Source organism: Scleropages formosus, chromosome 13 (assembly GCF_900964775.1).
Source record: "Scleropages formosus chromosome 13, fSclFor1.1, whole genome shotgun sequence".
In the NCBI taxonomy this organism is placed as follows: Eukaryota; Metazoa; Chordata; class Actinopteri; order Osteoglossiformes; family Osteoglossidae; genus Scleropages; species Scleropages formosus.
Genome location: NC_041818.1, coordinates 21,112,491 through 21,241,620, shown reverse-complemented (window position 1 = coordinate 21,241,620; position 129,130 = coordinate 21,112,491). Strand labels below are relative to the sequence as shown.

At 49.0% G+C, this 129,130-nt stretch overlaps 3 protein-coding genes across 5 annotated transcripts; 2 read left to right on the top strand and 1 right to left on the bottom strand.

Moving 5' to 3' along the window:
• Window positions 1–42,382: 42,382 nt before the first annotated feature.
• On the top strand, window positions 42,383–55,821 carry LOC108923066 (transcriptional activator protein Pur-alpha-like). Of its 3 annotated transcripts, none has more exons than XR_003798084.1 (3): window positions 42,383–42,480; window positions 47,025–48,149; window positions 55,276–55,821. XR_003798084.1 is itself a non-coding variant. In XM_029257374.1 (2 exons), exon 2 carries the CDS (start codon window positions 47,140–47,142, stop codon window positions 47,995–47,997), a length of 858 nt encoding a protein of 285 aa, XP_029113207.1. In that variant the 5' UTR covers window positions 42,383–42,480; window positions 47,025–47,139; the 3' UTR covers window positions 47,998–50,583. The 3 variants fall into 3 exon arrangements, 1 of the variants encoding a protein (XP_029113207.1); XR_003798083.1 differs by having other exon boundaries at window positions 47,025–48,218; XM_029257374.1 differs by lacking the exon at window positions 55,276–55,821 and having other exon boundaries at window positions 47,025–50,583.
• A 5,627-nt stretch (window positions 55,822–61,448) lies between these two features.
• On the bottom strand, window positions 61,449–77,786 carry psd2 (pleckstrin and Sec7 domain containing 2). Its single transcript, XM_018733445.2, has 13 exons — window positions 77,615–77,786; window positions 71,038–71,232; window positions 69,936–70,016; window positions 68,217–68,329; window positions 67,348–67,406; window positions 66,550–66,639; window positions 64,527–64,570; window positions 63,775–63,965; window positions 63,622–63,692; window positions 63,365–63,522; window positions 63,056–63,200; window positions 62,091–62,234; window positions 61,449–61,758 (listed from the first exon to the last, which is right to left on the bottom strand). The coding sequence occupies exons 1-13, from the start codon at window positions 77,662–77,664 to the stop codon at window positions 61,543–61,545; spliced, it is 1,557 nt and encodes a 518-aa protein (XP_018588961.2). The 5' UTR covers window positions 77,665–77,786; the 3' UTR covers window positions 61,449–61,542.
• A 22,596-nt stretch (window positions 77,787–100,382) lies between these two features.
• On the top strand, window positions 100,383–115,840 carry LOC108922972 (SH2 domain-containing protein 4A-like). Its single transcript, XM_018733387.2, has 9 exons — window positions 100,383–100,564; window positions 101,052–101,412; window positions 106,682–106,829; window positions 107,172–107,286; window positions 107,544–107,591; window positions 109,133–109,219; window positions 109,315–109,350; window positions 111,068–111,302; window positions 115,297–115,840. The coding sequence occupies exons 2-9, from the start codon at window positions 101,232–101,234 to the stop codon at window positions 115,515–115,517; spliced, it is 1,071 nt and encodes a 356-aa protein (XP_018588903.2). The 5' UTR covers window positions 100,383–100,564; window positions 101,052–101,231; the 3' UTR covers window positions 115,518–115,840.
• Window positions 115,841–129,130: the final 13,290 nt, after the last annotated feature.

Sequence of the window (129,130 nt, the reverse complement as noted above, 5' to 3'; positions counted from 1 at the left end):
GCGAGCGAGGGGCGAGTCCCGGCCTGCCTCCGATGCACAGCCTGATTACTCCTGTCTTCAATAATCCCTGACAGGGAGCTCACACACGGGGTCAGGGATGTGGGAATGTCGCCGGTGGTGCTGCTCTTTGGTTACTCTAACTGCCCGCAGAAACCACAGACAAGGCAGAAAAAGGAAGGTGACTTTTTTCTAAATCCGCTCGCAGGCCGTGTCGTTTTTTTTCCCCTCTCCATCCATTCCCCGTCGTGATTTAGCGCTTGAAAGGCGGCGGGTGACGGTGCGAGGGAGCTGTGCTGTTCCACCGCTGGCCCTCATTCAGACACCCCATTTCCTGGTCACGCTGAAGCCTAACACGCACCTTCATCGCGTGGCCGGACTCCTCAGAGCAAACCTCCGGGGAGTAGACGATGGGCCACAGCCGCGTCCGTCACTCCTCGGCACAGACGGACCACACCTGTGGTGCAGCTCATACAGCCCGAGCAGGTGGAGGAACTTCCTTCAAACGACTAATTTTACACAACCGTCAAATTTTGCTGATTGCCAAGTTTGGTAGAAGACACTGATTTATGACTGTAATAAGAAGTGAAATCTTTCTTTACTGGAAGGTGCAGATGCACCGCTGAAGGGAGTTCAAGGGCAAGTCTAGAGCACATTTTCAAGGACGTTAGAAGATATAATTCTTCGGAGGAAACTGCTTTTGGACGCGCTTGTCCGGAAAACACGCAGGTCATTAGAACTCTTATCGGGAGTTCCTATCAGGTGCACAGGATGCGTCCTTCGGCGTGAGCGTCTCCTTCATCACATGGTGAAATGACTAATGGGCTTGTGTGCTGCGAAACTCCAGGGCAATGAAAAAATAACCAGCTACAAGTAAAACTGTCATTTTGCAGAGAAACACACATAGAGATGTAAACTTTGACAAAGAGTATTGGCTTTAGCTCAGGGGTTCTTAATGTGGGTCTGTAGATTTCAAGGAGTCCATGAACTTGGATGGGAAAAAATGTAGATCTTTATTCTCGCTAACTTCTAATGAAAATTTAAAATGTACTTAAATTATGAAAACAGGCAATATTAATATTTTGATAGCTTTATTTCAATATAATTGGTTGCCTTTGTAACCGTATGTATTTTATTTTATGCATTATTCTGAGAAAGGGTCCATAGGCTTCACCAGACTTCCAGAGAGGTCCATGATATGAAAAAAAAAGTGAAGAACCCCTGATTTACCTCATTGGCTTCCCTCGATTGTACGTTTCTGAAAGTGTCCAGCCATTCAGAGTGCTGCCGCACACCCTAGTGCTGTCATGCCTGGTGATGTTCGAACCCGGCTGATAGACGCGCCCTAGAAAAGTGGACAAAGTGTTCGGAATCACACACACCCAAACAGAATAGGATAACTGTGCTTACCTTTTCAAACACGTTGGGTAATTAGAGACCAAGGGTTAAAATCTCTCCATATTTTCGCTTCTTATTTCATTCTTCTCTCTCTGTAATTTCTAAAATGCCTGTATTTGTTGTAATTATCTTTGCTTTATGGTTGTAGTCCATTTATATTCCTCATTCATTGTAAAGAGGTTTTAAAAGCGGATTATTTTTATTATTGCTGTTGTTGTTGTCAGTCAGATATTTCATCCAGGTCTTCATGAATTTAAATCTCAACAGGAGACCACAGAAATTCACCCAGACACTTGGCCCAGGATATGTGCAGGCTCCGTTAGTGTGATCTGAGCTTCAGTTGCATTTAGATGGTCTGGAATCATCTCTTCCTCTTCTTCCTCCTCTTATTCTTATTATTAGACATTCTAATACAACTCCCGGTTACATACAGTGCAGGCCATGCATCTCCTCAATCGCTTACTTCTTCATATTGATCCGTCACTAAATCAGCATTGCGGTAAAACCAACATGAGCCCAACTGCCCACTTTCCTTGTACCTTCTGGGAGCCCAGTCCTCTAAAACGCTCTCTCTCTGTACACCCAGGCATCTCCTGGTCTGGTCCGGCCCTCACGCAAACTTCAGAGAGCGTGACATACAGCTGGTACCCCGGTGAGTGGGTACCAGGTCTGGACAGCTGTGAGGAGCCATGCGGAGTGGAAGTGAGGAGAGCGGCAGGCAGCTAAAGTCGTGATGAAGTGAGAGGAACATAAAACGTCCACGATAGTAGCTGATGTCATGAACTCTGGGTCAGGGGTTCAAGTTTGTTGCCAAACACTGTGGGTGTCGTGCAAACCCAGCTGTGTAAATATTTACGACATGTAAAATCCAGTAGCTGACGAATCAAAAAAATAAGTTCTGGAAGGAACCTGGATGACGGAGAGCACCGAACCCAAACGGGAACGTCCGAGAACCAGGAATTAACGTGCAGGTACCGGCGAAGAGCGCAAATTTGCGAGGGCTCCCGCCGCTCCGGAGGACCGAGAGAGCAGGTCCTCCTTCTCCATCCCCACCCCCATCATAGCTGAGATACTTTCAGTCTCCGGAGGAATTACTCCTGTTTCCTTCTCTCTTCAGCACAGGTCTCCAGGGCAACCTGTCACAACCGTGAAGGCGCTCTCTTTTTCGGCTGAACGAGGGGGTGAGAAAACAAATACAAATAGCAAGAAACGTAGTGCTGTGTAAGGAAGAGACTTGTCCCTGACAGTAAATATATGCATGACTAACCACCCAAGTAGGTACCAGGCCTCCTAGGGCTCTCCCAGTGCAAGCCCTCACACACCGGCGGCCCCACCCCCGCCCCCGCGCTCTCAAGGACTCCAGAGCAGCTCTGCAGTCAGGCCCCGACAGGCCGCGCCGCCCGGGGCAAGCCGGGGCAGAAGGAAAATTCGGAGCCAACGCCTGAGAGAAGGGGGCGGTGGGCGGCCCCCTCTGACCCTGACGCTCACCGGACAGAGGGTGCCGCCTGTCAACGGTCATGCTTCCGATCAAAGGCGGACACAGGGCAGCGTGCGAAGGGAGACTCCGCCCCCCGGGCAGGGAACAAGACGTGGCTCGTTGACCCCGCTCGCGATCTCCCGTCTCCTGCTTTGACTTGTGGTTTTCTTCCGTGCATGTGTCAATGCACGGGAGCGTGTGTGCGTGTGTGCGTGTTTACTTGGCTAATGACGACCTGGCAAGATAGGAGTCCTGTGCAGCACCATGCGCATTTTTCTTACATCGAATTGGTGCTGCAAATTCCGCAACGCATATTTTACGCACTCTCCAAAATTCTGCACACCCAGTTACGCCGACTCCTATCGATTTAGCGGACACTTTTCTACAAAGCGACGTGCAACTCAGAGTAAGCAAAAGTGCATTTTGCCAAACGTAAAAGAGCTTTAGATACGGAAACACAAGTGTAGGAGCGTCGTCAGTTTTCCAGCGTCACCGTTTTTGCCTGTGCACTGCAGCGAGGAGCGGCTGCACATAGAACTCATGGAAAAAACTAAGGTGACCATGACAGACGGCGATCAGTACAGAAGCAGGTCTGAGAAAGGGTTCGAGACCCTTCTTGATTTCTGGAAGGGATCCGGCAGTTCTGAGGGACGGGGGAGCTCGTTCCACCTCATCACCAGAAAAACCAAGAACCGATGCACTTTCCGTTTTGGAGCCCTTGCACGTGGGACCACCGAGGAATGGAGGGGTGCAGCACTTGCTGGAATCCTGGGAGCAATCAGTCCCTTCAGGTGTCAGTGTTGGAAGAAATGACAAAAATAACAGTACGATTTATATTAATATTTACAATAAGAGCATTTGAAAAAAGCATACGATATATCGATTCACTTTCTGCATTTTACCGTGGAATATAAGCAGCGTTTTGGAGCTTAGATGGTGCTGAGAACGTCGCAGAGGGTGAAAGGTGATGTGCTTTTCCCACACAGCCCCTGTCAGTACTCCTCACCATCATGTGTGACGGAGATGGACGAAAGGCAGTCGAGATAAGAACAAACAGCCACCAGCTGTGTCCCAGAGTGCAGTGCGAGGAGGATACTGCCTTGTCGCACCCGGGGCCCTTTTCTTTCGCGAGTCGAAAGTCAGGGCGAGGTGGAGGGAGGGGGGGCTGCTGATTAGAACATCTGGCTGTACTTTACAGCAGTCTCCCCCGGCTCTGCATCTGGTCCTGAGCTGCAGATACGAGACCCCCGAAGAGCTGAACGGATCTCGTAGCGGCACGTTCACCTGCGGGAGCGAAACCCCGTCCCTCCGCCGCGGGGGGGATTCACAGCCGGATTCGCTCCCCGCAGAGCGATGGTGGCACGACCACACGACCAACTGTGACCGCACGGTCTCGCATTTCCGAATACATACAGAATTCATCTGTAGCGTTTGAGTATACAACACCCCCCCGTCCCCCCCCCGGCCCCCCCGTCCCCCCCCGGCCCCCCCGGCTTTATGAACGCCTGCCAGGTCCCGTCGCTGCCTCTCCCAGAGGGCCCCATCTGGGCTCTCAGCAACAGGGGGAGATTACAGGCCCCTAAATCAGGAGCGGAGCTTCAGAGACTGTTTACCCCAGCGCTCCACCTGCACAGCATCATACGCACGCTCTCGCACCCTGACACCGCCAAACCACAGGAGTTTATACTTGTGACTTAATGGTTTTTAAACAGCCCATCATGTTGTTTGGGTCTATTTCTTCTTAGTCCAGAATGAGAGGCGGGGTCTGGACCGGAGCACCGTTTGTACGGAATAAGACGGCTGCCAAAACACTCATGCGTGAACACAAATACCCGAGTGTGAATAAATACATTTGTGGATGGAGAAAAAAAAACTGCCTTGTGTTTAAAGTGATAGACAAAATCCCGAAATCCATTCATCTATTACCAATCACTGCTCGCCCAGTGGAGGGTCACAGTGGTCCAGGGCCTATCCTACAAGCAAAGGGTGCGAGTCTGCACACTCATTCACGTACACATACACACTCTTTGGCCAGGATGTATGGAGGGGAAAAGAAATGTGTGTGTGTACGTGTGTGTGTGCGTGTGTGCGTGCGTGTGTGTGTGAGTTGCAAATGAGTTTTTAAAATGTCCTAGTAGATGAAGAGAGCTGGAGACCTCCTGTACGCTACTGCGAAGTACATGTGTCATGCACAGATTGTTTGGTTTCGGTACAATTGCATTGGGATTACACGGGATTACATGTATCCTGCGGGCACCTATGTCATAGACAGATGAAAAGTAGATATGATGAATGCTTCATTTTGTTTTGTTGATTCATTATTTATAACAGTGTCTCAGCTAATTTTACTGTGAGCAGGAATTCCAGGATGATAAGAGGATGGATGGATTACAGGAATGAACGATATTATGATGCAGTGAAAGAGTAATAGTGATGCCCTGAAAGAATGAGCAATGAATGAATCATGGTGACAGAATAAAAGAGAATTTGGAGAACAAAAGCACACTTTTATAATAATGGACAGCTTGGCACAAAGACTGACTGACGGATTAATGCAAGTCCATTATACTGTATGTGGTTTGCCCAGAACAGACCGCACAGTCATTCAGACATCAAACATCAGGCTGAAAAAGTTAGGTAATTAAAAAAATACAGCAGCACTCCGAGGGGGTGTGGTGGTGCAGTGGGTTGGACTGGGTCCTGCTCTCTAGTGGGTCTGGGGTTCCAGTCCTGCTTAAGGTGCCTTGCGATGGACTGGCGTCCCGCCCTGGGTGTGTCCCCATCCAGCCTTACACCCTGTGGTGCTGGGTTAGGGTTAGGGTTAGGCTCCAGCTCCCTGCAACCCTGTATGGGACAAGCAATTCAGACAGTGTGTGTGTGTGTGTGTGTGTGTGTGTGTGTGTGTGTGTGTGTAGACTGGAGTGCTCCTTCGTGACTGTTTGGTGGTGTGTGCAGTTTATTCCTAGACATCGGAAGGCGGAAATAACCCGAGAACTGGATGAACCACCTTTACTTTATCTCGTATGAATTGTGCAACTTTTCAAAGACCCCCCCCATGTTCAGCTTTGGATGTTTTTCAACTGCCGTGATAACCTATGAATAACATAATAGTTAAGTACAACATTTACTGAAATCTTGCCGCACGCAAATGTTATAGTGGTTAGATGTTGTCTGCCTGTAACTGAAAGACCCGGATTTGGATCCCTTCTCCGGCTGTAGCACCCTTGATCAAGGTACTTTCCCTGAAATGATACAGTAAAAATTACCTACTTGGGTGAAAAATTGCAAGTAGTTTAGTAAGTTTACTCAATAATAATAATAATAATAATAATAATAATAATAATAATAATAATAATAGTAAGGGGGTGCAGTGGTGCAGTGGGTTTGACCAGGGTCCTGCTCTCCGGTGGGTCTGGGGTTCGAGTCCCGCTCAAGGTGCCTTGCGACGGACGGGCGTCCCATCCCGGGTGTGTCCCCTCCCCCTCCAGCCTTGCCCCCTGTGCTGCCGGGTTAGGCTCCGGCTCCCCGCGATGCTGCATGGGACAAGCGGTTTCAGATGATGTGTGTGATGATGTGAGATGATAATAATAATGAAGTCAATGAAAAGATGGCAGATTGCAACTTTCTGGAAAAGGAGACAAGCCTGCTTTTCACAGGAGCCCAGACCACCAGCAGACAGGCAAGTGACCTGTGACTCAGCTGCCGTACCTCAGCATGTGCAAATATCCATTTTAACACCTCCTGAGGAGTGTGCACCCTAAGAACTCACAGCATATTAGCACTCGAGTACTACTCTGTGCCGTCTGCCTTTCTTAATACAGAAACCAACAGACGCATTCATTTTCCTACATAAAGCAGGGACTCATTTTCCAAATTCCCAGGTACTTGCAGAAACGGCACTTTTTATAAAAGAGCTCATGTGTAATCAGGCGGCACGGTGGCATGTCGGTTAGCGCCGCTGTTTCATAGCACCTCGGTGGTGTGAGAGGATGTGGGTTTGATCCCTGCTTAGTCTGTGTGGAGTTTGCATGTTCTCCCTGTGTCTGTGTGGGTTTCCTCCAGGTGCTCTGGTTTCCTCCCACAGTCCAAACACTACATAGAGTTCATTGGAAGTCACAGGAGAGTGTCTGAAAAATAATGTAGAGGAACCCAAAAAAATCTGAATATAGGATATTTGATATATACAGAATATTTGAAAAAGTATTCTTGCAAGCACATATGGGTATCTTGATCATATTTAACTTAATTTTTCAATGCGTATTAAAATCAATACTGATGTTTATTTAGCCGACATCTTTGTTCAAAAGCAACTTACAACAGAGTGATCAATACAAATCGTAAGACGGAGGCAACTGCTCTGTCTCGTAATGCGAGTATCTACAGTATACCTTGATAAAGCCATAAAGCAAAACAGAAAAAAAAGATCAAAACACGATGAAAGATTAACAGAAAATCTCAAATGCAGTCATCGGAAAAACAGCAACGATGCCGAACAAGGAACAATTGTTCCCTTTGTACTTCCAGGTGTCCTCGCGTTTCTTTCTCTTGCATAACACTTCGTACTTGTCTGCGTGCAAACTTCCGTCCACAACTGTGAGTAATATGCTTGAATTTATCACATATTTAGTACATTGAGCGCATTGTGCTGTGTGACTCATCGCAGCCAAACCGTTACGTCCAGCACATACGGGCGCTCGCTTTTGTTTTCGTTTGTGTTTCGCTCGGGTTCAGAAGAACAGCGTCGCTTCTTTCCCTCTTTTTGTCCACACCCCAGCATTTGAACTTCCACGCGCACGTGCACGCGCGGCAGGGCGGGGCGGGCCTGCGCAAGCGAGCCGTCCCCCCCCCCCGGGCGAATACTGCATCTGCGGAGCTGCGGGTTCGAGGCAGTGCCGGCAGCGGCAGCGGGCAGCGGAGGGACACCGGGGCAGTTCTAGGGATGTTTCTGGTGGGGTGGGAACTCTATCAAATCAGGCGCTGCCGACAGCTCCGGACCCCCGCCGCAGGGGGGCCTCTCCGTTTCCCAAGTCGGCCGGCGCGCTCACGCAGTCCCCGCTGCAGCATTTCAGCAGAGACGAAACAGACGCAGGTCGATGTGGAGAAGTATAAATCACATATGCGTGCCTATTTAGGGAGGAACACGTCACCCGTTGTGCACAAGAAGAGCGTGATGTGGGCAACAAGAGTCAGGGTGTGGAGCGAGAGAGAGAGAGGGAGGGAGGGAGAAAGAGAGGCGCAGGGAATACGTGCACCGAACAGCTTCTATCTCGCTCTTTCGCTTTGTGTCGGTCCTGCAGCATGCAGCTGTATCCATGGCAACCATGAAGAGGGGGGAGAGAGAGAGAGAGAGAGCGGAGCACTGCTGAGCAGAAGTGCGGCTATTCCGGCTGTGCTACGGCACGGTCGAACGCAGACGTGGACACACTGGACCGGTGGACTCGTCCAACCACCAGGGAGACAAATTCCATCACCGACTGCACTCCGTCGTCACTGACAGTCCTCGTGTACGCGTGTGTGTCGCACGCTACTGCGCACGCACTTCGCCAACTGGTGTCAACTAGAGAAAAATAATGATGTTTGTGTGTGTGTGTGTGTGTGTGTGTGTGTGCGCGTCTTGGGTTGGGGGGGGAATAATGACACACGCCGCTTGTTCTCTCAGAGTGTGAATCCTTACCCTCTTGTCCCCAGATTCCCTCCCCGTCTCGCTCTGACATTCCCCTCACACTGGGAAACAACGCCATTCGCAGGCGGAGAAGTCTCCCCCCCCCCCACAGGAGCTGCGCTCACGGCTCATAAACATTTCCTTTGGCGCGGTGCATTAATATGATCACAGATTCACGCGCGGATTTCCCACAGTGGCTGAGCTCGAGCGCCGCCGGAACATCAGAGCCGTTTCATTGTATGAAATAATCCCACACAACAGCCTGAGCCAGTTCTGTCAAACACAGTCGAGGCAGGATTTTCTCCGTTTCTTTCAAAGATCGGGATTTTTTTCATTAAAATGATTCTCGGCGCGAACTCGCTGACATTAATTTATGTAACTTGCACTTGTGGAGATAATACGCTGCCGACTGTTTACCTGTCATGAGTGCCGAGTTAAGGTAAGCAGTTAAGTCAGAGAGCTTTATTTACCTATAAAACTGCTTATTATTAAAAGGCACCGAATTCAAACAGTTTTACACGAGAAGCTGATCTGGAATGTAAAGCCCCTCCTGCAATTTAGCTCCGAGTCAGCATTCAAGGAGGACGTTTATTCTGTAAACATCTCCTTCGAGTCGACTATGAGGAAAGACCTGTAGAACCCGAGCCGGCCGTAATGCGCTTTTCCGTGAAGGCGTCTCAGAGGAAGTTGCCCCCCGACCTGAAAACGGCCGGCCTCTAAGAACCCCACGCAGATCCGGCGCTCCCGAGCCATGATCCCTGTATTAGCTTATCCCTAATCCCAACCTCAACCAGCCTGAGCAAAAGGCTGAAACTAATCCACTCCTTGGGGCATGATTTATCTACATAGCCAAAAGCGTACCGCCTCATACGAGCCCCTGCAACAGGCCGCGGAGGAGGAAAAAATAAGAGAGTTAGTGAGACTAATCCTCTGCACTGTTCTTCTCTCCTCTTCCCCCTCTTTAGGCTCTTACCCCCAGGTTTTCACCGAGGTCACGACGTGCCGTGCCGACGCCACCTATCTCATTCTCGGCACTTCCGTCTTCTACCATTGGCCAGGATCCTGGTGATCTGCCGCCCTCAGCATCCCCGGCCCCTCGAGTGTCTAGCAAGTTTTTCAGCCCGACGGCGACTCCCAGCCCAAGCTCTCTGCCGCTCTGGTCCCAACCGCTCACCATCTGCCTCAGCTTCCCTCGCCTGGAACTTGCTTGAACCTACTGACAGGGGGGCAAGGTGGCACAGCAGGTAGCACCTGGGCGGCACGATTGGTTCAACCCCCGCTCCGTCTGTGTGGAGCTGATGTGTGCTCCTGTGGGTGCTCTGGTTTCCTCCCACAGTTCAAAAGCATTTGTTTCATGTGAACTGGTGACTCTAAATTGCCCATTGTGTTTGTGCATATGTGTATAGGTGGGTGAGCGATTGTAGGGAGTCCAGTCCAGTGCTGTGTATTAACATTATGTCACACTGGATAAAGCCAATAACAACCGTGCCTGACTTTGGGAGAAAACCTATGTTAAATGAATCCATGAAAGCACAAACCTGCCCTCCCCTCATATGGATCTGCCTCCAGAAGGTAGATCTGGCTGAGACGGTAAGACAAAATCAGTGCTTGCCTTTACACCGACTGGTTACCGCTGCGGTGCGTTGCCAGCGTTACTTACCCTGCTGCTACTCATCTCCCAGATTTTCTCAGTGACTGTGAAGCACCCTTAGATAAGGGCATCTGCAAGTTAAAGTGGATACCCAACGATAGCACTGACAATAGTGTAAGCCCATAAGCAACGGCAAATCTCGGAGTGGCAAAGTCACGCCCCGGGCTTAGCAGAGATGCACCAGGAGAAGCGCTTAATGAGATAAAGCCTGAGGCAGCTAATCTCACTCCTCCCCTCTGCAGGCAGCCCGGCACGAGAAGATCTGTCGCTTCCCGTTGGTCCGACACGGCTTAAAGAGGGCTCCCTCTGTCTCGGGGAGGCTCAGAAACTGTCCTCTGACCGCGGGAGGGGAGGCAAGGAGCGCCTCCCCCGAACCCTTCGTGCTGCCCCTGCCCCCACCTCCACCAGACCTGCACTGCTAAAGCCGTGGTTTTAAAAAGCCTTTAACCCCAATGGGAACTACGGCGAACCAGTTCACACGGTTCGAAATGCTGAGCTCTGGCTTTCAGACTCCACCGACCGCACATTTCGGGAAACACGTGTTGGGATTTCACGGATCCCGGACTGTGAGTTCGGACGCGGGTTTGGGTACGGCTCAGCGTGTGCCCAGTTAGCATGTTCTCACCGTGTACGTGTGAGTTTCCTCCAGGTGCTCTGGTTTCCCCCCACAGTCCAAAGACATGTGTTTCAGGTGAACTGATGACTCTAAATTACCCTTTGTGTGTGTGTGTGTGTGTGTGTGTGTGTGTGTGTGTGTGTGTGTGTGTGTGTGTGTGTTACAGTCCTCTGAGGGGGACAGTTGCCAGAGCACCTGGCTTTGGAACCAAATGTCGTAGGTTTGAATCCCACCTCTGGACACAGTACCCTTGAGCGCAGTACTTACCCTGAACCGCTCCAGTAAAATTACCCAGCTGTATGCATAAATAACTGTAAGCTGCTTTAGGGAAAAGTGTCAGTTAAATGAATAAGTATGACATACACATCGTCTGAAGCCGCTTGCTCCAAGCAGGGTCGTAGCCAGCTGGAGCCCAACCTGGCAACGCAGAGCATAAGGCTGGAGGGGGGACACCCAGGACGGGACGCCAGTCCATCGCAAGGCACCCCAAGCAAGACTCGAAACCCAGACGCACCGGAGAACAGGACCCGGCCAAACCTGCCGCGCCACCGCACCCCTCTGAATAAGTATGAATGATGCCTAAAAGGATAAACGATTGTCGGAAGTGTGGTAGTCTTGGTCAAAGGTGTCAGCTAAATACTGGTTAACAATGCTAATAACGTTCGGTGCGATTTCATCATGGTTCCACCAATAACAAGCGTAACTCGTTGTGTTACATCTACACATCTCCCTCTATCTGCTTCAAGATATATAAGTGGTCTGACGTTATTTGAGAAAACCTCAAAACACTGAAAAATATAATGAATTAACATGCAAATGAGCTCTCTATGGAAAACTACCCTGGGAAATGTGAAAAAGAGCGATGTGAAACTTTTGCGTTGTTTAGTGTCCATCAGTTTGTACCCAGCAGGCTCTGGTCAGTATGGTGGTTAGAGCAGTCTCCTTTCACTCAGTGAACCTGGGTTCAAATTCTCACTTCTGCTGTAGGTCCCTTGATCATGGTACTTCCCTGAATTGACACAGTAAAAATACCATGCTGAATAAAAATGCTGCATGCTACATGAGCCATCACTATAAGTAACGTTAGAGAAAAGAGTCCTCTAAAGGGGAGGGGGTGCAGTGACGCAGCAGGTTTGGCCAGGGCCCACCCTCCGGTGGGTCTGGGGTTCGAGTCCTGCTTGGGGTGCCTTGAGATGGACTGGCACCCTGTCCTGGGTGTTTCCCCTCTGGCCTTGCCCCCTGTGTTGCTGGGTTAGGCTCTGGCTTGCTGGGACCCTGCTTGGGACAAGCGGTTTCGGACTGTGTGTGCGTGAGTCCACTAAATGAATAAGCAATAAAGCAAATCCAAGTAAAGCAAAGGATACAGTAAACAGGAGTGGATATGAATAATGCCAGTCTGTTTCACCCAAAGAAAACTTGAACGCAAAATTAAAGGCGGGTTTGAAAGATCGATGTGTTTCAGCTGGCAGCCGCATTGTTGTTCTTGTTGTTCCGCACTGACCCTCCATGTTCACTCGCTCAGCATCCAGAACCATTTAATCCCATATGGTGTCAGAGCGAGGTCCGTCCAAGGAGGAGCGGCACAAGGCAGAGCCCGTAGCGGCCACGGAGCGGGACATCGGCCCGTCGCCATCCCACAGCCGCGAGTCCCCGACACCCCCGAAGAGCAGCGCAAACACACAGTGGAGTCGCATCTTCTATCGTTTAAGATGCTGCGGCGGATTTCCACCGGCTAAGGCGGCTGCCCACGGTTGGCTCCGTTGCTCACATATATCTCCCTCGGTCTGAGATTCCCGCTCAGAACGACTTGCGCAGATCTCCCTCTCCCCGGGGCCGACTGCATCGATGTTAATCTTTCGCACGATTATCTTTGTTTTCCCTTCTGACCATGCCAAAAACATATGTAAGAGTGTGTGCTCCCCCCCCGCCCCCAAACCCAAGACGCGCACACACACACGGAGCGAGGCTCATCCAAAAACACCATAACGCAATAAAATGCTTTCACGCATTTCCTTCACTTATTAAGACTATAAATCCAGAGATGGTGCAAACAGATATCTTAGAGCCGCAGTTACTCCTTCCTTTATTGGTCTTGGGGGGGGGGGGGGGGGGGGTGTCTGAAAAACTGACTTGGATTTCGTTTGCAGTTCCAGGATGTTGATGGGCTGTCAAAAGCAGCGAAAAACACCGGTGAGCTTAGGTAAGTGATGGTGTCGAATGTCAGGGGCAGGGCATCTCCTTCATCCAACTCAAATCCTCGCGCCTGCCTCCCTCGGAGCCCACGCATCGGCACGATCCTTAACGGCATCCTCACTTAAGGAGCCCGGTGCTCATTCCTAGCTCCCGGACTGACGCCGCTGTGCATTTGGAGAAATAGTGGAAGAGCGCCCATCCCCCCGACCCCCGACCTCCCTACGCTTATCGGTGCTCCTTGCCGGGCCACCTCTATCTCCCCAGCACACTGGCCCCTTTAGATGTGCCACCGGCCTTATCTCTTCCTATCGACATTATCTCCCTGGAGCCTCTTGTTTTTCGCCAAAATTGTTTTAGTTCCCCGTTCTTAAGAGCTCAAACCAAATTCTTCGCAAGCGGTGAGCTCATCCGTTATCTACGGAATGTGCTCGGAGCGCGACGCGTCGTGTCACACGGCCCGTCCGTGCGCGGACGGGCCCCCCGCTCCGGGTTCGAACGGAGAGCAGAGGAAATCATTTGCATGTCTGCCTTCATTTTCCCCGAAGGAGGTGTTCCCTCTCACCCGGCCCACTTATCCTTTTATATATATTTTTTCAACGCAGGCATTTCCCGAATAACACGGAGGTATGTGCGTGTAAGCGGCGAGTGGAGAAGGGGGGCCCTGGTAGCCCAAGCAACGGAGCGGGCCTGTGCGCGGTGATAAGAGGACAGAAGTGGGGCGCGATAGGGCTGGGGCGCCACGTACCGCGCTGACAGAGCAGGAAGCTCCCGCGGCTGCCTGGAGCTTCTCACGGGCGACAGGCGGATGCTCCTGCCCGAGCAAACAGGCTCCCTCCGCCGCAGCGGCCCGAGGCACGCGGCCCGCCGGGGAGCGCCTCCGGGCTGCCGGGGAACCGCTTCCCCCTGCCATCTCTGCGGCGGGAACCTTCGCCCAATCCCCACCGCCGTCCCTCTGAGGTCACGTGAACCACGGCCAGCCTTCGCCTTGCCTTCACCCCCTTCCGTCGGGCTGGACCTCACCTCGGCATCCTACGGTCATCAGGCGGTCATCAGCCAGCTGTTTCCCCACACGATCGAGTCCCAAGCAGGCTTTGCTCACAGCCACTTACCACCGAGCATCTACCCACCTCATAGTCACCTCTCTCATCTCTTTTCCCCATCAGATTCACCTCTTTCTCAGTCATTCGGCCTTTAAGACATTTCCCAGCTCACGTCCGACTCCTTCGAAGGGCCCGACCGGACGACTTCTCGCTTCACGCGTCGCTCTCGCCGCCCGAACACGCAGAGCCGCGAACGCAGGTTCTGGTAGTGCGAGGCGACCAAGCGCCGGGGCGCAGGCGGGTAACGGTGACGACCGTAGCCCCGGGAGATCACAGACGTCTTCCGCGGCCCAGAATGCGCAGAAAGAGCGGGTTTGCTGTGCCTCTCGCTCAATGACAATGGGATCAAAGAGCAGACAAGCAGCTGTTTGCTTTGGGGAACGGAGACACCCTGATGCCGGTCAGAGCCACTCAGACAATAAGTGGGACCGACAGCGGACAGACGGGAAAAGAAGCCCTTTCAAAACTGCACGTTCAAAAGGGGTTTCTAACGAGGTTGCTGAAAGACACCACAAAAACGGGACCAGTGCAGAAAGACGATCCCGCCCACATAAACCGCACAGCGATTCTAACTCAATATATTCTCTACTGTCCACCCACATGTTCCCCGCATTATTCTACGCACATGTACCCCATACCGTCATATCTACGTCCGGTCATTCATTCAGCCATTCATTCACTGCCGAACATCACTTGTACTAATGCTGGGTCGTGGCGGTCTGGAGCCTATCCCAGAAGCATAGGGGCGACGCAGGGTAGAGCCATTATTTCACCTTCATTTACATCCTATGTACCTCGCACTGTATTCCTTCGCAGACTTTGTCCCTCCTTCACGAACGCCGCTTTATTATCCCGGGACAGTGCAGGTCAAAAGTTTGAGCGCACGGTGCTGGGAAAATTTTAACGAGTCATTTAGTCGACGAGTTTGATCAAGAGATGAGCTGACATGTCTAGCCAGCTCTTCTGCAGCAGTTCTCAAAGATGCAGCACACTTGTGGGTTGCTTTGCTTTGACTCTTACGACCGCGTGCACTCGCACTTTTCCCCGAAACTGGATACCACACTCCACTCTACACAAATATAGCTGACGCTGTCCAACCTGCACATACCTCACACTGTTGCAGCCCCATACACCATGCAACCTACATACACCACACACTGTCCTACCGTCATGTACCACTAGACACTTAAAATAGTTTTCACCCGACACCTTGGCAGCACCAACTGAGGGTTATGCAAGTGCCAAAAATGAAAAGCCCAAGGCGACTTTTTCAGACTTACCGCTGCGCAAAAAATGCTTTTACAAGGTGATTTTTTTTTTTTTTTTTTTGCTAAAGTTTATGCTCTACAATAATTGCTTATTGCATTAAATTGCGGTTGGCAGTAAAAGAAAAAGGTTTACACAGATAGTCCAGACGCCATTTAAATGCAACGCGTGAGCGCGGACCCCCCCGATGGTGGCATCACCGAGGTGACCGAGCTCGGAGGTTTCTGGGATTTTCTGGCTTCCGTGTTCAAGAGGAACGTTTTTCTTTTCCTTTCTTTTCTTTCTAAATTGTGGAGATCCGGCCTAGCGCGGAGAAAGCGGTTCAGGGACGGGAGAAAGACAAGGAAAAGAACAGAGAAGGCAGAGGAATGAAAGCAGTGAAAGGAGACGCAGAAAAGCAAATGAAAACAGGTCTTAATCCACACATGGGCTCCAGCATGTCAGTCCTCGCAACTTAAAATAAGCACTTAAAGCGTTTAAATGAGACGTTTCGAATTTTGCCCCGAAGGAAGGGCTAAGCTTTACGTTCCACTTATGTTATTGATCAGAAATACACAAGAATGCGACTGAGAGGAAGGGCTTCTCCACCGATGACCGGAAAAGGGGCACCCGTCAGAATTGGTCGGGGGAGGTGTAGAAGCTCAGAAACGAGCGGGACGCGTCCCCGTTTCACCGAGGGCTGCGTAAACGGCAGAACAGCTCCCCGATGGCGTGACCCGGGCGCGCTCGGCTTTCGCTCGGGCGCCAGGGCCGCCTCCCGCCCTCCCGTGACGGAGGAACGGCGGCGGATTCCAAAACCTCTTCGCTTTCAGACATAAATCAGTCCACACCTACGAAACATACCTGGAGAAATAAACACAAACAGGGAACAAGTACGGAGCGCCGAGCGGGCAAGGCCGGGCACGTTTGTAAACAGCTAGGATGTCTGCGCTTCCCGCTGTTCCATCTCACGAAGCCTTTTGTCTTCCGCCATTTGTTTATGTCAGGCTTCTGTCACCGCGGCTGTCTGCTTTTCTTGACCTCTTTGTACTCGTCAGCCTCGCGGAGGCAGAAACGGTGGTACGGCTTGGCCCCGAACCCCAAACTCATCCATCAACGGGACGTTCCGGCACGACCGGCCCGAGCGCGTGTCCGAGGTCTAGGCGAAGAGGGACAACAGGGTTGGGTTTGCGTCCCGGTGTTCGGGTGAGCACTTCTTACCCGGGCGTCTACGGGTAAGACACCCGGTTACCGCATATGAATCCATTCATCACGGCGAATGTGTCGGCGGTTGGTGTGTGGACAGGTGAGCGTCTTCTCATAGTGCGCGTGCGCCGAACGGGACCGTCAGAAGCGTTCGTGAAGCCACGATGGTTTTATGTGTTTTTCTAACAATAAACCGAGTGGCATATGCACTGGTCTTGTATTGTTCTGTTGTATGATTCTTGTCATTTTATCGTTTTTTGAAGAGTTCAGGGCCTTGTAGGTTTTACTTGAACGTTTTGCTTTTCACTGAAGCGTCGCAGTTTTACAGTGTAGGATGGGAATGATAGTTCATTAATCCTTGCAGGGAAATTCACACACAGCAGCAGCTCAGCACAACACATTACACACACACACACACGCACTGTCTGGAACCGCTTGTCCCAAGCGGGGTTGCGGCCAGAGCCTAACCCAGCAACACAGGGCACAGGCCGGAGGGTGAGGGGACACACCCAAGACGGAACGCCAGCTCGCTGCAAGGCACCCTGGTTATTGCCTACAAATGCATCAACAGAACTGTTCCCAGCTATTTACAAGACTTGATCAACTTCCACACCCCAACCGGACCCCATCGCTCGTCGACTTCTGCCCGCTTGGTGGTCCCACGCACAAAAGGTAAAGCACAGAGGTTCTCAGTTATGCCTCCGTTGTGGTGGAATGACCTCCCCCTCTCCCTCAGAACTGCTGAAATTCTGTCTACGTTCAAGAAGGGTCTGAAAACTCACCTCTTTCAGACTCAGTTCACCCAAGATCTCTCCAGCTCATGTATGGTGTAAATGTTCATGCACCGTAACTTTATGATCATCCCCAGATAAGCCTTTACACACCCGCTACTCCTGTATTGTATGTAAAGGTTTGTGTAGTGGGGGGTGTGGTGGTGCAGCAGGTTTGGCCTGTGTTTGCTCTCTAATGGGTCTGGGGTTCGAATCCCGCTTGGGGTGCCTTGTGACAGACTGGAGTCCAGTCAAGGCTGTGTCCCCTCCCCCACCAGCCTTGCACCCTGTGTTACCAGGCTAGGCTCTGGCTTGCTGCGACCCTGCTCGGGGCAAGCAGTTTTAGTCACTGTGTGTATGTGTTTGTGTACCTCTAACAAAAAAAAAATTGTAGGAAGGTGATCAGAATTCGACGGGAGGCACGGCGGTGCAGTGGGTTGGACCGGGTCCTGCTCTCCAGTGGGTCTGGGGTTCGAGTCTCGCTTGGGGTGCCTTGCAGCGGACTGGCGTCCCGTCCTGGGTGTGTCCCCTCCCCCTCCGGCCTTACGCCCTGTGTTGCCGGGTAGGCTCCGGTTCCCCGCGACCCCGTATGGGACAAGCGGTTCAGAAAATGTGTGCGTGTGATCAGGATTCATCTGTCTTGTGTTTTATGCACCTACACGAGTGATGAACATTGGTGCAGAAAGTGGAAAGAAACAAACTAGGTTTACCTAAGAATCACACGTCCGCAGCTATGTCTCTCTTTTTTCTAATGTAAAGCACAAATTGTATCTTCTCTGAGATGTACGAAGAAAAGCATCTGCTAAATGAATAAATGTAAGTGCAAGTGGGACCCGAACCCCAGACCAGCCACATAGCGGGAGCCAGCCAAGCCCGCTGCACCACCGTGCCCCCCTACAACACATTATAATGTGCTGTAACATATCATTTTAATTGACAAGTAGAGTTTCACAAAAGGTTATTGAGTTGTGTTTTATAGCGAAGTTTTTTAGGACTCTAAAATAATACTGAAATCTTAATGAAGGCGATTTGTACAGTGTTATATCTGACTTGAGGTTTTTTAATTTGTTTTCTTGGTATTCTGTGATTGTATACTTCTATATTAATGAATAAGGGGAAAAATTATTTAGTACCCTGCAATGTGCTGGTGTCCCATCCACGCCCAATGCTTCTGCGATAGGCTCCGGTTCACCGCAACCCTGCTCAGGATAAGCGGTTATTGAATTTGGATGAATGGATGGAAAACACTTTAGAAACAGTGAGTCACATTTAATTTGCGGAGGAAAAAAGGCCTAATGTTCGTTGGCGAGAGAGAACTCATTCGAGAACAGCACGCCAGCGTCATGGTTGCAGGATGTGCCAGTCCAGCCCTGGGAAGAAGGAAGTCAATCAAGTAAAGCTGAGAACCAAATGGAGGCATGAGCTATGCCTCCATGCTTCCGAGCGCCGAAGCGATGCCATCGCGTGAACTGCTCGGCTCCGCAAGACAGAAGAACATGATGTAAGACCGAAGGCCAGGCTAATGTGATGCAAGTCTTTAAACCGCACTGGAGAACGGTGGGTGTGTAGACCAGACTCGGCGAAGATGTGCGTGGAGCCAAAGTACACTTTGGCTGTACGGAGCTGTGGATAAGGTGGTGCACGATTACTCATCGGATGGATATGACCCGAGGAGGAAAAGGTTCTTACAAGTGACAACAGATTTTTCCTTCTGTCTGCAATGCCTGGTGCCCAGAACCTTCTCCAAGAATATCCGCACGAAGGCTTCTCTAAAAGACGTAACAATAAGGTCAGTCCGACAGAAAACACGGTATCACGATGACCTAAATTATTAATGCAAGCCCAATTTATGAATCAGCGCGAATCACGCAGTCCTGCTTCTCCAGTTGTCCCAGGTGTGTGGAGAGGCATATTTGCATAAAAACTCTGCAGTTCCACCATGGCCCAGAACTCATCGTTTCCTTAGGGTTAGACGGCCACATTTCAGCCGGCCCCGTGTCTGGGGAGCTTCTCCAAAATATGTTTTAAAAATGAGTAGATGATAACTGAGGAGTGTCAGATCAGGTGGAGAAAATTGTTGGATCTCATTTCTCCGCTCGGGGCTCCTGTGTCCGTGGGGATGAGCTGTCTGCCGGTGCATTTTGTCTCGGCGACCTTGCCGCGCGGCAAGCGCTTTCGCGGTTTCGCCGTGCCGCAGTGAGTGCGGAGCTGTGGAGAGTTAGCGATGAATAGTTGATGAAGCGCTTGCAGGCAGAGCAGCAGGGAGAGGTTCCCCTCGCTGCCTCCCCCTACCCTCATCCCGGCGCTGAGCTGTGTTTGAGGCATGCTGGTCCCTCTCTCTCTCTCTCTCTCTCTCTCTCTCTCTCTCTCTCTCTCTCTCTCTCTCCCTCTCCTCCCTCACTCTCACTCTCCACATCCCACCTTTCTCTCCATTTAGCCTTCTCTCCATCACTGTGCACATTTTCCCCCCCATCACTCTCTGTCCTCACATCACTCTGCCTTCCTCTGCCACTTCCCTCATGTCCATACACACACACACACACACACACACACACACACACACACACACACACACACTGTAAATTGCTGCAGATAAGGATGCACATAATGCTTTTAGCCCCGCAAATAGGCCTGAAGCGCTGCCCCTCTGCATGCAGGTGTTCCTGTAATAGATTTGCGGAAGGGTCATAAGAACGAAACTACATCTGTTACTTAGTCTGCGCAGCAACATATCAACAGGGTAAATCAAAGTCAGAAACAATCAATCAGAGCTCCACACCACCTGGGGTGATAATACCTGTCACTGAGGGCTCGCTGAGGATAAAGACTGGAGCTTGGGGTAGAAAGAATGCTTTTTCAATCAGTGGTAGTTCATAATAACCTCGACCTTCTCCAGTACCGACTGGCTCCATAGTAATACAGTTTTACCACATTATTATGAAATCCTTTAGCTAACCACCTTTTAGTCCAAAAGAGCATAGAGTGAAGAGTTTCCATACTGCACACAGTTACTTACTCTTTTATGCTGGGTAACTTGTTACTGTATCAGGGCTCATATGCAGATTAAGGTATTGCAATGCAAGCAGGGATTTGAACCCAGGTCCTTTGGATTAGAAGGCAGCAGCTTTAACTACTGTGCCACCTGCAGCCTTCTTTTTGAATAGGGTGGCAGCGTGAAAGGAAATGTCAAAGTGGGGTTTAATCATTAAGCCTTTGAACAAAATTCAGCGTTGCAGTTTCCCGCGGAACACGTTCCCAACGCACCATGACACCGAGGGGTCGCGCGCGTCCCTTTTCCACAAAACTCACCTTTGAACCAGTGTGAACAAAAGCTCCCTGCAGAACAACAGCCACGGAGCTGCAAAGGACATTTACGTGTCCCGGGCAGAAACGGACAAGGTTTTTGCGCTGTGTTTTTGCGCATAATTCATAAAGCCTGCGATCTTCTCACCGAAGCCTTGCGTCACGGCGGCTGCGACGCGGCGAGACGACAGGAGCGAAGGAAACTCGTAGGTGGACTTAGCAGGATGCGTTCAGTTCGATTTTCCTACTGCCCAAACTCCTATTCATATACTGCCCTCTATGTGGTGAATATGATACATGCTCGAACAGACATCCGCTGTGCGGATCCGACGTGTGCGTTTCTTAATAAAACACACACACGAAAGCCAGCGTTTAAAATATCATTGGCTTGTGTGGCATCTTTGGGGAACTTGGAATTTCAGTGTGAAATCCCACAAAATAAAAATATACAAGGCTTCCAAAACCTATGGCTTTTGCTTCCATATTCGCTCTGCCTTCCACTCTCCCTACCTGCTTTGTCTCTCTCGCTCTCATCCACACACACACACACACAATCAATTCAATCACAAGATTGCATTCACATTCCCAGAAGCGGTCTGACATACACAAAGCAACGTGAAATAACCTGTCGAGGATGACACGCAGAGCTCCAGAGCAGCTTTCTCCTCTCAGGAGTCACATCCAAAGTCTCCGTAACCGCAAGGCCGCCGGGTCATTCTTCCGCAAGAACAGAAAAGAACGAAAGCTTGCCAATTTTTTTTCAGAGATTTCCAAAAAACAGCAGATTTCCGCATGCACGTTTTAGGCGAAATGATGTGGAAATGCAGCTTGGATATTCACTGCATTACGCAGGCTGTCCGAACCGCTCGTCCTATTCGGGGTCGCAGGGAGCCGGAGCCTAACCCGGCAACGCAGGGAATAAGGCCGGAGGGGTAGGGAACACACCCCGGACGGGACGCCAGTCTGTCGCAAGGCACCGCACGCGGGACTCGAACCCCAGACCCAACGGAGAGTAGGACCTGGTCCGCACCACCTTTCACTTTGTTACAAAAACATTAATTTTCCTAAACCAGCTGTGAACTAGGCCTCTTTGCCAAACGTGCAGTGTTGCGAACGCTTCATTATCCCAAAAAATTGTGTAAAAAAAAAAACACAACAATTATTACAAACTACAGTGGAAAAGAAAGCAGCACTTTCAGTCTAATTCTTTTGCGCTCCTTAATGCAATTATATTGCGAGTTAATTCAAATTCACGGCAATCTGCTGAATGTTACCCAGCTCAGGCGACTTGCTCATTAGGGATTAAAAGATCCGCGCGATCTGATCCCAGCATCCACTCGGAAGAAGGGGAAAACGCGGAGGTCACAATATAGTATCACTGTGACAAACATTAACCGCTTGACGCCTAAACAAAGAAGGCATATTTACACACGTTCGATTTCACGGAGGAGTTACATTTGGCCACCTTTCAGTATATAAACTGTATATCCTGTTTATTCAGCACATCTCTGCTTCAGGATTAATCCATTTGGATGATTTAAATAGAAAGAAATACGCTGCCGTTGCTCGACACGCAACACGGGGAAACGCGAGTACAGTCGAGTGTGAGCGCGAAGCCAAAAGGATCCTTGAAAGGACTGTATTCCTGTCATGCGCCCCCCCCACCCCCACCCGTGAGGCACCGCACAGACACGGTCCCACCGAGGCACTGGCACGAGACACGTATTACCCTGCACCTGATCCGTCCGCATCGATTTCCGAAAGAGTGCTGTGAGAGGGCACTCATCTACGCTGCCAGACCACACCTCTACACCGCCTCCCAAGTTTTATGTGAATTCTGGATATATTATGTATACGTATTTTTTTAAGATTCTAGTTTCAGCATGTGCTCCAATTTCCTCCCACAGTCCAAAAACACGCATGTCAGGTGAACTGACGAGTCCAAATTATGCGTGTGCGTGTGTGTGTGTGTGTGTGTGTGTGATTGCCCTGTGATGGCCTGGTGTCCCATCCAGGGTGTACCCTGCCTGCCACAGCGACTTTGCATTGCGCAATCGGTTGTTGACAACTCATGGCTGGTGGACGGATGATGGACCGGATGATGGATTGATGATTTTTACACGTTCAACGACGAACGCTGCAGATTTAAACGAAGGCCATGGTGGAAGCTGACAATGCAGCTCTGTGAACTTACGATCAAAATAATTACTCGCACGTAGAGCCTCAGCACCATCAATGGCTATATCCATTGTCAACAACCGTTTATCGTGAGCGGGGGCACGGCGAGCCGGAGCCTAACCCGGTAACGCAAAGCTCAAGACCAAAGGGGAGGGGACGCACCCGGGACAGGATGCCAGTCTGTCGCAAGGTACCCCAAGCGGGGCTCGAACCCCAGACCCATCACCTGTCACCACGCCCCCCCCAATGGCTGTATCTAAAACAGGAATTGTCATGGTCCAAACCGCTTGTCCCACACAGGGTCGCGGGGAGCCAGAGCCTACCTGGCAACACAGGGCGTAAGGCCGGAGAGGGAGGGGACACACCCAGGGCGGGACGCCAGTCCGTCGCAGAGTACCCCGAGAGGGACTCGAACCCCAAACCCACCCGAGAGCAGGACCAGGACCAACCCACTGCGCCACCGCACCCCCTTCTAAAACAGGAATTTTTTTTTTTAATTCTTTTATGGAACAATTACTATTGATCTTTATTTACCCGATGCGTTTGTCAAAGGTCGCTTGCAGAGTTCGATAACGAACGCTACAGTGATTTACCCACCAGTTAGGGTGAGCACAGTTCTTTGATCACGGGTACGACAGCAGGAGCGGGACTCAAACCAGCAACCTGCAAGGCAACAGTGATAACAGCTGTGTTACACACAGCCTTGGGAACTGTGGGAGCTGTGTGCTTAATTATATTTAATAACATAGGAGGGAACACAAAGTAGGGGAAGAAGAGAGAAACACAAGGAAGGAGGATACACTGCGACATAGTGTTTCAGGTGTGCTGCCGATGTCTACTCACGTCAGTCGGGACACATGAATAGAACACGCACACACACACACTCACGCACACACTGCGCGCAGACGAAGACCTTTGAAGCAGCTTCACACACGGATAATAGCGAATAACTGCGTGAGTGCCTTCGCAGTCTTTCATTAACACCCGAGAAAAGACACGTCGTCAAAACCGGAGGGGAGGCCGAAGGTGCGAGCGTGACGCACGCGTGCGGGTGGAAGGGCGCGCGGCGCGCGTGTTGGCGTGCGAGAGGGGAAGGGCGCGCGCGCGTGCGAGCGCAGATGTGCGCGTGGGTGCGGGCGCGCGTGATGGCGCGTCGTGGGAAATCCGAGTCGGTGTGCGTTCGGGAAAAGGGCCACGTTGTGCGGTGCGCACTTTTATATCGGAAAATTAAAAACGGAAATGTGTCTGCACGCTGCTTTAATACTCCGAAATACCAGCACGGAGACAGATGAAGGTAACAACAACACTTCGAATAAGGGCTTTGTAGCTAAATCGGGCACATTTTTACCGGTGCATCTCTGCGGTGCTGATTATAGCGCGTCAAAAAAAAAAAAGAAGAAAATTAATAAAACACCCAGGTTGCTAGTGAATCTGTCAATTAACGCTGCTGTTCTGGACTTTCTACCAATTGAATGTTGTCATAAAAATCACGATGCTTCCAGTCCTAAAAACTTGGCTTTGGTGAATGATGAGGGGGGGATGCAGAAGTGGGAAAAGAGGGATGGCCCTGGTTGCTATGGCGATTTCCATTTGAAATGGAGGCCCCTTGCTGCCACCATACACCAGGTGGCGTCCCGGGCCGACTTGCGCTTCTTCAGCCCTGGCTGACCACGGCGTCCAGCTGGCCGCGCAGCCCTGGGTGGGGGCTGTCAACGCAAACGACATATAATGATGACATATAATGTCTAAATGCAAGAATCAGTTCACAAATACTCCGATTAACTGTCACGAATGGCAGGACATGGTGGTACCAAAAATATGATATGAATATAAATAAAAACAAGTTATGTGAATTTAAAGTAAAATTACACCCCTCCATGGATCAAGAAGGATTTCCAGGCCAGTACATCTAGGTGGCTCATTTACAGTACGGCACAAAAATCGTGTTGCACAGTTCAGTGTTTCGTGATGAGCTGCCCACACATTGTCGCCGGCACAGTCTGCGCCTCTCCGCCGATGCCCTGCGTCCACCTGAGCTTTTCCACCAGCCGGCTGCGGAGACGCGTCTCCCCGTTCGAGCCCGTGAGTCACTCCTCGCCCGAAAAACCTGCCTCGAACCCCTTCTCACACGGATCACACGCACTTTCCCAATGACACGGAGTTACTTGACAGTCGTGAATTAAAATGCCACTTTCGTCAAGGACGGACGTCACGTATCCGCGGGTTTGAAACGTCCACCTACTGAAAGCAGGGAAATATTCATGAGTCCTTTATGTCTGACGGTGTCGACAGTGCCGGATAAGGCACAAAGAGTTATGGGAAATGGCTGAGACGGCTCCGTATGCAATTCAGCACGTGACATGGAAGAAAATGGACCTTTTTCCCAGTTCAGCGGGTCGCCCCGATGGGGAGCCGCGTACCCTCTTGCCAGGTCCGAGAAAGAAACCAGGACGGAATATCCTGCCAGAAGTATTGGAGGAAGAGGCCAGTGTCACTTACTGGAGAGGTACAGGCGGTCAAAGCAGCATCATGGGGATCTTCCAGCTCATTCCATTGAGGAACTCACCTGCACCCATCTTCAGGTGTGAGTTCAGCAAACCCCCTGGCAAAACTCATTGCACTGGTTATCATGTAAAGGAAACGAAGCCATTTACTGATGCGATACTGCTTACTCATGTACACAGCTGGGTAACTTCTACTGTTTTTCGAGCAGGATAGTTCAGGATGGGTACCGTGCTCAAGGGCAGCGGAGCAGGAAATGGTATTCAAACCTGGGTCCTTTGATTGCAAGGCAGTAGCTCTAATCGCTGTGCTACCCATCAGTACACTGCAGATCTCCACTATTACGCTGATACTGTCCAGTGCACGGGTTCGATACGTCAAGCAGTGTCTTACGGGGAACGCTGTGACAGAAACGGAGGGGACGAGCCTCGCTGCTCACAGAGACACAGACGAAGAAGGGAAGGGGCGCTTGTCCTCCATGCATCTTTCACAGCCATCAGCGTGAGATCACCTGAACAGAGGGGTCCTTCCCTCCAGGTTCCCTCGATGTCCAATGGGCTGCATTGGAAATGACTCCAGAGTGACTCGGGCCTCCGTTACACGAAGCGACCCCTTTCGCCACTAAGACCCAGTGTGCAAAACACCGCATCTGCACTCACGCACAAAACAACGCAAGAAGCATGCTAAACACGAAGGCAGTCCGGAAATTAATAAGAGCCCGAAAACGCAATTATTTTCTCTAAACTTTCCTACAGGTTAACTAAAAGCATTACAAATTAATGACAACTCAGCAGCGCCGTTTTTTTCTGTTTTTTTTTTTTTTTGTAAAACATAAGCAGGATGTTGAAAACAAATTTCAATAATCAAAACTATTGGGGCATAAAATTTAAAATTAGGCCACTCCTTGGCTGCCTATTGAAGCGGACAGAAAACAAACTAAGAGCAATAACCAAATGCATAGGGAAATGCACAAAAAGCACATAAAGGCGTATTTCTAAGATTGCACCATGTAATGGGTCTCTGCTATTGCGAAAATGGTGTAAAAACTCCACGGGGTCATTTCAGGGGCCACGGGGAGAACAGAAAACCCTTTTAATGAAGGTCTAATGGCAAATCGACTTGCTCTGCTGCACTGTTTAAGAGACAGAACATTTAGCGGCAACACAAAGACAGCGCTCAGCAAACCCGTACAACCGCCGTTTCGGGGACTATTTCCAACACATTCGATTCCAAAATCAATTCGGTCTTGCACATTTTATATACCTGTGACCATTCTAAGAAAAAGACATGTTTATAGTCACAATAAAAAAATAGTTCACCTTTAAATGTAATATGGGGGGGTGATGTAACAGTGGTTATGCCAGTTCCCCTTACAAAAGGCACTGTGTTGCAGAGATTCTTGTCTGATTCTTGAAACAGCCAAGGAAACCAGATTCTTTCACAACTTTTATGTGGTTCATTTAACACGACGTGAGAGTAGAAGATAAGAAATTATTTTTACATTTATCCAACATCATTTCACATTTTAGGCCAAGCACTACATTCGTACACACTTATATACAGTCTATAACTAGCAGGGGCCCACAGTGAAGTCATTCAGCATCTGACAATTTGCACTGCTCAGTTTATGGATGAAGGTGCCAGGTGTGCTTTGGAATGTCTCCTACTATCCAGTTTATAAAACGTTGTCTTAAAGAAAGATCTGTCATGATGCACACATCCGCTCGAGTGGAAGGGCTGCAGGAAAAATACTGATGTGAGGTGTGCTGCAGCCCCTTATAGACCAACATCATCACTGTCACAGGAACACAAAAGCATCTAAACCCTGTTCAGCGCTAAGAACTAGAAAGTCTTCTGGTGAAGACTGTAAGTTATTTAAAAGATAAACTGTCATACCATATGATCTCTTTTTTAAGTGGCAGTTTCTCCAAAGCAATGCTGGTTGACACATATATTTACATTTACGTTTATTCATTCAGCAGATGCTTTTATCCAAAACAAGGTAAAACTCAGACTAAATGGTGGTGTATGTCACAATAAATGGAGGGTTACAGATGCAGGCAGGGGATTAAGTACAATTTGTCCAGTACCACCATTTTTGCCACTACATACACACACATATCACCTGAAACTGCTTGTCCAATACAGGGCTGTGGGGAGCTGGAGCTTAACCTGGGAACACAGGGCAAGAGGCTGGAGGGGGAGGGGAGACACCCAGGATGGGACGCCAGTCTGTTGCAAGGCACCCCAAGCAGGACTCGAACCCCAGACCCACCAGAGAGCAGGACCCGGTCCAACCCACCGCGCCCCCCTACCAGTACGTGCAGTATTGCACAAATAGCTGCCTATACAACTGATAGGAAATGCAAAGGTGATCATGACAGATGACAGATGGTGTGGTGCACATTTACGGAGCTGTTAGGAGATCAGATGAGAAGCAGGTCTCAAGAAGGTATTTTTGAGACCTTTCTTGAATGTTGAAAAGGATTCAGCAGCTCTGAGGGAGAGAGGGAGCCAAAACCAGGGACCTCCTGACTTTTGATTTTGGTTTATATTCTCAGCAACTTAAAACGACCAATGCGTTTATCCAGCTGCGTAATATTTACTGTATCAATTCAGTGTAAGTACCCCAAGTCCTTTGATTTCAAGGCGATAACTCGGTCCACTGTGCTACCTACTGCTGACAAAACCACTGTCAATAGTAACTTTTTACTAGATTGTGAATGTTGTTCTCTTTTATGGTCTAACAGAGGGAATATGCTACTCCATCAAACATCTGAAGTTCTTCATATCTCCCTCTCAACAGAATATTAAACTTGGGCGGCATGGTGGCACAGCAAGTGTCTGGGTGGTGCTAGTGGACGTGGGGTCGATCCCCACTCAGTCTGTGTGGAGTTTGCATGTTCTTCCTCTGTGTGTGTGGGTTTTCTCCGGGTGCTCTGGTTTCTTCCCACAGTCCAAAGATAGTGTGTGAGTGATAGAGAGAGTGTGTTCTACTGATGTATGGATGAGTGACCCGGTGTAAGTAGTGTATCTTAGCAGTATAAGTCACTGTGGTGAATAAGGTGTGTGGGCTGATAACACTACATAGTATCCATTGTAAGTCGCTTTGGAGAAAAGTGTCTGCTAAATAAATGTATATGTAAAAGTGTTTAAAAAATTATGACCTTATGGTACCTTTGTCTTAATCAAACACAGTGTTGTTGGAGAATACGTGTATTATGCTGGAATAATGGGAGCGGGAGCGAAGGTGAGCGGGACCCAATCGCAGGTTCCATTTATTGATGAACAAAGCCAAGGAGCAAGACGTGGACAGGCGTGGGTCGGGTGATGCGCGTTCAGGGTTTCTTGGGACAGACAAAGGACTTAAACAACAAGATGAAGCGAAGGTCAGTAGCCAGGAGATCAGGAATTTCGGAAGGAGAGGAATCACCGGCCACACGGGAGTAACGGTCCCTCAAGCGAGGTTCCACAAGCAAGTGTGGAATCCCAGTCCTTTCATCCCGTGCCACCTTGATGAGAGACAAGTGCAGGCAAAGTGAACCCTGAAGGGATGGCCATTATTCTTGCACACACACACAAACACAGTCTGAAACCACTTGTCCCAAGGGGTTGCAGCAAACCAGAGCCTAACCCAGCAACTCAGGGCATAAGGCTAGAGGAGGAAGGGACGCACCCAGGACAGGACACCAGTCCACCACAAGGCACCCCAAGCGGGACTCAAACCCCAGACCCACCAGAGAACAGGACCCAGTCAAACCCACTGTGCCACTGTGCCCCCTGCCGTTATTCTTCCATAAAATATTAATCTTGTTACATCTGTTAAATCTTAAACCCAACTTTTAAAATGAATAAATGATTATGATTGATTCATCTGATTCCTATTACCTACTTGGTTTAACCGATCCAACTTCTTGGGGTTCACTTATTTTCACACCTGAACTACTTCCGTGTTTCTGCTACACACACGATTTGCTCCAAAGCAACATACGGTCATCACACACCTATTATGCGAGATGAGAAATGCTGCTTGTCATGAAATAACCATTTTGTGGTAAAACTAAGGGACACGAGGGGTTCACATACTTTCAAGCAGCACTGTAGATACAGGTGAACAGTACATCCCAAGCATGGACACGGGAGGTGTTTTTTGGAGGAAGCAGGATGGTGCAAGGAGCAAAGCGTCTCCCGAAGCCGACGGCGAACAGCACGGAGAGAGAGAGCACATGGAAATATGTGCTCTGCTGGAAAGACTCCCCGTTCCATCACACCCACCACCATGGCCTGAGGGGGCAGGAAAGCACAACGCTGTGGATGGTTCGCTTTCAGGAGCACTGCTTTTATGTAAGAGGTCAGATGTTTTGATACCGAAAACCAATTTGCACATTTTCAGTCCTAAATATTCTAACACGGAGAGGGAGAATTTGAAAAACACGCAATGATTACAATATTTGTAATAAAGATTACAATAAATGGGATAAATGAGAGAAAGGAGAAAAGAAGGTACAATAAACGCCTTTCCCGCTTCCCGAGGGATGTAATTAACATGGAAAACGGGGGATGAGATTTTTCTGGGCATAGGGTCCCTTCCGTAATTGCTTCAATTAGAATCAAACGGCGTAAAGGGGGGGTGGGGGTGGTGACACACACAAAAAAAGCTGCTAGTTGCCTCGGATAAGGGCATCGTTTCATCTAATGATTTTGGATTCATAATATGCGGGAAGGTTTTACAGGCAAATTAGAAGCAATTTCCATCAATTACTGCTCCTTTCTGAGCACGAGCGATTCGGACGAAAAATCAGTTCATGTGCCGCCATTTCTTCACGTGAAAAAGTAAAGGGAAAATATAATACCTCCAGTTCTGCAAGCCCACGAGATCTTTCGAGTCGGGATTTACTCTGTGACGCCTTCAGCGCGCACATTCTCAGTTTCACAATCTAATGTTGTGTTTTCCATTCCATATTCCATTCCAGTAACGGCACAGCAACATTTACACGTATAAAGTATCGGTTAAACACTGGGGCTAATTTTAAATTCAGCTTTTAATTCAGCTGTACGCATTAGTGCTTGTCAGCTGGTCTCTATGTGTCAGTATTATTTAGTCATTCACAAGGTCATTTCAGTTTCACACTTACAGCCCACAAGTGCGAGTTTACTTTTCACTCCTTCCCGAAGGACCCAGCAATACAGGCCAGCAAAGATAGAAATGACTGTGCGATGTCCAATAATAATAATAATAATAATAATAATAATAATAATAATAATAATGACAGCCTGACATGTTTACGCTTTCACAAGACACATGCTCAGAACTGTCTCCTTGCGCATTCCCTTGACAAAAAGGACTGCAATCCCACTTTATATTGTATTTCCCAAAGCCCGAGGTCTTCATGAAGCCTTCACTTTATACTTCTTCTCCTCCATGATGTTTACTCTGGGTTTCTTGCAAAACCCCACATCTCAAAACATATCCAACACGGGACTGAACAGCAGGACTAAAATCAGACATCTAAAATTATACTTCTGAAAGTTATAAAATCTGGATTTCCATCACACTCGGACATTGCGGAACAGCTGGTAGCTTAGTGGTTAGAGCTTCTCAACTGCAATCTCAAGGTTCTTGGTTCTAATCTGCCTCCTGCTGTAGTACTGCTGAATTTCTCCAGCAACAATACCCTGCTCTATAAATGGGTAGATCACTGAAAGCAACTTGTTGATGCACAACCCTAATGCTGTAAGTCACCTTAGTAAAATATGTTGACCGAATGAAGATTAATAACAAAAACCTGAAACACAGCTGACCACATGGCTTTCCTCAGATCCTGACATCAGGTCAATATTGAGAAAATTACGTCTGTGTATGAGTAACTCAGGAACCTACTAACACACCCATAACTTTGCATCAGACATGCTTTGAAAAACAGATCAATGACTAAGCACAGCAATTAAATATGTGCTGTTTTTTACCCAGGAAACGTGGTTCACAGGTGAAGCATTCTTCACAGGAGCAGAATTACGTCCACCCCGCAGACCCAGTTTCCCGAAGGTCGAAATATCCCCACGCGTACATGAAGCTTCGAGCTTCAGGTGGACGAGCTGCTAAACACCAAGGCGTCAGACAGTCTAACACAGCGTCTTCTTCACAGTGCTCTGTTCTATCAAAGTGAGCTGTATCAATGTTCTGCTGGAAGCTGGAGAGCCCCAGTGGTCCTGTGGCCCGAAATATGTCTCACCATTGTAACAGCGAAACAAACAAAAGCAGAAGCCCGGATTCTGGACTGCCACTTGTACTGCTCTACTTCATCTCCGCATCACCATAGAAGTTTTTGCATATATTTTTACTGGATTTTCTAAGAAATCATCCAAGCCCTACCCCAACACACACACACACACACACACACACACATTTTCTGAACCGCTTGTCCCATACGGGGTCGCTGGGAACCGGAGCCTAGCCCGGCAACACAGGGCGTGGGGCCGGAGGGGGACACACCCAGGGCGGGACGCCAGTCCATCACAAGGCACCCCAAGTGGGACTCGAACCCCAGACCCACTGAAGAGCAGGACCTGGTCCAACCCACTGCACCCTATCCCCACCCTACCCCCACATGTGTGGTATAATTTAAAAGCATAGAATGTCCTCTGCAACGTGTACTAATATTCAGTATTATAGCCAGTACAGTTTGGAGTTACTGTACACTTATATTTGTCCTCTCGAGTGGACAGAAAACGAATGGCTGGGTCTCAGATGCGATCACACAGACAAGATGCGGGGGCAGCTGGTGGCGTAGTGGTAAGAGCCGCTGCCTTTGGACCCGAAACTCTAGCTGTAGTACCCTTGAGCAAGGTACTTACCATAAATTGCGCCAGTAAAAATGCACTAATTTCTGTGAATGAATAAACAATTGTAAGTAGCGTAACATGGTAAGTAGTTTGGGAGAAAAGTGACAGCTGAATGAACAAATGTACAATGTAATGTTTACTTACCTCTTTTCAGTAGACATTTTTTACTGGAGCAATTCAGGGTATATAGCAGAGCTATACCGACAGAGCATTTAAGAGCATCAGTAATTATTTTGACTACTACAATTGATATTTCATAATGCAATTGTATCAATCCCATTATCCGTTCAATTGATAAAGTGACACTTTTGTCATCAATATCTTCAGTTCTTATATGGATCGAACAAGAAATGCAAGGTATGCCTGCAGCGTACGTTTAGTTAGATATGCTCGCCGGATCAGGCCGGTTAATATACAGTGAGGAGATATTAATATCCACCTGTGTTAATGTACGTCATTGAAATGACAGAGAAATGAATCAACTGACCGTCTCATGGTTTACTTAGACCTGGGGTGGGTGCCTGCGAGACGACCCCTGAAAGCCACCCCCCCGGTCTGCGATCACCGCTACTACCTGTCCTGACCCAGCCTTCCGCAGCTCCCTCCAGCCTGGTGCCATCCATCTGTCCCAGGGTTCCGCAGGCCCCGTTACTCACAGCCCCACCTGTCTCTACCTGCCTGTTCCGTTCCTGTACCCTCCGGGTCAGAACAGCCTATTAATGAAAAAGATGTGCCAGTGTACCAGATGGCCTCATTCCACAGCCAGGGCTGAGAAACTGGAACTTTTCACAATTTTTCTTTTATTTCTTTATTTATTTATGTTTCATAGTTACCACCATTGGGTGTGTGCACTAAAGAAAAATTTACATTTATGGATCCTTTGAACCTGCACAGTGCCCCTAGGTCAAGCTGGGAGGGGTAAACAGTGGCACGAGCAGACATGCACAGTCGGTGCGGGAGATCAAACGACGGGAAACAATAATCAGCTTCATGACTGCATTATGTATCATTTGCTAATTTGTTTATTCAGGCCTTTCATTGAAAGAATGTGATTTTGACTGTAATATATCACTGGTGCTTTGCCCCATAGCTGTTTTAAAATGAACTTTTTTTAATTTCCTTGAACAACTATCCTTTCACCATGTCGCTGATTATTCACTTCACCGTATTTCCGTTAAGAGTAGCTGTGACGAGTGTAAGAGAAAATCAAATTAATTATTAATACAATAGTCATCAGGCTAACAGGGATGCATCAAACGAATTACAAAAGGAATGGGAATTTATAATTTATTCATATAACTAACATCTGCCTCCAGTGCAACTTTCAATTTCAGGTTTATAAGGAGCTTAGAGTTATGCACCCACTTTCAGCAGGGTTTTTTTTTTTTTTTTTTTTTTTTACTGAAGCGATTCAGGGTAAATACCTTGAGTAGGTTTACTACTGCAGGCGAGGGATTCAAATCCAGGTTTTTCAGTTGCAAGGTAACATTTCTAACCGCTACGCCACCTGCTGTCATGTATACATAGCGCTGTATATGTACATTTGCTGTGTATGAAGGATATTTAACAGATGTATCACTCTGTGATCTTTAAAAAGAGATGATCAAATAGGTAAAAGAAAGATTTTGGAGGCAACATAAAGCATAACCATCCAAATGTAATAAACCTCTCCAGCAAGGGATGAAACCTGCTCATGACATCTGAACTGGGACAATCACTTTTCCCTTTGCGCACAGCTCTCAGTACATGGATTTGATTTCATTAGCTAACGTTGCAAACACCAGGTTTACGCTATAATTTTACAGCATGGTGAAGTAGCTTCAGGTAGGAATAATTTAATAATCAGAAACCCCGTAGTTTGTCATTTAGCATTGAAAGTATTCAATATTTTGGGGCATGATGGATCTCAGGGACTGTAACCCCGTGTTCTCCTGCATTGTTGAGAATTGATGGGAAGCGAGCATAAAACGGATGTGCGCTGTAGTTCTTACAACTGAAATGTCTGCTCTTGTGCACGCGCTGGATGGAATTAAATTAAAACGATATTCGTTTAACGGAAAGTCGCACAAGCACAAAAAATTCTGCTCCCTCCAGCATTCCTGTAATGTTAGCTGACTGCAACAATGTTTCACCCAGTATGCTGACAGATCCAAAGCATTATTCTCATATAAGTACTTTTGTCATCTAAGAGACACAAACACAAAAGGCAAACACCTTATCACCTAAGGCCTGTAACTTCATCAATTTCCCATAATCCAGCTCTTCAAATACCGCGTGTTGTGGCATCCAACATCATCCTCACCCCAAGTGCAGCAGCCATGGAACGCTGCAGAATCGACGGTTCGAGGGACCTCACATTGGCCTATGGATGGCTGCTAACCAGGATAACATCCCTGTTTGATAATCACCCCACATTTTAAAGTCTATTGGTTATTCAACATGTGTATATTTTTGTTTTAAATTTCTCCTTTTTTTTTGCTTTGCTTCAAAATTTTGTTTCATTGACTTGCTGACAAATTCACTGATCGACTGCAAAATACAAAGCACTTCGGACTTAAATTTTTTGTTTTTTGCACATTGTAAAAAGCATATTTTAAATCCTTTTTTGGAAAATGTTTCCTGTTTTAAACGGATTTATGATATCGTCCCAACATGAAGACAGACTTTTCTTCAGGCATGTCCTTCAGTTGCACTTGAAAATGAGATTAATGCAACTTCTTGGAAATTATTCTGCAATAAACTCCATTTATCGTGATGTTTCAAATCCTTTTCGCTGTGACTGGAAAGCAAAAGTAACATGAGACAGTGGGTTTTCTTCACAGATATACATGTAAAAACACACAAACTTATCTGGAATGCTAACTTTGCAAAACCTGCAAAATACACACGAATAAACACAGGAACTCACACTCAAGCAATAGTGCAAAGGAATACACCCAGGCATACACAAGCACATAGGAACAATCTTGCACTGGCGAAAGAATGCGGCCGCCTTCAGCAAAGCACATTTTGGAAGAGACCAGCCCGTTTCCAATTTCCAAACGTTGATTCACTTTAATATTATTTTCACAAAAAGAAATAAGTTAATGACAACAAATACTTCCCAGAAACACACCATACTCGCAATCAAACAGTGGCCTGTCAATCTTTCAACAAAAAAATTCAGCAAAAAAATAAATAAATAGAGGATTAATTACAGGGCCCTGACTATCACATTTAAAAGAAGAGCGTACAGAGCATACAGCATGTGAAACTTGAGGCCTGAAGAAAAAGAGACTTCAGCCATAAGGCTGTGTCTAAATCACTGTCTTAAAAACCACCTCACACACACATAAAGAGAGATGGTGCATATGGGTGACATGGTAGAACAGCAAGTAATGCTGCTGTGTCACAGTGTCTGGGTGGTGTGAGATGGTGTGGGTTTGATCCCTGCTCAGCCTGTGTGGAGTTTGCATGTTCTTCCCATGTCTGTGTGGGTTTCTTCTGGGTGCTCTGGTTTCCTCACACAGTCCAAAGACACTGTTTGAGTGACAAAGAGAGTGTGTTCCACTGATGTATGGATGAGTGACTGACTGTAAGTAGTGTATCTAGCAGTGTAAGTCACCATGGTGAATAAGGTGTGTGGGCTGATAACACTACATAGAATTCATTGGAAGTCACTTTGGAGAATAGCGTCTGCTAAATAAATGCATAGGCTTGGTAGACCTGAAGACCTCCAGAAGGGTCCATAAGCCCACACAGTTAGCATCTCCAGCTTCTCCTCAATGTAGGCTGAGTCTTAAGGGACAAACATATTTTTATCCCAACCAGTCAAGTTAGCGGGCACAGGCCTAACGCACATGTGCAGAGACAGCTTTGAGCCGAGGAGAAAGGCTGTCCACGCATCTGAAAGACACGTAAAACAAAGGGGCTCACTCTGACAATGGGAGGGTCGGACAGCTGATGTATCTGATCCTCGACAATTCCTATTTATCAAACTGTAAGAATAGAGAGAGATAGCACTCTTGGAAGATATCTGCTCTAATCTGTGGGATTTATCTGTGTGTTGTTGTGTCTGCTGTGACTGCTCCAGGCTAATTTAAGCAGAACAAACGGTAGATGGATGTTTGTTCAAAGACAACCTTTGGCTTTTTTCTTTTTTCGCCTATTAGCCTAGCCATGACAACATCCAACACAAAAAAAAAACAAAAAAAAATCCAAATGGATTTCTGCTGACGTGCCGTTCGCATCAGGCCTAGAGAGGGGATAAATCCTTAAACTCCTGAAAGTGCCTGAGGAAGGAAGAGGCTTGAAATCCTGTTTCAGCACATTGAGGTTTAATTCCACCCTTGGCACGTCCTATCATTCTCAAGGTCATTTGGGAGTAATGTGTGGACGATTCTGGCTAAACACAACATTTTCAATGAACTAGTATTTCCAAAATAATTTCCGAAAGAGATGCACACTTTTTTCTTCATAAACTGTCTTGATATTAGGAACCCCCTTCAAGGACATCACGACATTGGCATACTTATTTTTACTAATCCATGTAGATGACACTTGTTGCCAAAATCACTGACAACATCAGGTTTGTGTATAGAGCTACTTATAGTCACTTAGCCAGTCATATATTGCATCTATGCCATTTTTTACCGGAGCAATTCAGGCTAAGTTCCTTGTTCAAGAGTACTACAGTAGGAGATGGGATTCAAACCAAGGACCTTCAAAGGCAAGGCAGTGGCTGTAACCAACACGCACGCAGTGTCACGTACGATCGACACTCGTGTTTGGAGTTGTTCATGATGTGGAGAGACAGTGAATTAATCATAGGAAAATGAGACTCGGCACACATGGTTTGAAGAAACTTAATATACGCACTTATTTCGCTCGGAGGGCAGTGAAAGGCTGGAGGCCGCATTAAGGAGAATAGATGCAGTTAATCTCTTTGCTCCTCTGTGATAATCCACTTGAGTGAAAATGACATCTTTCTCTAGTACATGTTCTGAAGGGTATCAAGTCTCTCAGCTTTCTAATAATTCCTGCACCGAGGGTCATTTCTTGCTCTACTACTGGGAACAGCAGCATACACCCACGCGACGATAGCGAGCATCAAAAAAGGAGCTATTTAACTATTTCTGAAGATCTACTGACAGCATCTCAGAGCACAGTTGACACCGAGAAGCTCCTGGGTTGCCTTTGGCCCCACGTGGCGTTTCTGCAGTGCTCAAACATCCTGGACAGAGAAACACTCTCACAGGTGCCAGACTGACCTCCACTCGCACACTTCGCACACATTTGATCATATTAGAGGCACATTGAAGGAAAGGGCTGTGATATTACTTCTATTAGAAGCAGAGGGCTCAAAAATGTAAAGATCGGCTCTGGTTTGACAAAAATTTAATACTGTAGTGCTGATTGTTTTAATTAGTTTAGCAGCCATGAGATGCATCAGTGCAAAGCATACGGAGTTAAGGGAACAATGCGGTCTGAACACTAAAAACCTTACGATAATGTTCGTCTGCTTCGGTCTCTTCCTGGGTAACGACACCGTTGCACTCTTTGTCACTGGGAAATTCTTCCTGTTTAATCTGCACCAGCAGAGAAATTCCCAATAAGGAACGAAGTAAGTGCAGTGATTTTTAACAAAGCCAGACATGAAAGATTGTTCTGGATGAGACGCAGTGTGGTAAATACTGTTCTGAGTATACCCTATTATACCTTGAGAAACAACTGTTTCATTACCTTTTTTGCTAAAGACCGTATGTCATGCGGTGACACATTCTTTGCAACAGCAACCATGGACCTCGGCAACAAGTTAAGCAGAAAAAGTTGCTTTTGTTCAGAAAGGATGAAATAAACAATGTGACATCGGTGATGGATGTGAAGGCAGAGTTGAAATATGTGACATATTGGGTTTCCATTTCTCTGCGAAGCAGAGAGTCGACAGGAAGCGTTCGAAGCCCCACTTCCACACCAGAACTAACACATATCCCCTATCAGCTCTTGGTCAGATCCTTATTCACAGTTTTCAAGACAAGGACCAGCAATTTGAATTTCACATCGGCGCACTATGCTGCATTGCCAAAGCGGCAACACACAGAACAGGTATCGCGAAGTCCGGTCTATCACTCTTGTGCGTCCGGCACTGCATATGAGAGCAGAAAGGGTGCAGAAACGCTCACACGGTGCACTGTTTCATTCACACCCCTCCCTGAGGAATAATTCCTGAGCACAAGGTTCATCCAGAGGTAATTACCTGTGAAAAGGGACAGAGCTGCATTGTCCTAACTGTGCGTTATTTCCCATTGATTGTGTGTGTTAGTGTAACAGGGGTGTTTTTTCCTTATAAATATATATATATTGCCAGCAAATGTTGAAGCGGCTACATGGAGCCATGCTGCAGAGCCGCCCCGCCAACACGCATCTCCTGCTCACACCTGAGTCCCATTCAAACTGCAGAACACACTCGCACACGCACGCACACGCACGCACACACGCACAAACAGAGACCGCAGGAGGGCGAATCGCGCTATCGGCTGCGAATTTGGGACAGCGCACGGTGCACGCGCAGCAATGGAGCACACACTTGCACATGACGAAGCAGCGGGGCGCGCGCGATCCCGCGCGGAGCGGCCAACGTACCGCAGTCGTGGCACAGCACGCTGCCCACGTCCTTCTTCAGGTTCCTCCTGCTCGTATCCAGGGGGGCGAAGGACGCCTTGAACACCAAGGGCTCTTCCGTGGGGTCCATGAAAAAGATGTATTTGTGGTTCTTCTTCACTCTGGTGCACGGAGCCTGGGAGCCGAAGTGGCCCACGGTGACGAGCTGCTCGCGCTCCAGGCCCCCGCTGTGCAGGGGCCACACGTCCAGCACTTTGACGTCCACGCTGTAGGGCTCCGCGGAGACGTTGGCGGGCACCGAGTGCACCTTCCCCTCGATGACCACGGCCGATCGGTACGCCTGGTCCTGCGGGGAGTTCAGGCTCGGGGAGTAGCAGGCGAAGGAGACCCCGATGAGCAGCATGGAGAACCGCAGCGGATCAAGCCTCATGCCGCCGGCTTTGGCTCGGCTGTCGCTGTCCGCGGTGCTGCAGTGGGAGGTGGCGGCGGTGGCGGCGGCGGAGGAGGAGGAGGAGGAAGAGGAGGAGGAGGAGGAGGAGGAGGCGCTGATGGAGCTGGAGCTGGAGCTGGAGCTGAGCTGGACTCGGCGGCTGAGGGTGACGAGCTCGAGTGGCGCGGCAGAGCGGCAGAGCCCGTGCGAGTGTCCATGCCATCTGGACGCGCCGCCTCTCCCGCACGCTTTGCGATGGGAAAACACCCGAGGAGACGCGGAAACGGCGCGGCCACGTCCGGTTACAAAATACTCATATTCTGCTACACAGCCATCGTGAAAGGAGCTCCGATTCGTGTGGTAACGCTGCCAACGGACGAGCCCGAGGTTGCGGCTCCCGCAAGACGCCGCTGCTTCTTTTTACCCGCAGAAACGCATCCTCCGGGGTGGTCGTCCGGCTCCTCGGGGGGGAGGGGGTGGGGGGGGGAAGGAAGGGTTGGGGAAGGCGACCTTCCCTGGCCGCGCGCGCTCGTCCACCTGCAGGATGAGTCCTTCCTTTTGCTGCGCGAGGAGACGACCGACAGGCTCGGATGCAACAAGCGCGCGCCTTCCGCCGCGGACGCGGGAGAATGTCACCTGTCCGCCGCGCGCAGCGTCCTCTGCAGCAACTTCTCGCGCAGAACCCGGGTTAAAACGACACGGAAAAACGGGACTGCGGGTCGCCAAACCCCTCCCGAAATGGCGATCAGCTCATTTTCACATCAGTGCAACAACCACGTATCTGTGCAAAAAAAAAAAAAGGAAAAGAAAAAACAACACTCCGAGATGTTATTATGTGACGCGTCATAACTGGCCGCGCGCGGTCTTCTGGACAGCAGTTGTCATGGAGAAAAATGTGGGAAGAGGGCTGACGGACAGCCTGCGTGGGACTGCAGCGCTGCCTGCGCTAAACGCACAGCGGCTGCTTCACTTCTTCATTCCCGCACGAGTTGCGCGTTTCTCATTAACTCGCGTCTTGCATTCAGGTCACATTCGCCGCTCTGCATCTGAGGCTCGGATGGTGAGAAGCGCGCGCCGCGTCGCGTCATCCCCGCGTGCCCCGCGCATCCCGCTAATTTATGAGCGCAAATAGGTGGATGGTGTGAGGGAGGTCAGTCAGTCCCGCAGCATCGCATGAAACATCGTGCCACTTAGAGCACACACCCTCCGCAGAGTCGAAATTCATAATCCAGCGCAGATCGGATGGGTGAAACGCGTGAAATGGGTCGCTTTACATAGAATGCAGTGGAATGGTGCGAGGAGCCGTACAGGGCGCCACCTGCTGGTCGGGCAGGGGTAGAGAACGAGGTGGGGGCTCAACGGCTTCCATCTGCAGTGATATTTTAAAGAAAAACTTGCTTGCACACCTGTAACACTACTATTCACGTGTGTTTGGGACAGAAGAGAACTTATATATCTATATACTGATTTTCCAGGCATAACCGTACCGCAGGAGAGGGCAGCGCAAGGATTCTGCGTTCTTCTGTGCCAATAAAGTCTGGAAGCGGTCACTTTCTTTCCTTGTGTGCGAATTTTTTTCAGCCACATGCCATTCCATGTTACAGTCTCATGACAAATTCAAATAACTGAATTTAAAATTTTCACATCAAGAGTTTCTCAAACAACACCAGTGTGTACTGTATGTGTGTGTGTGTGGAAGCAGTGAAATATTTTGCTAGTGTAAACTGATTGATAATAGCAAACCTGAGCAAATTAGTGCTTTACATAATATACAAAGCACATCTCTTACAATTACTGAATTACAGACGAGATGCTGTCCAAGGTTCTGAAACCATTTGAACCCCTCCCCCCCCCCCCCCCCCCACCAGGGGCAATCCAAAATTTTTACCGTGGTTTCCATATGCTTTCCATAAAGATTGCAAAGAGTTTTTAGACATATAAAAGATTGGATGGTGGACTATAGGCGCTTCATTTTGTGGATGGTATTATCAGTCACATGCTTTCATCCTGTCATTTCCATTTTGAACAGAGCACGATGTTGAGTCCATATGGAATATGCATTTAGAAAAGAATATACATTTAAAATAAATGAAGAGCAAGGACACTACTTAAGCCAGTACATTTATATTTATTCATTTTGAAAATTGTGCACCAGGTACTGCAAAACCGACGGAATTCTAACTTGGCCTACCGGTTCTCTGCTCTCTCATGACAGTAGTGCCATCTCTCTTGGCTTACATCACTGGACAGGAACTGGCTGGAGGACAAGCAAGTAACCGAAGGAGCCACATGTCCCCACACCTTTCACAACATCTAGCAATGTTTGCAACATTTAGCGAACCTTTTTTTCTCAGCATATTAGCATCTGGAGCCTTTGAACTGTCTTTCACCTTGTTTAACTGTGTTAAAGTGTGCTGATTTAAGAGATAAAGCGGAGTCTACACAACAGAGTCGCACAAATCCGTGTTCATTTTTAGAATTATTTTAATTTTAGGAATGGACTTCTTTACTTAGTTAACATATGCTGTGATTAAATAATCTTCATATTAAATTATTTGTAATGCAAAAATATTTTTAAAAAATGTATGTAGTAAACACTATCTCTTTACCAAAGTGATCCGAACAGACAATCCCTGCCCTCACTGTATTTTAGGTTTTTCGACCATATGCGAAAGTGTAGAAAACATGTGAAGTGCGTTCGTAGTCCTGTGTTGCTCAGATGATGTGCTAATACAAAGAAACTTACCAGGATTTACCCATGTTTGCACAAATTTATTGTTATTGGTATTCTGATATAGGGCACTACAGGTGGAGCGAGGAGTGGGACTCGAACCGACACACTTCTGATTACAAGTCCACATTACTTTAAAGGGGTTCTTGAATAAAACTGAGGAGGACTCGTTGATCAGACATAAATCACTATTCTTGAAGATCTGAAAGTACTGTAATCCGCGCCCGATGACCTCGCGCTGAACCCGCTCTTGATTCACAGAGTAACGCCGTGAAAACCTCAGCACTCCACTCGCGAAAGCTAGTGCTGCAGTACCTCGTGAGCCACCGCGCGAGGCGTGCCGCTGCCGCGTGCTGCGGACTTTGTGAACTGTACGCGCTGACATCAGAGGCGCGGCGTGCAGCGTTTCAGCCGTGCGTGCGTGCGTGCGTGCGTGCGTGCGTTGCGACGCCACGACTCGCGATTCCGTTCCATCTTGTGCGGCGGCTGACTGTCGGGGCCGAGCCGCGGCAGTAAGAAACAGCGGGCAGATTCCGGCACAGTCCTCCGGTACCGAACCCGGTCCCTGTGCGGCACAGGTAAGCTTTACACAACATTTTTACCCTAACGTATGACATTGAAATCATAAAAACGTTAATTTCTATATATATATATTGTGTGTGTGTGTGTATTTAATAATATATATATAATTATAGAAATTTATAATTGAACATCGAATAATTTACAATCACGTCATGCAAACTGCAACACCTCGGCGGAATGTCAATGTGTGAGCTGTATCTTTAATAACTACTGATTATTGATTATTGATCTGCTACGTGCGGCTGCACCAAACTTCCAAAAAGCTTCACCCGTGGTGACGTGTGCAAAAGAAAGATGTACTGCCGAGGTGCCCATGTATAAATGCATATATATGTGTGGATTATTATACGTATGAAATATATAGCGAGGTACAGAAAATATAGTGAGGTATATAAATACAGCGGTATAGTGAGATATGGTGGCATATAAAATATGGTCATTATATATTATTCAGCAAAATTTCCGGAGTTTCCCCCCTCCATTTTTCCTTCTTTTTTTGCCATTTTATGATGTAAAACATTGTGGATCAGGATTGAAAACAAATTTTTTGGTTTCAGTACAAATATTGTAAATTTGCACAAAACAGTGGAAAATGACCGTGCTGCACTCGGTTTTGGACAGGAATGGGTTAAAACATTTAAGAGGGTGATTGTAATGAAGTTGTTAAGGCGCTGTAGTTTGACAGTGTTATTAAAGATCGCCGAGATGCAGGTTTGACCACCAAAGAATTAAAATGTGGCATGTAGGCCTGGAGGCCACAGCTGTGGTTACCTGTAACCTTTGACAAATGTTAAATACAAATTCATGCTGTGCTGCTGATTTCTCTGCTGATATCCAATATTTACAGCTCATTTTCTAGGTAAGTCATTAAGTTAATTTTTTAAAAGAAATATCAGTGCATCTATTTTTTTCTCTTTTAAAACGATGTTCCAGTTTTTGGCTGATAAATGCTTTTGAAACAGTCTGCGGGGAGATGTTTTGTTTAGGAAGCAGGATCTGCAAGTTATATTTTTTTGTGGCTTTGTTTTTTTGTGTTAATTTGGGAAGAATCAGATTTTTCCTGGCTAACCAGTCCCAGGTAGATCTTTGTTCCAGTATAGAGTGATGTGAAAAGATGCAGTTATTAGCTGGAATTTTAAGCAAAATGCTAAAGGTTCAGGTCCCAGGACTGGGCTTCATGGAACTGCTTCAGAAATGAGGGGTCATATGAACAGGTAATCCATGTAAAATAATTCAGAGCAAAGGCCTCTGTCTTACCATTTTGTTTTTAGCTCAGATTCACTCATGTCCCATTAGCCTGTTAGTCACTTCAGTTAAAATGTATTTATCTGTTTTTATCTGTATTTTCATACTTACACCAGGAACTTGCAGTATTTGTCAAGCTCACTCAAATTTTAGTAAAAATAAAGGACAAACCATAATGGTCTGACAAGAGAACAATCTTATTTTATTTATCAAATAAAATCTTCTGTATTGCATAAAAATCAGTTTGTATATTATTCAGGCTTGTTTAATGTTATTGCTCCTTTTGTATATTGCTGAAGATGTTTATTTGTGCAGGTAATTTTTTTTTTCCATTTAATTATAAACATATTCAGTGCTTTTTTGTGTACAGTAAAGAAAGGTATAATGTCTTGCATCCTGTTGCTGAGGCCCACATGAACTGAGGATTGGGGTAGGACAACATTGCAGGGTAAATTGGCTCACAGTATAAACAGTTCAGATTGCAACCAAAGCACGTGTGAAACAATTTGCTCGATTTAACTAAAACATCATGCATCAGTAATACTTTTCCAAAATTGCTGACATTATACAATTTATGTTGTAGAAAAACACAAAAATGAACAATGATGCACTGTGGTATTTTTAAGAATCATTTGTTTGATCGACATTGACTGAACTGTACTTTATGTGCATGTTTAATATAGCCGAAGTGAAAACCATTAACGGGAATATTCCGTTGCTGATCGTGTGTCGACACACACTCACAGAGACACACACACAGACACACAGACACACACACACTCTTCTTCAGCGCGCATACACACACAGCGGGGCTGGAACAAACATGTAGAAAAGGATTTCCGTCGCATTTTACCTCCACGTATCGTCCTGAAAATGATAATAAATGATTAATAAACAGCTAATCATGCGGCAAGTGTGTGACAGTTTACATTTCCAAGAAGTTCGGAAAGCATTTATTTACTAAACCTAAGGCGCGTGAAAAGAGAAGCTTAAAAATGAGCCGCATCAAACATTATGGAAATATTCCGCGTTATTTACTTCTTTTTTTGTATATTTTCCACATTCTGTTTTCTGTCTCTCTTTGCGGTACTTTCCGATTACGTGTTTTAAACTTTTTTCCCCGTATTTTAACTTTATTATGACTCAAGGTGCTTAACAAACGTTTCGCTAAATACCGCATAATTTTCCTTGTTTTTCCCCACATTAAAACAGTGATTTTAGTAGTTTTTCTTTTACAAATGTCAGTTTAGATCATTTTATATTTTATAAAAGGGAGATTTCAAACTGAAATATAACAGGAAAGAAATATGACGCTGCAGTAACATTTTGGAACTCAGAGAGACAAATGTCATTTGAACAACATAAAGGAGATTTCCAGTCGTGTGAACATTTCAAATGTGCACATTATGTGCACTGTAATTCAAGTATTTTACATTCTTCCTCTTGTACATTTACAGTGTCAACAATAAAGCTTTCGATTTTTTTCTTTTTTGTTTCTCTTTTGTAAAACTTTTCTATTTATGTGCCCTGCTAAGTCACAGTCCTTTTCGGATAAAATAAAGTCGGATTTCTCTTCAGGTTAATTTTTACCTAAACCCTTTAGATTTTTTATATATTACTTTAGAGTTAATTTAATTAAATGCCAAATCAAAATTTATTTTAAAATCCGCTAATATGAGTGATGAAAGAGTAATGGAAAACTACGTAATATAAGGTAAAATTATTATTAAAGCAATAAAATTATTTTTAATTATTCAGTTATGAGAATTTTTAAATTACGCGTAAGAAATTTAAAGCGAATATTTCCATTTATCATCGCGGGCTTCACAAACTGGAATTTCTCTAATAAGAAATTTAATTTAGAATAACTGTAGGAACAACAAAAAAGGTATAATGAAACAGATTTAAGGAGTTAGAATAACAACAGATCGGCCAGGGAAAGAATACTGATATTTCTCAGATGTTACTGTTATGAAGGGTAAATCACTGAAAAAATAATTTGATTTAATTTTTGAGTTTAGTACTCAATATTTTTATGCACATGATCAGAATGCAAGAATAATAAAATACGCTGAATGGACGGTAAATATGCGTTTATTGAAATACGTATGACTGCAATTCCTTTTTATAATATCTGTGAAGATATTTGAATTAGTATATGTATTCAATATATGTAGTCTGGTTCCGAACCATCTATTTAATACAGAGAAAACGGTGAATTACACAAACTAACATGTTTATTTTGCATATAGACTAAAATGTTTTATTTTAAACTCCTTAAAGCGACCATAAGACACAAGACTCCTGTCATTTTAATTAAACATATTTAATACTATATTATATAAAGTACAAAGTGGAAAATACTGAGAAAGAAAAATTTATCTGCAGACATTTAAAAATTTCAAAAAAGATTCAAACTGCCACACATAAAATAAATCATAATGTACAATATCTGAAATAATAAATTAACGTTTAATCTTACTTTTTGGAAACACTTCTGAATAGTAAGTCTAGGTAAACAACAATAATTTAGGCTTGCAGACCATTTTAATTCAAATTTTATTTAAATGAAAATAAATATTCTTGAATATATATATATATAATTATCGTTATTTTTACCCTACTCATTGTCCAGTATTCTGGAGTACTGCATATTGATATTTTCCTTAGTTTTACTCTTTAAGTAGATGAAAATATGTTGCTTATATATTATCTCAGATGTTCCTGTGATGAAACCGTATTTAGGAGATAATTACTCGTCAGATGTAAATGTATATGGTCTGATATTCACTCTCATGACGGTCGGTTCAGGCTATATAACGGTTTACCGCAGTTAGGGAACTGTAATGGATTAATTAAACGACCAAATCTGCAGTCAACCTTGTGCCTTGATGTCATACTATAATGAAGAATAACAGAAGATTTTTCCATTGCTATAAATGTATCTCCCCTTACTTGTCCTTAACGTTATGAAATGTAACGTTTCTAAATACACACTGTCCATTCCAATATTATTTTGCATCCGCATTTGATATGTATACTAATTAATTAAGAATACAGTACATGTTATTTTGACATGTAAGTGCAACACTGAATATTCTAACACAGAGTGTAAAAACCTTTGTATTCGGCTCGTGAAAAAAATAAGAGTAATTTATAAAATGCCTTAAGATGAGATCATTTGGTTGTCTTTCAATGACAAGACTGGATTTTGAGATCGTGTCACAGGGAGCGCGCGCTCACGGCTGTCAACGCGGGCGAGCCGTCTCGCCACTGTGTTCCTGTCCAAGCGCAGATCTCGCGAGAACAGCGGCGCGCCTGGCCGGCCGTGGAACTGCAGCAGGCGGAGGCGGAGAAGGCGTGCGGGCGGGCAGGCAGGCAGGCAGGCAGGCAGGAGGGACGGCGGCATCATGGCGGATAGAGACAGCGGGAGCGAACAGGGAGCAGCCGCCGCGGGCCCGTGCGCCGGTGCCCTGTACCCGACGCCGGGAGGGTCGGGCGCGTCGCCGGGGCTGCAGCATGAAACGCAGGAGCTCGCCTCGAAGCGCGTGGACATCCAAAACAAGCGCTTCTACCTGGACGTGAAGCAGAACGCGAAGGGCCGCTTCCTGAAGATCGCAGAGGTCGGCGCCGGGGGAAACAAGAGCCGCCTCACGCTCTCCATGTCGGTGGCCGTGGAGTTCCGCGACTACCTGGGCGACTTCATCGAGCACTACGCCCAGCTGGGCCCCAGCAACCCGGACGTGGCGCAGGACGAGCCGCGGCGAGCGCTCAAGAGCGAGTTCTTGGTGCGGGAGAATCGGAAATACTACATGGACCTCAAAGAGAACCAGAGGGGGCGCTTCCTGAGGGTCCGGCAGACGGTGAACCGGGGCCCGGGCCCGTGGCTGGGCTCCTCTCAGGGCCAGACCATCGCCCTGCCGGCGCAGGGCCTCATCGAGTTCCGCGACGCGCTCGCCAAGCTCATCGACGACTACGGCGTGGACGAGGAGCCGGCCGAGCTGCCCGAGGGCACGTCGCTCGCCGTGGACAACAAGCGCTTCTTCTTCGACGTGGGCGCCAACAAGTACGGCGTGTTCATGCGCGTGAGCGAGGTGAAGCCCGCGTACCGCAACTCCATCACGGTGCCGCACAAAGTGTGGGCCAAGTTCGGCAGCACCTTCTGCAGGTACGCCGAGGAGATGCGCCGGATCCAGGAGCGCGAGCGGGAGCGCGAGCACCGCGAGCGGCGGGAAGAGCTGCGTCCGGACGACGGGGAGGATGACTGACGACGACGACGCCGGACGGAGTGGGAGAGAGACCGCTTCACTCACTGAAATGAAAATGGAGAGACGTAAAGCGGGAAAATGAGAGGAAAAGAAACACAGAAACGCGTGAACATGATGGAGCAGTTGGAAGGAAGTGTGGATGAAACGGAAAGGTTGGTGGCTCAACAGACAAGCTAGCTGCTCCCCCGTCTCTGGAAGTCCTTTACCCTCCATTACAAACAGTAAGCAGCTGCTAAATCCACTTACAACACAATATATGTATATAATAAGAACTGCTTTTCTTACTTGACGAAACCCTAGTGTTTATTTCCCTAATTAAGGACTTTTTGTTTTTTTTTTTTTTTTTACACGACACGTAAAGCTGTTCAATCATGTTCTCAAAATGATAAATATTTGCTGGGTTAAAAAAGATGACATGAGAATATAAGTTATTTTCATGTTAAGTAATATTTGACTTTAGCACAAAAAGAAACATATTTTAGAAGAGTTGTTTTTACCAAAACATTACATTTTTAAGAGGGTGTCATAGAATAGGCTACTTACCACCCTATTCACCTGAGCATATAAACAAGTGTATAAAACCAGAGTATATAAAGAAAAGTATATAAGCAAAATTTGAGTGAAACTGAAATGTACAGCTAGTAACTGTAAGGTACAAATCTCGTGGTGGTTAAAACGGATTGTACGAAAATTACATTATTAAGGGCTGTTCTTCAAAATGTCCTTTTTTTTTTTTGTTTTTGTTTTTTTTTTTAATTTCTGGGATGTATTTTTGTTTCTTGCGAGCAGTGGATCGGTACCACGGGCAGGGGAGGAGGCCTGGCCCTGTCCCTAGTTCTCTGTGGAGAAGTTCGGCAGAGATCTGTAGAGGTCAAGGTCACGCTGCGAGGGGGTCACTGCATGCATCGGGTTCAAACCCGGACCATTTGGCTGGCTGCAGTTTTTTTCTGTCAGCATGCGTTTAAATGCATTTTACAAAAAGGATTTCTATCATCTTTGAGCTTTGGCTTCATTTCGACAGAAAATGTAGGCATGCAGGAGTGCGCCGACGTGTGCGGAAAGAATGTGTGTAGAAGCGTAACGGTATTTTGAGAGGGAGATGCACGATCAGCATTGCCCGAGGTTGAGATCTGTGATCTACACGTTCTTGCTTTGAATTTATAAACCTCGTACCTTTATTATTGGATCATCAACCCTGTAAGAATGTGCTCCTCATGGTTTTGGGCAAATTGTGTGATGAAAAGTGCTTACTCATGAAAACAAATGCAAAATATGATTTTGTGAATCAGAAGTATTTCAACATTACAAGATACTCACGTTTTCTGTGGGTTATAGTTAAATAACAAAGTGTGGACAGCAGATGACGGACAAGGAATGATCAAGGTTCACCAACGGGATACCCCTGCAAGGTCAAGCTCGAGGAACATTCTTCAATGTTTGAACAACCTGGTGCCTTATAGAATCTTCATGTTTACATGCTGGTTTGATGTATTTGGAGTGCAGGTGTGTGTGTGTGTGTGTGTGTGTGTATATGTATGTATGTATGTATGTATGTATATGTGTGTGTGTGTGTGTGTAGCACCTAATTGACAACTGCACATCATGTAGTTGTTTTGATTTAATGTTCAAAATCCCAAAGAGATGTTTTAATTGTAACAGAATTTTCCCTCACTCTCCATGACAGCCTGTCCAAATTGGGTTCCTAATTCATAAATTCATAATTTCAGAACAGGCTTCATATAAACATGTCACCTCAAAAGGCATGAAACGCTTCACATTATATACAGAGCATGAAGTTCAGGGAAGGATGAACTCTGGGTCTGGAGGTGTATGAGAACCTATTTGGGCCCTTTTGTGGCTGCTTTTTGACCGTTACGGCTATGTGTTTTATTAGCTGGTCTAAATGTCATGGGATTAGTTAGCATGTCTAATGTATCACTGTTTTCTTATTGTCTCACATTGTCATTTTGGATATTCCGCCCATCTTCTCATCCCATAACGAGTTTTAATGCTGCATTTCCTTATTGTGTGCAATATTGTATGTGCCAATGATGGCAATATGTATATTAACTAACTAAAAGCCTGAAGATTTTTGAGGATTTAAAGTGTGTTTCTCTGCTGAAGAAAAATGTCCATGTTGAGAGGGGGTGCTCTGTATGTCAGGAGACCGAATCAGCTCAACTCAATGTCTGTAAGCAGGGCGGAAGCTAGACAGGCTTATCCTTACCCTTCTCAGGCATGCCAGATTGATGGTTTGATTAAAAATAAAAAAGTCACGAATGGCGTATAAGGTTAAAGAGATGTGCTATTTGCTCTCTTGGTATGCATTGAGTAAAGAAAAGGTTTACAAAAAAGTGTACCAGTGTTTAGTGAGCTCTTTTAAAGTTACTGTGTTCTATACCCCGTGATGGATGTGCTTGTTTTCTTTGATGTCAATGTTAGTGGCACAGTACTATGGGAAAAATGCATTTTTTTAGGAAGAAACTTCTGGTACAGTACTTCCCCCTCTGCAATTTCTTGCTTCCTTCATAAGACAAAGTTTATTGAATAACCAACTCATTTAAGTAATCAGTGTAATTTATATAATTTATGTAAACTTTACAGATAAATTTAAGTATTGCTTACCCATGTCCAAAGGGGAAAAGTTTAATTTTTCTAATTTATGTTTTTTAAATTAAATCCTCAATTGTAATGAGGACTGCTCTGTAAAAGTCAGACAAAAAATAATTCTTCTTTGGAAACCTTGGAAACTTTGTTAATTTTACTGTGTGTGAAGATATATCTGTGTATTGCACATGTGTTTTGGGTGAAGACTGGATGGACTCCAACTCTCATCTGTAACACGGTTCTTGCTATGGTGTTCAAATGCTGCTTTCTGTTATTTCAGAAGTTTGATGGTTTTTCCCAAACCTTTTTATTAACGTTGTTTTGTTTAAAGTATTTTCAACTAAAATCAGCTCTATCCAACCAGATTTGGCCAAACCTAGTTTTGGCAGTTTTTTTTCCTCCTGTTTTTTAAGAGCACAATAGGGGCCAGGAGATTAAGACAGTACTGCTTTATGGAACTTGCAGTGAGTAAGAAATCACCATATGGAAGCGCTTGTGCAGTGCTGAAAATATTAGCTGTTGCTGCACAATGGTGCATTTGTTCTGGAACTCGGAGCAAAACTGGCGTCATTTGGCTGCGAAGTTCTGGCCGAGTGGGCCCGGTAAGAGACAGGCACCACAGGTGAACCAGGGCCAGTAGCTTTGGCCTGCTTACCTCTGCAAGTCACCCTCTGCTGAGCTGTACTCAGACATCTGATCTCTAAAGCAGTGCTAGTCTAATAGGTCAATTAGATAAGGACACAAAGATGCTTGTTTTGGGTGTGAACTGGAAGGGTACAGGGCCTTGTGGCTATCTGGGGCCTACTGGAAGGTATCCCTGCTTTTTGTGTTGGATGCCTTCTCAGCATGATAATGGGTGGGATCTGCTTGACGACATTAAACATTTTTGGAGAGGTGGATGTGGGCTTTGTCTTGAGGTTTAGGGAGAGTTTCTGTGACTTGTATTAAAATGTCAAGTTGATCTATTAAGCTGTGAGCCTAGAGGGCCAAGTGAAACAGGTTTTCCATCTTCTTATGTCACAAAGAGGAGTTAAATGAGTTCAGTCATTAAAGCTGAATTAGGTTGCTGACTACCCTGCTGGGTCAGAACCCTCCTAGACTTGACCTTCCAGGGCTGTAGTTAAATCTCTTGTTGAACTTTATTCTGCAGTCATTTGTTACGCATTTTGGCTTCCTGTCGCATAGCAAATGTGAGAGTCATTGGTTATAACAACATGGTGATCTTTATAAAGTATTTTATTTTTTTTTTAAATTTTTCAAGCGACCAGCATGTCATGTCTGTAAAAATGTCTTATTGTTAAGATGTAGTTGCTTACTGGATGCTCCAACACCTGTACAAGTATCTGCACATTGTCTGCATTATGCAGGTTCTGTACAAAGTCAGCCTTTTCATTGTTTTTATTTTGCTAAAATTATAATACAGATGGTCCCCGCTATACGGTGCCCCAGTATACATTGTTCCTAAGATGTCACTCCATATTTGTGACCATGTCTTTTTGTGACACAAGACAACCCTGTAGATGAGTTGCTAGGCCTGCGAATTGATGCACTTTAACTAGAAATTGAAAGTGACAAACTTTTATATTTTGTTTAAAAATTGTCTATTTTGAAGATGTTTTTGGAGAAAGCAATATACTGTATAAACTAGCCTACCAGATTGTCTCCAAGTGGGAGAGTGCAACTTGGTGACAGTATGGTCACTTTTCTACAGCAGTGAGGAAATTCAAGTTGTTGCCTCCTGTTAACTACTACATTCCTTTTACTGCGCTACCACAATGTTCATATGGCATCCTAAATATAGTTACGCAAGTATGGTAGTTTCATATTGGGGAAAATAAGAATATGAATGAAAACTGATCAAGTAATGATAATAATGGTAGGTAAACACAAGATGTTGGAGTGTTTCGTCCTTCAGACCGTATTAACATCGTATAGCGGGGAATCCCTGTAATAATTATCCTCAAGTACTACCTGAATTCTGTAACCTTTTACCAATCTTTAGTACTTTTTTACCAGGACATTACATAGTAAGAACCAATTCATACTCTTAGCAGTTGCATGCCATTATCTTACTACTGTAAGTCAATCATACATTACTTGATAGCTTTAGCGCTGAATGCAATAGAGGAAATTACTGCATATTAACTTATATGCAATGACCATGAATAAGCATTGTTTGATTTTTATGCTTGTCCAGACTATTGATAATGAAAATGCAAGGTCTGGAACACTTAAAACCATTTCACGTGCCATCTTCTGCTGTTTAGCAGTGTGGGAAAGGAAAATTTATGGGGTTTTCTGTGGGAGGAAGATGACTGCAAAGTATTAAAAGTCCGACTACCCATATTCATGGGAAATATGGGCAAACTCTCCATACTACACAGTCAGTAGTGCTTCTGGATTGACACAATCTTCTTTGGTTAGTAATTTGACTCCAACTGCACCCTCTCCCCCATTTCACAAATATCACCAGGTAACAAGGCCAGCCCCTCCAGTTGCTCCTTTGGCACTTTTCTCGCACAACCTGTCCAATGATGTTCTCAGATGTGCTGCTATTTACCACACATCTGTAGATACAGTAACAATCAGTAATCAAAATCAGAAGTTCAAAAATGTTCTTGCTCTTGGAGTAAGTTGTAGAGACTACATACAACTTTCAGTGTTAGTAATACTCAAACAGATGTTGTGTTTAGCACAATGAAGGGTATAATGAATTAATATAATTTAGACTTGATGTTTTTGTCAGTTTATTAGGTGCTACTGACTTTTTGGTGCTCTGTTGCAGCTGCTTTTGTGAACAGCTGCAGTCCATTAATATAGAATAATTTATATATAAATACTTTTGATCTTCAGTGCCTTCTTCAGGCTATTGAAAGTCAAACTTTTGGGGTTGGGAAAGTTGGTAATAAACATTTTGAAAAGCAACCATACGCTATGTAGTACAACATTTGTAATACATATCATTCAACAGTGCTACCACTATAACCTGTGTAAATATGAACTACAGTAGGCTTCTCTACACACATTTTTTTGTAAGTTAACAGTTTGTTAATGACAAGTCAGTACTTGTGCTTCTATGTATTAAATGCAAATATTATGAGAGTTGTGCAATTTAGATGCTTGAAGAAAGTAAGTCCAATAATAAAAGTTGATGGCATAGCACAGGTATATTACAATATGGCGGTTAATGTGGGCGCTGTAGCTTCTTCCACTAGTGATGGTGACACAATGTGACATGTTGGGCTCATGGCTGGTGGCATCTGGCTAGGACTATGTGGAACTACATTACACTACTTAAAATATAATCAGTGATCAGCCATTACCAATCAATACAGAGCTTTCGAGCCAGTTCATTTCTCGTGTCTGTAAATTACCAACTAAAAAATGAGGCTGACTCTCTTTTTGTTTTTAGTTTTTTGTTTTGTTTTGTCTGCCTGCAACTCTTTGTGAGTGCTTGTTTGGGTGTGTGTGTGTGTGTGTGTGTGGGTGTGTGTGTAAAACATCAGGGAGACATGGACAGTATTCACAAATTCTGTTATGGTGTGTTCTGCTCCCTTCCTAACCCTATGAATTATCTAAGATGTGTGTACATATGGTTTGTTTATATATGTATGGTGTCCCTCTGAATAAAACAACAAATATACATGAAAATAGTTCTTTTTTCCTTAGTATTTTATACTCACTAAAAGAACTTAAATGTATTAATATTTGCACTTTAAATATATTAAGAAAATTCTGCATATTATTTTTGATAGATCATGCATTCAGATAATAGAAAATACTTTCAAGCCTTTGTGTCATTACTGTTGGAAAGGAATATGTCAAGTTCTATATTTTGGAGTATAATATTTTGTCTTTGTTCTGAAGTTCTATTAAAGTGAATTGCATGATAAAGTAGCAGTGCTCAGACTGTAATTCTTTTTAGTTGGCAAGAATTGTCAGATTAAAACTGTGACAGTAATAAAAATCATATCAATGCTTTTCTTCAGTCGTACATTCTAGAGTATTTCTTACCGAAAGATGGCCTTTCCTGAAGTTAATGTGGTTCTTATGCTGATTTAGTCTTTGTCCTCATCTGCATCCTGTTCATTTGTTTCTATCTTATATATTTGCACCCTATTAAATTTGCTCTAAAACTCTGGTACTATCAAGTTTTTTTTTTCCTCCCTTTTGTAAGGAATAGGAATATAGTTACTATACTTTCATCTGCCTTGTCATTAAACCATATCAAAATACCTACATTGTCCAGTTGAAATGCACCTGTTATTACTTTTGTCAACACTGTAATAACATACAGTAATACTGAGTTCATCGTTATAAATACAATGTCTAGAATAAGAAAGATGCTTCAAGACACTTGTTACCAGTAAACTGAAAAAAATTACATATACTGAATCTTATGTTTAATGGAATTTTCTGTAATTTCTCTCTGTAGTAGAGTGAATTTGTCCTGTTTTTCTCCCAAAGAATGTTTCAGTCAACACTTAGTGTGGGATTTCACCCAACACACTTCCACAGTGTTTGCAAGTCATGTCTGGAGTTTGAGCATATTTATGAGCAATGATAAGAAGGGATTGAATTAAGACAATATTTTCCCAGTGAAATTAGTTTTAATTTTGCTCAATTTTAAATATATTAACTTGTTACAAAGTATTTTTTTTTTTATTTCAGATACATCCAAGACTTTTGCAGAACCCAGCCAATGAATAAATTAAAGGATATTTTCAAAATTGTTTATGTAGATTGTGACTTGGTGGTAAAAGTTACTTTGGAGTCCTACTGGTGTTTGTAATATGAGGAACCAGTGTACTTATTCAGCCACTGTGTTCTTTGGCTGCCTAGTAGTTTGCTTTCTGTACTCAAGTCTTTCTGTCACAAAGCATCAGACAGTGTTCAACCTGATCATACAACATCTGTGGCACAGCACCCAGTTTACAGTAGTTTGTAAGGTCTGCAATTCTGTAACAGAGTGACAGGACCCAAGTGGATGGAAACAGCCAAGATGTCTCCACTACCCAAGACTCGTGACTGTGGACCAGTGCTGTATTCCATATATCAACACATGTCACCTGTCAGGTAGCTGATTAATGTTTCAAATGACTGATCTTGAACAGCGGTGGTCCTTTTGTATTGTTACAGCAAATTGTCTGCCTTTAAATTAATGGAAATATTTTAAATGTTGTGTGAAAAATATTAATCTGTACATTAAAACTGAAATCCAGGTAAAAATTTTGGGCAAAGTGTATTTCCCATTTGGCATAGATGTCCACTGAGTGGTAATCTGTCAGTTCAAAGCAGTTACCTCTAAAACCTCCCCTGTTGACTTTGGACATTCTGATGATAATTTAAGCAGAAATAAAGCATTGGAAGTTTTACATTAAGACATTTTTATATGATCACCTATTTACAGTCGCAACAGCTTTCCCTGCCATCAGCCTTTTCATGTTACCGGAGGTCATAATTGAAAATGAGCACATCTGTGGAAAAACTGGTCTGCCAAATGATTTAATTTACAATTAGTATTCCAATGTAATATAAATGTGTAAGGATCCTCAGCAGAATACTGCCACAAGAAGGGGTAAAATACTTCTGTGTGAAAAGATACAGTATGTTTTAAAACTGTTAATCCAGCTGCAGTTCTGAGCTCCTGGTGAAGGAGCCGGTTGCTGTCCTAGGTACTGAAAAAAAATGCTTTTTCATGTCAGAACAAGGCAGACAGGCCCTGATCCCCACACCTTCGATGCCCCCAAGAGCCACCAGAAAGTAAAACTTTTAAACGTTTTATTCTTCAGTTAGAAGCCTAATGCAGAGGGACCAGTGAGTTGTGATATGTTAGTTTGCAACACTACAGCTATAAAGACAAATTAGCAAACTAGGCTACAATGTCAACACTGCAGGAAAATACACCCTTTTCTTACATCATGGGTTGGTCCATTCCATGAAATCACCCCGTTAAGCAAAATTCAATGGTGAGAAGGTCAAATTGCCATTCTTGTAGGAATAAATAATCATCCCCCAGATGAAAAATGTCACCTAAAATTAATTTATAAAAGGTATTTTAATGCATGACAGTGACAACAGCAAGATATTTTATATTTGCAGCAAAAAGAATAGTTTCTACCTTTCTGTCTTTATCTTTCCATTCATTCAATAACCTCTTGTCCAGTCCAGGGTTGTGGAGGTCCAAAGCAATGATCCCTGTAAGCAGTTTGTTTGTGCCTGTGCCTATGGTTCATTAGCCACACGCATAAGGCAAAAGATTCACTCCACGTTAGGCATCCATTTTCCACCCATCAAGAACTGTATGTAATGATCAGTGTAAATTGCCTGCAGACTACCTGCTCCTATAAACTGTTATAGCCTTGGTCTTGCTGTTCCTGATGATGCCATTTCTTTTTACATACTTATAATTTATATTGTCTTTAATTTCTTTGTCATTGTGGCACACATATTTCAGCTGTGGTTAAAAATGTTGCATAGAGTTAGTTTATTGCAGAGCCTCTTGGGAATTAGAAGGAAGGTTGGTCGGGAACCTTAATCCTTGGCGATAATTTGGTTCATTGATATTTATGATATAAAGTTCACAAGAATTCTGTCTATATCTTTCACTTTGCAAAGTACACAAACACTATGCTGTGACAGGCACAATTTAGGGTTAACAAATCTTCCTCCTGCGGTAGAATCCTTAAGCTTTACCCAGAACTGCTGCAGTGAAAAATACCCTACTATATAAATTGGTAAATCACTGTGAGATGCATAAAACTGTAAGGTGTTTAGGGAGAACAACATCAGCTAAATGAATTAATAATGGGAAACATGAGTACTGAATCTGCTGTTTCAGCTGTGGTATTTTTACTTTAATCAAGGCGTATAACTTCTCAAGACTGTCGGTGTGATAGGAACTTTATAGGAAGTTTATACAGTAGTAGGTTTTGCTATGGAAGAAGAACAGTGCCTGAATGCTTTGCAGAGTGAAAGCATTACTAGCAGTGAATAAATTAAAATGACTGCTTAACCAGGCAAAAATGCTGTTATATGCAAATGAAAACCCACTGTATGAAAAAGGGTATACCTTCATATGCCATTGTAAAAGCCTTTCATTGTACAAGACCCCGTTACATGAGGGCTGAGTATATTGATCTTTCAGAAGTCTGTCACAGAACGTAAGACACCAACTTTCAGATAATTTCTCCATGACTTCATAATGCAGTACAGAAATCTCTTTCTAAAGTCTACATAACAGCAGTACAGTTAATAAAGACATTATAGGTAAAAATTATTTTTTGAAAGTTACCTAGCATCTATCCAACTACAAAACAACTTTTTAAATACCATATTGTATTGTTATCTAATGAAGAATCTGTATAATCAATGCATCTATTGTACAGTTTGCTTGTCATGACACTATTTCATTCAGTTTACCCTTTATACAGGTGCATGAGCATGACCTGTCCTGAGGTTTTCGGTTGACAACACTTGTTTTACCTTGAAATATCAAATCGTCTGTCATCAGCCACTAAAGTAAGGAATTAGTGATTCAGTTTAACAGGGCAGGATCTTGCTGATTTTCTTGATTGATCTTAACTGATTACATGTTTATTTTTTCTTCCAAAACATACCTATAATATTACTGTATGCAACCTAGCTGTCAATACACAATCCCAGAGGTCATATTCAGAAGTGAGGCAGGTCATTGTAGGTAATGTATCACAGCTGTAAAATGATGTTTTATCAAACTCTAACACTTGATCATTTAAAACCATCCTCATATTTAATTAACACCCGTTTTACATTGTACACTATATAGGAATAGTCACAAGTACCATGAACTGAAGTCGAGTTATAATCTCCTGTGTTTGATTTCAGATTTTTTCATCTAACCTATCTTGCTCATAAATGCAGTACTAAGCTTTGAAGCTAGAACATGTGAACTCACATGAGTGGTTGCTTTCACATGGTACAAAAAAAAAAAAAAAACGCAACTGTAGGTCTAAAAGGAAATATCAGTCAGCTTACAAGAGACAGTGAAAACTGGTGTCATTGTCACTGCTTGCATGTGAAAGGGTGAAGAACATTGACCTATTTGATGTCTCGGCCAGCAGGTGGCATAGTGGTAAGGGCTGTTGCCTTGTACTCTGAATTTCCTGCTCCGCTGTAGTACCCTTGATAAGGTACTTACCCTGTATTGGTGCTGTAAGAATATCCTGCTGTATAAATGGGTAGATCAATATCTAACATTATAAGTCTCTTAACCAAAGGAGTCAGCTAAAAATAACTTTAAAAAAGCTAAGTGATGATGATGATGATGATAATAATAATAAGGAATCATAATCAACATATAGGTGGAATTTATATGACCTATATTCCAAACATCTGGTGCTTTCAGAACTTTAGTGGGAGAATAAGTTGGTTTCTCTGAGATGTACGTCGCTTTGGAGAAAAGCGTCTGCTAAATGAATAAATGTAAATATAAATGTCCTGTGTCATAAGCGTAGGGTACAGGTCAAAGGTCAAGGCACCATTATATGCACTGATCAGTGTCTGCGCTTACTGTAGTATCACAGGTAGATTTATTCACGCAATGGATCGTTCTTAGTATAGCAAATCTATTACTTCCAGCATGTAATTAAAAATCATAGAAGTAATCCAAGGTAATGAAAAAAAATTATAAATCACCAATACCTAGGAATACCTTATATGGAAACACTGAAAAAAGAAAAATAAACTTAAGTTTTGATTTTGAAACATGATCAAATTAAACATAACGAGCACATAAATCTTTGATGTTTTTTTAATTAAAAAAAGTTCAAGAGGCAAACTCTAATATAGGTACTCCAGAAAAAAAAAAGGTTTAAATAAATGTCACAATAGTCTATGACAACATCACTCTTGTAAAACGTGGAAAAGCGAGGCCAGGACTACAGCCAGAACAACATGAAACTCTCCAAACATGAAAGTCATCGCTATGAATATAAAATGCAGTTTTTAATGTTTGCTAGTTCACTTCCGAGGAGTCTGGTGAGATACAGGGAGTAGCGCCATGTCTAGTACCACACCAACAATGCACTGTAGTAAAAACAAGTCTCTTTGTCTGATTGGCAGATTTTACACCAATGAGGCCCTCTGGTGCGTGGGACACTGTCCAATAGGGCGGCAGCTGTACCGGAGCCCCTCCCTCTCATTTCCTGTCTTTGTTCTCTTGAATCCAGGCTCTTCTTGTGAACACATTCCTCTGCACCCATTGAGCTGTTTGCGCTTCAGAGTCCCTCGATTCAGTCACCAATGGTGCCAGTAACCACATTCAGACACAAGGAGGGTCGTGTGCAGGCCTGATGCGTCCTGCTTCTGTGACTCTTCTCAAAACGGGAGCAGATACGAGCAAAGGCCTGCGTACCATAGCGTCTCAGAAGCGTGGGAGACGAGAAGAGCCCAGGCGTCACCACAGTGACGCATCTCAAACGTCTACTTCCAAAAGCACGTACGCTGGCTCCTCGTATTACAAACGGTCAAGTTGAAGATACAGACAGACATTTTCCCCTGTAATTTCATTCTTTATGCTCCTAAAATTCCAGCTTTCTGCAACCTGTATTTACCCACTGAGCAGACAGATCGCAGTAAAGAGCACGGAAACAGAATGGCGGCGTGGATCTTCATTGCACCCGGTTCCACGGTGTTCACAGCTCCTGTCTGGTGCTCAGGAGTGCTGATGATCTACGAGATGGCGAACGCTGTACATGTTTACTGACGAATCAGTCAAGTTGCCGTTGAATAAGGGGTTTGGGGAGACAACATTTTTATATCGATTCATTTTTAAACGAAATCTAATGTTCATGTATTCAAAGTACTAAAACTGAAAGTCTGAGTATTTTTTAACATTCATTACATCCAAGATTTTACAGAGCCTGACCGACAAGTAAATCGAGGGACGTCTGTAACACAAACTTCTGGTACATTGTGACTTGGAGTTGAAGACAAATTATTATGAACGGACTCCCGTCCCACCTGTGTTGGTAAGTTGAGGAGCCAGGGTATACTACACCTCTCAGCAAAGCAACGTGGTCGGTAACTTAAGTTCTTCTTCCACATTCGCTCACCTCATACCCTGCAGCACTTATTCATTCATCTCCAAAGAGCATCACATTCACCCCAAGTGCCAGAGCAGCCCATTCCACACAGAGCCCATTTGTCACCAACACACACTGCAGCTTCTCACAGTCCTGTTCCAGTGATCCACGCACACGCACACACACGCCCGCCACACTAAAGCTGCGCTCCAGACCTCCTGCCTACACCTTGTATCCAGTCAAGTCCAATGAAAAGGGCATTGAGGAGAAAAACCCAAAACATTGTTAGCACCATCTTCCAGTGCTTTTGCTCTGCAGAACTGCACAGCTCACACTGTAAGTTTTAAGACCAACGTCAAACACAGCGAGACTCGAATCCTTTTCGGGAATCACATCCGTCCCCACGGTTTGGTCCCGGAACTGTGTGCTTCGCCTACAGCGTACAGCCTGTGTCATGGATTAGCCCTTATTGGTAGCACACACATGCATCTGTGGGTGTCTGGGCAGTTAAAAGCCACAGGCCAGTGACCCCCCCCCCCCCACCACACCCAGCATTGTCCTGCGTAGTGCCCCCCCCTCCACCACAACACACCTCGCAGCACAGCATGGTGTGTTCCTTCACGGTGGCTGCCCTCGTCACTGGAACATCTTCTTCTGCTTTTATTTTTTCTTTTTCCTTTCCATTTTTGGCACAAGGTATATGTACACAATAATAGTAATAATAATAATAATAATAATAATAATAATGAAGATACTATTAATAGCAGTAATAATATTACTATACATTGATATGCAGTTTTTTTCCCTTCATGATTTTTTTATTAGCTCTTCGGTTGCGGTGTGTCTGTGTCGGGCTAAGGGTCCACAGCGCTCCTCAGTTCGGCTGCTCCACTCTGGCCGGGCCGCTCCTTCCGTCCGGCCGCCCATTGGCGCCGTGCCCCTGGCTGATGGACGGACTCGACTGGGTTTTCCGCAGGTACCCGTCGCCGGCCTCACTGCTCAAGAGGCTGGCCTCGATCTTGTCCAGGTCGTCCGTGTCCGCCCGTAGTTTGGCCCGCAGTAGGGTGACGTACGTCTCATAGCGACTCCTCTGTGGACGGGCGGAACCAGAGCGAAGCTCAGAGGAGGGGGGGAAACAGGAGAAAGAGGAGAAACGGCTGCCTTCTGTCAGCTGAGGGTGTGACGTAGTTAGTGATGTGGTCCAACCCTAACCAAGGAAGTCGCTTGAAGCTCACCCTCACAGCGCCCACCACTTCCCCTCTCGTTTTTTCCCTTCACTGGAAACCAGAACTTGGCCAAAGCGAGGTGTAAGGCAGCTGCCCGACATGATACAACCGCACAGCAAGTGTGATAACGGCTCTGGCACAGCGTCTCCCACGCTGAGTCACACCGTGCCGAGCAGACGGAGAAGACGGCACTCACCTCAAACACGAGATAGTGCTCCTTCAGCCGGTACTCCTCAGCCTCCTTGGTCTTCAGCGTCAGATCTGGTGGGTTCCTGCTGTGCTCCTCCACCTCCAGGGTGATCTGTTTCAGCTTGTTCTCGTGGGACTTCAGCTGCTCCTCCTGTGGTAAAACACAGACAAACAGCGTTAAGCACAACGGACGGCTTCATGTGATACTGATCAGCTGCAGAGTAACACTGACCGGCACTCCTTGATACTGACCCACTCCAAAGCAACACTGATCAGCATTGAGGAAACACACACTCAGAAAATGGAGCATCACCATATGAGCATTCATAATGTACTGTAATACCTTATTACTATCAAGATCGCATGATGATAAAAGTAAACCAATTTAATTATGATTTCTGAAATTATCTACGATGGTTTGTGGAATAAGTCCCGAGTCTTGAGTGTTCCACATGCAGCCATACTTTCTGCATATAACTGTAATGTTTTCAATATATAATTACCACATGTAAAAATAATTTTCTGTTATTTACATTATAATGTTCTTTGGAGCATGGGATGGAAAAACACTGAATCCTGTTTTCCTTTGGTGAAATGTGTGTGTGTGTGTTTGTGTGTTTCTCTTGCTGTCAGCCACAGAGACGTGGACCCTGGCTACCATAGCAACACATTACAGAGCATTATAGAGACAGAGAGAGAAAGAGATACAGATATACAGCATTTTTTTAAGGAGGGCTTTTTCAAAAGGGTAAAAAAATCTTTGGTTGTATGTTTTCAATCATTTAATTTATATCTTCCTGGATGCAGGAGAGCACCCAGCATAAGCCAGCATACCCAGCATATCTCAGGACATACATACACACCACCTTTCTGGTTACAGTGAGTTCAGAAATCATCTGAACGTTGTGTCTTTGGAAGATTGGAGCAGCCTGTGGGAGTTACTAAGTGGTTGATGAATTACTAAGTGTTCACCTGGCTCAGCCTGGTGGAGGAGGAGGGCAGCAGTGGTCTACAGAACTTCTTCATGGAGCCGATAGCTGCGGGGAAGGCAGGGGCAGAAAACAAGGCTGCGACCAGGTTAATGCGGAGGATCCATGACATCATCTCCTCTTCGCTCCTGAAATGAGTGAGAGACACAATGGGGGGGCATTCACCCATCAAGAGCAACACGTTGACAGCACAGTGTATAGCAATGGAGCACGACACCACTTCTCTGTGGGCTCCTGGTGGCGCCCTTTTGCAGCGTTTTGGAGCTGTGAATGACATCGTCAGGGAGCTTACGGTGCCTGGAAGAGGAACACTCTCCAGTCTGAGGTCTTCAGTTTGAGCACGTTGGGCCTCTTGCTGTAGTCGCTGGCTCTGGTGGCCAAGGCATGGTGAACTCGAACAGCGTTCTTGAGGTCAACCTCTGAGAGGTCCTTGTCCGGTTTATACTCATCCTGGCCACCAGGGGGAGACAAACACCACTGGATTAACTGCTCGTTAGGCGCGCTTTGACTCTGATGTTTCACCCACCTTTTGGTGTAGGAGACATTCACCTTCTGTAGGTAAAGGATCGTCCCTTTGAGAACCGCGTAGAACTTCTTCCAGCCTCTGCGCCCTCTTGGAGCTGAAAAAGAGACACACGTGGAGATTTTTACGCATCCGGCACACTTCAGCAGAGGCTGCTCTGTGCCAAAGATGTCACTTACTGCGTTTGCCGTCCATGTCGGCGTGGCTCTTCCGTGTGAGGACTCCATGCTTGTAGGTGGCCGCGTTCAGAAGCAGCGGGATGGCAATGAAGGGGTTACTGCCATCGGTGACGCGAGCCACCCGCTTGCCACCACAGTCGCACTGCTCCTCCACCAGCTCTGACAGAGACTTCCTAAGCTCCTCTTCCTCACTGCAGACACACACACAAACAATCCTTATCAGCTCAACGACGGTTAATATCACCTTTTATGAAACCTATAAGGAAATCAGATTATACTGAACATTTAGTTCCAATAACATCACCTATCACAATTTATACCTTCTATGCTGTGATAACATGTGGAAACATGGAATTTTCTGTAATAATTATTATTGATTCTTATTTTGAAAAATTACAATGTGAGGTTTCTACACTAAGCAGTTTACCATGATTTGCCTATGTATACAGCTGAGTAATTTTTACTGTATCAATTCAGGGTAAGTACCTTGCTCTACGGTACATAGAGGGAGCATGACTTGAACCTGGGTTCTTTGGTTCCATTACCACAGTGCTAACCACTGTGCCGCGTGCTGCCCTCCTTAAATAAAACATACCATATTACATTATTCATTTTTTATTGTTGATGAGGTACACATTCTGTCACTGTTGGGAAACAACTCTGACACCGGAACCATCATCCTTATCTGAGCCATAGAACCCAGGCCCTGCTGCACAGGCACACAGAGCGGAGGAGCGCCAAGCAATACTCACATGGCCCACTGCAGCTTCTCATTCTTGATTGAGTTGTACAGCACCTGGAGACACACAGCGAAACACCTGGAGATCAGCTGTACTGGGCTTCCTACCATCACTTGGGTCTTGACAGCATAGCAGTTAAAGGTCCTGCTATAAACCTGAATATCACTGGTTCAAGCCCCAGAAGGTGTTCGGTTCCAGACCCTTTGATCCAGAGACTTGACATCCGCTGCGCCAGTGAAACGTGTCCCTGATACGACACGCAAAATTACAAGCTGCTACGGATGAAAGTGTCGGTTACACGACAGGATGACAATAATAATAACTTACGGGAGCGATCAATCCCCCATCCTCCAGGGTTAGCTCTGCCCATCACACTCTTCCTGCTTTCTGAGCTCATAACTGTCTCATGCAGAGGCCAGCACTTCATCTTTTCATGTCACTGCGAGCTGAGGGACACTGGTGCATTTTCTGCTGCACGCTTATAAAAATGCCGACTGCTCTGGGATCAATTAAGGGAAGCGGACGGGGACGGAAAAATAAGCTGTGAAGCTGCTCCTGCACATTTATTTCTCTTTACCCTCAAAGCCCTTCGGAGGTATGGAAAAAGATGAGTTTTGTGGCAGCAGCAGCAAAAAACACTCATGTCACTTCAGGGCATTCCAGGACGACTGACATGTATGTGCACGTGTGTGTGTGTGTGTGTGTGTGTGTGTGTGTGTGTGAGAAAGAGAGAGAGACAGTTCCAGGAACTTTATACTGAGAAATCTCAGTTGAGGTTCCAGTGGTTTCAGTTGTGACTAATTGTGACAAAACAGATATGTTAATTTTGCATTTGATTTTTAATTATTACAGACATACTGTATATAGGCCTATGTCTAATTTTTAGGTCAATTTAACAGAATAAAAGATGTGTGAGTTTCACGGACGTGTTATATGGGTCCTGCAGAACAAGTATGATGAATGTGAAAAGAGGCCACCTTAACCCATATTTCCATGCTCATGCAGCCAACGTGAACTCTCCAGTGAAATTACGACTTATGAATATAAGGCAGCACAGCTAAATTCAGTCTAAGTCCGAGTCCCTTCCGCACCAACACAGTAGCTGCTGCCATTATAACTACTTCTAATTTTATGTAGCTTGAAGTTAATAAAAACAATTAAGTCTAAGTACTTTTATTTTTGTTATTTCTACATCAGACACTTTACTTTCAATGTGAATAAATCAAGGGATGTCTTTGTCCGTATTATTATTACTATTATTGTTGTTGTTGTTATATATTCATTGTTTATTTACTCGTGGCTTCGAAGATACAACAACAAATTGCAAACAACTTCCAAATTGTGTTTGTAAGATGAAGATCTAAAAAACACATTTCCTTACTGCTGAATATTAGAGACATTTTATATTTAAGATATTTAAAATCTACATGTTGTATAAAACAGCAGTAGAACGCCAGAAGATGGAACAGTAACTGGAACTCCACTGGTTCAAAAACTAAATTTACATTTTAAGGGACATTCGGCTTTGAGAGACACCCCTTCCCCTCATTATTTCTTCAATGAAGAGTTTATTCTATCCTCTTTAACAGTTAAAGCACCATCTTTTAATTAATATAATCTGACATCTTTTTTTAATCTTCTTTTCAGGGGAATATTTGATGATCCTTCAATATTAAGGACAACAAATGCTGTTTGATCCTCCCTCATATTCCCCATATTTAGTGTGACGCACAGCGTTAATACACTGGACTGCAGCATCACCTGAACAATTTTGCCAAGCCATAAAAATTAACTTGCACCTGAATTTAAAGTATGTGTGTTATTAAAAAATGGTTTTTGTATTGCTGTCATTGCAAAAAAATGTCACTTGGTAACAATGAATAATTACAATAAATATATATTTATATATGACAGGAAATATATATGTATATGATACTGGTAATATAAGAATTCAAACTTTATAAGATTTCAGTTCATAAATCTATTTAGGGATGTTCTTTGGGAGTAATAAAGGAAGAGCAAAAACAAGTGGTACCTTTAACAAGTCCTTTGGGAAGTCAGTACCATCATTCAGGCCGTCCAGGTTACTAATGAACTGCTGGCAAGACATCTTCTTCCCAATATTCTGAAACACACACACACACACACACACACACGTACGTTAGCAAGGAGTTCTCTATTGTGCATTTGTATGCAGAGCAAATCAGCGGGCACAGAGGCTGAACTCACCACCTAGAGACGGCAGGATCCAAGAGCAGCAATTAAACATAGATAAGAAAGGTGTGTTAGAGTAGTGGTGTGCACAGAAAAAGGGCCTTTGTGTGACATCTGTGAGGTGGGGACGTTAAGCTCTGATGCAGCGATGCTGCCAGATAGGGACTTGTGCCATGTTGTAAACACACTTTGCTTTGCGCCCGTCAGAAAGCAGAGCTTCCCTGAAATCACTGATGAGTCTTCCACATCATTGTAACAAAGCTGCTGCTGAGAAGGGGGGGTGACGCTTCAGGGAATGTGAACAGGCTGGAACTGAGGTTGGGAGCACACGACAAACCAGAAGCAGAACCAGAACTTCTTCCTTCACCGGCTACACATTTTTATTTTTGCATTTCAGGTTCAGGGGGCTCAGCAGGACAGTGCGTTCAGGAGCAGGATTGGGGTTCAGTAGGAGCACAGGGTTTTCAGTAGGAAGATAGGGGGTTCAGAGGTAGGATGGGGGTTCAGCAGGAGCACAGGGGGTTTAGAAAGTAGGCAGCGGGTTACTGTAGCATTGTAGTGGGTTCAGACCATGCAAATGCCCAGCATCATGAGACAAGGGAGACGAGGGGATACATACGTGTCCATGCAGGTCTGTGTTGAGCAGCATGAGGGCGCAGGTCAGTGTGTGTACACCATCTGAAGGAGCAACACAGCAGACTGTTGATGTAAACCGGACCGGCACTGTACACACCTTCAGCAACCGTGAGTGCCATGGTGCGATTCAAACCACCGTTATGTAAAGCAAAAGAAAAACATTAAGGAAAATCAAGTGGTAAATATTAGTATTAATACTGATACAGGCGGTCTTTCATTTATAACATGTACGACTCAGAACTATCCAGACGTACAACGGTCATCCGCTTAACTTTTAAAATCATTTCCCAGTCCTTTTGCTGTACGGTAACATTAGTTGGCAGCACCATTCAAGTCTCAGTGCTTCAGTGTCTAACAGTGATTTTGCATCTTGCTTATAAAACTCCTCATTTGTCATTCCTTACTACTCATTATTCATTAAGGAAAACTGTACAGAACTTACTAGAGTATTCATAATTACCTGTACTGTAGTTCACTTTGTAATTAGTACATTGCATTCATATTATTGCTATGCTATATGAGTATTATTTTGATATAAATAATGTGTGAAATGAGTGAAAAATATAACATGCCCTATTATACAATGTAAATTCCTGTATGTAAATATTTTTATAACCTGCTAGTTCATATCAGACAATGAAAGTAAGTTTTCAGCAAACCACAAAGTTGAATTATAACAGCATCATCAGAACAGAACCTCATCGTAAATGGTGGACCACCTGTACCTACTGAGGATATGAAAAGGATTTTGATCATTAAAAATAAAGAGGACAGGGGACAAAATGAAACATTTGTGCAAGGGGTCTGGATGTGTTTGCATGAGCGTGACGCAGGCGACCCAAGGAAACTCGCCTTCGGACATGTGTGTCTCGGGATTGCAGTAACAGAATCTCCTGGAGAAGTGGACGAGGACCCTCTCCCTTTCCTGTGTCTCACCCATCAGGGGGAATGCCTTCAGGAACGTTCTGAAAAGAAACGCAGACGCGAGATGAGTTGGAGCAGCTCCTTTTCTGCCACAGCGAGCTTTTCCAAAAAAATCACTCTAATTCCCGTTGTGAGAGTCAAATAACCACTGTTTCCAATGAAAGGAATGTCACCTAAAATGAATTAAAATACCAAAATGAAATCAAATGATAAACATGCTATGCAGTGGAAAAAATACCTGTTGTGGAAATTACTGCATATCAGGGCAAAATTTCCATTGTACTAAAAAACCTTTTGTCTGAAGATGAGTATATGACATCAAAAAATCATGCAAGTTCATAAGATATTAATTATAACACAGTTTATTTTGGATACTTTTTGACTTACCCTTGTATTTAAAGGTAATAATGAAGGTAACTGTCAACTAGTTATCAAACTATCCCTGAGGACTACAGACACACGGTTGTTTAAACCGCTTGTGGCAAACTGGAGCCTAACCCAGCAACACAGGGCGCAAGGCTGGCGGGGGAGGGGACATACCCAGGACAGAATGCCAGTCCATCACAAGACACCCCAAGCAGGATTCAAACCCCAGACCCACCAGAGAGCAGGACCCGCCCAAACCTGCTGCACCACTGCACCCTGAGGCTCACAGTTTATGGAAAATGCAGATGATATTAATAAATTATTATATTCTATATAAAGTAATTCATGATGTGTGGCACGGTGGCACAGTAAGTAGTGTTGCTGTCTCACAGTGCCTGGGTGATGCAAGAAGACATGGGTTTGATCCCTGCTCAGTCTGTGTGGAGTTTGCATATTCTTCCTGTGTCTGTGTGGGCTTCCTCTGGGTGCTCTGGTTTCCTCCCACAGTCTAAAGACATGCTGTTCACGTGAATTGGATTAGCCACCCATAATATGTGAGTGACAGACAGAAAGTGTGTTTCAGTGGTGTATTGATGAGTTAGTCACTATAAGTAGTGTATCTAGCAGTGTAAGTCACCTTGGGTGAATAAGGTGTGGGCTCATAACACTAAATAGTGTTCATTGGAAATTGTTTTGGAGAAAACCATCTGCTAAATGAAGTAATGTAAATATATAACTTATATTGCAGTGGTTGAGTGTATTACACTGTGATCATGGGTTTGAGCAGATGCCTGACATACTTTCCATCTGAGCTTGGATTCTGCAGGGGGGCTTGCACCTGATGTTGAGTGAGATGCAGGTGGGTTGTGAGGGGGGGTTGTGGAAAACAGCGTGGAGCATGGAGGTTCATGGCAGTTTACATAAATAGTAAATAACAGATGGTGGGTGTGGCTAGGGGTGTGGTCTAGCATTACCCTCTCAAAGTCTCATGTTCACAAACTCCCATTTCAGAAGTGTTTGTGTATTGTAGTCAGCTGCAGTCAGTTGCAGTCAGCTGTGATGTTACAAAACACTTAAGGCACCTTTTGCCCAGAAGGTTGCGCGTTCACAGCCTAGGATTGCTGCTCCCCCGTTAGTTGTTATAAGTTGTCATACTATTATAACCCCCACCTGAGAAAAAACCTGAGGTACATAATGTACATCTATGTAAATTATGTGATTTAATATGGAGGTGAGCTGTATTCAACGTGGCTGGCAGCAGCCGTGGGAAGGTGAACTCACCTGAGCGCCCGGTCCAGCGGCAGGCCCGTGAAGTCGAAGAAGCGCAGGTACTCGGCTGCCACGAGCTGGCTGAACTCGTTGCTGGATGGGACAGAAGGGAAAACAAAGTGTGAACACACATCCCCCACTGAGGATGAGTAAAGCCCACGCTGGGGCCAGTGCGGGTTTTGTTGGCACGGTGCTAATCCCACCCCCACCTCTGTGAGTAAAGGAAAATCGACACCTGCTGTTCGGGGCCATCGTGTCTCTACTGATGTGAAGTCAAAGTTAGCTCCTCAACACGTACAGTGAGGAACAGGAGAGAAGAAGCCCAGGAACAGAGAGAAGAAAAAAGAGCTACAGCTACACAGAGCCACGGGTGGAAAGAGGGAACTTCACAGAGATACAAAACAGGAGCACAGAGACAACACAGAGAGACAAAACTGCAGAGGGATGCTCAGGTACACGGGAGACTAGTGCTGGCGCTCGCGTGTTTAGTGCCCCCCGGCAAGAATGAATCTGGTGTCCCTTAGACTTCTGCCTCTACATTAGCAAAAAAACATTTACATACAGTATATGACAAAAAATTATTTTTATTCTGGACACAGATCCATACAGCTCATAAAAGGAAAATGGACTGAAAACTAAACATTTTCAAAACTGGAGAGGGTGAAGGAACAAATCGAGATATATGATTTGCTGTGAATGACAGCTGATTTCACAGAAAATGTTAACTACAAATACACAACATTTCAAAGAGATGTGGGGGCCACGGGTTATACTATGTTTGTACTGTATATTTAAAGCAGAAGATCTTTAATTTTCTAATAAAACGGTTTTGTATTTTTATTATTAAGCAAAGGTTTTTTTTTTTTTTTATTAATTTCTTCCAAGATTACAGTTCATTTTTTGGTTTCAGAAGAAAAATTACCCCTCCCCCAAATTTTCGGCACCTCTTAGTAATTGCCCAGGTTCTCCAAATGATAAAACGGGCGCCATCCACACACACTACACTCAGCTGAAAAGAGAGACAGCTGGAGATTCTCTGGAGCTCTGAGGGATATAGAAGAAGAGTGCCGTTTGGTGCTGGGGGTGAGAGGGTGAGGGGCAGATAGGCACTCACTTCTTGCCCAGGTGACGCGCCACATCACACCGCTTGAAGCCCTCCAGGTGGAAGAGGCGCTTGGCGAGGCGCTTGGCAGCCTCAGTGTCAGCGCGACAGCCATTGGCTAGGGTGTCTGTGCTGCCCTGCTCCAGCTGCTCCAGGTTCCCCAGCTCCGAGTCCGAGTCCGACAGGACATCTGTGAGGTTAGCATCGCTGCAATGCCACACACACACGCACACACACACGCGCACACAAATGTAAATGATGAGTACAATATGGGGCACACGGGACTCTGATCTGAGGATCAGCTGCTTTGTTAAACAGACCATCACATTTTGTCAACAGAACTAGAAGCTACTTTATAAATTAAATTATAATAATGGAAAAACAGAATAAATTACAATTTTCATTGTCTAATGTGTAAAGAGGAGATAATATTTTACTCTGATTTAGTTTAATCAACTATATATAGTATAATAGATGGCAGTCATATCACGGGGAAGGGAATTTGACTAAGAAAGATTATTACGAGGTAGTGTGGTGGCCCAGTGGATCATTTCGGTGCTTTGCCACTTCACTGCCGTCAATTTGGACTTGGGTTCAAATCCAAACGGAGTCTGTATAGAGTTTTGGTGTCTCCCCATGCTCACGTGTGTTTGCTCCTATGGTCCAAAGATGTGTTTCAAGTGCTGCCTGTAAATTGCCCATTGTCTTTGTGTGTGAAAGAGTGTGTGATATTCCTTGTGATGGAGTGACAGTTTACCCAAGGCATACCCTGCCTCATCACCTATGCTTCCAGGATGAGCTCTGGACAAGTAGCTACAAGCCTGGGGCAACTGGTAGTGTAGCGGCTAGCGATAGTGCCTTTACATCCAAAGGTAACAGGCTCAAATCTCACCTTCACCTGTGGAAGGTGTGAGCAAGATATTTACCTTAAATTGCTTCGGTAAAATTACCTGGCTGTATAAATTGGTAAATAACCATAAGTAGCTTAACACTGTAAGTTAGTTTGGAGAGAAGTGTCAGCTGAATGAAAAAATGTACTAATGCACTGGGAAATTATGACTTCTAATAACTGATGAATTACTGCTAAATCAGCAGATTCCTTTTTTCAGTCTCACTGATGCATTACACACATGCTCTGCTGCATATTATGCATAGATTCTGTAAATCTCAGAGTGAACTGCTGCTTTTCCTCGCAAGGAAGAACACCTCCACCGTGCGGCTGCCTGCTAACCGGACCGGTCCTTGTCCACAGCAGGCAGCAGCACCTAAAATTGCCGGAGCGCACCTCCGTGGGCATTCATCGCCCAGCAATGTGGGAACACGCTTGACACAAACTTCATAAATATTTAATCAGAACATCATTAATAAGTGAAGAGCCTTTCTAATGGAGTAATATACCAACATTTGCGTCTAGGGGAAAGCGAAGCGTGGTGTGTCTGGACCAGATGTGGTGAAAGGCAGGGGCAGCAGAGCAGCGCATATGGGTCCCTGTGGCAGGTGGACTCTGGATCGAGACACTCTACTTTAGGGCGCTATTAGCAGAAAAACACCAAACACGTTACAAACACTCTTTGTAAACACACAGGGCTAAGCACGTCTAAAATAGAACAGGAGATCGCTCCTCAGCTGTGCCCCAGAACCGCAGACCAAAACACGCCGTGTTTGTCTACCTTTCTGTCAAAATGATGCATGCAAGCAGAATAATACATGGATAAACCGTCAGCATTTTCTTTGCTGGATGATTCAAATATTTAACTGAACGTAATTAGCGCAATCGCATTATGCCTGAACCCAATATAGTGCAGCTACGTGTCGGTTGCCATGGTTTCCTCTGAATTTGGCATGCCGAGTGTGGGACATTAATCTCAGTCAAGTGGACAGGCTCAAAGGCAAAAGTGGTGAAATTCGGAGCACTCGACACCCAAACACCTAGGGTTGCGCTCAGTAAAACCCAAACCTGCCCAACACAGCACAGCAAAATCCCTAAAATACATCTCAGAATGCCGAAACCCTAACACCTCCAGCAAACGACAGAAAAACACAAAGGCCTGTAATACTCCAGAGGCACAAGTTGTCTTTGACCTGCCAAAGCACTCCCATTTGTCTCCCGTCTTCCTCTCTCCTCTGGCTTCCTGTAGCTGCCCTCATCGAGTCCAAGACCCTGGTTATGGCTTAGTCCATCAGAACCTGACCTATCCATACACCCCAACAAGAGCAGGTTCTCAGTCTTGGCCTTGATGTTGTGGAATGAGCTCCCTCTGTCCCTCAGAACTGCTGAATCGCTCCCAGAATTCAAGAAGCATCTCAAAAAACATCTCTTTTGGGCCCATTTCCCTCGCGAGCTCCTGACCACTCTGTCCATTGGTCCTTCATCACCTGATGCTTGATATCCACCAATTTTCCTATTTGTAAGTCACCCCTGTTGTTGAGGTAGTGCTAGCAAACAAACCATCCTTTGTATCTAAGAGCCCCATCTGTTGAGAGATGCACTTTTATTTACTCTGATTTGTGTGTTGCTTTGGAGAAAAGTCAAATGCATAAATGTGAGAGTAAAAGTAAAAGTAAAAGATGGATACGTCCAACGCTCCTCAGTAAAACCTGAACCACTAGAGAGCGGGGCAGTAAATCCAGAACCCCACGCAATGGCCGCTACGCCCGCAACGCTCTTTCACACCACAGCAGACAGAAACCAGAAAGGCCTTGAGCCCTTAATGCAAAGCAGACGTCTGCCACGCAGGAATTTTGCGCTGGAGGGCGATGCCACTGCGGCGGCTGGGCACGGGAACGAGTGTGTCACCGCTAGGCCTGTCTCTTATGAAACATTTCCTCTCTTCTTCATAACGGCTGCATCGCTGAGCTCTGCGAAACATTCCTACTATCTCTCTCTCTCTCTCTCTCTCTCTCTCTCTCTCTCACACACACACACACACACACACACACACACACACACACACACACACGTACTGCACAGGGCACCTAAAATCTCTGATGTAACGCCTCACACCACACGCTTACTGCACATCACTGCTGATGTACTTAACACCTCTGTATCAGCAATGGCTCTAATAACAGCCATTCAAATATCTAGAAGGCAAGAGGGATAATTCGGAGGGTGGCAGCACAGCGGTGTGCCATCACCAATCACCGCACGTGTGACAGAGACACTGTTGTCACCTGGAATATTCAAATCTTACATAACGCGGATTTAAGCAAATCTCGTAACTCAAAAAAGAACATTTCCCGTTGAACTGGAGTTCCAAAGACAGAATGTTAATGTCCAAATACACCATGGGATGCAGCACAGCCAGGGGCTTTTCATTACTCATGTAGCCATAATTACCCCACATGGAGTCCACTCAGCAGGTCACTACAGCTCAGGTCATGGTTGAAACATTCACTGAAATCAAGGTGCCGTTACCATGCTGACAGAGACAGCTTACACTGGTCAGCTGGCCCTTAGCTGAGTCTGGTGAAAACAGTATTGTGGTTAGCACTACTGCCTTTGGATCTGAAGGTCACAGTTTAAAAACCCACCAAGTGCTGTAGCGCCCATGTACAAGGTACTCAGCCTAAATCACTCCAGTAAAGGCTTCCCAGCCTCATAAATGGGTAAAGCAGTGTATGTTCAGAGAAAGGTGTCAGCTCAACAAATAAGTGGTAATGCGGGTGCTGGTACGATGCCCCATCTGTACACACGGGCAAAACATGATCAGTGTGACTGCTGGAAACTACAACATGGTGGCATTAAGAACTCCTTCAACAGAGTTTGCACACACTGTCACCTTCTAGAGCACATGATCTACAGACTGCACAGAGGAAGAGTGTGTGCCTTACACAGGCCCCCTGACTGTGTGGCGGAGTGTCAGTCCAGAGATCGAGGGATTCGCGCACGTGAGCGGGGCTGAACGCGAGACGGTGACTCACACACAAGTCTCACGCCAGTGGGGCGCCGTGTTCCTCTCATCCAAGTGAGTGCATCAACTGCAGCGGAGTGTGTGGCACCGATGACTCTGCACTCCAGTACAAACTGGCTCAGGTGGGAAGGGGGAATTAAGCCTTCGAGGACATTGACATTCCGAATTCCTCCTCCATCCTTAATTGAAACTTATTGCATAGGATGTACTCCATCATACCAAGCAAATCATGGATGAAAAAAAAGAGAACCTGCAAGGACAGTGGGGTGTGACGGGAGCCCAGAGGCACAACAGAGAAGATGACATGCAGGCATTGCAGTAGTTTGTACTCTCTACAGAAGTCCAATTTTGGGAAATTTGAAAGATAGGGCAAAATATGAACCCACTCAGGTCCCATTTATTGAGGCGCTACGGAGCATTTCCACGGGTAGGGATAAGACCTCCGTCCTCGTCGAGTCCTCAGCATGTCAAGAGCGGCACCACATGGAAACTGCAGGGAGATCTTGACGCAGTTCCTGACAAATCAACAAAGGAAGCAAAAACTAAAGTCCACCTTCCTTAACTGGCCACCTCACGCTGTGAACCTGCGCGAGACAGCAGCGTGATGCAACCAAGCAAACAGTTTCCTCACAAACGTATTGATCTTCGTTGCAAAATACGTCCTAAACAAGGCAAAGTGCAGATGACAGGGACCAAATCATTATAATAGGGCCTCCATTGATGTATAATTACTGCAGAGTATAATGACTGGGAGAGCCGCCGTATGGAGCAAGAACCAGTCATTTTCCACAAACTTCTTCTGAAACTGCTAACTATCACCTTAACTAGAAAAATCCACTGCACAATGGAGCCCCTTATTATATTTTGGAACTGCATTCAAATAAAGAAATCAGCTAACAGTTTCACATAAATAAGAGCTGTGGTTTTTAGGCATCTGGCAAACCACTTAAATCCTATTCATCCGGTGTCAAGTTGTGTCAATATCATGTCAATATCTCCATTTGAGCTGTAAAGTGGTGTGAAGGAGTGTGTTCGTTGTGCTGTCACCGCCTGTTAACATCGCGGCACACACTCACCTAAATGAGGAACAAATCACGTCGCACCTGCACCGGTGTGCACGGAATATGACTTCACAATAAAGTGATGGTTATCGAGTAGAAGTGGGGAACACTGACTGTTCCATGAAGCAAAATAATATTTGGAAAGGCACTTCCAGATGAGGGGGCACGGTGGTACGGCGGGTTTGAGTGGGTCCTGCTCTCTGGTGGGTCTGGGGTTCCAATCCTGCTTGGGGTCCCCTGTGACGGACTGGCGTCCCGTCCCAGGTGTGCCCCCTCCCCCTCCAGCCTTGCGCCCTGTGTTGCCGGGTTAGGCTCTGGCTTGCCGTGACCCCACTTAGGACAAGTGGTTTCAGCCAGTGTGGGTGCTCCTGGATGAATCACATGTGTTTTCCTTAGGGTTAAGATTATGCATAAAAATTATCCTTATGACATTTCCGTATCTCCCTTTGACATGTAAACTCTGTGATCGGCAGGGCCACCAGGGCCAGGTCCGCCTGCCGAACACAGATCAGGCCGAGCGAACATCGCGCACTGCGATGATACAGGTCACACGCGACAAGGACGACGAGCATCATTTCACACAGTAGTATAGCTGAAAAACTACACAGGAGCTGAGTTCAAGGAGTAGCTGGTAATGTAGCGGTTAGACCAACTGCCTCTGACTGCAAAGGTTGCAGGTTTGCGCCCCACCTCTGGCTGTAGTACCCTAGAGCAAGGTACTTACCCTAAATTGCTCCAGTAAAATTACCCAGCTGTATAAATTGGTGAATAATTATAACCTCAACACTGTATAGGCTGCTTTGGAGAAAAGCGTCAGCTAAATGGATAAATTTAAGTTCAACAGTCGAGTTCGGCTGCTCCCATAAAAGGTAATGCATTTTGCTGACAAAAGGCACCTCCAACAATAATGATAAGATTATTATTATTACTGATAATAATAATAATAAAATAAAAAATAAAAATAATAACTCATATTTGTTGTCTGTTGCCCCTCAGAAACGACTATATCACAATACTTGTAGTTAAATTTTCAAACCAGAATTGATAATGAAAAAGTAAAGGTTTTCAACTTGGAGCAATCTCCAAAAAAATAAATTTATTATTATGTATAATAATAATAATAATAATAATAATAATAATAATAATAATAATAAGTGCAGTGTGCTGCTCCTCAGAAGTAAACACATGGTTGTCCAGTAGCTGCACTCTAACTCTAAGTGTAAAACGGTGCACCGACTTTGTCCTCCAAGACGAGCGCCTCTGCAGCGGGTCAAAGGTTCAAGTGAGAAAACGGTTCTGACACGTAACGTACCGCGCGTTACCGTGTGCGGGAACAGCGAACCCGCACGGCTCCCTGCGCTCATACCGCGTTTATTCTGCGTGACAGAGCGGCGCAAATGCAAGACTCTCCCGAACCGAGCCGGACCGGACCGGACCGCCTTCCACTCGGATCGTTCAACCGTTAGCGAACCGCTCGCGCCCAGGCTGCTGCTGCTGCTGCTGCACTTCCACGGACTTGTCCGTTTTCACGTCAGCTTTGCTCTGTTTTTGTGTGCCGCCGCCGGTGTTTTCCTCGCTGACCGGAACCGAACCGAGCGCCCGGGGCGGACTTACAGCAGTCCGAGCAGAAAGTCGAAGTGCTCGTCAAACTCCTCCTTCCACATCTTCCCGCCGGATCCTCACTCACTCGCGCCCATATTCGCCGCGCGCCGCCGTCGAGCTCGTGATCCGACCGCCGCCGAGAGAGGCTCCGCAACCCCGCAGCATGTCACTCGGGAGCTGCCGAGCGCGCGCGCGCGCACACACACACACTTCTGTCCGGACACGAACTTCATACACACACAGTCGTCGGGGCGGCGGCCACGGCTCCCAGGTTACTCATTATGTCCTCCGCTTTCGGTCTTTCTCTGCACTTCTAACGCTGGAGCGCGAGGCGGAGGGGCGGAGTGTTCCGCTGCAACGTCCACAGCATCGCATCGCTACACCCAAGACTTGGACCTCAGATAAACCTCACCTGGACCGCAGTTAAAGTTCAAATAGCGGGTGCGATCCCCACAGCTCACACTGGACTGGGAAAGTACCGACGAGTTTTAACCCCTTAAGAGAGAATGTCACAAACACGCTGCTGAAGGATACTGGAGTAGGACTCGAACGTATGATCTTTGGGTCCGAAGGCAGCAACCGTAACCGCTACACTCACAGCTGTATCCGTTTCTAGGGACGTTTAATTTGGGGTTATCTGGGGTCTAAATGACCTCTTATGTATAACAGGTTTATATTAGTTTTCTTCAAGGTCTGCCAGATAGTAGTAGGTGCTGCTGTCTTCAGCGCTGAAGGTTGTTGGTTCCAGTTTCACCTGCAACTGTAGCACACTTAAGCAATGTATTTACCTCAGTTTGCTCCACTAATGTTACCCAGCTGTGTATAAAGAAGCAATTCCTCTGAAGTAAATGTAACAGGTTTATTTGAGGCGCGACAGGGTTACCTCTGGATTGCTGGAGGTCTAACTGAGCTTTACCTCAGTTTTATCTGCGGTCTCACGGGTTTATCTCAGGTGGAGAAGTCTAACTCGGGGAGCTGGTAGCGCAACGATTAAAGCAATTTCCTCCACACCGAAAGATCATAGGTTTGAGTCCCCTCTTCAGAAATGTACTTATCCTAAATTGCGCTAGTGAAATTGTACAGCTGTACAAAGGGGTCAATGAGTGTTAGTACCTTAACAGTGTAAGTTACTCTAGGGGGGAAAGGCACCAGCTGGATGAGTGAATGTTAAACCTCAGCACTCCCGTTAAAAGGTGGTCCTTGATACATGACTTATACAGCGGTCCCGTCGACCTCGTTACATTGTATTCTCCACTCCAGTCCCCACATTTGGTGTTATAATCCAATTCGGACCGCTCTGCACCGAATTTCCAACACACTCATTCACTGTGTTTATCAACGACTGAGTTTTGTTTACAAAAATGCTGTCTTATTTACAGAAGGTCCCGCTTGTGATTCCATTCAAGTGACTTTTTTATTCAAAAACAGCAACCGGCTGAAAACGTGAGTATTCTGGTGGCGCATGATGATAGAGAAAAAGCGAAACAACAGATTTGAAATGGACGTGAAAATAATAGCGTGGCTTGAAAATATAGCGCTGCACTTGTTAATCTATATCAGTGATATTTAAACATAAATGATGTGTCAAATTAGTGAAAAAAATCAACAAAGCCCTATTACAAAATGGACCATTCAGGTGTTCAGTTGTTTATATATCCTTATGGTTCGTATAAGGGGGTTTGCGACTTACGACGAGGAATGGAGCCCCATGGTAAGTCGAGGGGCACCCGTATACATAGGTTTCAGTAAAGGTCAGTAAAGGATGGCGCGCAGGGAGACTCGAGAGAGCGCAGCCCTTACACATCTGTCTGCTCCACACGCAGAACCGCTGTGCTCTGCTCTGTCTGCTCTCCCCGCATGATTCATCCCCGAAAGCAGAAGTGTCCCGACAGGAAGGATGAGAGCGATCCAGATCTCCTCTCCACACTTGTGCATGGTGGCAGATCTTTATGAACAGGGCCTGACGCGCTGCAGTGCGCCGCTCTCTATTATCGCCCGTCCGCTTTTGTCTGGAAGAGGAATACGCGGCTCGTCCCCGTCCACAGTTAGAGCCTTAACCTGTTACGGAGAAGGCCAGCAGGTGGCATAGTGGTTAAGTACTTGGACCTGCGACTATACGTTTGCTTGATCACACAAGCTGCTTTGTTAAAGTATACGGGAGTATTCAAAAGAGACATAAAATTTTGAGCAGTGCACGTCTCCTCTGGAAGACTGCCTACAGTCACGAGATACAAAGTGAAGAGGATCTAATCTTAATATCACAACAGCAGAAGGAGGTGCTGTGCCATGTCACCAGACGCTTGGTCGCAGAGGTCAGGCCCAAAAATACACCCTGACTGAAGCTAACATCATCTGGTGCAGCAAACGGACTACTTAATATGGCTTTATGAGAACTTTTTTTCCGTCCTGACAATGTACTGTATATAGAGAACACAGAACACAGGACACCGCATGGTTAAAGAACAACACTGGTGGCCGAAATACTGCAGCTTCTGCTCGGCAATGCCTTTGTACCCCTCGGCAGGGTACATTACCTCAGTTTACCTTCAGTAAAGTCGGCTTTGAAATGGATGGACTCTAAAACGGAATCCATAAATTTAGTTTTATATAAATACAGTATGTCTGGCATACACATATAATACCACACACAAATCAGGAATATTTATTAAATCCTAGACTTTTCCATTTTGGGTCAGCTGACAGAGTGGGGTGTGGTGGTGTGTTAGGTTGGACCGGGTCAGGTCCTGCTCTCCCGGGGGTCTGGGGTTCAAGTCCTGCTTGGGGTGCCTTGCAATGGACTGATGTCCTGTCCTGGGTGTGTCCCCTCCCTCTCCAGCCTTAGACCCTGTGTTGCTGGGTTAGTCTCTGGCTCCCCATGACCCTGTGTGGGACAAGTGGTTTCAGATGATGTATGTATGTCAGCTGACTGCATTGTCACCACCGAGGATAATAATAATAATAACCTACATATTTACCAGATGGTTTTTTCCAAAGCAACTTACGATGTTAAGGTTCTTACAATTATTTACCCATTTATACACATAGGTAATTTTTTTACTGGAGAAATTTTGGAGGAAGTACCTTGCTCGAGGATACTACAGCTGAAGGTGGGAATTTTAACCTGCAACCTTTGGGTCTAAAGGCAGCAGCTCTAACCACCATGCTATCTGCTGTCCCCATATAATAATAATAATAATAATAATAATAATAATAATAATACCACCCTGCAATGAACTGGCATCCCATCCAGGGCGTACCCCCCCACCTTGTCCCTGGTGCTTCTGTGATACACGCCATATCACCATGACCCTGAACAGGACAAACAGTTTCTGAATCACTGGGCACAAGGCTGGGGGGGGGGGTATACCATAGATGGGACTCCAGTCCATCACAGGCTTCTGTTTCTAAATATAATGCAAAAGAAGCACAATGAAATAAAGTCAAATTACTCTGATAATGACAGAACACAGAAGGAATTCCAGTAAGGACCGTGGAGACCCACCATATTTCCCAGTTTCCTTCTCAAAATGACATGTCTTCACACATGTGGGTTGCATATGTGCACGTTTGCTTGCGTGTGCGTGGAGAGGTTGTGCGTCCACTTCTGCACCATTGGTGCACTGAAAAGACTGCTCCGATTAGAGCTGAGCCCCAGCTTCCGGCGCAGCTCCATATTCAGCACGGCGTCCCGCTGCTGTAATGAGAGGCTTGCTGTCTCTGGTGTCACCTACATGCTGGAGATTTCATGCTGGAAAATGTGTATCTTGTGCAAAGCGGAAGGGAGAGATACAGCGAAAGGGGTCTGTTTCTGGGACAGGGCTGAGCAGTGGAGACTAACACAAGTGTGTGTGTTTTTGGGGTGTGGCATGTATGGGCCAAACAAGGTATAGTGAACAAAGCGACCAGCGGAGTCATGCAAAGGAACCCATAACCTGGTCAGTCCCACACGCTCAAGTGGCTTCAAAATTCCTACCCCTGAACTGTGTGTCCTGGATGAGACCTGAAAAGGCCAGACAAAGCTCCCGCCTTGGCTCTCCTTCCTTCGCAGAGTACCGATCCTATTCGGTCCAGATCCGAAGGCCAGAACGCTTGGAAAGGAAGGCTGAAGACGATGATGTCACCTCTAAAACAATGCCTCATTCAGAGGCCTGGCGGGCAGGAAGTCGCTGCTTGTTTAAACGACTACATCTGTTGAACAACCGCAACCAGATTCCTTCAGCGGGTGAAAACGCTTGCAGAAAATGAGCTCCTATACCAAATGTATATGCAGTATGTTAAAATATACTGAAAATATGTAATGAAAGAGTGCATTTTTACAAAGGCCAAATGATGCGGTGAAAACCACTGCCAACAAATTGCTAATTGCAATGGTTTCCATTATTTTTTACTCATTTTTAGCACTACTATTTAAAAGTTTCGAGTTCTATATAAGTTCTCGACACCTCAAATGCTACTTGATTCCCTCCAAGATGAGGTGCGTGTGTGTCATATTTTGCCATTAAACACTACAAATCCCAAGATGCTTTGCAGCAGGTTGGTCACTAATGACAAATGGAATTCTGAGCAGCAACCAACATGCAGTTCCCTGACAGACCCACAGGAGGCGCTCATGCAGGGGTCCACTGAAATGACCATAGCTAATCCAACCTTCCATTCCACAGGTAAAAAACAGCAAGTGTATTCCTCTAATTTCCTAGTCACCATGAGCTGATACATAGCTACAACTCCAACCTCTGAGTTCTAAGAATTTGTTTTAAGATATGTAAATCTGATCTTTTTTTGCTGCATATGAAATATTAATGAACAGAATATAAAATATTAAAGAAAATTTGCAGAGATATGCAGTAAGTTTTTCCATAAACACAGACAGCATGTGCAGTACTGACTTGATATTTCAAATATTATTTTCCTTACAAGGGAAGTCTGTAAATTGGCCAGTAGGCTCCACCATAAATGCAAACTTCTTTCCGTGATTATTTTCGATATGATTTTGGCAATAGAGTCTGAGATCTCAACTCTTGAAATATTAACAATGTCACTGGTTCAGCAGACTTCAAAAGCGGTAATGCGCCTGGGACTCGAGAAGGTCTGAGTAACAGCAGAAATCTCACTTCCCAGGGGTCTCGTTCTAGAGCTCCATGTCTACACTTTGCATTATGGGATATCACAGCGTGATCTGTGTGTGTTGCTTGTGCGTGCTGGATTCACACTCCTGTTGATCTCAAGCACTCCAGTCGGGTACTCGCCTGTCCACTAGCGGGTGGGTGGTGTTTCCAGGCCACTAGGCTCTAAGGGGACCTCCTCAACACAGGATTACGTCGGGGCAAATCCTAGACTTCAAACTGACCATCGCCACCTGGTGGCAGAGTCCTTCACTGACGCGTTGACATACGACCCTGGAACCCTTTCTGGAATAGCCCGTTCGCCGAAAGAGCTACTGGCAAATTACAAAGCACACTGAACAGAGAGAGACTCCCTGCATCACAAGCCCTGCTGCATCTGACAGCAGGTTCTCCAGAGCCCTTAGCCCATGCAGCACGGGCCTGGGTTGCCATGGCAACAGACAGAAATCCCCTTGCTGTGTAAGTCATTGCAGACAGGCAGCTCACGCAGGGAGACGGACAGCCAGGTTTATCACTGACAGCAGATTTATGCTTTTATTTTTTTAACACGCACACGTGTCAACGGACTGGACGGCCAGCAGTCGGCTTACAGAAAGCGCAAAGGTTCTCCACTCCAAATTATGGCTGACGTGCACGGCGCATTGTTTTTTTTTTTGTACCGCAACACAATCAGCGTCCTTGCCCGCGGTCCCTCATGTGTGTTTGTGTTACGCGCGTCTGGGTAATCTGAGGTCATCGCTGAGCCTCCCGCTCGTCTGCTCAAGACTTTAGTTTCCGTTTAACACGCGCAGCAGACGAAAATGTGCGTCTGCCTGCGGGAGCCAACGAGGAATTCGTCTTGACAAATACTCAAATTTCCATGAGTCACTCAGATGCTAAAGTACTTGGACGTCCTGCAGCGGGAAAAAAAGCCCACAAGCATTCATCAGAACCCGACCGCAGGTCTTTAGGAATACTATTGATTTTCCTAGGCGTTAGCAATTCATGAATTATTTATCGACGCGCGATGTCTCGGATTCTGGGAGAGCTGTCGCTCTGTGCGCCGACAACTGACACGAACTGCCGGCCAAAGCCTGACGGGTTCCTACAGCAAACACCAAGGCCGGTCTCACCAGGCGCAGCTCCTCCTGCATGGTCCTGCAGCCAGAATGACATCCAGTAGATCCAAGCCCTGCTACTGGCCAAAGGGTTCCAATCCACCCCCCCACTCCTGTGTCCTGTAGGAGTCCACACCCCAATGCAAGTGGCTCTTTCTCAGCACATTTGGAACGCTTCAGTGGGCCTCGCTGCTGACACACCACCCATTCATACGTCATCCACCCGCCCATTATCAATAAGCGCTTGCCCAGCGCAGGTGGTCCACAGTCCGTCCCGGAAGCCCCGACAGGGCAGCGTACACCCTGGATGGGACGCTGGCTCAGATCAAATCAGTAGGTAGCAGAACACTGAAGTCCACTGTGAAAACTGAAGCATATGGAACAGATTAAAGCTCAGGGAACGCACTGGTCCATCAGGGACACGGCGATCGGTAAAGTGAGCGCCGAAGTGCAGAGTTTGATCGGGCTGGAATTTTGCATGAAGCTATGTGCGACCAAGTGAAACACATGGCCGACTTGTTGGCCCGCATTGTTTCCAGCCTGTACCTAACACCTCGCCATGAGAATCACGTCTGACGAGCGACCGTGATGAGCTCCGCTCCACAGCGGATCTACGGAAAATAAGAGGGGATGAGCGCTGGGTCACTGCCTGGGTGACAATCGACCGAGCGCAACCCTCAGTGACAAGATGCTCCTCAGCCGAACAAAGGAACCTGCCTAGAAGGGTCCGACGGGAGAGAAGAACCAACCGGGATGCGGAAGGCTTGCGGAGGATCGGCAAGGCGCACCATTCCTGGCACACGGGAGGCGGCGAAGAGGCCGGGCCTTACCTCGCAGAGCTGGGCAAGATGCTCGCGCTGTCTAGAGGCCCACTGGGGTCCGTGTGGAACCCGTTGGGGAGGCCCCGCAACGCGGAGCGGCTGAGGACGTTCTCCGATCGGCTGCTGGTGATGGAGTTTCGCAGGGGGCTCCCGGTGTTCGCCGTGTGGCCTTGCCCTTCGTCCAACTCAGCCACGACCCCCGTCTCCGTGGCCACCTCCGGCCCCTCCTGCTCCACCACGGTGGCGAGCTCCAAGGGCTCGGAGAGTTCGGGGCCCTCGCGCGCCCTCTGCTGGATGAGCGGGGTGAGCGGCGCCTCGAAGCTGACGCAGCTGTCCGTCTCGTCCGTCAGCGACAGCACATCCAGCGAGTCCAGGCTGCTGTAGCAGGTGCCGCGGAGCAGCTCCGACTCCACGATGCGCTCGAACGTGGAGCTGAAGCCGTCGCGGTTCTCCCTCGCCTCCTCCTTCTCGTCCTCCCCCTCGTCCGCCTCCGCCTGCTCGACGAGGCGCTCGAACGTGGAGCTGAAGCCGTCCTTGTTGTCAGCGTCACCCTCATCCTCCTCCACCACCTCGGCGCCGGCATCTTCTACGATGCACTCGAAGCGGGAGCTGAAGCTGTCCTGGTTATCTTCCGCGCCATTCATGTCACACCCGTCTTCCTCACCCGCGTCCTCCTTTTTGAGCCTGCGGAGACACGGAAGGGGTCATAGCTGAGGACTTATGAACACAGGGACATGCACGCACGCACACACACACGCTGCTCCTCTGATCATAGGAAAGGCAGCTAAGGCAGAGTTAATGACAATACCATGTCACCATTGAACATCAAATCGCCGGAGCTCCTTCTGCCCCTGCTGGTTTTTCCTCTATTTCACTTCTACCAGCAAGTAATAACTCACATTTCTGGCCCATGTTGCCAAACTAAAGATGCACGGTCCTGTTGCGCAACCGTGTTTTGCAAACGCTGACCTCTCTGTGTCTCCTAGGTCCGGGTCGTCTGTGTGCGAAGCCTCATCTTTCTCCAGTGTCAAGTCCGGCCCTCTGCCGCTCTCCCTTCGGTCAGCCTCCTCCTGCGTGCCGATCTCGACCGGCTCCTCCTCGGGCACGTTCCCATCCAGGCCGCACGTCCTCTCCGGCTCCTCGTCCCCCGCATCCTGCGACGGGTCCGGCTCGCTCTCGTCAGCGGGGGCGCAGGGGCGCTCGCCTGTGGGCGGATCTGCCGGAGGCTCCTGGGTCATGGTGCCCGTGACGGCGAGGTGCTCGGCGTCGGCGCTGCTTCGGTCCAGGCCGTCCGGCAACAGGTTCGAATCCAGGGTTGGTGTCACGTCTGCGGAAAGGGAAGCAAACGGGACACTGGAACTTTATATCCCAACTATCCCAACCGTAAATCCGCTCTGTGGGAGGACTAGAAAAAAGACCCGTCTTGGAGGGAAAAGGCTCGGTGCAGAGCCAGCTCTAAGGGGGAGGATGGGACACGACCTGCAACACTAGATAAGCCTTATTAGCTGCGCAGACGGGCGCTCTTAGTGCGGCGGCTCTCCACAACGGGCAACAAAAGTGATGAATGTGAACCTCACCACACCTCGGTCCCCTTGCAAGCCCCCAACCAAAAGCATGACATCATATGAAAAAACACTCGGCCTGTGGTTCTGAGCTCAGAGACCCTGAGACCTCACTACGGAGGCGAAAATGCCGCCGCGCCGCATCTGGGAAGCAGTCGAGCTAAATGCCGGGTGCCCCGGTGGAATTTTGAGGACCAGCAACAAGACAACACACAGCTGGAGGAGAGTGGCATGTTCGTAGGGATGGAGAGCAATTGCAACAGCAGGCACATGTACCTGGAAGCGTGACGTCTTTCTGCGTGAGCGCCATCAACGGGCCAGGATCTGAAAGCCGGGTCTTAAAATGATCCCGCATGCCAGTGTGAAGGGATCAATACCCAAGTCAAAGCAACGTCAGATCAGTTGCGGTATGATGTCAGCGTGACATCGCTAAGCTGGCGCTGCCTGGTGGAGTACAGTGTGGAGCCACTTTTCACTGCGATTCCTGCCTGTGCTCAGGGAAAAATAGGCTGTGGAAATGGAGCTTCTTCAGTGTTCTGGAGAGGAAGTGGGCAAGGGGCCAGACTGTACGTAGTAGAGAGAACGCCTCTGGTAGAGGACACCCGGGGACACCGGAACTGTAATTGTTCATGTTAAAGTTAGGGTTAACATAAGGGTGAAGGTTAGCGTTAGGTTAGGATTAGTATTAGGGTGAGGGTTAGCGTTGGGGAGGCGCGGTGGCGCAGCGGATTTAGCCTGTGCCTGTTCTATGATGGGTCTGGGGTCCGAGTCCTGCTTGGGGTGCCTTGTGACAGACTGGCGTCCCATCCTGGGTGCGTCCCCTCCCCCTCCAGCCTCACACCCTGTGTTGCCGGGTTAGGCTCCGGTTCACCGCGACCCTGCTCGGGACAAACGGTTTCAGACTCAGTGTGTGTGTGTGTGTGTTAGTGTTAAGGTTTGGACTAGGGTTAGGATTGTGGTTAAGGATCGTGGTTCTGGCAGGACCTGATCAGCTGGCAGCGTAACCCACAAGGGGTCAGTAACCCCAGCCAGCTCAGCCACCACTGGGACATTCCCCACATTTTGTGTTCCCTGGACCTCCTCATCATCTCGCAGGACATACATTCGCCCCTCGCATAAACCCCGCAGAGGAAGACCACTCCCTGGACTTACCTCTTACCTTTATGCCCTGAACTATAATATTTAACCCCAAACTTAACACTTCTTGACAGCGTTCTGGCCGCTAAGCCCACTGCTTTGGAGCAGGAGAGCTTTTCATGCTGGTATTAAGCAGGAAACAGTGTTCAAAACAACCCTGAACCAAATGCACACACACTCACAAACACACACACACACACACAGCTTCTCCTGCACACCGACAATTACCCATGCACACTGACGCACACACATTCCCACGCATGCACACACGAGAAGAAGACCGAGAGGAAATTATTTAGAGCATTGCTAAAAGTCCCACAGCTTGGGACTGGCAGATGTTCCTGCCCCCGTACCCCACCGCGGTCGGCATTTCGCGTCACCACCATTAACAGTGCGTACACCCCGCCGCACCGCGCACACTACTGTGCACTTACATGCGTGATTGTGTCAGTGTGTGTTGACACTGGTTTTTCGTCTGGTCACGTGTGTTTATGTGTGCGCGCGTGTGTGCCGACCATATGCGACACGCTCGTGTGATCTGATTTATTCTAGCATGAGCAAGTGCTGCCCGCATGCGTGGAAAGATCTGCGCGCGCGTGGAGACGTGTGCGTGGGCGCGTGTGTCGTCTGCATCATCCGCAACCCAGGTACGCTGAGCCAAAGAGCCACATCAGCACCGGATCTGTTCTGCAATGCAAATTTCAGCAATCGTCCGGTGAGCTACGGCTACCAAAGAGGATTTGCTAAAAACCTAATTATGTAATACAATTAGGGGTCCTGCAGAAATAACCTAATGGAACAAAGATGCTGATACAGTTGAATCTGATTTGGAGTTTCTGTTTTGGACGACCGCAGGGATCCGCATGAAGGTGCGGGGAGCCGGGGGTCCGGAGGGCCATCGGGGGCCACCGCTCCCAACGCAAGAGCTATCAGGAGAGCAGGAAACCCAAGAAACAAGGAGGAAAGTGGGAACAGATGCAGAACCTCCCCACCCACTTGCAGGACCGCCCCTCCGTTCACACGGGTTCGAGGTAGCAACGATCACCTGGGATACGTATGTTCTGCGGCGGCTGGCTGACAAGCGACGTGCCGAAGGACCTCTGGCCCCGAGACAACGGCGGGTCGCTCGTTTCCTGAAGAGGCCGCTCGGAGCGCTGCTTGAGGAAAACGGCATGGTCTTTTCTGGAGAAAGTGAGCGCTCAGTAAACAAAGGAAGTGCTCAGAATCCTGTCGCTCCCCAGTACAATCGCAAACAAAGGCAGTTAATTAAACGTGAATTGGCGTTCCGCTGCGAACAAACGACCCAGCGCACAACCGGAGCGGGCGGTTATGATCGCATGAATTCGGAGCGTAACTTTCTTAGCAGTCATTTTAATGAACACAAATGACCCTGTTCCTGTTTGGTAGGAGGTAATGCAATCTTAACCTGAAGGTTGTTGGTTCGAAGCCCTTCTCTCCATTTCCAATACCGTACCCACCCACAATTGCTCCAGTAAAAATGCACAGCTATATATATAGGTTACGCACAACAAGTTTCTATTATTCATTCATTATCAGCAATCACCGGTCCAATAGTGGGTCACGGTGGGCGGGGCTCTAACCGAGAAGCACAGGGTTTGAGACTGGGTACGCTCAAGAGAGGACACCAGTCCATCCCCCTGCAATCACACACAGCAAGGGCAATGTAGTGTCACCAGGTCATCTGGTTCAGTTCATCTATGTGAACACGAGGAGAACATGCCAATCCACGCCATCCGAGGCAGACCGGTACCCACGTCCGAACCCACGCCCCAATAGCCATGAGTCACCAGCGCTATCTGCTGTGGCACCGAGGGACCCGAGTACCGTAAGTTCCTTTCGAAGAAAGTGTGACAAAATATCTCTTTAATTACCTCTGAGTCCAAGAAATGAACCAGTTTTGTTCACCCCCAAGAATGGAGCCATTGACCATGGTATTCTCCCCAAAATATGTGGAACTGGATAATTACAGTGAGCAAATACAGTACAGAATGCGTTCACCTCCGGGGCAGACCACAGCGGACTGGCGAGGGCAGCCTTTGCAGTAATCATGGTAATCGCTTTCAGTGACACGTTCAGTGAACATACCAGCAACGGGACACGGGGCGGGATTGTTATGTGCATTGTATGATGCATCTGAAGAGTGTTAGCTTTAGCCCCCGGGGTGGGACGATGGATGGGAGGCAACGGGGGGACGCGACTTCCAAGAACAAGAGGAAGCGCTGCACTGTGAGCCTCTTGGGTCTTCGCTCTGTAGCTTGACCTGAAAAGCTCTTTCATAAGACGGACGCCGCGGCAAGAAACCTGCTCCCCCCACCCCCGCACCGCCTTGCGTCATCACACGAGGGGAAGGACGCCTGGGACAGGAACGCGGTAAAGCGGCAGCAGCATCGTCCGTGCTGAGGCACGTGCAACGCACACGCAGGATCCGTGTCTGCCTTGCTGCTCTTCCACCCTCCCACATTACCTGACATCATATATCGCTGCAGGACAGCAACCTTAATTAGTATTATTAATATTATCAGACTTTCATTTTCCCTTAATATTACCTGACAGAGGATTTAATGTCTGAGCCAATTTGTTTCTTCATACAATTACACTGTCTGGTATCACATATTCTAGAATGTTCCGCATATTGCAGAATAAGGCGAGTGAGAAAACGTTAACGCCGAGCCATGGAGACACGGAGACACATTATCCCGGTGGCAGTTTCCTCCAGCGCTGAAGGACGCCCACGCCGTCGGACCACGCGGGGTTCCTCCAGTCAGGGAGACGTGGTTCGGGTCTCTCCGAGGTGAAGTCATCAGAAGAAGGAGAAAGCGTATTAAACTAGACTCTTTCCTGTGTCCTCAGAGGATCCTCTGAGTGGGGCCCTCATGGCAACGTCCATCACCGTCTAGTGCGACTTGGAGGAGCAAGTGAGGTGGTTGCAGCTGCTCCCTTCCACCTGAAAGACTCACGTTCAAATGTCATCTTCTGCTGCCAAACCCTTGCTCAAATACGCTTTGGAGAAAAGCATCTGCTAAATGAATAAATGTAAATATAAATCATTAGATATGAACCCCCTCTGCGTGTGGGTTCGGTTGTGCCCGGGAACTTAACCGATCAGCTGCAGTTCCCTTCGTCCTCCGAATGTGTGCGAGTGCCCTGTCATGGACTGGCGTCTCTTCCAGGCCGTGTCCTGACTCACACTCTATGCCTCACACTTCAGGATAGGCTCCAGACCACTGTGACTCTGCACCGGACGAATGGTCATGACCAATAAATGGAAACGCTGATCTTTATCCACATTTAAAATACTCTCCCGTGTGAATAATTCACCGACTCAGCTACTTTCCAGCCTGGAAAAACAATGTAGTTTTATTGTCTCATTATGCAGTGTACAATCTGAGCCCTAACCGATGGTGACTCAAAACACTCGGATATGAAGGTTTGGAGAAGGCATGACGACGCGCCGTTCCCCTAGCTGACATTGCATGTTGGGATAAATATCTCAAAGGGACACGGTGATGCAATAACGGACTCGCCGGCAATGAAAACCGGAGGAATGGAAAGTCGATAGCCAATAAGACATCAGTACCAAGAAGAGGGAAGCAAAATCATTTTGTGCAATTATGTTTCCCTCGTGTCACAAAGTCTTTGCCCCTCGCGCTCATTGTCTCTCTGTCCGTCAGAGACTGTGGGAAACACTGGGTCCGGTCATCATGCTTCCCTTGTAAATTTCCCATAATCACAACACATACACCAGGCTGTCAATCATCCGCATGACCTACTAACCCTTTTCTTCCGAGAGGAGTGCGTGCTCACACACGCTCGTGAACCCTACGTACTGGAACAGGTGATACGATCATATTGTTCCTATCATGCGGCACCAGCTGCGTAACCTCTCTGAACAGAAGGACAGGAACCTGTCATTTTTATATACTCGTGAAGATATTACGGTCGGGTTCTGCACCGGAGGACACGCTGACGCACGCGCTCGGCACGGTCGCTCCACGCGCAGCCGTGTTATTCCACAACACACGGCGCTCACACAGATGCAGGCCTGTCAGAGACGCTTATAAAGAGGAACTTGAAAGCCCCCCCCCCCCCGGCCCCTCCGTAAACAGCGAATTACTCAGCGTTGAACGGCAGCACCTCCTTAATCACCTGCACCTGTCACATTTACAGCTTCAAGGTCGAACGGCGCTGCGTGTTGTGTCACGTAACGCGGGGAGACACCCCCGGAAACACACCGCACCTTTATCGGGGATCTTTTATATCCGTAAGGGGCTCTGCTCTGCTCTCCTCTGTGCTGCTCTGCGCTGGCTCAGTGATGCGGGAGGAGAGGAGGAGGAGTGTGTGTTCTGCGCGCGGTGTCTGCCCCGCTGCGGTGCTGTCTCGGCGTCTGACGCCTTTATGTTGGACTCGCCGAGGATGCTCCCCCCTGCGAAGGGTTAACAGCAGGCTCCGCGATGAGCCTCATCAGAACCCCTCATTGTGTCTGTGCGTGGCACACTCGCACTCCAGCGCCATTACCGCCACATTATGCTGGACCTCTGAGTAATATAATTAAGATGATAATACAGGGTGGGGGGAAGGTGGATAATGATGGGGGTGAGGCACCTGTTCCGTCCCACCCTGTCCTCCTCGAACCCTGGACTAGAGGACCCGCACTCACACACAGGCGCGCACGCGCGCACACAGGCACACACACACGCACACACAGCTGACTGGGACCGAGATGCTGCCATACTTCCCCAGCCTCCCCGCTGCAGTCGCCATGACAACAGTATGATTGGGAGACACGGCTCGCGCTGCCGCCGCCGCCGCCGCCGCCGCTGCTGCTTTTCTTCCTTCCAAAATACGTGTCTCTCTCTTTTGAAAAGCGAGCTGCCTTCTCGGGGGTTAAAGACATTTCTCAAAAACTCAGCACGGAGCCACAAAATGCGCGCGCGCGCGCCCGCCGCGCAGATGTGCGTTAAATGGCATCCGCGTCTCTGTCGCATACGCGTATCTCAATTATGAAAGGGGCATATCTTGATTATAGAAGGTGCACGCGCTGATTTTTGGTCTCTGGCGGAGTGTGGCGTTCAGGGAGGTGCAGATGTGGGCTTCTTCTTGCAGACACGGTGCTCGGTGTGTGTGTGTGTGTGTGTGTGTGCTGCATAACGGTGCAGTTATTGAAGGGGACCGGGGTACCTGCGCAGGATAAAGGGTGCGAACCCCAGGAAAGCGATACAGAATAACGCAGAACCGCATCGCACACACACAGACACACGCACACACACGCACACACACACACCACGGTGAGCGCAGCGTGTACGGCTCGATGTGATGATGCGGGAGGTATATGGCACTTACCAGGAGAAAGGAGATCAGACAGGAGGAGAACAGAGTCCGGCTTCCACGCGCGCGACCCCTTTCTCCCTGTCCATTCATGCACGAGAGGAGGATGGAGACCACGTCGACCGCGCGCGTCCCGTGCGCTCCGATCCACCCCGCGATCGAATCGGTGCTTCGCACCTCGCGCCTGCCGCCGCCGCGCGCTGACTGGGGCACGCGGGAGGTCCGGCCGGCGAGGGGCGCGAACGTGGAGGGTGTGTGCGTGCGTGCGTGCGTGCGTGCGTACGTGAGTACGTGCGTGTGTGTATGTATTTGTGTATATGTGTGTGTGTGTGAGTGTGTGTGTGTGTGTGTGTGTGTGCGTGCGTGCGGTGTGGTATGTGTGTGCACGCGCGCGCGGGTTCGGCCGCTGCGCGCGCGCACGTGTGTGTCTGTGTCTGTGTGTGTGTGTGTGTGTGTGTGTGTGTAAGAGAGGTAAGCGCCGTGAGCGCGAGACTCGGCTGCTCCGCAAACGCGCGTCTTTCTTTGTGCCGATCGTGTCCCAGTGTGAACAGGGAAGCGGAGTGGAGTGTTTGGGCAATGAAGACGAACCGGAGACGCGTCCCGGTGTGAGTGCGGTGTCACACGCGACATAACAACACGTGTGAACAAGGAGCTTGCTGGGGGGGGGTCGTGGGTTTCAACGATCACGGTGCGTGTAGGAGCGCATCGGGCAAAGGGCTTCTTTAAAGTGGCGGGACGTCGCGTGAGTCGCTGTACTTTGATCGCCACCTGGGAGACAGGTGACCAGAGTCGGTGATGCTGCACTGCTGTAGTGGTTAAGGCATCACCCGCATGCTACAGGGCCCCGTTTGAATCCCACTCCTGCAGTGGCATCTTACACCAGGATATTTACCCTGGATCACTACAGTAAGAATACTCATCTATATGAATGAGTAAATCATGAAAATTGCCTCTTGTTGTTGTAGAAACGGAACATTGCAAGTCACCTTGGATAAAGCTCAGCCATAAATGAATAATGATTAATAATCAAAGGCTGCTGCTTCAAGCTGAGCTACCGCTGTACCCTTGAATGAAGGACTTGTCCTCATGCGCTGCAGTAAAACACCCCACTTTATTAATGGGTCAAGTGGTGTATAATACGCTGTTTATAACAAACACTTCAGTAAATAACCAATGATAATGTGCCTAAAAGTGCGTTTTTCTTTTTATTCTTGCTTTACCGGTTACTGAGTGATTGACACAGCCTTGTATCTCAGCCACACTGCTGCTCAGAACCACCCCGTCATGACAGTTCAACGTTTTTGACCTCGCAGAATGAGCCACGCAGCCTTTGGTCCCTGGTTATGACCACCTTGGCCGCTAAACTCGCCCAGGGCTCCCAAAGCACCGCGTGCACCCGGGCCGTGTGTCTCAGAGGCCTCCAGCCAAGGACAGTCACCTTGCTGAAAGGTCAGATCAAAGGGACAGGCTGCAGGAGGACAGCCAAGAGAACAGAGGGGACACGGGGCCTGGGCGCTGGGTCTGCAGAGAGGGACACCCCCCACTCCCCCCACGGGGCCACAACACACACCGCCACCCTTGTTTATTTATTCATTACCTTTCTTCGGGACGTGAGGCCACTCCTCCCAGGGGAATCCACTAAAGAGCGGCGAGACAGTGGGGAGGGGGTGGCTGGCCAATGAGCTGCCCCAATCTGGGGACGGCTGGGGGGGGGGACCCAGGATGAGGGTGTGAGCGGGGTGGGGGTTGGGAGGTAGTGAGATCTGGGAGAGGGGAGCTGATGGTTTGGAGAAGAGAAAGGAGACGGCCCGCCGTATTGGCCAAATGTCACACATGTGGTAGGATGGTGGGCTCTGCAGTGGGGGGGACCACCCTGAGCGACTACTCTTTGAATCCAGGGAGCCGCGGCTAATCGCCCAACAGCCCGGAAAATTCCCGGGGTTAATCGGAGGATAATAATGTCTGCAGAAAGGGGCTGCTCCCGTCGCTCAAATGGAGCTGGGTTCGACGTACCGGCGCACAGGTGACCTTCTCAGTGTGACCCCCGCTAAACATCACCCATTTAACCAGGGCTCCTCTGCGGTGAGCGGTTTAAAATGCTGCGCGACCGCCTCGCCGGTGCGGACCGTCTGCCTGCGGCGCTCCCAGCCCCTTTGTGCGAGCGTGCCTGCGCGTGTGCGGAAGACCGCTGAGTTGGCATGAATTTAAAATCCCACGAACGCGAATTGATCCGCTTCACGTTTTACCGTTTCGGGCCTTTGAGGTTTTCCACAGCAGGCAGCGGTTCGGTGCGTGCGGTGTCAGGCATGCGGACACACCCATTGTCTGGTGTCCTCTAGTAATCCGTCTCACTAAGCTGCGGATTCTACCTCGCTTTGCGGAAAAAAAAGCTCAAAAATATACAAGAAAATAATTTAAACATTCGTAGTTTGAGTATTTCAGACTGAAACACACTGCGGAGCACAGGAGCTGTTACAAGTGTTGCATTGCAATGGAAGGACTTGGGTTGAAATCCTGCCTCCTGCTGCAGTACCCTTGAGTACGGTACTTTCCCTGAACTAAAGTAAAAATTACCCAGCTGTGTAAGTGGATGCTAAAAAGATTAGTGTAAAATTACCACTGTAAGGTTCTCTGGAGGAAGGTGTCAGGTAAGTAATATTGATGCATTTAGTCCGTGTTTTAGGCCCTCGGTGCTGTAAATGAAGACAAACAATGGAAATATAAATAACGTCCTTTATAAGGTAGAAAACAGAGGTGTTTTACCACCTCCAGGAAGTCTTGTGTATTTTTATACCAGCGCTGGAGATGAGTGGAAGGGTGGGAATCTCAGTTCATAGACAACCGTACATGTGGACATGTCTTGAATCACTGGGTATCTTCATCAAAGGTTCAAAAATGCCCATTTAGTTCATATTCTGGTCGCATTTTGGTCATTGGGAAGAAGCTTTGGCCACACTGCCCTCTACCCAACATTCCTCTGCTGACCCCACCAATAATCCAGAAACCGGGACGTCTCGGCTCTAATTTCGTCCTGCTGAGCGCAACATACAAACAGAAGAGCAGTCGTGGGTTGGGCTATGAAACTGTACTTTGCACAGATCCTTCTATTTCTTCCGTGAGGCTGGTTGTCCACGTGTGCCTTTTCGCTCATTGGTTGAACATCCATCGCGAAATGTCCCGACGGGAGCAGCATGGGGGTGGGGGAACTGTTCGCAGATGCAGTATGACAGCTTGATTTGCCTATTTCCCACAGAATTGAAAACAAAACAGGGCAGGAGAGACAGGAAGAGTGGGGGGGTGGGGGTGCGATACGGAGGAAGGGGCACAGAGAAAGAGGGGGAAGTGAAAGTTGCGTCCTTGCCAGCTGGTGTTTGAAGGAGCGCTGCGATGGGCTGTACATCCGGTCGCCATCCCTCCGGAGAGCGCAGCCTGTCACGCTGGCAGGGAAGTGGCTCTGAAGGACGAGGGACCGCTGCCAAGGCCCGAGCAAGAGTCCTGCTGGGCCCCTAAATGCCACCCCATCAGCAGCCTGGCCGCCGCCCCGTTCCTGTCCCCGGTTCCTCCCCGGCCGAGTCTGCTGTCTGACCCAGACGCTCTCAGCGGGACGCGAGACACGCCTCTGGACCGACGGTCCGGCTTCCCGAAACGCAGCCTTCCGTATCGAGCGTAAAACGAGCCGCTCGGCTGAGCCGAGGCCTTTAGCGAAAAGGGGTTTGGGGTTTTCTTTCTCGAAAAGTCACGCAAATATGCGCGACTGCAAGTGATGCACAAAGGAGGATCGTGCTCCTAGTCGAGGGAAGGGACATGTCAAGACCCGAGAAAGTCTTTCTTCACCAGCCTGTCATTCGTTGTCTCCCGTCTCTGACCACTAGATGGCGATGTGCCGCTGTCAAAATAACACCACCATTCGCGCACAGGTTCTGCAAATATAATTTTCTGTAACTCAGCGCAGTCGACTTTTGCGCTCCAGTGTTCTTCATCTCTAACTTAATAGCTAACTAAATTTTTTTAAATTTTACGGACAGGGGTATTTCGATCTATATGGATATTTTGGTGTATATTTGGGAGTATTTGGTTATATTGCGCATTTAGACGCTCAGTAAATATTAATTAATGTGAATTAATTTCGCTAGGACGGGCTGGGGATCATCGCAGCCCTTCCAGGATGTGTGTTTCATGAGAATGAAGGGAAGGATGGAAGGATTAGTGATTATTGGCTCCAGTGGAAGAGTGCGACGGCTCTCTAGCGCACCCTGGTGGCTGGAGCGCGTTAGTGACTGTCGAGAGGAAGGACAGCAATATGAAACATTTCTCCTCTTGTTCTGCAGATGTTCTCACCTGGGACACGTTTCACTGGCTGTGTTTCAGTTTCCACTGCAGCCTCTCTGACCGGTTCAGGTCTGGAGAAGCAACGTTGCCCAGGCCTGCTAGCCTCCCCCGAGTTGAAACCTTTAAAACACTGCTAATCCCATTTCTCGAGACATGTTATAATATCTGACAAGAGCAGCTGACTGAATTGATATACATTTACATTTATTCATTTAACAGACGCTCGTCTCCAAAGTGACGCGCGTCTCGTAGAAAAATACAAAGAGTGCGTTACAGTCGGCCCTCTAAATTCACGAGTTTCATATTCGCGGGTTGGTTTTCAATAATTAAATGGGATTTTTTTTTTTTTTTTTGGACTTTTGCGACCTCGCAGAAGATGCTCGCAGGCTAGAAAATGTAAAGAAACATTCAGCAAATCATAAAAGCTTATATTACGTGCATCTTTATTCTATTTTTATGTATACAACACTGTATGGTATGGTATGGTAGGTGCCGAGTCGAAGCCGACCCATAGCGACCGCTCGCGTCGCTTTCGAGGCAAGTCAAGGGAGGAAACAGAGACAACACTGTATACATTACAAAAATGTATTATAAAAAGATGTTTTTTGAGCTGCCTAATGCAATGCCCCTCTTTGTGCACCTGGTAGCATAGTGGTTGGTGCTGCCTTTGGACCAAAAGGTCAGAGGTTCAATCCTCACCTCCCCCTGCAGTACCCCTGAGCAAGGTATCTACCCTAGATTTGCTCCAGTAAAATAACCCAGCTGTGCACACACACACTTTCTGAACCACTTGTCCCATACGGGGTCACAGGGAACCAGAGTCTAACCCGGCAACTCAGGAGGGGACGCCCCCAGGACAGGATGCCAGTCTGTCGCAAGGCACCCCAAGTGGGACTCGAACCCCAGACCCACCAGAAAGTAGGACTGTGGTCCAACCCACTGCACCACTGCACCACCGCACCCCCTGATGATCTACAAATTCATTATGTATACAAGATATTTTTAAAAGCTCGAGTACGGTAAAGAACTGAGGGATGCACGCGACGTGTTGGCGGACGCCGCGTATCCGTCTCAGCGGCAGCTTCGGTCACGTGTTTGTTTCGGGCTGATCCAAGTGGCCGTTTCATCTCGAGTTTCTCGCAGCAGTTTGCAGCGAACTTCGTGCGAGAAACTTCCAACTGTAGTCATGCTTCCAAAGCGTAGTGCCGCCAAAGAGGCAGGAAAAAAAGGCGAAGACCCCAGGGGGGTCAAATAGTTCTTCGCGAATTTTCGGAGTCGCGAGGGGGCTGCGGCCAGGCCCCTCGCGCATACCGAGGGCCGACTGTACATCGAAAGAAGGAGAGACTTGGATGCAGAAACGTGATTCTAAAGCACAGTTAATTTGTCACATTCCACTGGGTACGATAATCGAAATCCGCACTTAGTCATATTTTTAGGGCCAGAGTTTTATTAAACGTGTCCTTTCTATGCTTTCAGTAGTAATGAAAGCAAACGCTGGAGAAGACAGGCAAATAAATCTGTGCTCCGAGGGGCACTCGGAACGCGCGTGCGGCGCTTTCGGTTTACGGACAGTTTTTACCGCAAACGATTCCCACTTTTTTGTTGGCTCGCGTTCGCTGTGAACCCTGTAAAGTGCCTGTGGCCCCGAGGCGCTCTTGGTCGGAGCTCTTGTAGAGAGCGCTGCCCCCCCTTCCCAATAATGCGGGAGCGCAATGGGTCCAGCACTGCTGGGAGGAATATTTGTTACTGTCATTGTAAATTATTGCGCTGTTACTACTGTTCCTATCATGGCGTACCCTATGGTATACCTTGTTTTACCTCTTGCTTTAGTAGAACTGTTTTTTGCCGAGTATGGGAAGGCGGCTGTGGACGATCCGGTGCGTCCGGTTGTGCCGGTATTCAACCTCTTAGGAACTGACGCCGGGCCTGGCCCTCACCCATACGACCTGCCCTGTCATGTTCGATGCTGGTTCGCGGGAAATACACTGGCATGTGCGTTTGTGCGTGTCTGTGTGTATTACGTTCTTCTCTCTATTTCGGCTCAGTTCAGGTGGCTCCAATCACACAGTAAACACGCATCACTCAGCATTCAAGGAACAACTGGTACCCAGAGAGGGGTCTTATTGCAGCTGAAAGTTCTAAGATCTTTGTCGTTCTCTTTGCTTCACAGGCAGGTACAACCGCAGAGTACACCTGAGCGTACTTAGTACACCCAATACCCCTGAGCACACCTTGTACACGTCGTACCCCTGAGCGCACCTGGTACACCTGGTACCACTAAGCACATTTGGTACACCTGGTACCCCTGGGCACACCTCGTGCATCTGGTACCCCTGAGCGCACCTGGTAAACCTGGTACCTCTGAGCACACCTGGTAGACCTGATACATCTGGTACCCCTGGCACACTTAGTGCACCTGGTACCCCTGAGCACACCTTGTACACCTGGTACCCCTGAGCACACCTGGTACACCTGGTACCACTGAGCACATTTGGTACACCTGGTACCCCTGCGCACACCTCGTGCACCTGGTACCCCTGAGCGCACCTGGTAAACCTGGTACCTCTGAGCACACCTGGAACACCTGATTCATCTGGTACCCCTGGCACACTTGGTTACACCTAGTACCCCTGAGCACACCTTGTACACCTGCTACCCCTGAGCACACCTGGTACATCTAAACACTTCCTGTCCTGTTTTAGCTGAGGAAAGAAACACAGGCAACACTTGCTTCCATTTGAGTGTGTGGGTAGGAGCCCTGCGGGGGGTGCCCTATCCCTTCTCGCTGTCCGAACTGGAATGAGTCAAGCGGTTCCTCGCATGGAACTGTACACAGATACCGTAGTGCTGTACCGTGGTATATTCCCAGAGCCTCGGCCACAGACCATTTAAGGACTCTCTCTTCCAGAATATGCAGTCATTTCTGGGATTCTTTATTTTTAGAACCATCCAAAGTGTAATGACCATTTCGGTCAGTGCTGAATTTTAGTCGCTGCTCTTGCGTCTTTTTAAAGTGACAGGATATTTGCACCGCGCTGCGTTTGGACTCCTCGTTCCTCCTCTCCGCGGCCCACGGAGCGAAGCATCTGTCTCTCCCTCCGTGCTTTTTCCGTGTCTCTTCCCCCTCCATCCCCTCCCCCCTCTCCCTACCACTCCCCATGTCTGTCTCCCACCTCCCCCTTCCCCCTGCACACACACTCACAAAAACACACACCCACACACACTTTCACTGACCCTCTCTCAGTTCAACAGGATGCCGGCACTTTGGGCAGTATTTACATACTGATCTCTTCAGCTGTTCAGGCCAAGTTCTGCTTCCTGAGTACTTTTTATTGTCTGAAAAGGAGGGGATGAATGTGTACGAGCTAGCGAGTGAGCAAGCAAGAGAGAGAGAGAGAGAGAGAGAGAGAGAGGGAGAGGGAGAGAGAGAGGAATGCTGTGATGTCACCAGCGGATTCATACAAAGGCACAAGGATCGTCTGAGCTCCTGCTCTCTAGCCATAGCCTCCACACGTTCCTGCCCCGTGGACCCCATCTGTACCCCTCCGTAAGTACCCCCCCACCCGCACCCACCCCCTTTCCCTCCCTCCACACCTTCCTCTTCCCTTTGAGCTCACTCCCACTTTGGGATGAGCCCCTGTCCGCACCCCGTGCCTCACTCTTCTACAAGTCTCACGTTAACATTCGGGACGCGCTGCAGCAGGGTGCCGGTGCTGGTCTCTCGTCTCCTCGCCTTGCTCTTTCACTCTGTCTAGCAGTGCTGATCACTCAGAAGAGACACTAAGAGTGACAGCGCCCGGACGGTCTCACCCTGCCTTTGTCTACCCACTGTTACCTCTTCCCTCACTCCACCGCCGCTCGCCTGCTGACACATGGGACATGGATGTGGACTTGTAAGGCAGTGCATTGTGGGAGCAAGGAGGTGCTGGGATCACAGCCCACCAGCATGAGGATCGCTGGTTCTTATCTGCCGGCCATCTGATCTGCATCTAAGAGTCGAAGCTGTAACATGTCTGCGCTGCTTCCTCCTGTAGGCATCCAGCTGGTGTCCATCGTGCGGGACGGGCATGAGCTGCGAGGCGGCTGGCCAGTAGAGGGAGCTTTCTAGCCCTGCCGCTGTGCTGTCTGTAAGACAGTGCTGCCACGCCCCCCCCCCTTCCCCCCATCTGGAAGACAGAAGAGCCCCCTGCCCCCTGCCCCAAAAACACACCACCATGCTGCAGCAGATCCTGAAGGACATGTACATCGACCCGGACGTGCTGGATGCCCTGAACGAGGAGCAGAAGAAGATCCTGTTCCTCAAGATGAGGCAGGAGCAGGTCCGCCGCTGGAAGGAGTGCGAGGAGAAGCTGGAGAAGGAGGGCAGCGCTGCTCTGAAGCCCAAGACGAGGAAAGGTACCCTCCCTCTTGTAATATGTGATACCCTCAGGCCCCCTGCCCCTCCCTACTGCCCCATCACAGGTGGCGACACTGCCCTCACTCTCACTTGTTTATAAAGGCTTTTCTCTGCTATTATTATTATTATTATTACTATTATTATTATTATTTTGCATCTTAATGTCGCTGACATTTTTGCTAAAAAACCCATACCTTCCGGATGTAGCTGAAGATCCTCTTGCTGGACCTGATCCAACACACTTCAGGTCGCATGTCTGAATCTTAAATCACTGCACGTTTTACCACCCGACAGAGCTGTGAGGTGTCTAGGATGCTGGTCCACGTGTGCATCGCAGGACAACCGGGATGATAAAGACTGTTTGCAGTGTGGTTAAGACAGAGAGAAAGGTCCTGGGTGACATCCTAGGCCTGTTCTTACTGATGTACTGTGAATTTATCCAGTGGTGCCACATGCTACAGCGCAATCGAATCTCGGCTATGGCATGAGGTTGCTGGCATGCAGCTGTCGCAGCTTGCTTCTGATTATTTGATTGCGCTGCATTTTTATTTGGTGAGTCATCGGTGTGTCTTCTTTGAGGCCCAGGCTGATCCCTGGTGTTACAGAAAGCAAAGGCTGGACAGTCAGGGCTTTTCCTCTTCAGGACATCTGAACAGAAGAGTGGTGGTTAGGGTTAGGGTTAGTGTAGGGGTTAGCGGTTAGAGTTAAGGGTTAAAGAGTTCAGGTTAGGGTGTTCAAGGTAGGGTTAGGGTTAGATGTTAGGAGTTAAGGTTAGGGATCATGGTACTGGTAGGACATGGATCAGCCATTCCACAGGACCTGATCAGCTGGCACTGTGACCCTTGAGGGGCTGGGAACCCCAACCACTCTGACACCACTGGGACATGTGGAGTTCAGGAGTTCAGGTTAGGGTTAGGTTTGGGTTAGGTTTGGGTTGGGGATAGGGATAGAGTTAGGGTTCAGTTTAGGGGTTTCAGTTAGAGTTAGGGGTTAGGAATTAGGGTTAGGGGTTACGGTTAGTAACAGAGTGGTTAGATCTGTCACCTTGTGCTCAACCCCTGAACTAATGCAGTAAAAATGACCCACCTGAATATGCACACACACACACACACACACACTTTCTGAACCGCTTGTCCCATCCAGGGGCGCGGGGAGCCGAAGCCTAACCTGGCAACTCAGGAGGGGGAGGGGACGCACCCAGGACGGGATGCCAGTCCGTCACAAGGCACCCCACGCAGGACTCAAACCCCAAACCTATGGGAGAGCAGGCCCCGGTCCAACCCACTGTGCCACCCCCACCTAAATAGATAAGTAAAAAATGTAAACTGGAGAAAAGTGTCAGCTGAATGAATAAATAATAACCAGACCTGACCACTGCAGCTCCACAACCACAATCTGACACACTATACACACCCAGTGAGGGTAACACAAGGGCCTGACACCCAACGAGTGGACTTAGTTGCACACAGCCAGCTGGGTGGGGGGGTGAGAGAAGGAGAGAGGGAGAAAGAGAGAGAGAGAGAGAGAGAGAGAGAGAGAGAGAGAGAGAGAGAGAGAGAGAGAGAGAGAGAGAGAGACCTAACAGGAAATGTCTGGGATTTTCTTGCCAGGAAACTGCTATTCTGAGCCTTTAACAAGAGTACAGATTTCCCAACTGGAGGAAACACTTACACAAGTAAATTCTGTCGTTGCGCAGCGCATACTCTGGTAAACACGGGCAGGTGACTAAAAGGGCCGAGCGGCAGCTGTATCTAGGAGAGATGAGGTGGCTGAGCAGTTAAGGTGATAGCCTGTTAATCCATTGTGCTCTGCACGCGTGGGTTCGACTCCCATCCTTGTCGTGAGTTTTGCGTGGGCTGGTAACACCGCTTAGGATCCATTGTAAGTCGTTTTGGAGAAAAGCGTCTGCTAAATAAATAAATGTAAATGTAAAGATTCACCCCCCCATGGGCTCGGGTCTGACAGCGAGTCACCGAGGTAGCGCTTCAAACTGACGCACCCCTAAAGGTTTACCTCCGCTTCGTCTCCCGCACACGCAGCGTTAATGAGCTGCTCACGGGTGGAAGGAGTGCGTATTTGCAGGTCGCGGAGCCGCTGGGGGTAGGAAGGAGAACAGACGTGAGGGAGCGAGTGCCAAAAAAAGGTGAATAAAGGTAAAGGTGAAAAACGGTAAGAACTGCGAAGAGCCCTCCTCTAACGCACACACACCTCGCACTCCGTGTTCGCCCAGGAGCTGCGGTAATTAGGCTTTGGGGACACTTTGCGAGTGTGTGACTCCGTAACCTTTCGAATAACAAGGTGAGGCCTGTCCGCATGGCCCCTCCCCCAGCGGAACAAGTCGGGGTGGGTGGGTCAACTTGCCCCTCACAGCCGAACGGGCTCTGCGAGGATGGTCCGGGGGGGACGAGCGCACACGTGGGGGTTGGGGGGGGGGGGCGCACCCCAACACACTGTGGCAACGCTGCTCACAATGTGCTCATTATTAAACAGGAGAGTCACACAGGAAAGAGGAACAGGGAGCTTGTGTGTCCAGAGCGCCAACGCACATGTTCCCAGCATGCAACAGCGCTGGCCGCCTTACTGCAGTCATACCCCACTCTTGTCCCGCTGTCTTACTGCAGTAAAACCCCGCTATCACACAGGTGTCTTACTGTGGAAATACCAAACTCTCACCCTGCAGTAATACTGCATTATCACCCTGGTGTCTGACTGTGGTAATACCCCACTCTTACCCTGCTCTCTTACTGCATTAAAAGCCCACTGTCAAAGCACTCTTTCTGCAGTAATGCTGCGCACTACACGGTTCTTACCCCAGTAATGTACCAGCGTTTCTGAGATCCCTTACTGCGGTAATACACATTTTTAAGCTGTCGTACTCCAGTAAAACACAATAGGTTTCATGGTGCGTGAAGTTCCTGCTGCTGCCCGTTTTTTGCAGTAATGATGCGCTGCATTACACCTGGAGTGCTGTAGCAGTACCCCTTGTTACCGCAGTACGGACTTCACCGCATCCCTCAGACACACACCTGTGCGGAAGCCCCCGTGTTATAAGCTGAAGGAACAGCTGATCCTATAGAGAGACCAACAATGTCACTGGCGCTACCTGGCTGACGGAGTCACCTCTGCGATTCCGTTATGCTGCCCCCGTGTGACCGGGGGGAACGGAGCTCTTCCTGCAACCGCACAGGGACGCAAACCCGTGTCCGAGACCCATGTGGGCAGAGTAAGAGCGAGGCAGAGCCCATACGGAGAAGGGACGATTAATACAGCCGAGGCAGCCGCAAATGTGCACGTGTGAGTGTGTGTGTGTGTATGTGTGAGACCAAAGAGAAGAGAGACCCGTAGAAGGATTTTCATAGTGATCTAGTTCAGTAGGCCGCTATCACTTTCTCTCAGCTGTGTCTGTGTCACAGGCCAGCAGACCTGATCCAATAATTCACAACTGTACCGTTTTCAGAATTTACTCCCGTGTGGTGCAATCGAGCTGCGGCACAGTTACGGTCGCAGAACAGATCTGCCGATTTCCCGGAATCCCCCGGCGAGCCACATGGGAGCCAGATAAGCCCCATCCGAAGAGCGCCACGTGATCGCGTACAGGATGCGGTCGGGGAATCACGGAAGGTCCGACCCCACCGAGGCCTGCGTGCGGCCCTTAACCGCTGCTCTGGCTGGGGGGGGCAGATACACGTCGGGCAGAGAAGAGGCGCTCGAGCAAAGGGGCAGGACCCGCTGCCCGGTGCTTAGGCTGCTTGCACTTTTGTCATGAAGTGACCTCTGGTTCATTTGGAGTATTTTAATATCAACAGCAGAGAGTTATTAAGGCAAGTAAAAGCCACATGTGTTCCGCATATCCTCATTATTATTATTATTATTATTATTATTATTAATCCAACACTATTCTCCACACTGTCCTGTCTTACAATATTAGTTTTGTGCATTAATCTACTTATAGTTCACTGCTTTTAAGTTGCAAGGTATTATTACTGTATCAGTTCAGGGTAAGTACCTCGCTCAAGGGTACTACAGCGGGAGTGGGGATTCAAACATGGATCCTTCAACATAAAAAGGTGGCTCTAACCACTCTGCCGCCTGCCGGATGCCTTATATAAGCTCGGACTTGAGACGGCTCCGTTGCGGGTCCTTTCGCCGGAGGACGCCGGGACCCCCGTGGCTCCTAAGCAGCGAGAAACGTGGTCTTTGGGTCTCTGTGAAGAAACTCCATCCCTTCATGCCCACAGGAGATGATCTGCAGTTCCACTTCCAGCCCCTTTGCGCCCATGGGGCAAACCAGGCAAGGCTGACACTCAGTCAGGAGTTTGTCTGTTGGCAGGAAGGCAACCGCGAATGGGGAACGCGGCTCTTTTCCGGAGCCCTGGAGCGAGTCTACGGTTAAGAAACTGAGCAAACGCTCCTCTAAATCCAGACCGTGCTAGATGCAGCCGAAACACGACGGTAAGACCGAAGGGCCCGGTCACTAAACTCCGCCCCTTCTCACGCAAAGTCCTATTTCCGTCACTGCGCCTGGAGGCTCCGTCTCCACCAGGTTTGGTTTCAACAGGAGGGGCTCTAATGATGTACCCCGGCGCCCCTCCCCCGCCCTATTGTGTGCGAAACCTCAACCGAGTCACGTTCCCGTGTGCGAGACCTCAGGCCGGAATGCACCGTGAGGTTCACCGGCAGAACCAGTCGGTTACGCGGCAACACCGGCTCCTCGGGTGCAGCCGTCGCGTTTCCTGGTAGTGGATGAGAGCGCGTTTAAATGGTACGATCAGCTTTGTCGGGTAGGAATGTTTTACATATTTCCCTCCCTTAACGAGAGAGAGGATAGGTGTTATTTCTGCTCCGAGCTTCTGGTCCCTTGACGCCTCAGCTTTGCGCTCGACAACTGAGCTGTACTAACACCAGCTGGTAATAAGAAACAGCAAAAAAAAAAGGGAAATCGCCAAAGTATAGAGATATACAAATTTTCCAGTATATTTCGTAGTCGTCCAGGGTGGAGGCGATCCAGACCAAGGGGATCCTGAACAAGGGGTTATTAATGATGGATGGATGGATGGATGGATGGATGGATGGATGATTAATAGAATTCATACGTAAACTGGAATGTCTGTCAAATACCCCTGTGTTTCACGTTATTTTAAACTTTCCTCCCAACAGCTGGTCTTTCCAGCTACCGCTCGCACCCGAGCTGCTGTGTCCCTTCCGTAGAGCGGCGAGCGTCTCGCACCGCCGCGGGGGTCATGCCGCGTCTCCTGTCCGTTCTCGTAGGTCCCGCTAAGAACGTGAGCTGGCGCCTCGGCCGGGACGGGGACGTGCAGGTCGACGTGATCAGAGAGGAGGACGAGCCGCGGTCCTCCCCGCTGATCCTGCCGCGGCTCTCGGAGCCGAAGGACTCGGACCTTCGGAGCAGCACGCGGTACGGGCGCCTTCTAAAACGGCAGCGCACCCTCATTGTCCCCAGAACACACCTCCGATGAAAACCCCTCCACATTTAGCTGACACTTTTCTCCAAAGCAACTTATAATGTTAAGGTTACAATGGTTTACCCATTTATACAGCTGGGTAATTTTACTGGAGCAACTCAGGGTAAGTACCTTTCTCAAGGGTACTACAGCAGGAGGTGAGGCTTGAACCTACAACCTTTGGGTCTAAAGGCAGTCACTCTAACCACTATGATACCCGCTATAAATGCAGAGCAAAATGGCAATGGCGACCTTGGGATGTGACCTCGGTGTCTCCGGTTCTGATGTGTCCGCAGAGAGCGGGGGGTCCTCAGGAGCAGCCTGGTAAAACAAGGTACAGCTGAAGCGGTGCAATCTGGGACAGAAGAGCCTCCACCCTCAGGGCAGTCAGACATACACCTGCACTTCAAGGTCAGTGTCTGTCTCCTCACATATGTCCATGTCCTTATCCTGTCCAGTATTAATATGTATGATTTTTATGGAAATGTGTGCAGTGAGACTCCTGATTTCACTCAAAAAACAGCTTAAAGTCGCTCTGCAAACAATATTAGGCTTTTCTTCTTGCCGAGCGGTGCGGCAAGTGCGTCGACACGGCTCGGCTCCTCGCTTTCATTTTACCGAGGCGGAGACCTATGCGTCGTCATCTCGTGTCTCCTTGATCCCTCCAGGGGGTCCCACCTGCCTCGGAACCAGGGCGGCAGGCCCTGCCCTCTCAGGTGAGCCGCGGCCGGGACTCGGGCGAACTTTCTGCGTTTGCAAACGTGTGCTACTGCTCAATAGGATGGGTGGGTCAGGGGTTAGACACACAGAAACTGGAAAAATCACATTTCAGGTCAAGCCTGTTTGCTGGTTTGCATATGTTTTTTTACATATATATTTTATTTACATACAAGTGATTTTGGTTGCATGCCAGTAAATGGTACCGCAACGTTCCAGTCACAAGACATGCACGCACGTGAGGGAATACTCTATTCTGTTTCCATACATTTTACTGTTCTCTATTTACATATTTGCATTAATAACGTGGGTCAGCTCGTTGGTTTTCCGTAACATGTGTAAGCAAATGCCCAAAGCTGTTATATGTGGCAAATTCCACCGTACGAGAAAAAAGCAGCTGCTCAACATGACTTAGGATCGACCGGCCAAACGTTCTGCCATAGTTTGAAACAAAATGCCAATTATCTAGAAAGATGGCTGATGAGTCTCTCCAAAGTAAGACGGAGCAATGCTGTCAAACACATAAAGCCTTGTTTCATGTTAAATTTAAAGTAATTTTTTTTTTTAACGATAAACACCGAAAACTGTTTCCAAGCCAAATCAGTAATAATTCAAACTTCATATTATTAAAGCGGGGGGTGCGGTGGCGCAGTGGGTTGGACCACAGTCCTGCTCTCCAGTGGGTCTAGGGTTCTTGTCCCGCTTGGGGTACCTTGCGATGGACTGGCGTCCCGTCCTGGGTGTGTCCCCTCCCCCTCCGGCCTTACGCCCTGTGTTACCGGGTTGGCTCCGGTTCCCCGCGACCCTGTATGGAACAAGCGGTTCTGAAAATGTGTGTGTGTGTGTGTGTGTGTGTGTGTATTATTAAAGCAATTAAATAAAACTTTGCAAATGTGCTAAAGTCCAGATGTGTAATATGAAGCGGTGTGCTTGAGTACAAAGTAACATTAAAAATATTAAATTGATTTTGTAATTTCAAGTAATTAAACTCTATTTCTAGGACAGCTGGAAGTGTGGCGGTTGCGAGCTGTAGGTTGCAGGTTTGAATCCCACCTGCTGCTGTCGTGCCTTTCAGTGAATTGCATAGCGCCGGTAAAAATGGCCAAGCTGCATAAATGGGAAAATCGGTGTAAGTAACTTAGTGTCGGCAAAACGAGCAACTGTGCTGTGTGTCCAATATAAGTTATGCTGGTTACATGGTTTAAGTTACACTGCCCAACATGGGCAGCAGGTGGCATAGCGGTTAGAGCTCCCACCCTACACTTGAAGGACCCATGTTCAGCTCCAACTTCTGCTGTAGTACGGATCGAGGTATTTAGCCTGAATCGTTCCAGTAAAAATCGCCCAACTGTAAAAACCGGTAAATCAGGGTAAGCACCTTAGTAGTGTAAGCCACTTCAGGGATGAACCAAGGCTGGAGGTGTTTTCTTTCCTGTTAATGTTGCGTTAAAACACGACCTAAAGACCGTCGGGAAAGTGCTGTGTCCTTTGTGGAGTTTTTGTTTTTTTTTTTTGACATATTTGTCTTTTATTTCTCAAGGTAAACAGCGAAGACTTGAAGTCGGACGCACGCTGCCGCCCTCTGCAGGAGCAGCCGGGAACCGCACGTGACGCTCAGCCCCACGGCGTAAGCGTGTTCGCCGGAGCCTCGCACCTCCTAACGCCGATCCCCTCGGCTCCTGCACCGAGAGACGCGTCTCACACACGTCTCTTGTTTTTCAGGTCTCCCAGGAAGAGTTGAAATCGCTGTCGACCACGGTAAATGTTTTCTTTTAACCGTAGCAGGACCTGGCAGCGAAATGTGGTTGCAAAACCGGGCCGTCGGTTCAGAGAGGGCGAAGGGGTGGGATCTCTGACCTGTAGGTGTAAATATGGGAGAAAAACGGTGGTGACGCACCAAGCGATAAAGCCCGGCCTTTGGGGCTTGGCTGGGACTTGTCCGAGAGGTTCCGCCGGTGCCCGTCGGCCGCGCTCGGCTTCTCGGGCGGCGTTTACGAAGTTGCCGTTGTCGCTCCGGCCGAATGCGTGCGCGCGTGTGCGAGCGCGTACGTGCGGCCCGGCGCGTTTCCCACGGCAACGCGACCACAGCGCACACACGGCTCGAGCCACGGAGTGATCTCACGCTGGAGAAGCAAAGGGAAAGTTTGGGAACTTTACGGTCCATTTGTCGTACGACACACACTCCGCGTTTCGGCTCGGCTAAGCACATTACGCCCAGCGGTTTGCGAAATCCAATATTGGGGGGATTTTCCAGGCGCTCCCCACTCCCGGCGCCTCGCCCCAGATCTGCTTTCACGCAGCTGTCTCGGGGCCCTCGCGCAGGGGCCTCGCCTGCCGTTCCGGGCCCTCCCGCTTCGTGCCGAACAGCTGGCCGACAACAGCCAGTGCGTGCGCTTGTCCCCACAGCAACACACACGTCTATATTTGTCTGGGGATGGGGGCGGCGGCGGCGCTCCGGGGGGGGGGGAGGCAGAAAGAGCTGCTTTGGTGTGTCCTCTCTGTATGTGTGTAAGGGTGTGCTTGCTGGCGTGTGCATGCATGTTTATGTGCTTTCATACATGTGCGAGTGTTTGGTGCATCTGTGGATGTGTGTGTGTGTTTATTTTGTGTGTATGTGTCATGTCTTGTGTGCGCATGCCTGTGTGTGTGTGTGTGTGTGTGTGTGTGTGTGTGTGTGTGTGTGTGTGTGTGCGTGTGCACGCGCCCGGCAGGTGGGGGCCGGCCTGGTGGAGGTTCCCCCAGAGCAGATGGTGGAGGAACTTGAGCGGGGAATGAAACGGCCTCAGATGGCGAGAGCACCGATGGCAGATGGGCCGAACTGGGCCCCCTGGGGCAGCACGGGGAACTCTCCTCGCTTGGAGCCTCACGGCCCGGGGACGGCGCCTCGGCACAGGGCTGCGCACCCCCCCCTCCTCCTCCTCCTCCTCCTCCTCCTCCTCCTCCTCTTCCTCTCTCCGCTCCCAGAGCTGCGTTGCCACGGCGTCCAAAATTCGCTTCGCCGTGTGTTTCTGGATGCGAGGGACTCGTAGCGTTCATGCTTTAAATCCCTTTAAAAATTCATTAGCTCAGAGAAGATTACACCGAAATCGCAGTGTTACGCTGCTCCGGGTGTCATGGAGCCCAGCGTGCGCCGAAACTGCGACAAGTCCTTTGGACACGAGCAGCGGTTCAGGAAACAGCTCTCACGGAGTCCTGGGGTGGCGCGCACGTCACGTACCAGTGCCTTGGAGGTTCACTCGCCCATACAGCCGCGGGTCTCAGAGCAGCACTTTCCATTAGGGACTCGACCCAAGGGCACAGTAGCAGCAGAGCAGGACTAGAACCAGCAACATTCGAGAGTCAGTTTGCAGGCTACGTCCGCCCAACCGCCAGCCTGTGCGGAACCCTGGAAGAGATGGGGTACCCAGTAACGATGTTGCGGGTCTGCACGTCCCCCCATTTAGCAGCGATTGGCAGCATGGTGCTCTGTCCGCAGGGACCGGGAGAGGAGGAGAACGACGACGACGACGAAGACGACTACGACGATGACGACGACGGCAACGAAGGGTCGAGCAAGCCCCCCGCTAGCTACCGGCCTCACCTGAGGTTCGCTTATACGCATTCGATCGCGGACCGACTTCGCCGCCCACGGGCTCCGCTGGGGCAGGCCTTCGGGCAGCTGTCAACGACGGAGACGCCCCGCCCAATGGACTCTCAGGAACAGGACAAAGGTGAGCTCTTACACACCTGTCCTCTTCTCAATATGTCACACGTCGTCTCTCCCGGGCCTCTCTGTCCCCGTCATCCTCGCGAACGGGCCCGCCCTGCTTCCTTCCGTCGGACCGTTTCACCCTTCCGTCATCGAGGCTCAAATTTGCCCGAGACAAACTGCATCGGTGCGAATTCCGCAAGTTTCCACCCTGAAACGCCGAATGCACCACATCGCCCGAGTGGAGAGCCATGATTTTTCTCAGAAATTTGCCATTTTGGTTTCTCTTGCCGGCTGTCATATTTTATACATATTTTACATTATTTTAGCAACTTATCACTGGCGCAGTATTTGGCCTCCCCGGTCCAGTTACCAACTTATCTCTGCAGCCAGATAAGCCCTTTTCAAAATCTGTTTTGCGAGTAATAACTGATACGGACAATTAGTCACATAAAGCTCAGATACGAGCCGCTGCGCTTACAGGTTCGCTGAGTTATGCCGGAAACGGCGCGCGAGCCCCAGCGCTCGAGCGCGGGCCGAAAGGAGACACGTGAGCGCGCAGTCCTCTCTGGCTCCATCTGGTGGCCAAGCGCAGGAATGACAGCCGTCGGCAGAAATACCGCGGAGCGCTTTGTGTCGGTACCTCGAACCGGTCGGTGGTGTTTCCATATCAGCTGGGAAATGACAGCAAATAGTCATATCTTTGCAGGGATCCTTAATTTCCTCATTTTTAAATGATTGTGGAGTCTATTTCAGATTAGATAACACCGCAGCGGCAAAGTATTGCATATGCATTCCAACGTATTTAACAGAGCAGAACTACAATGAAATAACAAAGTAGCATAAAGTAGCAAATAAATAGGGTATAAATAGTGCAGATATTTACAGGGATGTGTGTGAGTGTATCGAGCATATATATACATATATATATATATAAACCACCATCTATCATACCATATACCATATACCACCATGTGTATGGGGGTAAGCATATATATATATAGTGGTGAGAGCGACTGCCTTTAGATCCAAAGGTCGCAGGTTCAATTCTCACATCTGGATGTCGTGCCCTTGAGAAAGGCATTTACCCTAAATTACTCCGGTAAAAATTATATGTATTTACAGTACATACATATAGCAGAATGTCAAAGTTCATTGAGATGTGGTCGGGATTACAGTGTGCGCTTCCACACTTGACGGTTTTTGCGTCATTGTTGGGTTAGGTGCCGTGTGTGAGGTGTGTATTCAGCCCGTCACCCTGCCCACCCTGCACACACACGCTGCGGGACGTGAACACGGATGAATGTCATGGTGTGCGTGACTCGTGTGTGTGTACTCGGTGTGCATAAGTGTGCGGGCAGGCGCGTTGCGGCGCGTGTGAGGTTTCGTGGTGCTGTGTGCGTTTATGCGAGTGTGTATTTGTAGGCATGCGTGCGATTGCGAGTTCGCTTGTGTCATGAGCGTCATACCGATGCCATCTCAACATTTGCGTACAAGAGCGCGTGCGTTCCAGCGAGTGTGTGTGCAGTGATGTATGGGTCTTCTGCAGCTGCTCCCGCTCGTTCATCGTGTGTGTGTGTGTGTGTGTGTGTGTGTGTGTGTGTGTGTGTGTGTGTGTGTGTGTGTGTGTGTGTGTCTCCTCCGCTCTCGGCGCTTCACCTTCACAAGGAAGGACACACATTCCGGCGCCGCTCCCCGACTCGGGCCCTGGGCGACGCTCGGCCGCAGCTGATAAGTGACGGAGCCTCCAGCCACCACATGCCCTTCTGCCCCCCCCCCTCCCCACCGCCTGCCTCCTCTGATCAGCCCCCAACACACACACACACACACACACACACACACACACACACACACACACACACACACACACTGCCCCCACCCCATCGGACCACCACCCGCCCCCGGCCTGGCTCAGCGCACAGACATGCCGCTCCGGAATTCTGCCCTCTGCCCCACTTTTGTCCCTCCCTTCCGAGGGGGGTGGGGGTCTTAAAGGGACAGACCCCATTTCCTGCGGTCATTACAGAGTTTATGAGACCCCCGCGTTCACGGTCCGACCACGTGTCCGAGCAGTCCGTCATTTAAACGTGCCTCTGGAAACAGACCCAGCGACGTACGATATCATGCAAAGGAGGAGGAAACTCGCCCACATCTGTTATTTTTTGGCTCCACAAGCGAGGAAACGGGGTATTTGCGGGCGACGTGTTCAATACTCTTATCGGAGGCGGCCGGTGACGGTGGGAGCGAATGTTCAGGGGCGCTACGCTCCCCCTCTGCTTTTAATGACCTTTCCGCAGACTCCAGGAAGTGTCCCCAGGTCGGGGAGCCGCGGGCCAGGCTCGGGGTCGCGCCAGGTCAAGCTGAGAGCGGTCGCTGCGAAACACCCATCGACCGACTCTGCGCTCACACCACCGGAAACGCTAAACTAGAGACGTGATCCAGTGGAGGCCAGGGGAAGCTCGGCTTCCGCTTCTAGCGACAAACACGGGGTTCGAACTGCAGTAAATGGGCACTTGCCCCCAGCGTGAGGTACTACGGAAATAGCAAAACTTACGCAGCAAGTATTTGTTCATGAATTTACGTTTTTTCGCAATACTGCCACACAGAAACACACTCACACAAATATGTGTGCAAAATTACACACAGACACACACACACACACACACACGCAGGGCTGTGAGATTCTGGTCATGCCTCATCAGTTATGGGTGTTGGAAACAGCCAGCACGGAAAGCCGCTGACCGTATAGCCGTATGTGTGTGCGTGTGTGCGTGTGTATGCGAGCGCGCGCGCATTCACGTGTTTCCGCCAGTCGCTGGAGCGTGTCCAGGGTTTCCGTGGCGACCACACAACACGGCAAGACAATCGTAGTCAGAGCTGAAGCGTCGGCCCACGCAGCACCGGGAGAGGACATTAGTACAGGAACCGGGGGTCGGGGGTCAGGGGTCAGCGAGGAGAGCTGGCGAGAGACGGACGAGAGGGACGCACGGGGAGAGCGCAGCGGACGCGGAGCGAGAGACGGGGCGGGCGGCTGGAAAAAGGGAAGGAGACATTTCGCAAAATATCGCACCAAAAAAAATGTATTTTTCATCTCAGACGTGTAGGTGTGCAGAGGAAGCGGCGACTGGGCAGAGTCAGGAGTCGAATGTGCGTGAGGAAGCAATTCACAGGAAGGGAGGGTCTGCGTGGACTGGGGGTGTGAACTGGCAGTGTGTGCTGCAAGTGTATCCTAGGAGTGTGTAATAGGAGTGTTCACCAGGTGTGTGTTCTGGGACCGTGTAGCAGGTGTAGCGCGAGAGTGTACTGGGAGCGTTTGTTAGGAGTGTGTGCTGCGAGTATGTACTAGGAGTGTGTGCATGCGGAGGGTGGGTCCTTGCAGAAGCAGCAGACCCTGTTTACCAGGAGCGCCTGGAGGAGCAGCGAGTGCAATCACATCCGTGTCTCCTGGCAGAGGGCTAAAAATACGCGTCTCCTTGAGCCTCCTGGTGCGTGCGCTGCGTCTGTGCGCCACAGGCCCCCAGCTCTCTAATCTCACCCCCCACACACACACACAGACACACACAGACACACACACACACACACACACACGCACGCACACAGACCCCCTCCGCGCTCTCCGAGCACGCAGCAGCTCCGCTCGGCTGTGTCCCCTCTCCGCGTTCCCTGTCGGTGACCTCCACCTCGGAGCCGTGAGCAAGAGGAGGAGGAGGAGGAGGAGGAGGAAGAGCAGCAGGCGGGAGGTGAGGACAGGAGCGCAGTGGAGCGGGAACATAATATCAGTGTGAGAGTGTGTCCGGCTCCGCGGCACAACGCCCGCCTCCTGGTACGGGCAGGAAGGCATTTGGGCTCCGCGGGCAGCCGACGCCGACTGGAACGAGTCCAAACACTGACCTCTTCTCCATGGCAACAGGGGTCCCCAGACATGGTGGGCTCTGAGCCTCGCAGACGAAGCCCACCACACCACACATCGCTTTACCGCGCCATTAACAGCCCCCCGCTCTCGTGTCGCCTCGCAGGTAAAGACTCGCGCAGGGTATCGACGTGGCGGCGGGCGGAGCCGGGAGGGCCGGGACCCGTGGACGGGGACGCTGTCGTTACCCGAGGTCGGGTGGCGCAGCTCACCAAGACCTTCAGCGTGGTCGGCTCCTCCGGCGCCGAGCCCCGCGCGAAGCCCCCCGTGCCGGTGAAGCCGATCCACCTGCGGACGTCCTCCTCGGTCAAGCGCTCCCTGAGGTGAAGACACACCTGGACAGATGCTGACTTCCCCTCCCCCCCGGACCCAGCGCTTTCCCACCCCCACCCAGAACAAGCGTGGCGCAACCTTGAACTCCTCATCAGCAATAAGTTATTAGACCTCTAAGTTTCCTTTTCGTTTTTTCCTTTTTTTTTTTTACACTGTGAGGTGACGCAGTGACTCCAACGTAGCGCTGGTGCCTCACAGCTTCATGGCCTCAGGTTTGGACGTGGGTTCGAATCCGGCTCAGCGTGTGGAGTTTGCTGCTCCTCCCCCCCGTTCATGTGCGTTTCGTTCAGCTGATCTGGTTTCCTCCCACAGTCCAAAAACACGCAGTTCAGGTGAATTGGTGAATCTAAATTGCCCATAGTGTGTGTGTGTGTGTGTGTGTGTGTGTGTGTGTGTGAAAGTGAATGGGCGTGTGTGATTACCCTGAGATGGACTGCCATCCTGTCCAGGGTGTACCCTGCCTCATGCCCTATGTTTCCAGGATAGGCTCTGGACCACTGCGACCCTGCATCAAACAAGCATAACTGATAACGGAGGGGTGGGTTTTCAAGCTGTGGTGAATGTATTCTCCATTGTTTACACTGTGTTTTTAATGTGGTAAATACTCTCCGAAGGGAACGAAACACCGAAAAATGTTTTCATGCGCTCAGTGCTCCGACTGTCAGACTCACTGTTTTGTTGGACTTTCCGTGTTCCCGGACATGTTGGTTCCTCTAAGTGGCGACGCCTCGTTTGGTCATCCACTGCAATACGTACCCCAGTCTTTGCGCTGAAAGTGCGGTCTTTGAATGACAGCTGCGGAACGGGGGACCGTGTCTTCTCCGCGGTCATCATGGTGACATCGTGTCCTGTGACGCTCTGAAGGATCTCCATCCTGAAAGGCCCATGCTGAAGATGAGCGATAACTTCACACTGCAGTCACCTGTGGAGCGAGAGGATCTGGACAGTAATTCGGCACTGCCTACGCCAGCTATGTTGCCGTTCATCACAGAAGTCGATGCATCGGAAGTCGGGGTGGGAGCAGTGCTCTCACAGCGCCGGGGAAAACCTCAGCGGTTAATGATCTCATACCGTAGGTCTCAGACTCTCAAGCACACTGCCTTGTCTCCGGCGCACCCCCTGAGTCCCCGCGTCCGCTCGGCCTTGGCCATTAATGTGGGCTCGCTCAGGGGACCAGCAGCAAGAGTCCTGGTTCGGTGCTACCTGAGTACGACTCTTTTGGAAACACTGGAGAAGATCACGGTGGAGACCATGAGGTCGCGGAACTTGAGGGCGAGGCGATTGTCGCCACGGAGAATCCTGCAGCTAGCAGCCCAAAAGCCGCGGAACTTGGGCGGACGTTCCCGACGACGTGCGGAGTACGTGAGAGGGGTGAGGAGTCTGAAGGCTCAGGTGGGTGGTGGGATCACCCCTCTGGGCTCTTTTCTACTGGGAATTAAGTGGAGTCTACATTTTGTGGTCATTGAAGATCCAGCAGAACAAAGAGACACATCACAGCACCATGTTGCTCTCGGCAAAACCCCACATTGGTCTCCCACGACCAGATCAATTCAACTCCAGCAAATCTGGACCATTTCCTGAGCTTTAACACAGTGGTGGTGCAGAAGGTTCTAGAAAACCGAGGTTTGCGCATCATCGAATGTTCTCAGTTCTCAAAGTGTGTTAAATTTTCATTGTGCTACATAACCCTTGATGGTCAGACCTTCCTCACATGACTGTAATGTGCCAAAATCTTCCTGTCACATAACCAAAATGTATACCTCTTCCTGTCACATGATCGCATTGTGCCAGAACTTCCTGTCACATGATCTGGCTGTGGCAAAAACTTCCTGTCACATGACCAAAATGTGCCAAAACCTCCCTGGACTCCGGCAGTGGCCGGCCGAGCGGTTGGTAGTTCTGTCATTTTTATTTTTGTGAACCTGATACCTTGAATTTATTATTTTACAGCTCCGTCGTTTTGTGTCTTAATTCCTGCTTGTTTTTGTACCGCTCACGGGGAAGTGCCGTATTGCGAGAGATGACACGCCGGTGGCCACCGTTGGACCGACCGCGCTGCGCGCGGCACGCAAGCACACACGCAGCGCGCACGCATCGGCGAGACCCGTGACTGGCGGCCACGCCAGCGCGGAGCCGCGGCATCACAATAAAGTCGCTAATCCCCCCAAGCTGGCGTCACGTGACCGTTCCGCCATGGCGCAGAGGCACCGAGGTCCCCCCAGGGGGTAAATCCTGTGAGGGGAGGCAGAGCGAAATGTCATCCAGGGTACCTTGCTCATCACTGAGGGAGAGAGAGGGAGTGAAGTGCACACAAGCGGAGAGCCAAGTACAGTACCGCGTTTGTTTCTCTAGGCCGCCCCCTGCCTGCCGTTGTGAGAGAAGCAGGAAAGTAAGACGGCGGAGCGGTACTGCGGAGGGAGAGGGACAACTGGAGGGAAGAGGGGAGACACAAAGAGGAGGGAGGCGGGAACAATGCGAGAGGGCAGGGGGCACGACGGAGGGATGGCGACGAGGGGAGATGCCCGTTCCGCCACCGGCAATCGAGGGCGAGGCGCCGCATCTGCCGCAGCTCCGCCGCACGTGAACTCTTTCCGCAGCCAGTCAGGGACGCTTCCTGGCTGGGGTTTTAAAGAAGCGGCCCCGTCCGCATCTTTCTTCCTTCGCGCGCTGAACTTTTTACGTGTCGCTGCGATTCCGGAAAGTTTAAACGAAAACAGTGCTGCGGTCGGGCCGCTTCGGAGCCGCGGCGAAGCGCGGATGATTAAAACCCCTCTCGGGGTGTGCGCCGGAACGTTCTTCCGGCCGGGCCGCTCCGGCGGAGATGGAGCCTCTCGCTCTGACGCCCACAATGGCTGCGGCTGTTTTCTGCCGCTCCGAGACGCTCCGGCGCGGCTTCCGGGCGACCGGGAGGCTTTGCTTCCTCCCCTCATCCCCACCCCCTCCGATCTGCTACCACCCTCTGACTCCCCCACCCCCGCGGCTCCCCTTCACCCCTGCCGTGGCCGCAGGATCCTCTGATGGGAGATAAAAGGAGCCTGTTGTGTGCAGGAGCAAAGAGACGGCTCTGTTTTCCTCGCCTCCTCGCCCGGGCGGTGCATGTGCGCGCGCGCGCGCGTGTGTGCGTGAGCGCTCGCACACTGCGGCTTGGCGCCCGCGGACCCCCAGTCGCCGGCGACCCCGGGAGAGCCCATGTGATGAGGACGGCGTGCGAGCCCTGTGACGCCAAGGGTGCGAACGGCCTCGCCGCATCTTCCCTCCGTGATTCATCTGACTGAGGGCGGAGGGCCGCGGCAGCACGGCACGTTAACCCCCTACGCGCCCGCCGCACGTTAACCCCAGCACCACACCCCGCCTCGCCCGCCGCCCCGGTCTGAAGGACGATCCCCCGCGTTCCGAGGACGTGAGCACGACGGCAGCTGTCGGGCGTGCCGCTGACAGGCATCCGAACGGCCGACGGCGCGGCCGGCTCTTGTTTACACGGCAATCTGGCGTCCACCCCCTTTCCCCACCGCCCCGCTCGCGCGGTCCGTGTGATAAGGAGCACACCTTCATCAAAGTCACACACGAGGGAGCACGCTTTCGCTTGACGCACGGCGACCCTGTCACCGCTTAATTAATCTGACCGAGTGGCGCGGCGGAGCCGCGATTCCTCGGCTCTGATTAGCCAATTAATTCATGTGATGGCCACTGCGCCTTGCGTGCTGCGGTCCCGCCTCTTCTGCACGCAGTGTTTGTCTTTAATCCCCTCTCGGAGAGATCTGGCCTCGGCGAGACCTTTCCTTTGTCCTCGCGGGGAGAAGGAAACGTGCTCATCTCCTCCGGACAGAAGCGGAAGTTAGGGCGAAGAGGAAAATAAACAAAGGGAGCGCGAAGATGTTTCCGAGGCACTCGTGACCAGAAGAAAGAGGAACGCTCCGAAAGAGCGATAGAAAGAGAGCTTCCCTTTACTGGCAGAACCGTTGCGCTGCAGTTGCTGAGATGGTTCGAGGATCGGGGTCAGCGGAGCGGGGTTATGTCTCTGCAGGGGCGTGGGTGCAGGTGGGCGGCGGACTCTCGGAGAGGTCAAGTCGGGGGGCGGATCCCCGCGAGGGACTCAGAGGGTTAACGTCCTGCGGTCCGCGCCGCGTTAGCTGAGAAGGAATGAGGTGTCAAGTGTGTTCTCAACGCAGCGAGACGGTCGAAGCCTTGCCCCTCCCCCCACCCCCCGGCAACCTCTCGCAGCCGTGACCAAATTATGCTCCGGCCTCTCGAGATTCGCCTTGCCAGACGAAATCTGCAACGCAGCCCTGATTCACCGCGCAAACACGCAGCCCTCCTCTCCGCCGCGCCGCCACTTTGAAGCAAATGGCCCCGTTTTTTTAGAGCCCCATTAGGACGCCATGCCCGTTCACACTCCGCTGATTCCCACTCTCCCAGCAGCACATGGATTTGCGACCCGGACGCTCGCTGGGAGGTCCGGCTTCGTACCCTTCCCGCTGTCCTTTCCCCTTCCCTCCGTCCTTTAATGACAGGGGAAAAAAAGACGTGCCTGCTAGGAAGGGAAAACCGCCGGTTTGTTTTCCCAAGCAGAAAACGCAGCCATGAAAGCGGGAGCACAGGAAGTGAGCGCTGGGAGGCGCATGCGTTCAGGGCGGGAGATAAGGAGAGGGGAAAAAAAAAAAAAGGCAGGGACCGAAACCCCAGCACCAGCAGGCCCCGCTGGCCTGCCAAACTGCTTAAAAAAAGTCTCTGTTTTATTTATAGTGCGCAGTATCCATGGCAACGGGAGAGGTCAGGAAAGCTAGGCCCGCGCTTCACCCCGCTCTGGGGATTAGGATTTCACAGAGGCTCTCAGATGTGCGGAAGGTGGGCTAGCGGCTCGGCGCGGAGCCGGGCCTGGTGGGAGGCCGGGCCCCCGGAGCGAGAGCGCCGGGAATGCTGGGATGCGCACGGGGAGAGCGACGTGAGGCTGGCGCTAACGAGCTGCGCGGCTCGGTATATTCCGGCCACGCCTGGGCCGTTGGACGCCATGGAGCGGAAGAGGATGCGCGAGGTCAAGCGAGGTCGACAAAAGCAAACTTTCTGTAGCGAGCGCAGCGTAACTCTGAACAGTGTTTGTGATGCTGAACCTCCACGGTGTAGCCGTGTCTAAAGTGCGCCAATCACCGTACCTTAAAATTCACACCTCCCAGAGCACCTCACTAGTCCTGCCGCTAGTTTATGGTTAGTTCATCTGATGCTTATGAAGTTGGGCTTGTATCCTAAGATACTTTCGGTCCTTGTCCCATTTATACAGCTGGCTCACGTATCGAGGGTGTATCTACTACAGCAGGAGTGAGGGAGGACTCGTGCCCGGGTTTGTCACTGGAAGGGAATGGCTCGAACCGGTTCCAGCCGCTCCGGGTTCATCTAACTTCGGCGGATGTCGGGCGAACGTCATCTTCCCGCTTTTTTTTTGCATTTGCTGAGGCGCAGGAGCCCAGCGCGGCGACGCATTTGCGTGGCCTTCTTCTGCAGGACAACGGGGGGCGGCGGACGCCGAGTCCGGAATGAACGCGGCGCTCGGCCCCGCTCTCTGCACCCTACACCTCTGCCCTCGGATGCAGCTCTTAAAGGATCTTTTGTAGATGACGGAGTGGCAAAGCAGAAGGCTGACCTTCGAGTCCGTTTCCAACGAATAAGTCACGCGGAGGTACCCTCGTCCGTTTGAGCCAGAGCCGAGATCCGGTTGATGTTGCTTGGAGACGCCGGTTGCCGGTTGACGTGGTTGGCATCGCAGGATGACAGCTTTTCCAACTGGAACCCGATGTCGGCTGCCGGGAAACGCCGGCGCTGCCAGGCAGATTATTTATCTGTTAAGAGCATTACACGTATTATGTCGCCGAAGGACCGCGGTTGCCTGACAGTTAGAACACGGTCAGATTGTTGGGACACGGTTGGCGTTGCTAGGTAACGGCTCCGTGTTGTGGGAGACGGCGGTGGTGTAGAAATTAGGCAGCAGTTAATCGGATAGACGTGTTTTCCCCCCCCTCTTCCTTCCTCCTCTCAGGCTCTGAGCCGAGACGATTCTCACGGCCACACGCTGGTCACATGTCCGCGTCACCCAAATCCCGCGCTGCGCGCACACTCGGCCCCCGGGACCCCGTCCAGCAGCTGGCAGAGCGAGCCTCGAAGGTGGCTCCGCTGGAAACTGCTCTCGCTAGGTCTCCGATGCATTTCATATGCGTTTCACACACGTTTAACTGTCATGCGCCGCAACACGTGGAGCGGCTCAGGTTTCCCGTGAGCCGCCGCTTTCAGGGCCGCGAAGGCAGCGGGTGCGGAGAGCCGACGCCGCTGCCTCTGAACCCCCAAACGCAGGAGGAGGAAAAAAAAAAAGGAGCTGGAAAGCTCATTAGTTCCTTGTGGCGACGGCGACTTTGAGCGAGGATCAGACGAGCCCGTCCCCGGGAGCGGATCCCAGCCAATTCAATAAGGGCCGGCCCCTCGTTTGCCGGGGACACCGCGGGAGCAAATTAAAGTGCGTCTGGGGAACAATGGCTCCTCACAGCTCGGCCTGCCTGCAGCGTCCACGGCAGACAGGGCGCTCACACTCCCTGGCCGGGCCCGCCAACCTCACCCCCCCCCCCGCTGCCCCCTTCACACCAACCCCCCCCCCACCCCACCCCTTCCCCCATCACAAGGAGCACACACCGTCCCCGAACGCCACATCAAACGAACGCGGGCATGCTATCCCATTACCCCCGCTCACATGCGCGGCCCCGCCGCATCCCCCGCCGCCCCCCACCCCCTGGCCGAGACTAACGCACTCACTCGCGCGCACACACGCGCGCTCATGCACGCACGCCTGTGGACAGTGTGGCCCATTGCCCCATGCCCCTCTACCCCGAGATGCGCTCACTAACAGTAGACCGTAATCCATTAGACCGCTCTCTTTGCACCCCTCCCAGCTCACCCCAACACACACACGCACGCACGCACGCACGCACGCCCGCACCCAGACGTGGTCCTACATCACCCTCGGTATCCAATTACTCTCCTCTCACGGCACGCACACGCCTCAGCTAAGGGCTGCACTTAAATTAGACCGGGGGACGGACTCCGCTCTCCCAGGGTTCCATCTCCCCAACGGCGAGCTCAATATTTCATGGGTGTCGCCAGCCTCGCGGGGTCACTCGCCAGAGTCTCCGCCCTTCTGTCGTCCCGGAGACGTCATCTCGCGGCCAGGTGCAAGGGAGACGCTCTCTCCGACGGTAACCGAGGAGGCCGGCGGCGACGGACGCGCCGGGCCGCACGAGCGCGCGGACGGCGGGGCCGAGACAATGGCCAGGGCCTCGTCTGTTGGGAACGGCTGACGCACAAAGCCCTCTGTGTGTCGCAGTAATTGGATCCGCGCCACCCCGCTGCCCCGAGGACCACCCCCCCCCCTTCCTGCCCCCCCACCCCACCCCCCCCACGCTCCTACTCCCGCAGTCATTATCTCTAAGGTTGCATCGAGCAGAAGATGCGAGTCACACATAAAGACGCACACGTTCACGTGCACGCAGGTACAAATACGCAGCACATGTACAGGAGCGCTCGGTGGTGTTTACACAGGCGCATTTGCGTTCGGTGACACACACACACACACACACACACACACACACACACGCGCACAAATTACCCATAGACTCAGATTTTCAGATAGACATAATTCAGCTCCCTATCATACACATCCAATAGGTTTTCAATCATCTTCGCTGCCCATTTGTTACCCCAGAAAGATGTTAGATGGACAAGAAAAGGAGATAAAGAACTTTGACTGAAGTCTGTAATTTGATTGGATGCTTTGCGGGTCTTTTCTCGTGCCCACGGGTCCCCCGCGCGTCCCAGTGAGGCACGCGTGAAGCTCCTCATTAGGTCCTCCTCCACATGCGGCGTACGCTGTTGTGACGACGGGCGTGCCGCTGAGCTCCTTGCTCGTTCTCAGTGCTCGGATGGACGATCCCCTGAATTCACCACCACGATATAAGTGCGGGCGACGTCCTGCTCTGTATCTGGTGTCCTTAAGCGATTCAATACCCTCCCACAGAAACTGAATATGTCCTCAGCTGTTTCCACTGGGCTGATACCACCCTCTCCCCCTTGGAGGGAAGACACTGGACTCCGGGACTTTGGATGTTTCCGGAAATTCCGGAGGAGCTACGGCTCGACCGCCCGGAGGGGTATTTTAAAGGCGAGCTCTCTTTGCTCCCGACACGGGCGACGGCGGAGCCGATCGATAAAGCGCCGCCCGTGTGCGCGCCGTCCTCCCGCGCCTCCACCTTGGGTTTCGACTCGCGGAGCATGCTGGGACTGCAGACGCCCGCGGGTGGCGGCGTATGACATTTGGCTTATCCGGAGCGGCTGGTCACATGGCATTTGAAGTGCTGAGAGCGAGTTCGGTCCCGCTGCACGGTTACGTCGCTGCGTATAGCGTCGGGTTCGACGCCGCGACTCCTCGGAAGAAACGAATAAACGCGAACGTAGATGTAAACCTGTCACACCGTACCGCCACGAGCACGCGCGGCAGCCGCCGCGTCCCGGCTGCGTTGCTGTAATGGGATCCCTCCTCCATGCAGCGGTTTATATACTGCGGTATATAAACTGCTGCACTTGTTGTTGTGCCTCTTACTGGTTTAGTGTGTGTTCTGCGCAGTGCAGACGTGGATACAAGAGTGCGATGCCCGCGTGTGACCCGAAAGCACACGCGCTCCTCCGGGGTCATCGTGTTCTGCCGTCTGATCTCGGTCCAACCTGGGGTCACTTCTCCGCACCGGGGCTGTAGCGGCGCAGGCCCCGATCCAGGCTGGGCGGTAGAGGCGTGGACAAAGGCCTTCAGTCCCCAGCGGGGGTTTTGCGTTGGGGTGGGGCGAGGGGTGGTGGTGGCGGTGGGGGGGGGGTGGGTAGAGCAGAGCGCGAGGGTCTTATCCTCGCAGCTCAAACACGCACCACCAGCTGCTTCCCCCTCCTCGCTCGGCCGCTGCTTTCATTAAAACACCCTCCTGCTCCAACACGTAATCCTCAGGCTTCAGGGAACGTGTCAAATATATCCCGCTCCCCCCACCCCCCCCCGCCCCACCCCACCCCGCGTCGCTTTTCCTCGTTTCGCTCGGCCTTTCCCTCTCTTTCCCTCCCTTCCCTTTGGCCTCCTTCTCCTGCACTCTGTCGTTCGTTAATTCGGTGTTTACAAGTCACTTTCGCCGTTCCTTTGTTCGCCATTATCTCGCCGCTCTCCGCCTCTCTCCCGGCCGAGACGCCGCGACGCCCTTTGCACGCATGGAGAGTTCGCACAGGAAGGGGGAGTGCGGAAGAGAGAGAGAGAGAGAGAGAGAGAGAGAGAGAAAGAAAGAAAGGGCAGCGACACGAGCTCTCCGCATCGCTTTGACCAGAGCTGCACTTTTCCCGGGGTAGAAAATAAAGCCGAGATGTATGTGGGCCTCGGCGGTCGGGCAGAACAGAACCCGGCGGCTCCGGCACCGAGCCCCCTAGCAAAGCGGGTGTCGCCAGGGAGCCACTGGATGTAGGGCGGCCGGTGAGGGTGGACGCGGCCGGAATATCAACCAATGGCGGGGCGCCGCCATCGGCCCCCTCGCCCCCTCAGCCCACCTGCCAGCTCTCCGCTCCAAATGACTTCGGGGGAGGCTGCCGGAAATTGCCAGGTAGCCTCCGGACCCGGTTCCCCGCGTCGCACTCAATTAATCAGGGCTGCCTGCGTGCCGGCTTCACACACCTCCCGCCTCCGAACACCACCGGGGGATGAGAGTGTGCGTGTGTGCGTGTTTGCGCGCGGAGAGGGGGTGGGCCACAGCGAGCACCCCCCCCCCCCCCCACAGCCCCCGCTCCGTTCACTCTCCATCTCCTGCCCCGTTTTGCCGTAGGCCACAGCGCCAGCCTGTCTCCGGTGGCGGTGGCTGCGGCCGAATCTGTGCTGCGTCACCGGCGCATCTGCGCAGAATCAGGTGCGGGCTGCAGGTGAAGGGCCGGCTGCCTTTCCACACCTGCGCTCCACTCCGTCCGCCGGCCCTTCCTGTCCTCCTCGACGGACCCGCCGTGCATCGCTCCTTCTCCCCACTCCTCTCCAAATGACCGTACCTGTACACGCACTACGTACCCAACCTTACGCGTGACGTACTTGACCTCTGCTCCGCAAAGCCTCATGACCGAGTCTTATATCACATATATTCAGTTATAGGTGCAGCACAACGAAATAAAAAAATCCATAATCTTTATTGCTTGTGTGAATGTTGAGTATGGTTTCAGTTGTTGCATATAAATATGCATACACATAAACGTATATAGTACATATACCATATATGGCTATATATACACATATACACACACACACATTTTCAGAGCCGCTTGTCCCATACGGGGTCACAGGGGAACCGGAGCCTACCCGGCAACACAGGGCGTAATGCCGGAGGGGGAGGGGACACACCCAGGACGGGACGCCAGTCCGTCGCAAGGCACCCCAAGCGGGACTCGAACCCCAGACCCACTGGACAGCAGGACTGTGGTCCAACCCACTGCGCCACCGCACCCCCTACTATACACATATATATATATATATAAATAATGGGATTAGTTCATTCCATGTCACGAAAGCCGCTCATATTATTTAAATACCTGAGTTCATATTTATAAGCTTGTGGTTCATTTCTAATAATCAAAGGACCTGGGTTTGAGTCCCGCTCCAGTATTTACCCCAATCAGTGATGTGATTGGTTCAGACTGCCAATGACAGAAAGGCATTAGAAAGTATACAGTTGGTTTTATTATGGAACAAGTGTAACTTTTAAATTGCTTTAAGGAATATATGTTCCCACCTAGTACCTATTTTAATAATAGTCCAATCGCGGCCTTTGGAACCCGACTTCTGCACTAGCGCTCGTTGTTCTCGGGGTAATTTAGAGGCTAATACACTAGATTTAGCCAGAAAATAGCTGGTGGACCACTGAGGGGCAAAAAAATTCCGGGCTTGAGACACAAAGTGTGCATCTGTTCCAACATATCTACTACAAGACAAGCCGCCGTGCAGAATAAAATATCCCTCAATATTAGGTGTTAGTGCACCTCAGTCACAGCACACAGCCGCTGCAGCAGTGACTGGGACTTGAACCGGCAACCTGTAGGTTGCTGCTTTAACTGATGCCTCATGGTGTCCCGTTACCGGTGTAAGCGCTGTGTGTTGCGATGACATAGCGTACAGTGACGTGTATTATTATTATTAACCTTCATTCATCTGACAACTTGGTCCCAGGTGACTGACAATGACAGGTTTGTTAACTCATCTAGTTTTATATCCATTTTTACAACTGGGTAATATTTTATTGTATCTGTTCAGGGTATATTTCTCAGCTGAGGGTATTACATCTGGGGCAAGGATTCGAACCCATGTACATCCTTTGCAGGGCGAAAGCTCCAAATGCATCGCTTCCCCGCGTCATGTGTCGTACAGTGAGGCGCACGATGCCGACGGCGCACGCGGTCGCGGTTCCGGGCGAGGCGTCCAGCGTGCGGAGGACGGGCGCCGCAGCGTGCGGCGAGGAGACAGCTGCCCCAACAGATGCTGGGAAGCGGGACCTCACCAGGGAAGAGGACTGGCATGAGCTCCTTCGCCCGGCGGAAGCACCACGGGCAAAGGAAGTGGGCGAGAAGGGGAGTGGGGCAGAGCATGCATGCACACGTGTGTGTGTGTGTGTGTGTGTGTGTGTGTGTGTGCGCGTATCTGTGCGTGGGGGCGGTTACAGCGTTTATCAGACGTATTGGCGTCCGTCCACTGGAACGAGACCTTCGATCTCTCTTTGCCTCTCTCGGCGAAAGGAAGGGTGGGGTCGTTAAAGGAAAGAGGCGAAGGTACGAGGAAGGAGGGAGAGCGGACAGAGAGGAGGATGATCAGCCACGGGGGGGGGAGGGAGGGAGCGAAGAGTGGGGACGAGGAAAAGAGCGAGAACTCGCTGGCCTACTTTACTTTGTATGTGCTTTTGCGTGTGTGGGTGTGTGGAAGTGTGTGTGCGCGCCGTGAAGTAAAAACACACCTTAAACGGGCCGAAACACACCGGGGAGATGCATATGAGCACCTCGCGGTGCGGCTACAGAGGGAACGGCGGGAAGAGGAGCGAGGAGCCGCTAGACGGGCGCTTACCGGAGGCACGCTGACCGACCTGCTCCGACTTGGCACCGGTACAGTCGACAGCATGGGCACCTCGGCAGCTGCACCCAGGAGCAGAAGGTTCTGGAAACGCTGCCCAGTTCACCACTGTTGCTCTCCTAAGCGCGGTAACCAGCACCTGGCACGAACGCGCGGAGTGGCGAAGCGAGGACTGCAAAGATTTCTTTGAAACAACCTACCTGTGTCTGTGGAGTAATTAGAAAACTCCTCATAACTGTTTGGAAGAGTGATTTTTCACATATTTCGTGTCTATGTCATTCGCTGTGTGAGTGGGATAAAGCGGGGTGACCAGAACTCAGAGGACGGTGAAGCACTCAGGAGTGTGTAACATGTAAGAACGAAGGCAGAAGCGTGTGTGTGTGTGTGTGTGTGTGTGTGTGTGTGTCCAGGCAAGGCTCCAGAGTGCGCACAGGCAGAGGGCAGACGGCAGTCCCAGCTGCGAGGCCAGCGCAGTGGGAAGGGCACCATGGGGGGGAGACTGTTGTGACAGCCGGGCTGGAGCGGGAGGGGGTGGGGGGGGGGGGCAGTTGCTATGGTGAGGGAGGCTGTCGCGGGGTGGACTTCCACGCCTGCGTCGGAGATGCTCGGTGCCGTGCAGCCTTGGAGTGACCGAGTAAGTGTGTGCGAGTGTGTGCGATCTCGTCCTTTCCCGCCAATCCTCGGTCGAAAACGCCCTTAACGCTCGCGCCCCCCGAACGCGCCTCGAAACACGCCTCCTCTCGGCTCTCGCCGCGGCTCCGGGGGCCGCGGGCGCCGATGCGGATTCGGACCCGATCCGCTATCCGTAAGGTTGTCGGTTTAAGTCCCACGAAAGCTTCGCCTGCGGTTTCCTTGAGGTGTGCGGTATCCCGCAAGCGGACGGCCCGCCGGCGCGACCTCTGACCCGAGCGGCAGGCGACGTCCGTCGCGGCACGCACTGCGGCCGCCCGCTCACGAATCGATCGCCCGGAGACGGGAGCCAGGGAAGGGCTGATAACTCCGCCTGCGTTGTGCGGTGCTGCCGCTGAGCTCCTGGTCGACTGGCCCTGCCAGGCAGCATTCCTTCCGCCGGTGACTCACGGCGTCAGGACGGCGGGGGGCGGAGGCCGGGGGGGGGGGGGGGCTCTGTCTCCTGCCCTCCGCTGGGTACAGAAGGACCGTGCACCATCAATCAGGCGGAGGAGGTAGGTCTTCGGCTACTCGAGACGGGGAATTCCACAATGAACCCTGACCGCTGACTCCCGACCGGGAAAGCAATGCCGAGAGACCGTGTCCATAGAGACCGTATCCATAGAGATTTTGCTGGCATCTGCCCGCTGGGGGGGGGGGGGGCGGGGGTGCAGCCAGATGGGCGGCCCAGAGGGCCAAGAGCACGGTGCCATTGGCCCCCGCATACTCACTTGCAAGGCCTTGTTTTTGCTCGGTGTCGGGCAGAGCGGCACTGCTGCTCCCAGAA

What these genes read in the sequence shown, in the direction of transcription:
- LOC108923066 (XM_029257374.1), top strand. Translation starts at nt 47,140, where the DNA reads ATGGCGGATAGAGACAGCGGGAGCGAACAGGGAGCAGCCGCCGCGGGC.
- LOC108922972 (XM_018733387.2), top strand. Translation starts at nt 101,232, where the DNA reads ATGCTGCAGCAGATCCTGAAGGACATGTACATCGACCCGGACGTGCTG. An exon ending in ACATACACCTGCACTTCAAG is followed by an intron (nt 107,287 to 107,543) that starts GTCAGTGTCTGT and finishes TGATCCCTCCAG; the next exon opens with GGGGTCCCACCTGCCTCGGA. An exon ending in GGCAGGCCCTGCCCTCTCAG is followed by an intron (nt 107,592 to 109,132) that starts GTGAGCCGCGGC and finishes TTATTTCTCAAG; the next exon opens with GTAAACAGCGAAGACTTGAA.
- psd2 (XM_018733445.2), bottom strand. Translation starts at nt 77,664, where the DNA reads ATGTGGAAGGAGGAGTTTGACGAGCACTTCGACTTTCTGCTCGGACTG. An exon ending in CGAGACACACATGTCCGAAG is followed by an intron (nt 67,407 to 68,216) that starts GCGAGTTTCCTT and finishes TTGCTCCTTCAG; the next exon opens with ATGGTGTACACACACTGACC. An exon ending in TCCCAAAGGACTTGTTAAAG is followed by an intron (nt 64,571 to 66,549) that starts GTACCACTTGTT and finishes GTGTGTCTCCAG; the next exon opens with GTGCTGTACAACTCAATCAA.